The 144179-nt window shown below is 37.6% G+C and overlaps 1 protein-coding gene across 1 annotated transcript; it reads left to right on the top strand.

Annotated features, from left to right (window-relative positions):
• Positions 1-48141: 48141 nt before the first annotated feature.
• MMS22L (MMS22 like, DNA repair protein) lies at positions 48142-143834 on the top strand. The gene is made up of 25 exons (XM_075145519.1): positions 48142-48213; positions 49873-50060; positions 52460-52585; positions 55774-55826; positions 58779-58866; positions 58963-59140; positions 60348-60441; positions 62433-62563; positions 66827-66940; positions 68788-68967; positions 74905-74967; positions 81194-81313; positions 81780-82006; positions 84507-85016; positions 116791-116981; positions 119427-119577; positions 124171-124313; positions 125078-125220; positions 125377-125536; positions 127780-127949; positions 135554-135765; positions 138100-138266; positions 139688-139784; positions 140974-141141; positions 143139-143834. Exons 2-25 carry the CDS (start codon positions 49879-49881, stop codon positions 143218-143220), a joined length of 3750 nt encoding a protein of 1249 aa, XP_075001620.1. The 5' UTR covers positions 48142-48213; positions 49873-49878; the 3' UTR covers positions 143221-143834.
• The last annotated feature ends 345 nt before the right edge of the window (positions 143835-144179 follow it).

Below are 144179 nucleotides of genomic sequence, written 5' to 3'. Positions count from 1 at the left end.
TTTATAAGAAGTGTTACTATCTTCTATTAGACTAAATGAAATATTTGAGGGGGAAATGAGAAGCTTTCAGGCATGCAAGACTTTCCTCCAGTCTGAAGTAGAATTAGCAATCTTCCAAACTAAATAAAATTTGAGAACAATTGCTCTGATTTTAATTTAATCAAACTTGCCAATTCAATTAACTAAAAGATAACATAGTTCATAAATATTGGGCGGAGAAATATTAGAAAGGGAAAGACAATACATTTGTTTGTTCCTATGAGACAGCGAGAGAGAGTGAGAGAGCAAGAGAGAGACAAGTAATTTATTGTCTGTGCAGCATGGAAAGGTTATCCTGGGGTGGCAAAAAAATATAATGTGCCATAAAACCAATGTCTCTGTTGAGTCCATGGTTTTTAGTGCCCAGTAGAGTTATGAATTTTAGTTCCAGAATTATTTTTTGAAGGTATTTTGTATGTTTCCCTTGAGCAGCAGAGCTGAGAGGTCAGAGATGAAGTGTCTGTTCTGGATTAAAGCAAATGTGACATAGCTATGCAAGCTGGAATTCAAAATTCAATAAGGCTCGTATAGCTATCCTACTTCGAGGTTCTCTTTAATTGCCAACACTGTTCACTCCCAGAAACAAAACTAATGCAAAGCCCCCACTTAAGCCATTTTCAACTGTTAGAATAGTGTGAAATAACCTTTAACCAGTCTTAAATGATAGCTGAAAATTATTTATCTGTGCTGGAGATAGGACCATTATAGAAAATGGAAAACCTATACCTGGTATTAAGCACTTGCTTCTCTCTGCTCTGACAAAATGGAGAGAAAACCCAGAAAAAGTCTTGAGACAATCTTTTACCCAGTATAACTTCAATGCACTCCTGAGCTTGTTCTAAAGGACTTCCAGAATCCATATTAACCTCAGGATCAGGAAAGATGAGGAATGGCTCAAAACTCTTGTTTTAGAAGAACATTTTGCCAGTGTATGCACAGGCATAACCACTTCAAACATGTTGAAACAATAGTTTGAAGGCTCCAAGATTTTTTACTGAAGTACCACAAACACTGGTCGTGCTCAGGAAGCATTCCAAGCTGAAGTCCTCCAAGAGATCTTTTGGGTTTTTTTAGAGAGTAAATTCCAGCTGCCAAACCATATCTCAGACACGCTATACTGTAGAGGTTTAACTACTCACGGTGTGGTTATCCCGCACTTAAAATTGCCCAAATTATGCTATCACTCAATGGATGATATAATAGATAAATTAAGTGTTCTAAATTACATAGGCTGTCATGCTCACTTCTTTGTGCTTCATAGCTAGTCAGTAATAAGGCTGCAAAAATTCTTATGAAAAGGATACAGATATCTGAGGGTACCAAAGGGGAGAAAGAGCAACTTCTTCCCTTACTATCCTCCTTCAAAAAATGAGAACAAGAAACAAAATTGAAAAAGGGGGGTCCAGACAAATTAATGTTACACATTTAATATGTATAAAATATATCTGAAAGTTTATATATGTATGAAAAAAGAAATAGAATAAACAGGAGACATAGTGGAACTGTACAAACAAGGATTACATTAACAATGAGAAAACACTTAAATGACTGAGTCATACTTTAAGTGTTTTTAAGGGGCTAGAATGAAACTTCACAAGAGACTTAACCATCATATCCAAAAAGTATATTTTCATGAAGCCCAGCAGTCTGAATACCCCGTCTAAGATGAACAACTTAAGCACTTAGAACAAACCCTTTTGCTATTAGACCAACAAACTTCTATCCAGCCCTCCAAACAATGTGAGCTAATCCAAGCCTCTTTCAAGGTTCTGGCTTAAATGTCAACCATGTATTTCTAGAATATCTTTCCCTTACCTTAGAGTCAACAGTTTTTTGGTCTTCTTTATGGTAAGACTCAATCAACTCAAAGCCAGCTCAATTAGTTAGAGTTGCAAATGACTACTTCTTTTTTTTTTTTTAAAGTAACTCAGCAATACCTCTTTCATGTTAATGCTCATGGTAGTATGATACATAAGAGCAATAAACGATTTTTACATTTGAGTTTTGGACATTCATTGTCACTGCCAAGCCGCTTTTTGGCATTAAGTTTTATTAAAAGATAGTCAACAATTTTTCTACACATTTTCTTCCCTTCTGTGAAAAACAACAGACACTTCAATTAACACCAAAATAGAACTTTAAGACGACTAACACAACAATATATTCTCCCACAGTTACCAAAGAAAAAATCTGGAGCAGCTCTTAAAACATTTATTTCTCTTATTTTATTCCACCACCAAGGTGAAAAGAATCAATCATTCCATACAGTTCTCTGTATATGCCCTACCCCTAGAAATATTCAAGGTCAGGTTGGATGGGGCTCTGAGCAACCTGATCTAGTTGAAGAAGTCCCTGCTCATTGCAGGGGAATTGGACTAGATGACCTTTACAGGTCCCTTCCAACCCAAACTATTCTATGATTCTATAGCTTCCAGAAAGCAGAGGCTGTGTGATATTGTAAAAATCATGTTAAACTTCTTAATCTATTGAGAAGCCTCTGCAGCATGCAAAAAGAATCATCATTTTGACAACTTTTGAACCTATGTAAACCAGAAAGCATTAATTGTTAGTTAAAAAAAGGAAAGAAAAAAGAGCAAATTTATGTTAGCATCACCATCAGTATGAGGAATGTCATCTCATTGGGCATTCCATGGAAGACCCTTTTTTTACATCTAATGAGCAAGGCAATAAAGTCATATCATAAGGCTAATAAAAAACCTGTTCTAAGTAGTTGCTTAAAACCAAAGATATTTAAACATATTGCACTAGAAGCATAACTTGCATCTGGTCTGATCAATAAACAAGGATTCCATATACAGAATACCTGAAAATGTGATTGTAAAAAATCAGAAAGGTGAGGATCATCCTGAAGCTTCTGCTGGATATTAAGTGATTACTTAGTGCATGAACTGTATCATTTGTCTCTAATTTAGAAAATGAACTACATGATATAACAAAAAAGTCAGAATGTGAATAATAAAACATGGATGTAAACTCATTCTTCTTTCTATATAAAACACAAGGCAAAAATATGTTAAAAAATAAACTGCTTCTTTATTTAAAATATTTGTAAAACAGAATTAGTAGCTCAGAGTGTTAGGCTGTCTGATACCCAATAGCAAATGGTTTGCCAAGCCCTTCTTCCCCTAATAGGTTTACCATTATTATGAAGAACAAGGGCCTAAGATAACCAAAAATGAAAAATATCATAGAATCATAGAATCATAGAATCATAGAATCATACAGGTTGGAAAAGACCTCTAAGATCATCGTGTCCAACCGTCAACCCAACACACCATGCCCACTACACCAGGTCCCTAAGGGCCTCATCTACACGTCTTTTAAATACCTCCAGGGATGGTGACTCAACCACTTCCCTGGGCAGCCTGTTCCAAGGCCTGACCACTCTTTCAGTAAAGAAATTTCTCCTAATGTTCAATCTAAACCTCCCTTGGTGCAACTTGAGGCCATTTCCTCTCATCCTATCGCTAGTTACTTGGCAGAAGAGACCAACACCCACCTCGCTACAACCTCCTTTCAGGTAGTTGTAGAGCACGATGAGGTCTCCCCTCAGCCTCCTCTTCTCCAGGCTAAACAACCCCAGTTCCCTCAGCCGCTCCTCATAAGACTTGTGCTCCAGGCCCTTCACCAGCTTCGTTGCCCTCCTCTGGACATGCTCCAGCACCTCCATGTCCTTCTTGTAGTGAGGGGCCCAAAACTGAACACAGTATTCGAGGTGTGGCCTCACCAGTGCCGAGTACAGGGGCACAATCACCTCCCTACTCCTGCTGGCCACACTATTTCTGATACAGGCCAGGATGCCGTTGGCCTTCTTGGCCACCTGAGCACACTGCCGGCTCATGTTCAGCCAGCTGTCAATCAGCACCCCCAGGTCCTTTTCCTCTGGGCAGCTTTCCAGCCACTCTTCCCCAAGCCTGTAGCGTTGCCTGGGGTTGTTGTGGCCAAAGTGCAGGACCCGGCACTTGGCCTTGTTGAACCTCATACAGTTGGCCTTAGCCCATCGATCCAGCCTGTCCAGGTCCCTCTGCAGAGCCTTCCTACCCTCGAGCAGATCAACACTCCCGCCCAACTTGGTGTCATCTGCAAACTTACTGAGGGAGCACTCGATCCCCTCGTCCAGATCATTGATAAAGATATTGAACAAGACCGGCCCCAGTACTGAGCCCTGGGGAACACCGCTCGTGACTGGCCGCCAACTGGATTTAACTCCGTTGACCACAACTCTCTGGGCTTGGCCGTCCAGCCAGTTTTTTACCCAGCGAAGAGTGTACCTGTCTAGGCCGTGAGCCGCCAGCTTCTCTAGGAGAATGCTGTGGGAGACAGTGTCAAAGGCCTTACTGAAGTCCAAGTAGACCACATCCACCGCCTTTCCCTCATCCACTAGGTGGGTCACCTGGTCATAGAAGGAGATCAGGTTGGTCAAGCAGGACCTGCCTTCCATGAACCCGTGCTGGCTGGGTGGTGCTGCATATCTATCTGATATGCAACTTTTTAGCATCTATTCAATTTATTAGAGCAAAGTAATCTTTTCTATAAACTTTACTGTTATTAGTAAGAAAATTCCAACCAGAGAAGTATTGCTTTCTTGTAACAATAAAAAAAAGGAAAAACAACTTTCATTTTATTTGATAGATTCATTACTACAGATCATTCCCCTGAGAAATATTCTATACAATCACAAAGGATACCAAAATCTGAATCTTGCCTAAGAGTCAAGAGAGTTGGAAGTGCTTCAAAATCACCTTTAGCTCAACAGTGATTTCTACAGCCAATTAAACAGTGGAATTGATGGACTCTGAGAATGCCATACACTGCCCTCTGCTAAAAAGATGATCATTACGATTTGAGGTCTTAAGGCTGGAAGGTCTGACAGAAGGAAAAAATAAGTGGAGGATCCTCTAATTTCAGGGATATAGATAATTCCTTTAGGGAGAGAGGAAGATTAAATGCTCACCTGGGCAAAGAAAAATTTCACAGAACATATGGTGTATATGTATAAATTATCTTGACAAGAACATGAAGTCAGCAAATTGGTTATTAGAAATATAACTATTGAGAATTACATTGATTATATTCATAAATGTCTTTAAAATGGCTACCTGTCAAGTAGTTTAGATCTAACACATGACTTACTTTAAAGACATTATAATATAATGAGTTTTTTAACCCTGTGTTTATTGATTCGTGCATATAAATGTAGATGTATATATTTCAAAGTCACTGTGAGAAAGTTAGCAATAATGCTGCTGTTAAATAAATAATAAAATGTTTACACTCACTTTGGAATACTTTTCACTTTCTCAGACTCTTATATCTTAAAAATAACCCAAACAAACAAACAATCAAAAAAGGAGATATACTGGGCATTTTTCTAATGCTTACTGTATCATAGCCCAAACACCAGATGCATGAAAAGGGAACACGCATTAAAAAAACAGGCAGACTGTATGTTACGTCAAATAAAACTATCTTTATGTTTCATGGACCAACAGTCTGAGAATGGTATAATTGAACTTGTCAACTAATACTCTAAGTCTATGTTTTTAACTGAAAGAAAAGATATGAGAAAGATGCTTAAATATAATTACTTTAGTAATATTTTCTTCTAACAAGTAACACAGTCACCCTTCCTTCTAAGGTAACGCAGTCCTGCACTACAGTACCATATAGCAACAACAACAAAATTAAATGGTATCATCTCAGTGACAGTACAATCACATTTCTACTTTTATCTACAAAACAGTATGTACTACCTAGAATAATGTATAAAATGAAGACTGAAGTACTGTCATAGACCACGTTTCACAGGATTTTATAAAAACAGTTGTCCGTTTAGCCTAGATTTCCCCTGCTAGACCACTTTGTTATTACGACTGTATACATGAACATTTCTTCTGAATACTGTCATCTCACTGGCACCATACATACTCCATTATATGGCACTGGAGGTATAATATACACCAGAAATTCACATGCATGTTGTTGCCTGGGATGATTGCCATAGAAGAGTCAGTGCAGGGCATTTTGAAGTAAAGTAATAGAGTGTACAATGGTGAAATTTCCGTTTAAATGACACACTTGATGCCTATTCCCCATAGATGACAGGTATTAACTGGTGTTCACTATCAGCATCATAGTATGTGATTTATCTTCATCCTATCCCTTCCTTCATATATCTAACAATATAGAAAGTGTTAATGCTTTGTATTAAAATGTTGTCATTTTCTGTAATGTTTTGATAATCAGGAATATTGTTTAATTTTCATGCATAATACTTTAATTTAAGAGGATTCTACTACATGACAATCAAGGGAAAAAATGTGGATTACCAGCAGCCATGTTTGGAATACTGTCATGTTTGATCATCCTTAGTGATACAAATTTGGTCAGACAAAATGTTAATATATATAATTAGGAGCTTTTACTTACATTATCAAGGGATGATACTTTTATATTAACCCAGAAACCAAGCTATTGTTGTTAAACAAGTTAATTGTAAAGAACAGTGCATATAAATGTGAGCTTGATGGGGATGAAAGTCATCATAAATCATGCAACAGCAGGAACTACATAAAATATTCTGGATATTGCTGTGTTACCCATAACTATAAATATTTCAGTAGAGGGACGGAAATGAAAATAAGGGAAAGAAGATGGGTTTAAGCCATTTTTGTGCCCTACATCTGATGGCTCCTACAAAATTTCCAGTATTCATTAGAATAGCCTGCATGAGTGCCTTCACTTATATACTGCTTCTCAGAAGCTAGGTGAAGCAGAGAATAACTAGGGATCTGTTTCAGCTTTGCAGAGGTATAGGAAAACAAGGGACGGACATTCATTCATTCCAGAAAACTGCATACTAGGTGAGCTTTTTTTAATCAAAGAACTAGAATGGGATTGTCTATCCAAGATTTTATATAGTTAGAATTATCACAGTTTGGGCACTTATTTGGAACAGCATTTGCTCAAAATATAAATTTTGCCATAGTTCAAATAACAGCACCTATTGACAATCATCTCCATTTTTTGTATACGTATATTTTATTCAGATAACTTACCCCCCCATCTTGAAAATATGCTATTATATAACTAGTTAGCTATAGAAATAAAGGTTGTAAGATAAAAAGTGGGCTTCCCAAACTGATATCTGAAGGAAGATTATTATTTTTTTTTTTAGTGGAAGGAATGGCATATTACAGTCAGGTTAAAACCAGCTTACAGGTTGATAACAAGTCTGTGACATCCAAAGGTACCATTTAATTCTGTTGTTGTTGCTATACGGTACTGTAGTGCAGGAATACTGTGTTACCTTAGAAGGAAGGAAGGGTGACTTGACGGCCTGGCTTTCAGGTGCAGAAAGGCACTGACTGGTCAGGGCCAATGCCAGGAAGGAGCCAGTGCTGGCAGGCTAAGAGACCCTCAGTGACTCAAAGAAGAGCGGGAGAACAGTCCAAAGGAGAACAGAGAACAGTTTCCCCCTGCAGTTCTGGGGGAAACTAAATACCAGAAGCTCCATGGCAGCATTCTCTGAGATGTTCTCAGTACCAGCTATTGGCTCAGACAGAGTGGAGCCACACATGCCTGAATAAACAACATCAGGAAGAAGGATATATTAAGAACTGTGGCAGACAGAACCTGTACAAAAGAACTTTTTCTGAAGTCAAGACAGAATGAGACTGCTTGCACTTTAAAAACATACTAGCTCCAGGAAAGTCAACAAGGGTTGCATCCCTTGCAAGGGAAGCATCCAGGATAATAGATCTTTTAAGAGATGTTTCATAAAAAACTCTGCATAAACCCCTACTTCTTCACAAAACCTCACCATCTGAGATAGAAAAGTAAAATTCAAATTAAAAAGTGAAGAACAATCACGACAGAGTACAGAAAAACATAAAAGTGAGAAAACATCTATGTTTCCATACAAATGCTGGAAGAGTAAAAATAAGGGATTTAAAACACTTAGATTCAAATAAGAAATTGACTTTATAGCGATATCAGAAACTTGATGGGAGAAGATAAATCAGTGAACACTACCACCAATGTACATAGGTAAGACTGGTTGTGTTGGTGGAGTTTTACTGTTAAAAGTTACAGAAGTTTTAGCGTTAACTCAGATAAACAAGTTATATGAATCAGGAATGCACACATGAACTGAGAATGCAAAGGTAGAAAATAATAATGGGAACACCTCATCTAATCTCCAGTAGATAACTAGCTGTCACATTAGTGCATGATTACAACACTTAATTTTTAGTTCCTGGAAATGATTAGAGCATCTAGTGGCAAAACCTCCAAAAGAAGTAATTCTTGTCCTGACCATGACAGCGCAAAGGATGTAGTTCACAGCATTACTTTCCAGCAGTTATGCTATGACAGCAACCATCATGTATTTAGTTTCAACAGCTTTGCAGAAACAAACAAACAAACAAAAAGTTACTAATTTCAAAACAGGAAACTATATAAAAATTAGGTTCATGGAAAAGAAATGAAAGGAGACATCAAAAAGGGTGGAATACATGCAGTCATTAAGGAAACTAAAGGCCTTGTATTTAAGTGTCAGAGCAAATGAATACCACTATCAAAAGGGCCAAAAAGACCAAGAAAAAGTTATGACTACTACAGCATAGTCAGGGAGACCAACTGAATAATATAGGAAGTTATCTTTCAGAAAAAGAGGTTGTATTGAAATGAGTAAAATAGAAAAAATCATAAACTCTGATCGTTTGTGCAAAAATAGAGCGAGGAAGACCAAAAGTTTGAAGAATAACTTGCAAAAGACAGAAAACCTAAAAACAAATGCCTTTTCAACTAGATGAGGAGCAGGGAGAATGACACAGAACTTGTAGGAATTAAGGAACACTCAAAGAAAGACAGAAAAAAACCCTAAATTAATTTTTAGATCCATAATTACTGTTGAAGAACTTGAAGAATTTTGCTTACCAGAATTTTTCTTTACATGCAACATTTTAAAGGGTCTTTCTCAAACCCAAAATTTCTGAAACTTTTCAAAGTTCTGGAAGAAGTTCTAGAACAAAAAAACCCAAACAATCAAGATAAAAAGTAACAAACTTCTTATCTACTAATTGTAATTTGCCAAAAGTTTCTAAAAGATTTAAGAATAACACAACTAAGCATGTTATGAAACCTCCCTCTGAATTGCTTTGGCACAAAACGACTGAAAAATAGCTAACATGACATGGATTTTTGAAAGGGGATTCCACAGGAGCCCAGCAGAGAAGCAGACAAGTAAGAACAATGTCCATACCAAATAAAGTGCTAATATTCTGAAAATTAGAACCAGTGGACAAATGAATAACTATGACATAATAGAGAAGAACCTGTTTTTACAGAAACTTGTGCCTCACAAATCTATTAACTTTTTCTAAAGGAGTGAACATGTATATAGATCAGAGAGGTTTTTTTTTTTAAATTTCCATGCTGCATTCAACAATGGCACTTATCAGAACTGCTTTTAAAAAAAAATTAAATTGCCATGCAATTCCATTCAGAAAAATGTCTGTATGTATTAATAATGAGTAATAAGGAGAAAGCAAAGGTAGTGAGGTAGGCTAACCTTGGCTAACAGCCAAAACCCACCCAGACAGTCACTCAACTTTCCCTCCTTAGCAGGACTGGGGTGAAAACAGGAAGATAAGCCAGGAATGAGAAAGCATGTGGGTTGAGATAAAGACAGGGAGATTGCTTACTAATGAATGTTGCAGGCAAAACAGACTCAACTTGGGAGGAAATTAACTTACTTTATTGTCCATTAAAATAAAAATGTAATTACTAATTCAGGTAGTGAGAAACAAAAAGACAAACATTAAAAAAAACACCTTTCCTCCCCACATTCTCAGGCTCAACTTCACTCCTGTCCTCCAGACTTCTCTGCACCCCTGAGCAACGCAGAGGAGGATAGGGAGTTAGTCAGTACAGTTCCTCTCTACCGCTACTTCTTTCTCACACTTTTTCTCCGCTCTAGTGTGGGCTCTCCACGAGCTGCAGTTCCTGTCAGGAAAATCATCTCTGGTGTGGGTCCTCCACAGGCTGCAGGGAATATCTACTGCAGCACCTGGAGCATCTTCTCCTCCTCCTTGTCTGACCTTGATGTTGCCTCTGCTGTTTCTCTCACTCTTTTTGCTCCCTCCTCCTCTCTCCATCTGGTATTTTCTGCCCTTTCTTAAATATGTTATAACAGAGGCACCACCAGCTTGTCTGAGGGGCTCAGCTTTGGCCAGCTGTGGGTCCATTGCAGAGCCCGCTGAAACCAGCTGTGTAGGAATACAATATCAGTTTTCACTGTGAAAACTGTAGAGTTCCACTGGGATCTGTATTGCGACCTGTGCTGTTCAACAGATTGATAAATGATCTGAAAGAAGGCTGAAATATTGCAAAGTTTGCTTACTTTGATAGTAAAGGTAACGGTTGTTTCAAATATGATGATACTGTGTGACTAGGCAATTAAGAGGCAGACAAAAATTCAGCGTAGACAGATATAAATTGATAGACCAAAAGAAGAATAATTCTGGCTTTACATACAGTGATAGGCTCTAAAGTATTATAACTCAATAGTAAGACCTTGGAGTTATAACAGATCACTCCCTGGAAATAGCAGGAATATGCTTAATAATAGTTAAAAAAAGCAAAAAGAAAAATGCTAATTACTATGAAAGGAATACAAAAACCATAATGCCACAGAATAAATTAATAGCACAGCTCCAGTCTGAATACTGTGTACAATTCTGGTGGTCCTTCTTACCTCAGAAAGAATACAATATAACTGGAAAGGTGCAGAAAAGGACAAAGAATGGATTAAAGTTGACACAATTTCTGTACAAAGAATGACCAGGATTCTTTAGCCTAGAAAAGAGATGGGAACATACCAGAGTCCACATATGAGAAGTGGCATTAAGAAGGTGAACAGGAAAGTATTTTTTACTGTCTCTTCCAATAGAAGCAGTAGGAAACAATAAAGGAAAATAGCTAATAGAAGATTCGAAACAAACAAAAAGAAGATAATCCTTCAAACATGTCATTAAATTATACCTCTGGCCACAGAATCATGGATGCTAAATTTCACTCAAAAAATGATAAAAAAAATTCATGAGGAAACAAAAATCTACCAAGGGCTACTAAAAATAAAAATACCTAATAAAAAAATCTCCCTAATTCAGGAGATCTGTGAGCTCCCAAATAATTTAAGCCTTGAAGGGTATTCTGGGAAAGTATCACTCCCAGACCAAAATCTGTACACATTAGATCAAGAATCTACATCTTGAATACAAAACTATGACTTAGTAGCTCAAACATAGCCAGTGACATTTCAGACACCTAGCAACAATTAAGCAAAAGTTCCTTTTACAGTATCACAGGTAGTTACAAGTTGTTTTGGGGAATTATTTTACATGCTATATGTTGAAAGCGTGTCCAGAGAAGGGCAACAAAGCTGGTGAAGGGTCTGGAGAACAAGTCTTATGAGGAGCGGCTGAGGGAACTGGGACTGTTTAGCCTGGAGAAGAGGAGGCTGAAGGGAGACCTCATCGCGCTCTACAACTACTTGAAAGGAGGTTGTAGCGAGGTGGGGGTTGGTCTCTTCTGCCAAGTAACTAGCGATAGGACGAGAGGAAATGGCCTCAAGTTGCGCCAAGGGAGGTTTAGATTGGACATTAGGAGAAATTTCTTTACTGTAAGAGTGGTCAGGCCTTGGAACAGGCTGCCCAGGGAAGTGGTTGAGTCACCATCCCTGGAAATATTTAAAAGATGTGTAGATGAGGTGCTTAGGGACATGGTGTAGTGGGCATGGTGGTGTTGGGTTGATGGTTGGACTCGATGATCCTAGAGATCTTTTCCAACCTTAATGATTCTATGATTCTATAGAGGCCCAAATGCCAGTTATACCCATTTCCATTTATAAGAGTTTGGTTGCCAGTAAACACACTTACTTTGTATGTCAAAGCATGCTTGTTGGTGCCATAGTCAGTCAAAGAACCTCAGGTAATTAATTTTTATTGTCAAAGCCCTGCCTATCAGCCAACTACAGCAGCTGATTCTTTATAACCACCCAAATTACATCCATATTGAACCATCCAGCTCTGCTGTGTACCACTTACTATATATTTTTTTTTTAAGTCCTGTTAGCATTTAATACTTTTCCAAAGTTTATGTTTAGAACAGAGAAGTAGTTATTTGCCACGGATGAACATTTCAACTTCAGATATCACAGTAACCTTGATAAATTAATAGAATGCTAGCGGGATTTCATATCAAACATTCAAAATAGATTTATATCCACCAATCCAGAAGTAATTCTGCCCCCCTGTACTTCTGAATACTGTGGTACTTCATGAACATCCACTATTCTTTCCCAGGAAACTCTAGATTCATTTAATGCTCAGGATGAATCTATTCTGATAGGAAACCATGATCGTAAGTAGAAGTTTTATTTCATTTGCTGCAGCACCTGGAAATTGTGTAATAAACAACTGCACAATTGAAAAGAAGGCATCATGATCAAAAGAGGTGATAGCTTCCCTGAAAACTTGGATTGTGTCCTCCTGCTGCATTCCTTAATAACATTGGTAAAGCACTTAAACCAAGCTTTGCTGAGGCATCATTAATTGTGCCTCCACATATCCTGTCCCAACTTATTTCTTAAATATCTTTTGCAGAAATGCTGATAACATAGCTGCAAATGTAATCTCTAGGCATTCTGCTTTCAACATACAGAAGTTAATATACAGCAATGTTAAGTACTCTGAAAAAACTAGGTTCTACGGTTTTTTCAATTTGCGTATCCTGAATTATTTTATATGGATAACACCACTCTCTTTCCTCCCTCATTTTTCTATAAGATTGTAAAAATAAAATAGTTAAGATTATGAAGACTTGGATAGTGAGTGGCATGAAAATGCAGTAATTCAGTCTTCAGAGCAAAAATGAGCAACACAGGAAGCAGAAGGTTACATCTCAAACAACAGGCCAACAAAGTTGAAATACAGTTGTAACTGAGACCTGTATTTAATATGTACATATTTAATCTAAATTGCACAGATTGTGGTCTGGGAATAAGCACTGGAATTCGCTTAACTGTCAGAGAGTGAAGAGTTCAAGACTGTCTGGTCAAGGAAAAATGTAGTGGATTGACAGGAAAAGGAGTTTGGAAAGAGCATTCTGACAAAGAGGCAAAGGATGTGGAGAAACCTAAGACTAGCTGGGTAAACACTGGAAAAAAGAAACAAGAGGACTGAGATAAACACTCATCCTATTTTAGTACTCACACTAGATCAGAAAGCCTCTGCCACATGGAGAGTAGGGAGGGAAATTTGCTGAGAGGTCAGAAAAAGGTAAGACTGGACATGATTATGAATGAGACTGGGAACTGGGAGAGGTCTTTGGAGTAAGAACTGGAGTGGCTACCCAGGAAATCTGGAACTGTGTATGCAAAGCAGAAAGGAGATTTGACTAAGACAGGAAGCTTGCATGCATGAAGAGATCAGGTCCATTGGTTATGATGAGAAATAAGCCATAATGGGAAGTCACAGGAGTGAGTGAGGGATATAAAAAGTTTGGATGACACTGGGACAAGGAACCATGGCCAAGGTGGTATGGATGGAACAGGAGATGCCAGGAAAACTGAGATGGACTGGGCAGAAAAGTCCATGCCACACTGATACACTTTCCTCCAAAGCCTGAAATCAAAACCAAGGTTCTGGATGTTTTGTCCTCTGCTGTCCATAAGTATCTGTGAAATCCTGCTGGAAAGCATGTTCCTCTCTCACATTCATCTGTGCAGTGGATGCATAGGCAAATGAAACTCTTATCCCTCTCATCTCTCAGTTTCAACTTCTCAGCCCAAAACCAACTTCCAAAAAGTGTCTTTTTTGCAATTACTTTAAATTTAATCCTCCAATTTCCAATCAGTTTCTCTCTCTCACTTTTAAGTCTCAGTCTCAGCAGATGCTTTGTTTTCAACTTCAGGCCTACCCAAGCACCAGCAGCCAGGCTAGGGCTAGCAACAGCCCAACTGAAAGGAATTGCATTGCAACTCACAATTCCAATGCCCCATTGCTATTCTGACTCAGAACTGCACTAAGGAGGAAACTTATTCTGAGTCTGGAGCATGTTCAGTAGCTTGGTAGGAACAGCATAGGTGCTAGCAGTGATGAGACAACTGAATGTTTGGGGTTGATGCACAAGCTCTTGTTAGATGTAGGAAATGCAAAGGGAGGAAGTATATGCAGTTGCCATCTGTTACAATTACAAACTATGAGAGGATCAAGCATGCTTAGTGATGACAGGGTATTAGCAATTAAGTTCCAGGAAGTCACTGCTGACTATACATACACTGACCACACAAACCACAGTTTTTCAAAGGATAATAAATGTTGAAGGAGGGTAATGGGGAAGGAAGAACCAAGTGTGGAAGCTTTGGGTAGAGACCTTTTCACCTGGGCAACCAAGTCCTATTCCTGACGTAGAAGTTAGTCCCATGTCAAAGCACAAGGGCAATGAAATATTTAAATGGAAAACAACATCAACTTTTTTTTTCTTTTTTTTTTAATTTCTTCTTCTCCATTCTCTGAAATGGCTGGGCCTTTTTAGCTGTAATGACCATAACAAGCTACCTGAGGCGGACACCAGCATGTAAAATTTTGCTTCAAATTCTCAAACTTAAGCAAGTTGTAAATAACTGAAAATAGGCCCATAATACTACTGGTTCTATATCCATACCTGTCACATTCAGCCTTGGGAAATATTGTTCCTTTGCAAAGACTGAACTATTTGTAATTGGCATATGATTCTGTCTTTTAGAAAGGTAACACTTTGCCACGATATACATAATAACTTTGTATTGAACACCATTCATTTTCTAACTGCATTTCAATGCCTGTCTGTACTATTGGCATAAGCTACAAGGGAAGTTCTCAGACATGGCATATTTGTACTTCAAAATAAGTCTAAAAGTAATTAAAAAATCATATTCTAAAAATTATTTAAGGTCTACCTTTTTAATGTTTAAATATTCACTGTTCACCAAGAGAAAAAACACAAATGTGAGAATATTTTTTCAAGAAATAGGAAATTCTAATTTTTTTAAAAGTAAGTAGGAAAACTGAAAAAAATTTGCATCATAATTGTCTCGGTGGCCAAGATACTCCAAAGAGAGGTGAGACCTCCTAGGTCAAAATGATTCTTTGCCCTAGTTAAGATAAGAATAAAAGGAGATATTCTGAAGTACACTGCTGAACTCATGCATCTATTCAGCTTTACATGAAACACTTAAATATTCATGCTGGCAGGCAGCAAAATCACTTTCTATCCATGTGGTAAAACTATTCTCATGGAGAGTAGGAAATGTAAGTTTGTCTTTCCTGAGACAAAGGAAGAAAGTGAACTAAGATCTCCCACATCTTGCTGAATGCTCTAAACACTGAACTCTCACACAGAATGGATATGGCAACACAACTATCGTTTACATCATCAGACTAGTCCTTCCCCTTCTTCCTCATTTTTTCTATTTTTCCTGAAGGTTGCTGTTTAGATAAGCCAATCCCTAACCGTGATTTGCTTTAAGTAAACCAAAAGCAGAGACTCAAGACTGCATTTAAGTAAACAAAAAAATGCAGTCTTAGCTGCTTTTTGAAAAGAAAACTTCTCCCAGAATTAGCGGCCTAAAAAGGACTTAGCATCAAGGAACAATACAACAATGTCTGATTTAGTGTCACCAGAGGTGACAATAGAGCTGTAAACTACAAACACCTAAAAGCTTACAATACAAACTGTCAGGCAAAGAACTCCCTGCAGTTTTAGACCATCTGGATAGCTCCAAACTTTTCTTAATCGCAGTCAAAAAAGAATGTGAACATGGATGTATAAACAGTGGAATCTCAAGCAGGAACAGAGAAACTACTTAGCATTAGCTACTTCAGTATTCAAATAATGCATCCAATTTCTGCATCCACAAGTCAAAAATAACATTGGTAAGTAGCTAAGTATTCACCATGTAACCATCAAAGTACTCAAAAACATGACCTAAAGTGAGAGAATCAAGAAATTTCACCTCCTTAGTATAATGGATAACTAGATCACAGCCTATAAATATATACATAGGAAGATAAATTTCATTTCAATCTCACAGACAGAGGCATAACAAGACCCAGGAGCTAGAAACTGAAGACAGACAAACTTAGAATTAACAGCATAATTAACAATGAGGAGTACCTCATTGAAAATTTGGTAGATGCTCCCATCCTTGAAGTATGCTTTCTAATAAGCAAGGTAGAGGGTTTTTTTATCTTTAGAAAGACATGACCTAGTTCAAATGGGAAGAAACTAAGACAGCCATGAGGTCTCTGTTGTATAGTATGCCAGGCTAGATGATCACAGTACTCCCTTCTGGCTTTTTAATCCATGAAACTGTGTACATTTCCATTTCAATGAAACTGCATCATTCAATGAGCATTTTTTTAAGGAACAGCTTTCCAGTGAGCTCTAGTTATGCCTCGAAGGCATAGCACTGTTTTGGGGGAGGCTTGTGAAAAACTTCTGGATAGCACAATATGGTGTTACTCTGAATGGGGAAAGCATTCAGTCCTTTCTGAGCTGAAGCTGGGACCAAGTACAGTATACAGAAGAATCTGCTTTGTTTAACATATTAATTTGAAAATTAACTCTTTGCAGCATCACCCTGAATCAATTTATGCACTCAGTTCCATCATCATTTCATGAATTTGACACTGGCTTGGCGTAATTTAACTTGTTTTTGTTTATCAGATACTTTCTCTTAAATCACTACAGAAAAGGGAGTCTAATGTAAAAGTGTTCGCACTGGAACACGCTTGGATCAGGACTTCTGATTTCGTTTCCTCAAAAAGGAATTTTATTTTTGTGCATCAAACTACTTGGAGACCTGAACCAGCATAAGACAAATGGATACCATTGGTCAATTCACATAAAATATTTCTTATTGCACCAAGACAAATCACTAGGGTAGACACAGTCTTCAGAGACCCTCTGGCTATAGCAATAGTCCACTATTTCTGTATTAAACCATTGCTCCATAATATTAGAGAGATAATAAAATATTTTTTAAAAATCCATCTCACTATAGGATTTTGAAGTTTTGAAGTCACTGATTTTGACAGGTAGCAGTTTTCAGTATGGAGCACAGAATGTTACTTATTCATATTTATTTAATTTTCTTACACTAGTTTCCATTTCATTAATATCTTCCTGTGATTTTTATTATCTCATTTCAGATGTGTAAGGAGTCAGTCAAAAAAAAAAAAAAAAATTGAACATAATTCTGACTGCTGACACACAGAAGTAAAACTATAGATCCTTTACATGAAATTAATTTTTCTGCAGGTAATACAATAAAATGGACAGACTTTCAAGTTCAATGACATAATATCAGCTTAAATGCAGTTTCCCAATGAACATAGTGTATAAAGACTTAAAACACAGGCATATCTTAAAGGTAGAGAGGATAATCAGAGTAGTATACTACCTTTTGAAAAGATCTCATTATTTTGTGATTTAATCTCTGTCTGCAATTTGTATGTGTGTGTGTGCTATAATCACATTTAACCTTGAGAAAACCCTGCATCTGGTACATGCTTTCAGCAGGGAGTCCTTATACTAGCAAATTTGAAAACCAGATCTGACTTTATACTTGCTGTGATGACAACAACGGCTCATGCAATTATTTGTCTGCTTTTAGCTTAGTGTTTTTGAATAACTTCTTATACCAGCTATCAGTTGTTACCTTTTTGTTAATATTTTTCATCATCATGTCTGTAGAGGTCACTGTGATAGAAAGGGCAAATCATATAGAAAATATCTGTAGTCATGAATAAAGAATTTGAAAATAATGCTATTTCTTTTTCATTGTTTCATCCACAATGTTACCTTTCCCAGTCTGACCTCAAATGTGTAACAATACCTGATGAGAGCATAAGAATAGCAACAACCACATGTTTCTCCATAATTGCTGTTTGTCAGTCATTTCTTCAGCATTAACAACATTCCAGGCAACTCAAGGTCAACTATATCTTATGCTAAGGGACAAAGCCCTTCTTATCAAAAGAAATGGGCAAGCCAACAAAATCCATTGCCAACTTCCAGATGCATGCTTGATTCTGGCTCAGTTTTGTGCCCATGACTAAGGAAAGCAAAGCCACTGAGAATATTCTGGCAGTATAAACTGGCAATCAAAGCAACTGAAAATATCACTGGTAGTATTTGCCCCTTTTATACATGCACAATCAACTCTGTGTTTGCATAGTATTTTAATACAGAGTTAAACTAGTGACCTGAGCTGACCTTCCCTATAAACCTGACCTTAATAGTGTTCTAGAGGATGTTTATATGAATTCAATTCTCTATCAATTTCTATAGTGTATTAAAATGTATAAAATTACATGAAGTATATCACCAATTTTCCACCTTCAATCTTACTAAATTCACCATTGAAAGTGATAAGAAATATTAAGCTAAAATAGATTAAATAAGGCGGTGTTACAGGTTTGGTGTAAGACCCTTACTAAGCACACAAGGATTAAAGAATTTAGGTAGGTATTGTTTTAGTAGAGGTGCATGCGAAACAAACAGAATCAAGAGGATACCAAATTTAGAGAGAGTTTTGCAATGAAAATAGCCAGATATCACCAACCACAAAGACAGCAACAATATATCTTAGTGATGTAAATATGAATTATTGTTTGCCATTTTCACCAAGTGCTACATAAAACTGTAGGAAAGAAAGTATTCTATAGTTTGATTTCTCTTATACTAAAGGCTATGGGATTTTATCCATTCTTCATATTTAGGCATATTTTGACAGAAAATAACTAATTCTCTATTTTTTATAGGGAAAATTAAAACAAACCCATGAAATAGCTATCAGCTCAGGTTAGAAAGGCATAAAAGTAGAATATAGTTTTGTTCAAAGACAAAAATGCCATTTAAAAAAATCTTTAGATTTTTTTTCATAAGAAAAATAGTTTCAAATTTAATACTGAACTACTCATCCTTTCTGTTGAGTAGTAAAGGACAAGATTAATGTATTCCAATCTTTTGATGGAAGATTTTTAAAGAAAGATTTAGAAGGGTCTAATGCCATGAAGCAATTGGCAAGAACATCAGTTGACCTTATGCACCAATAGTTTCATCTCTTTTGGCACCAAAATTGTTTTTCTTTAGATCCACAATATGACCCCTGTCTCACTGCCAAAGCAGCCTTGACATTAAGAAAAGAAATTCTGGTGGAAGCAGATTTTAGGGCATCAAAAACGGCAGATTCAACATCATCAGGCTCATGAGAGCCTTGTAAAAATGCCTCTGTTTTTTCTTAGCTAAAGAAAGATCAGTTACAAAGATGCATTTCTCAACAGGAAGACATCAACTAATGAAACCTGACACCATGCTACACATACTATTATAAATATCCTATGAAGTTTAACAGAGATTGTTTAAGTGATAAGTGCCACAAGCTCTGCTCAGTCCAAGTTCCAGGTTTAGAATTATGATGTGCATTAACCAATATTGTTTGGACTCCATACAATAGGTTTTAAGTCTTGTCATGATAATAATTCAGTCTATAATTAATAGCCAGATTAACTCTCAGTTCCCAGTCTTTTCCATGTATACTAAAAAAAAAAAAGACATTCTGATGGGGGAACACTGGGGTGTAAAGGTATCATTATAATTTAATAATGTAGCACAATAAATGTGTAACATATAAAATACGTTTGTTATATCTACATACTGTTTAATTTATTGTGAAGTGACAGTCTGCCTAACAGAATCCCATTGTCCAGAGCTATTTGATCATATAATCACTAAAAGTCTTAGTGTTATGTGTAAGGGAATACAGATAAACACAAAATAGGAAGGATCAAAAAGATAACAAGACAAACAGGAGAGAAAAAAATTTTGAGAGAACAAAGACTGAAACAACATTATCTCTAAAATTTCTTGCTTATATTAAATTTAATGCTTTGAAGTTTTGTTTATCAACATAGTACTCGGGGAAATACATGTCTATAACTCTACATATTTTGACTGTATCTCATCTTTCTGGCACTTTTCTGTTTGGGTCCCCAGTTCCCTGCAAACACGTGCTTAATTTTAATGCATATGCAGTTCCAATGAAGTCACAATGAGGTGTTTGGTATATAAGTGGGTTTTATATGTAGTCTCTCTGAAGAAATCATCATTTCACATCTTCACAAAAATATCTCCTACAGTAAAGTAGTGATTTAGCGTGGGACATTCAGGCACTTATATGCATATATTCAATAGTTTAATAAATTAAATAACATGAGTAGTATGTTTATACTGCACTATTAATTAGGTATAAAAATAGAATATCTTCTCTAAAGGACAATTATTATGTGTTTAAACACTTTCTTTCTATAGTGGAAAAAAAGATTATCCAAGAGACTTAAGTTTGTTATATTTGTTGAAAATTCTATTACAAAATTCCTTCAGAAACAGTTAATGTAATACTGCTATCCTACAGTAAGAGGTGCCAATACTGCACAGGGGGTGCAGGGTGCCAATACTGCAAAGGGAATATAGATTTCTCTACATTGCCTTTTTCACCATTCTTTAGAAGTACATAATACAACCACCTGACGGCATACACAGTCCATTCAATATTTTGAATGGAATTAATAGAAAAGCTACGTGGCCCCAAAAATGTGATTGAGTCATGTGATGCAGGGGTGTGTATTACACTGGTAAGTGCTAATAAGAAGGTTTAACGTCCTCTCTAGTCTCTCTTGTAATTTGTTAAATGCAGTAAGGATATATCAGAATTCTTTCCTTGACTGCTCATTCACAATTACAGCATTAATCACAGCACACCTAAAACTATAAGATTACATCTTTCATCACCAAATGTTTTCATTTACATATTTATTCTACAGCTAGGCTAAGAGGCCACATAAGAGATGTGTAAATCATCACTAAAAACATCTTGGTGCTCTTACTGTCTTGTATGTCAGCTGGGCACCAACAAAGAAGCCAACAATGAATTAAGTACTCATGCTTTTATTCATGATAGAATATTTAATTATGGTGTGCTTAAAATATGTACAGCTGTATACCTCTCATTATTTAAGTAGGTATCAGTGGTTTTTTGAGACACCGAATGAAAAGAAAATAATGCAAAATTTTGGGTTCCCAGATAGGTATTCCTTTTACCACATTAAAATATTAGATAATTCTTAGTCTGTTTTTAAGATGTGGGAATGCTACAGAAGTAACAATGAATTTAACCCAATCATGTGGTGACATCACAAATAAAGCTACACTGACTTATAACAGTTATTAAATATTCTGGTTTTTATGGAAAATATGCATTGAAATTAAACTGCACACTTAATTTTTTCTAAAATAAACCTGACCAGAAGTATGAAGCAGATTTACTGCTTTTACAAGTGTCTTTTCAAACTGGATGTGAAGAACTTAATTCTTCTCTCAGCAATGCTCACCTAAGATGGTAGGTAGAGAACAAACATACCTTGGAATACATTGCATCAAACTTTTGGTATGCATGACATAGCTAGTTTTCCTCTGCTTATTTACTCCAAAGGAAATCATTAAAAGATATTTCTTCTATAACCTAAACGACATGACATTACTTCACTACAAAAAACAAGTTACATAGCCCTTTATTGCCAGTGCTTGTTATCCAAAATTATTTAGAAATATATGATCGGAAATAGTGAGTTAAATGGAACATGTATTAACTTTAGCTGAATTTACATGCTCACAGAATGTTTGAGGATAGAAGGGACTTCTGGAGGTCATCTGGTCCAACCTCCCTGCTCAAGCAGGGCCACCTAAAGCCAATTGCCCAGGACCACGTTCAAGACAGCTTTTGAATATTTCCAAGGATAGATACTCCACAACCCCCCTGGGCAACCTGTGCCAGTGCTCGGTCACCCTCACAGTGAAAAAAGTGTTTCGTGATGTTCAGAGGGACCCTCCTTGTGTTTCAGTTTGTGCCCACTGCCTCTGGTCCTGTCACTGGGTACCACTTTCTGAGTGGAGCCTGGCTCCCTCTTTTTCATTTCCTCACTTCAGATAATTGTAAATGTTGGTAAGATCCCCCTTAGCCTTCTCTGCTCCAGGCTAAGCAGTCCCAGCTCTCTCAGCCCTTCCTCATAGGAGAAATGCTCCAGTCCCTTCGTCATCTTAGTGGCCCTTCACTGGGCTTTCTCCAGTAGCTCTACATCTCTCTTGCACTGGGGAGCCCAGAACTGGACACAGTACTCCAGGCCTCACCAGTGCTGAGTAGAGGGGAAGTTATCACCTCACTTGACCTGCTGTCAATACTCTCCTAATGCAGCCCAGGATACCACTAGATCTCTTTGCAGCAAGGGCACATTGCTAGCTCATGTTCAACTTGCTTGCAACCACGACCCCCAGGTAACTTTCTGCAGAGCTGCTTTCCAGCCAGTTCGCCCCCAGTATGTACTGGTGCATGGGGTTATTCATCCCGAGATGCAGGACACATCACTTGTCCTTGTTGAACTGCATGAGGTTCCTGTCAGCCCATTTCTCCAGCCTGTTTAGGTCCCTCTGGATGGCAGCACAATCCTGTGGCATATCAACCACTCCTCTCAGTTTTGTATCATCAGCAAATTTGCTAAGGCTACACTCTGCCCAATCATCCAGATCATTCATGGAGATGTTAAACAGGACTGGAACCCAGTATTGACCCCTGGACTACACCACTAGTTACTGTCCTCCAACTAGACACGCTACCACTGATCAATGCCTTCTGGGCCCAGTCATTCAGCCAATTTTCAATCCACCTCACTGTCTACTCAGCCAGCCCATACTTCAGCAGCTTCTCTATGAGGATCTTATGGGAGACAGTGTCAAAAGCCTCACTGAAGTCTAGGTAGACAGTATCCACTGCTCTCCCCTCATCTACCAAGCCAGTCATTTCATCACAGAAGGTTATGAAGTTGGTCAGGTATGACTTCCCCTTGGTGAAGCCATGCTGTCTACTCTTGATCACTTTCTTGTCCTTCATGTGCCTGGAAATTATATCCAGGATTAGCTATTCCACCAGTGTCCCAAGGATCAAGGTGAGGCTGACTGGTCTGAGGTCCCCTAGGCCCTCCTTCTTGCCCTTCTTGAAGACAGAAGTGGTGTTTGCTTTCCTCCAGTCCTTGGGCACTTCTCCCAGATCGTTCAAAGATCATTGAGAGTGACCTCACAATGACATCTGCCAGCTCCCTCAGTACTCATGGATGCATCCCATCAGGGTCTAGACTTGTCCAGTTTGCTTAAGTATTTCCTGACCTGATCCTCTTCTACCAAGGTTATGTCTTCCTTGCTCCAGACTTTCTCCCTGGCCTCTGGGGTCTGTCATTTCCAAAGGCCAGTCTTGCTACTAAAAGACTGAGGTGAAGGCGGCATTCAGTACCTGAGCCTTCTTCACGTCCTTTATCACCATAGCCCCTGCCCCATTCAGCAGCGGGTCCACATTTTCCCTAGTCTTCCTTTTGCCACTTATGTACTCATAGAAGCCCTTCTTGCTGCCTTTGATATGCCTTGCCAGCTTCAGTTCCAGGTGGGCTTTGGCTTTCCTAACTGTGTCTCTGCATGATCAGTGTCTCTCTGTTCCTCCCAGGTTACCTGTCCCTGCTTCCACCTTCTGTACACTTCCTTTATGAGTCTGAGTTTTTCCAGGAGCAATTTGTTGATCCATGCAGGCCTCCTGACATTTTTGCCTGACTTCCTGCTCATTAGCATGGACTGCTCTTGAGCTTGGAGGATGTATTCCTTGAATATTAACAAGCTTTCTTGGGCCCTTCTTCCCTCCAGATCCTTATACCACAGGACTCTTCCAAGAAGATCCTTAAAGAGGCTGAAATCAGTTCCCCTGAAGTCCAAGGTTGTGACCTTGCTTTTTGCCCTGCTCCCTCCTCTCAGGATCCTGAAATCCATCATCTCATGGTCACTGCAGTCAAGGATGCCATCAGCCTTCACATCCCCAATAAGTCTTTCCTTTTCTGTGAGTGTGAGGGCCAGCAGAGCACCTCTCCTCATTAGGTCCTCTATCACTTGGGTGAGGAAGTTGTCACTGATGCTCACCAGGAACCTCCTGGATTGGCTTATGTCCCACTGTGTTGTTCCTCCAGCAGGTATCAGGGTAGTTGAAGTCCCCCATGAGGACAGGGCCTGGGAATGTGAGGCTATTTCTAGCTGTCTGTAGAAGGCCTCATCCACTTGTTCTTTCTGGACAGGCAGCCTATAGCAGACTCCCGCTACAGTGTCACCCATACTGGTCTGCTCTTTAATCCTTACTCATAAGCTCTCAGTTGGCTCATCATTCATCCCTAGAAGAGCTCCATGCATTCCAGCTGTTTTCTCACATAAAGTGCAACTCCACCTTCTCATCTTCCCAGCCTGTCTTTCCTAAAGAGCCTGTATCCTCCCATTGCAGTCACGCAAGCCATCCCACCACATCTCAGTGATCCCAACAAGATTATAGCCCTGCAACTGCACAGAGATCTCTTAACTTTTCGGGTTTATTCTCCACACTAGTATACAGGCACATCAGAGAGGGACCTCAGCATGCCGATTTCTCAGAAAGGGTCTGGGTTTTTTTTTCCATAATGCTGCCTTGTAGGCACCTCCTTGTTTACACACAAATGCTTGAGATGACCCCACTTAAGCCTTGGTTTTCTTGATTTTGTGCTCCCTTTCATTCACATCACTCCGGGCATTTTGCTCATCAACCCTGACTATCACTTCCTTACAGGACTGCTAGTAACTCTTGCCCTCCTCCAGTGTGGTTAATTGAAAGCCCTCCTTACCAGGTCAGACATCCTGCCTGCAAAGATACTGTCACCCTGATTAGGCGGGTGGATCCATCTTCAAAGCAGATGCTGATCCTCAAGCAATCCCTGTTGCCACCAACAGCTCCGCAACCAAGTGTTGACATGTAGTATCCTCACACCCCTTCCCTGCAAGATCGAGAAGAACACCTGGGCCCCCATATCCCTAACTATCACCTCCAGAGCTCTGTAGTCAGCTCTGATAATCTCCAGATTGTCCCTGGCAGTATTACTGGTGCCACATGGAGCGTCAGCAGGAGGTAACCGTCATAGGTCTGGACAAGCTTTGGCAGTCTCTCCACAACATCCCCGATCCAGATCCCAGGCAAGCAGAAAACTTCTCTAGATGACAGGTCAGCTTGGCAGATGGTTGCCTCCAACCCCTGCTGCACGGAGTGACCTACTACTATCACTGACCATTTCCTCCTGGAGGTCTTCCATAGCTCAAGGTCAGTTGGCCCAGGTGCTTTGCTTGAAAGCACATCTGGCTCCTCCTCAGCTTTGAGGAATTTCTTTTTTTCTCCTGCCAATGTCTGAGTGTTTTCTGTTGCTGGGTATTCAGTGTGCAACCACATCCTTAACTCCAGAATTAATACATCCAACTTTCCAGATGCTGATTAGTTAATCTCCTGTAGCAGGTACAAAACCCTGCATTTTTCTTCCAGAGAAACTACATCACAGATTATGCACATAGAATATATTTAATTTTTAAACATTATTGATTAGCAAGGAGTTATTAGGATAATTCCTGTATTATTCTGACACTTTGAGTTACATTTATTATGGTATATGATTTTTTATGAAAGGGCTCACATTACCAGACAAGCATTCATTATGAGGGTGTGAAAGTAACTAAAATAAACAAAATACTTTTTGTATAACCAATATCACAAACTTTGTTTTGCGTATTGAGTATTCTAAAGGATTAATGCTTGATATATGAGCCAATTAGACAAAAAAACCCATTCAACTCACTTTATAATAAATATATTTTACTCAAAGTGCCCTTGAAAGCAACTATACACATCCTGAGTGTTCCTGCCTATGTACTCTCTAATCCTTGCCAATGAAATTAGCCATTATTGATTTCCTAGCTCACTAACAAAAATGTCAAAATAGAAGAGATAAATGAAAATAGTACTGACCTCAGTTTTGTACTTTCTGTTCTTTTTTACGTATATGACAATTTTATTCATAAGGTAGGTTTTTGTGAGTTGTTTTTTTTTTCTTTTAGAAGTTCCAGTCTGTCTAACGCAGAATTTAAAGCACATCAGGATCTTACTATAGTTTCTAATATTACCTGCTAATGTTTGTCTTTTGTTAGTTTAATGCAAAGATAGATCACAGAAAACTTTATCATACTCCACAGACCAGTGTGGGACCATCCTCCAAATTTTAGACTTCTTCATCACATGTACATTCCACATCTCAGCAGACAATAGCAAGTGTAATCTGTATGGCAGCCAGCTCCCCCAAAGCCAGACAGAAAAATGAATAATGATTTCTAGAAGTAGTATGGCTATAGGAATACTGAACTGTTTCTGGCTTCCCTTCATATGGGATGTCAAAGAAAGTTTCAAGTATAGGAAGTCCTGGCATTGATTAAAATAATAAAGCTATAAGCAATAGAATCAGACTGAATTCATCACTCTTGCATGCAAAGAGCTCTGTATTTTGTGATCTCCCAAATCTGGGACTCAAATTCTTTTACTTGGTGCCAACTCAATTTTTTAATTGCACAGCTGAAGAAAAGAAAACAAACAAACAAACAAACCCCTCTTCATATTCTTATTTCCCTTCTTTTAAGTTCTTCTAGGAAAATCTGTCATTTGGTTCAGAGTTGCACGGTTTTGTTTATGTGCAATTTTGTGAATCTTAGAGATATAGATAAAACAGTGAAGGAAGTTTAGCAAATCTTTCAGTATAGCCTCTTTGGAATACTTCCTCTTTTTTTGTAACTTTTTAGCAAAAAGTAACAAGTTTTGTTCTACACTTGTAGATTGGCTTTCTGATTTTTATTTAACTAAAAGAATTCTCCATTGAGCAAAAAACACATGAGATTATTTTAGATTTTACTTGTAGGTCATACATGATATTAAATATATGAGAAGAGGAAGTATCTATAAAAAAGTTCTTGAATTACTTCATTTTTATTAGAATTATTAAGTCATGCTACAATTAGCCTAGAGTGCCTACCTTAAAACTTTCTAGCATTTGAGAATGGAGAAAGATGTGCAGATAACAATACAAAAAATACGTGCCATTATAATATAAATTATAATCCTGTCTTTGAAGATTCTTCTGATTTTTGGTCACCTGAACTCAAAAATGACAAAGTAAAGGTAATAGAAGAGCAATTAACAGATTGGACATATGTGAAAAAAGTCTTAGTTACTCATCACTATGCAACTGAAAAAACTAGCATTACTTAGAATGAAACACCAGACACAAAAATAGGTAAAATAGTTAAATACAATAATAGAATGAAAAACTAAATACTAAAAGGGGCCTTGGAAGGTCTTCTAGTTCCTCTCCTTACCTGTCAGAACCAGAGATCAATCAGAAGTTAAACAGAATAATCACAAAAATAAAAATTTAAAAAAGCATAGTTTTCCTGGCTTAAACCAAGGCAAATCTTTAAGAAGTGAATCCAGACTAAAACCCACCAAATTTAATTATTCAGTGTTAACAAGATCTATATTTTTATTATGATACCATTCCATTAAATATCTCCATATTATTTAAAGAATAATTATAAATAAACTTTTACAAATGCACTTGCAAACTGTATTTCAGATCACATTCTTTGAGACACCTGTTCCGTTATTCCCAAGGATGAAATCTACCATTGTACAGCGAGATAGTACTCTTCTGAAAATACATTTTCTGGTTACCAATTGACTGGTCGGTTGCAACAAGTGACATAGAAGGAGGGAGTTTCTAGCATAACAAACAAATTAAAAAAAACCCAAACACCAAAGAATTTAAGGATAAGTACTGGAGCTAAACCAGCTGTGTATACATATAAAAAATACTTGCAGTCTGAATTTAAAATTAAACACTTTGCCAAAGAAAGTTTTAAGTTTTCATCTTTCAATTCCAGAACATCTATGGCACAGAGTACTTAGGAAAGAAGAAAGATGATGCAACCTCACTGGCATCAAACCTGAAACTCAACTCAAACACTATCTTAACAGATCTGAAAGAATGTACAAAGGGACAGAGTATGAACATTTACGGAACAGCTTCTAGGGGGAAAAAACCCTGTTGTATATGTAAAGCCAGTCAGTGTGTTTAAAATGGAAAGACAAAAAAGATAAATATCTTTCAAATACTAAAACAAATGACAGTACCAAAACCTCCTAACGATATGCTAAAGAGAGACACCTAATGGATAAGGAAAAACCAGCCAAACTCCTAAGCTTGCTGGGAATTTTGACAAACCATTTAATATCAGAAAATGGCATAATAGATATGACAGATTTCTCAGCCCCTTAGAACTTCTGATGTGAAAAAGGAAAGCCCCAAAATAGCCACCAATGCAATTAATAAAAAATGCACAATACTCAGATTTCATATGGTAATTGTCTTGGGTACTACACATCTTCCCCTCATGGATATGCATACCATTTTAACTTTTACTATTTGTACAGAATACTGTATTTCTCATTCATTTTATTAACAACCTACTACATCTGTTACATACACAGCAAGCAATATACCTGAGAAATATTTAGTATGTAACTCATTTCTCCAAAAACTGAGGGCTTGAGAATGAACAGCAACATATGATCAACAAGTTTTTCCTGGTTCACAAGGTCATACCTGAGAATCTTATAAAACACTGAAAATAATATAATGAAAAGGAAAAAATATAAACTTATTACAGCAGAACTATTCTTACGACAAGGAAAGGGAATAAACACACAAGCATACACAAAAAAATTTAAAGTATATAAAAAATATAAACTATATAAAAAGCTTCTGCCTTTCCCTTTTGAATTAAAGGACTGGAGACAATCTTACTCATGGAATAATGTTATCATTCAACCAATGAATCAAGCAGAGGATAATACCGAATGGAGTCAGAGCTCTCTAGAAAACAACAATGTAACCAACTATACACAAACAGATACACACATACATAGATCTACAAATATGTATACTTAGCATATATTCCTGCATATACACACACTTGGAAAAAATGAGGTCTTGCTACTTTTTTCCCAAGAACATAGCAATAACTCTGGGTCAGTCCCCAAAACTGCTACAAGAAGTAACTTGCAAGTTGCCCTTTAAACAGTTTCTCCTTCATACTCCAGCACTGACTTTCCACCAACTCTGTATCAAATACAGAAACTTGGGTCTTAAGGTTCCCATGTAAACTTCCCAGAAAAATAGCGAAGCACCTTCAGGAAGCAGTTCCAGGAACTCCTACGTCAAGTCTCAAGTCTGCTCCAGCTTTTATGGTATTAACGCACCTGAGAATTTAATAAGCCATGCTTCAATCAGAACTATTTACTTTTCTGCAAAAGATTTCACTGTCTGGATTTACAGAACTATGTCACACATATGGGCTAATGATATGCAAGAATGAAAGCTCAAACTGGATAACTGGATTTAAATATTTCCCATTAGAAACAACTTTGCAAACTTTTTTCCCACTTTCCTTCTGATTCAAAAAATACAGACTTTGACAGAGTTAAGTGGTTATTTGTTTCTAAGTGTTGAAGCATCTGAAATGGGTAAAATCCCAATACAGATTAAAAGATTTATGGTTATCACCTTTCAATATATTTGATCTTCAAGCCCACAGCAAGAAGCCAGGCTGGAAGAGCTCGGAAAAAAAAAGATTCAAAGAGCAAAAAGAGTAATTATAGCAAGTATACAACCTTATTTCTTAAGTCATAACATCAAAATTATTTCTAATAAAAAACTGGAAAAGTTAAAAGGCATAAGATGGAAAATAACAGAAAGCTTAGATTTCATTAAGTAAAACAGACTCTCCATTAAAGTCTAAATTACACTTAGTTTTAAAAAAAGCAGTGAAAAAATGTAAATCTACTCAATGATTTCCAGAGAAGATTTATTAGTCAATCATTTTCACCGATAGAAGAGATAAGAAAAGTATCATTTTTCAAATGCATATTGGCCAAGAGCTTGAACTTGAATTATTTTGTTCTCTAACTAGAAAGGTGATAGTCTTTTCTTTATAGAATAAACAGAATTAGGGTAAAAGCTTCAGTCAAACACAACTGACAACAATCAGAAGAAAAGATATTGCAAGAATAATCACAGAAAATGCACAAGTATGCACAAGTACTATTTTTTTCTTGGAAAATTAATTTCATAGGATCATAGAATCATAGAATCAGAGAATCATTAAGGTTGGAAAAGACCTCTAAGATCATCAAGTCCAACCATCAACTCAACACCACCATGCCCACTACACCATGTCCCTAAGCGCCTCATCTACACGTCTTTTAAATATTTCCAGGGATGGTGACTCAACCACTTCCCTGGGCAGCCTGTTCCAAGGCTTGACCACTCTTTCAGTAAAGAAATTTCTCCTAATGTCCAATTTAAACCTCCCTTGGAGCAACTTGAGGCCATTTCCTCTTGTCCTATCGCTAGTTACTTGGCAGAAGAGACCAACCCCCACCTCGCTACAACCTCCCTTCAGGTAGTTGTAGAGCGCGATGAGGTCTCCCCTCAGCCTCCTCTTCTCCAGGCTAAACAGTCCCAGTTCCCTCAGCCGCTCCTCATAAGACTTGTTCTCCAGACTCTTCACCAGCTTTGTTGCCCTTCTCTGGACACGCTTTCAACATATAGCATGTAAAATAATTCCCCAAAACAACTTGTAACTACCTGTGATACTGTAAAAGGAACTTTTGCTTAATTGTTGCTTAGGTGAAGAATTCTAGAAAATTAAGAATCTGGAATATGAACAGTTCTTGTATGTAAAGTTTTATTACTCACTATAAAATCTACACATACTGTCTGTGCATGTATCAGTGAATCCAATTTTAAAAAAAGAAATTTTTCTGCCTATTTTTTGAGGGCTACATTGTAGGCAGTGCCTGCATATTTACCTGTATAATTACAGGTATTCTTTACCTCTGAACCATAAACTTCTATGAAAAGCATAACAATACAAAATCATCAATGCTCAACACTTAAAATCTGGTCCTGCATTTGGATCTACTGACATGTATTTCTGGATGTGTGGAGTCTCATTCTCTTCGATGGTTCAGGACTGGTATGTGAATTTCAATTCTAGGCGACTGGTAAATTCTCTACAAGGTTATCAGGTTGGGGTATTTAAACTCAGCCAAAGCAGCAGATGTTTTGTGTTAGTTCAGCGGCTATTCATGAGCACATGTAACAGGTACCAGAGGAGTTGTTATCAAAGATGATTCTAATAAAATACTACTACCAACTGTCAACTTTTTACTATTTATCACTTCATGTTCCTAGACATATTCCAATTTGTTTTCTTTTCCTAGATTAAGAAAATTGATGACACAGAGATTATGTGAAATGACATAATCTTAACTGAAAATTCTAAAGATTTCTAAAGCATTAAGAAAAAAACCTGATACTTTTAAAAAGCACACAAAATGTCTAGCTGGCAATAATTTCTGAATATTTTTGCCATTGATTATGAAGTATTGAGGGAAAGGAATGGATTATTTTGAGCTAGGAAAGTGAATAATCCATTGTAAAACAATCATTTGAGAAAAGGATAAAACAGTGAATACTATAAACCATAAAATAATAGAGATATGAAGAGCAGAGGACAGTAAGGAAATAAGAATGCAGGGTGTGTGTGGTGCAGTTTTCTAGGGTAAGAGTAGAGAGAGGCAGCAGTAATAGCTTTCTATCAGAAGCTGTTACTTCTAGAAGTCTGGCATCTGACCTGATTCTTCAGGGTATGGATCAGATTTCTATGAATAAGAAATAACGAGTATATTTAAATGAGTTTAAGTGAAAGAAACCCCACATCTTTACTAAGACACCAAGTTTAGCAGCATTTTTTGTAGACTCTGAGAGAACAAAAAGCTCCTTGGACCAAAGACTATTGTTCCTTTTTACATGGTTTCCTGAAAAATGAATACTGTTGCCTTGCTCAGCTCCTCTTGATCACGTCTAGTAAGCAATTCCATCTGAGTCCAATAGATGGGAAAATGTCTCAAAGTTATAACATTCCTACAAACTTTATGAAAGCAGGCAGCTGGATAGGGTGTCTGCTAGCTAAAAGAAAATTAAGTGAATGCAACTTTTACTTAGCAATGCAGAATCTACTTCTCAGTCAAGGCCTCTCTTTCAAATTGATTCTCTCTTGTCTAATAAAGGGTGAGTTTATACTGCAGCCTGAGTATTACTCAATTGAAATATCAATTCACAAATACAGACCCATGGGATAAAGGATGCATTTAGACTTACAGAACTATTTCTTAAACCCAAAACCTCTAATTCAAAGTATACAAACAGACCAGTATGCTGCTCCTTCCCCTCCCTCAGTCTCTCCGGCATGCAGCCAGCCACTCTCTCTTATTCTCCCTTGCCTTATGAATCTGGCATTCCTGCCTGCACAGTGGCTCAGTACCAAAAAGCCAAATACCCACCAGCTCCCCTTCCCCAATCATTCCCCTCAGACTGTTGAACAACCTGGTAGTTAAAATCGGCTACAGGAAAACAGAGATGTGACCACATTTAAGGATTTATGCACAATTTAATGCTGTCCAGCTGCACTGGGAGTGTACTGAGTACCTCTCCCAAAACATATCAGACACCTTCAAAGATGAAGGCAGCACCTTTTTTACCTCTAGATTTTAACATATATTAAGGAGAAGCAAGGATGTAGTGGTCACACCGGGTAACTACATGCAGGAACCTAAATTTAAGTGTCCATGGAAATTAAGATCATAGTAACATACACATGCTGAGTTTTAGGTACATGCAGATTTAGGCAGATGTGAGAGCATTGATTTCCTGGGTTATTTTCTAGGATTTAGGCACCAAACTTCCACAAGACTCATTTTAATCACAACAACAGGCAATCTAGTTCTCACTGCTCTTGATCATCAGGAATCATGCACATAAACAATGTTGAAAAGATAGCATGGAACTGAAATATTTTATCCACCTTCTACTCTTGCTAACATCCTGCCAAAAAGTGCTGCAAATAGCTAGAGAAATGTACAATGTGTAAGGAAATGTGCATTTTACTACTATGCCACGGTTTTCTTTGTATTAGGAAGTTAATTATCTATGGATCAGATGTTAGGTATAACAGACAATTGCTTTAAGGACATTTGAATGGCATCAAATCAGAAGTCCAACTGGTTCAATATCCTGCCTGTGACAGCATCTCTGATGGCAGTCCAAGGAAAGGAAAAGAAGAACATAACAAGCATACTATGATTCTTTCCCTGGCATATTCTCCCAGCAGTCAGTATTTGTGTTCGTGCAAGACTGAGACTGTGTTCACCTCCTGAACTTGAAGTTGTCTTCATAATATTTTTCATAAGAGGGTTATGCTGCTGGGTCATATAGGGTCCAGAAAGGTAGTAATCCTACACTTCCCTTTAAATAAGTGATGCCTCTGTACTATCTAAAGGAAAGAACAGATGAGCAGATGCACCAAAACATGTTAATGAACAAAGCTTTGTTAAGATATTAACAACCACAGCCTTGAAAGATGACACACAGAAGTCCAAGCTCAGCTATTAGAAAAGAGGTCAGACATTTTTCAATTTCTTTCCCACTAAGTTACTTTTGTGGGGGGAAAAAAAAAAAGAAAAAAAAAAAATGCCTAAGAATTAGACTTATCGGTATCTACATTTTACTGGATCTCTCTGGAAGACATTACACCATCCTGTATATACGTTGAAGGCAGCAATTGGAGAACACTGTTATTAACAAGACATGGATCATATCACTTCTGTTACTACTGCAACTTAACGATGCAGAATTTAAATGGAAAAAATCTCCTATCAGATTACTGTATAATACTAAGCCTTGCACCACAATTTACTTAACTTTATTAACAATCTTTACATTTGAGCTGGAATAAGAGCAAGTTTATAAACAGTGTTAACACTAGTGAAATAGGACACTACTTTGCCTTCCCAAATAATAATCGTTTGAGGAGCATTAACATTTTGAATCCTGAGTTTCCACAATCTACTATTCAAAACTAATATGGCAAGAGACTGCAGTTCATGTTTGCAGCAGAGTACTGGGAAGATATCCCACAAATTTGTTCAGATCAAGGTACCTCTGAAGGAGAAGTAGACAGCAGTATTGCGTCAGCATAAAACTGTGTCCAATTTAATTGGTGTGTTAAGATGTACAATATATCAGCTTGAACAAAACAATATGCTAATTCAGTGATATTATTTTTGAGACCCTAGCCAGTGTCTTTGCACTTCAAATATGACATAATCAGCTTGATTGACCCTCGTTTTAGGGTCAGGAAAAATCTTGTGGATTAATTATCATACTGTTTACTTATAATGGATAGGTGGCTTTTGTGTAGCTATGATTATCTGGTATATCTAACTGATTTCAGTGCTAGTAATAGCTTGCTCTAAGAAGTATTAAGATACGGTATTGATTTCAAAAAGGCTATATCACTGTGCTAATATACAAGAAATTCAATTAGTAAAGATGACTGGCAACATTTATCTAAAAAAATTACTTGCTTTCCTGTGAATAAAGCATGACTTAGCATCAGAACATTCAAAGCCATCAGAAACATGAATTCTAAAACTTTAGAAACAAGAAACAATTTCCAGAGAATAAGGGTTCAGAAAGCTTGGTCACTTTAAGTATCTCAAACTACATATTCATAATTTGAAGACCAAAAAAAACCAAAAATTGGCTGTCATTTTTTAAAACCTCTAAAATAAATCTATTTTAAAATAATTTGCCGGATTTTCATTATAAGTTCTCCTACCCATTCTGTTCCACTACCCTGGTAAATTTTTGTAGTCCATCTGCTTTACTAAGCAGTATAGACGTGCTCCCTATTGGTAAATACTTAGAAAGTTGAATGACAGTTGAGCAGTGACATTTATTCTCTTTTTCAAGTCTCTCAATAAGTTTCCTGCTGGCTTTTTTTTTAATGGTTTCTGCACACTTTACGATATCATACCTTCCATTAAAAAAATTAAAATTCAACTTAAATAGGCTAATGCCTCCACCAGGTGAAGTCTAAACAATTTTCATCATTTCAACCAACAATACTGTCTCTGGTGTGCATTATGCTCAAACCAAAAAAAGATCTCTTTTCCTTCTATTAGTGTATGAAGAATCTACTCTCAAATATCTGATTATTCAAATGCCTGGTCCAGTGAGCAGCTGTCCAGCACACTGGAATAAAACTATAAATTTTTGTAATGAATTTAAATTATCAGATCTTAGGGTTTGTTTACTTTTTTTGCTGAGAACCATATTTGTTCACTCACCAGGACAAAAAAGCTGAGAACAATATTTGTTCACTCACCAGGACAAAAGCTCTTTGCAAGAGCTTTTCCTATCAAAGTACAAGGGTGAGCCCTATACACTCAGAGTTGCAAGGGCTACTTATAGCTCGTCCCTTGGTGAAACACAAATACTATTCATTCAATGCACCTTTGAAAATGCATTTTTTCCAAAAGGGATAGTGGTAAGAGAGGACCATTGCCTCAGTCCTTTCTCTAAGATGGGCTGCCACAATCTCCTGGAACATTGAGCTTATATTTGCACTCAGTCTTGAACTGGGAGAGGTTATTTTTCTCATGTAGTCCACAAAGGATAGCCATATACTGAAAACCACATCAATCTGAGCAGAGGACAAATTAAAATATCTTTGGAGTGTTGTTTTACTGGATAAGATTGACTAAAAGTGGTTAGCTCTAAACATAATCATAGCACAATTTTACAGCTTTTATCAACCTACTTGAAATTATTAGATCTAGTCTGCTATATAATACCATTGTACAATTTTCATTTTTCAAAAATAGCAGTTTCCTTATTTTGGTAAGTACTGTTAAATCTATTAGAATATACAACATGCAATTAGATATGATTCACTACTTATGCCCACTAGTTAATTTGAGACACATTTTCCAATACAGTTTTCATGATAATGTATTTTCATTTCTATAGTTTAAGCTTGATGTGAGACAGCTGTCAATTTATTCTTACTGTTCCCTACTTCCATTGTTCCAAGCTTAAACTTCACATGTCAGGCTGACAACAAGGAAAGTTTAATGTACTTCTAAGTCATATAAGCACACCTCACAAATTACAGTACAAAATTCTCATCAGGAAACCCATCTCTAAAAAAACTGTAATTCCTTGCAGCTTCTGTGTGTGTGTGTGTGTGTGTGTGTTTTTACTAAAAATACTGTAGACAGAATGCAATATAAGGCACTTTACGAGGTGGAAAATTACGCCAGTGACAGACAGACAAACTTCCTCTCCTCTCTTCCCATGAAGAAATTTGCCTCTGGAGATTTCAGATCTAGTCATCAGACACCATCATCACCCTCCTATCTCGTAAAACTTTTCTCTGCAGAAAGGATAGTACAACTCATATTCAGATCACACTATGGACATCTAGAGATAGGATCATAACAGTAGCATTATTTTCAGTTATCATACAGACCTAGCCCTTTGAAGGCTAGGTACCAGATACTGGGAACAAAACTCCTCCTTTTTTCTCCATGATAGACACTTCAGAATAGTTCCTTTGTACAGTCATGTTAAAGTTTGCTGTTATGAACTCTTCAGCCAGAATATCTGTTTCAGCCATATTTATTTAAGTGGTTGCTGTCAAAACAAAGATTACATCACTTTACACCCATGTTTTACAAATTAGGTAGCCAGGGCATCTGCAAAATGAAGGTTAAGCTCATTTACTTTGGCAAAGGCTTTGAGATTAACTGATGAAAAGTGGTATCTGTATACAGTTGTCTTAATGTACTGGCTAACAGCTCAACTTCAGACAAACTGTACTAATTTCTATATACATTTTTAAAACCATTTGGTTTTACTGGTTTCTATTAGGTTTTGGAATCCCTTTAAAGAGAAAGGTTTTCCTTTCTTCACTATTCCCTTTTCCCTAGGAGAAAAAAACCAAAACAACACCAATAAACCTAACAGGAAATAGTTTTATAAATATGTTTTTAGTATAGTTAGCTAAAAAGTAGCTCTGTGACACACAGTTCGGACAACCTCATCCCTGTGGTGGTGCATTCCTCCCCCCTCTTTTCCTCTGGGCTATGATATGATTTCAGAACCTTCTGTTAAGCTTTAGCCATTGTGTGTGAGTTGGGCCGTTAAGCGTCCTTGGCCGTACCAAGCGCTCTTGCATGGCTAAGGTGGGAAATGACACTGATCGTACCAGGGACACTAGCTACTTGATCAAGGTAGGGAACAGAAACAAGAGAGAATTTGTCTTCTCTGACGGCTCTGAAGCTCTCCCTACCTGGATCATAGCTCAAGTGGAGCAATAAGATTGTTACCGTGAAACAATACCATAATTACTACCCTGGACCACCTCGGATAGTAGCCAAAATGGAAATTTACTGATGACTAAAGCCAATCATCTTGCAAATCTATAAACAGTGGTACCGAGTGAGACCCTTTGAGCTCTCCCGGACTGCAGTAGGCTGCAGCCAGAATCTCCCTCTGAGTGGGACGCCTCTCAGAGTCCGCAAACTCGAATTTGCGATACTCGGAGGAACACCAAGATTTGGGCTGAAACACTCCTCGGGGCTCAACCCTTCGCCCATTGAGAAATGCCAAAGTATTTCACGGGACTCGAGGGGAATTTTTAACAGGTATACCTTTATAAATTAGCTAACTCTAGGCCTTTCATTTCGCTTTGGTACCATATTCATTTGTATATATATACGTATTGATTGATCTAGATATTTTTGTGTGCTTATCTGTACAGTTACTAACAAGTATAATCTGTAGTTAAGTTGTTTTAGTATTTGTAGTAACTTGACTAATTCTTTGTATAGCTGCCAAATTGATTAATGCTTAAATATTGTTGGACTCTAAGTTGCTGCTAAACACCCTTAACCCTTTAGTCATAAACCGTTGCCCAGGTCTGAGACTAAGGGTAGATCCAGCCACGCCTAGGCTCCTCTCTGAGAAGGAGTTTAGAAAGCAAGGGGGTCTACTGTGAACCTCGTGACCTTCCTATCCCCTTTTGTATTAGACACAGACCGTTGTCCAAGTCTGAGACTAAGTCGGATCTTCTCTGAACCTCGTGACTCAACGGGAGGGTCCCCCTTACCCTTTTATCCTCAATCTCTGTACAAATCATTCCAACACAATTCTGATACGATTTTCCCCTGTGTATACTTAATCCATGTAATAAGTAATAGAGTGAACCTTGCCATCAAATTCTGTTAAGTCACGTTTCTATAAATTTCTATTAAAATCACCCTTTGCCAATACCTTTGCCAGTGATTCTTTACGCAGCCTTAAAACCACTCAGTCGTGACAATCCCACACACTGAAATAAGTATCATGGTTGATGAAATCTAAATGGATGAAGAAAAGCTTCAGGGCTATATGATTGTGTCATTACCAAGTTCTAAGAAACAGAACAATGGGAAATCATAATAAATGTGTGCATAAGATGAACAGGGCAGTGATGACCTAAAATAAATAATAAATAAAAGGAAACTAAAGAACTCAATTCAAATTTGAAGACCTCAATGCAGAACTCCTTTTAAGAATGAGTATTTTAAATACTTCCCTTGCAAATCTAGAAATACACTACAGTTATAAAAAGATGTTTTGTGTAAAAGATGTTTCTCAAGCAGTACACTAAGTGACCCCTTCCACACACTGTTCCTGTTTCATTTTAAATATCAGCTCTTTCCCCACCTCCTTTCAGGAATCTCACTAAAGAGATGCTCAACAGAACTTTTCATTGACCGTTGGAAACATTTCTTAATCTCCACACTTGTTCATACCAACTTGGTTTTATACATTTGCTCAAGTCCTAGAGTATCTAGGAGTCTCCTGGAGACTTTAAATGAGAGTAAGATTTCACTGGTGTGCTTTAAGGACATACTAAGAGAGAAAACTTGCATTAAAATTCACTCGGTCCAATGAGATTTGAACTTTACATTCTGCAAAAAGTAGGAAGATTTCCTTTTCTATTACAGTTAAGGAATAGAGATACAAGGATGAACTGAGTTCCTGAAATCATCCAGATAAGCTATGCAGAATGAGAAACTGAATTTGAGCCATTGCCTTTGTATCCTTTTTGCTAATGACATCTCTGTTTTCTAAGTTGCTAAATGAGGACCTGAGATACGCAGGGCACTTTTTTCTTCCATTATATAAATACTACTATAAAATTCAGAGGGGGAAAAAAAAAATCAACAGATTTCTTTAATTCAGAATCTTTGAAGTCATGCTAAGTATCCAATAGTCATCCAAAATTTTCTTTTTGGCAGGTTGCACTGAGGCAAGGAGCACAAAGCACTGAAAAAATGAAAAGGGAATATTACTGACATGAGACAAGAATGGATAAAATTATATACTTTTGGAAACTGCAGATGAAGTTATCAGAGATACAGTTTCTTGAATGATTATTGTAATTTTCAGATTACACTGGTTAAAGCTAGCTATTTTGCTTTTTAGACACCTGTTTGAAAATGTAGTTTACACTTAGAGTGCCTCTGTGTGATGCCCACATTCATATCCACACAAATCATTGATATGCTTTCTAAATTTACAGCCTCTGGACAACCCATGAGAAAAAGAGCTTTGCTAACAAGCAAAGCAGGAGCCCAGCCTTGTTTCCCAACATTAGATAGTGTGAGTTGGGGAATGATAGCTGTCCTCACAGTATTATACTCTTTTCTAATTAACCGCCTTCATTCAAATACTGCCAACTGCAAATCCATGCAGTGGTAGTAAAGTGGATATTCTGTTTTTAAAAATTCTGCACCAAAAAGTTTGTGATATGGTTTAGCCAGAGGTTCCTGCTAAGCTTCATATTGGATCGCAGAGTTGTGCCTTCCAGTTCCCCAAGTATATCTTCACATTTGATATTACCAACGCACAGTACACCAAAATGCTGATAGCCAGAAACCCATCCTCCAACATCCAGTATATCACAACATCTTAAAAGCACTGGTTCTTTCCAGGACTGTGCATCATCTTTTCCCCCTCACTCTTTGAACAAACTCCTCCTTGACATTGCCTAGTTTGTATAGTCTTCTCCCAGCCTGACCTTGATTCTAAACCCTATACACGTGTATCCTCAAGAGCTCATAGCTCTTAGAGTCCTACTTATATCGGTCACATTTCTATATCCCTCCTTGTCCAGCAATCCTTCATGGTTCTCCTTGCCAATCCCTGTGCCAGCAAGTTGCATTGCCTTTCAACATCCTGACCCCTGTTTACACCATGATGCTCCCACCACAGCTTTATAACGTCTCTTTTTCACAGAAATTTTTTGCTCCACCACAGTCACTCTCAGCCAAAGCTATTCCTTCTGGCAAAAATATTCTCAGTCTGCAGCTGGACTGATACAATCCTTCAGCCGTACCTACAGAGTCTGTATTACCAGACCACACACCAGAAACAATTTACGTACCGAAGAGCCAAAAAGCTTTCAGCACAGTTGTTATTGGACCTAGGGTTTTTTTGATGAAGTATTACATAGGAGAAGCAAAGATAATAAATAGAGAGCAATGAACAGAAATATTTTGAGGATAAGTTCTGCTTTGCTTCTATTCGGCCCCTTTCTTCCTCAGTTTCCTACTGCCCTAACGTGTCAATTTCCCAGGATCCAGATGGAATTCTATTGCAAAGAAGTTGTTAGGAGTTGAAAAGTCTGTCTGTGTTACTAGGAATTAAAAGGGTAGCAGTTAAAATTATTAACTGCACACATTATTTGTATTACTACTGTCATGATTATTCATCGTATTAAGACAGAGCCTAAAAGCCCTCTGTTTTGCGCTCTATACAAGCACAGAAAAAACCAACGGTGTTTTCACCAGAGACCTTGCAATCTAAATCCAAAGAGACAAGAAATAGGATCTTACGAGAAAAAAATGAAAAAAAATAGTGTGATAGGAAGAGATCTCAAGGACATCAGCAGTCTAACTGTTGTCAACTCATGTAGCAATGTTACAAAAGAGTTTTAAGGAGGGATGTTTTGGTAATAATACAAGCCTCCTGAGCTTCAAACCAAGCATGGGGAAAAGTTTAAAAAGAATGGCTGAAAAATTAGCAAGTGAGCAATGAAAGCTGGAGTTTAATGAGGATACGAAGTAGCTCCTAGCATGAGACTTGGTACAGAAAGTAAGTATGAACGATGAGACAGAAAAGAAGCCAGTTGGAAGCAGCAAGATACTTTTGTGCAGTATTAAGTATTCTCACTACTATTTTGTCTGGCCTACTATGGTTGCAGATAAGAACTGCAAAGCGTTATGGATTTACATTTTATAGAAAACTGAGTATGTGAACTCATACAGTACATTATGCTATTTCTAGTTAGACTTTGCAAAAAAGCCCAAACTGAGTTTATAATATGAATATTTATCACTATTCTACTTTATATAATATATACATAGGTTTATATATAAGTTGGAATTCTTAATATTGAGTCAATTATATGGAATTTTACTGACTAGAATATATATGATCTACTTATGAAGTATTTCCCGGAAAGCGCTAGTGAATGTAAATGTATTTGAGATTTCTATCAGATATTCTGATTACTGTTATTCCATTGGCATATATCTTTCAGTGGAGAAACAGATAAATTTGGATTTCAAAATATTATCAATAACTCTCTTTCCACTCTCAATATTTGTTTCTTTTGGTTAACCTTATTCTTTGTCAATCAAGTTAAAATAATGACTCAAAAGGGAGATACCCTGGCATATGTATCCATTATTCCTTCTACAATGTAGTACTCCCACTGGTTTTCATGGGAATTATGCATATGAAAGGACTGCATTATCAGGCTAGATTAAGAGAAGACATTTGGAAATACTTAACTCATCATACACTTCAGAACCTAATATTTATAATGGTACTTGAGCCTGGAGTAATATAAATAAAAGCACAAAATACTACTCCTGGAAATATATTATGGATGGATTTTTCTTAACTTTTTATTAGAGATATCACTAAAAATTGCACTGAGTTAAAACTATTTTCTTAGCTTTTTGATATAAGAACAAATACTGAAATATGAATTAGATCACTCCAAAAAACTTGAAATATTCTTGAACACGAGAAGTTACAAGCCAGTAAGAGGACAGTAAAAGGATTACGTTCCAAATACATTAAATACATGCCTGCGTAATCACATAAAGGTCCTTAAAATTTTCTTTGGTAGCCACTATGTCTTCATGACCAGATTATATTAACCCTGATCCCCTGGAAACATCGCAAGTCATCTTTAATTCTTCAGACACATGACACTTCCATTTTGGCTTCAGAAATGTTGTTCTCCTCCCATGCCGTGACAACTCAAGGATAGTATGAACTGTCTTCCTCTGACCTGGGAATGACAGAGGGCCCTTTCTTCCTCAGAGCTAAAAATGAATTGACATCCACTTTACTTTAACAGACTGGGTAGACAACAATTTGCTCTTTCCCAGATACATAGCTCAGATGTAGAACGAATCTTCTAGGCTAGTTAGAACAGGCTAAATTTCTAACCTTTTTTTTTTTTTTTTAACTAAAACATATTGTTCATCTTTGCTGCAGTTAACCCAGGACCTTATTTTCTTGTTGCCACTAACACCCTTGCCACTTTCACAAAAAAGTTTTCTCACCTGATCGTTGTAGTGCCTCAAACTCAGATTGTCCAATCTGGCTGGGTTTATGTGGAAAAGTTCTGGCCACACAAGCAGCTTCACAACAGGGGCACAGGCTAAAATTTTGACTCTCCGTTAGTGCTTCTTAGAATCATAGAATCATTAAGGTTGGAAAAGACCTCTAAGATCATCGAGTCCAGCCGCCAACCCAAAACCTCCATGCCCACTAAACCATGTCCCTAAGCGCCACATCTACACGTCTTTTAAATATTTCCAGGGATGGTGACTCAACCACTTCCCTGGGCAGCCTGTTCCAGTGCTTGACCACTCTTTCAGTAAAGAAATTTTTCCTAATGTCCAATCTAAACCTCCCTTGGCACAACTTGAGGCCATTTCCTCTCATCCTATCGCTAGTTACTTGGGAGAAGAGACCAACACCCACCTTGCTACAACCTCCTTTTAGGTAGTTGTAGAGCACGATTGAAACAATCCTCTGAGGACTGAACACTTCAGATATTCTTTTCAGTATGACAGCTCATATCTGGACATCACTAATCAGGTCAGTCACAGGCACTTACCATGAGAGTCAGATAATATGTCCATGAAGACTCCTGCTAGGAAATAAACCTTTGAATTAAAAACCTATCCAAACACATGTTGCATCTCTTCATATTGTACTAGATTAACAGACATCATTCCACCCACAATGTGCAAGTCACGTTGTTAAGATTTTCTCAAGAAAACAACAGAAGTGACAAACTACCTTTCATTACATGAAAATGTAGCACTTATATGGCAGTTGGAATATCATGCCTTAGTCTGGAGCAGTGCATTTCAAGAAAGAAGAAACAGAGAGAGGCCAGAAGAGAGCAACAAGAATTAATGATCTGAAGTACAAGAAAAAAAAAAAGCACTTTTTTCTGTAAAGAAGAAAACAATGAATTGGGATTGGATAAGAGAAGAACACGGTGAAAACAGTGAAAACACGGTGAGACTAAGAATCTCAAATATGTAAAAGTCTGCTGCAAGAGGAAAATAAATTCCCTGTAACCACTGTGCAAAAAGTAATAGGTTCAAGTAATTTACTTTCAGCAAGTTAAGTTTAAGATCAGAAATCAGGAAAAACATTCTAATGAGAAGACTAGTGAAATGCTGGAATAGCATACTTACTTGGGTAAGTAGCCATAACAAATCTTTACAAAGACAGGCAAGCGTTCATTTAAAAAGACAAATGTTATTGATCCTGGCTTTGATGGAAGAGTGATGGGGTGGGCACGACGCCTTCTTGGAGTCCTTTTCAACTGTATGATTTTATGCTGAGGTGACCAAATAAATGTAGCTATATAGTGATAGTGATACCATACTACAGTATCACTTGCTGTGGGATCTTGACTTGGAAAGAAAGTCATATTCTGCAAAAGACTCAATCAATTTCTTCATGCAGACAATCATTTGGATTCTGATACAATCTTCTAGCTATGGGTCACCTAGCTACATTGATCTAATGCGCAGCTTCTTTATTCAACAGTTTAATGGTAATTACTTTCAGGACTGGACTATACATAAACATAATGTCTAATCCAGTCACAGTATATAGCACTTTGTTTGCTAAGAGCAATGACTTAGTAACTTTTCCCACGGCCTTAAGGCCAGACAACACTAGCAACAGCTGCTAATAACACTGAATTCCAGATGTAGTCTTTGGTGAAAGTTTTTTAAAGGAATTAGCTTTAAAATATTTTGCTTCAAAAATCTAGATGTACCAAAATTCTTAATCCCATATCGGTACTTGACTATCAAGTTGGGATCTTTAGTGTTTTTTTTTTTAAATTTAAGCCTAAAACTTGTATTGGTAGCCCATCTTTAATAATTAGAATCACAATCCTGTAAATACTACACAAGAATATGTTTATTTCAGAGTAGTCTTTGGAGAGTTAACACAAAATAAGTAAATAACCTTCTCTAGTCAGATATTTTGTTTCCAGTAAAAATTTATGATTGTTCTAATGTGAGAACTCAGGACAAATGTACAGCTGCTAGTCTGACTAGTGACTAAGTATGGAAAAAGTAATATTTTCCAACTTCATTTCAATATTATTGGGCTTTATTCTACAATAAGCAGCATGTAGAAGTAGGAAAATTACATAACCATGCGTAGTCTCTACATTTAAATCCCCTGATGTAACACCAGGTAAATGATCCAAGGAAAAAAGAACAGACCTGCATTATGATTCACATTTTGGATGGTGAGAACTAAACTGTTAGAAAAATAATGTTTTTTAAAATGTGTGTACAATGAAGACCATGACAGCTGAAATAGGTACAACAGCAATATAGCAAGCATCAGGTGTTCTCAAAGTTTCGACACATTACAAAGTAGCTCCCATTCAAAACATCCTAATTTGACAAAGTTACAAAGGCCTGTGCTTCGGATAAAATCCTTTAAAATACATGTAATCTCTTCTACAGATGATTGCTCTCTGGTGGCATGTACATTATTGCCCTTTTCACAACCTTTAAAAAGAGGCACAAAACGCAGCTCCACCTCCATCCTCCGATCAGTAAAGTGGCAAAAACACGTCTCCAAAGCGAAATGAGACCCCCGTTTGCCCCCTTGGGCTGTCCGCAGCGTACTCACCATGGCGGGCTAGTTTTGAAGACTTTCTTCCCTTCCCCCTGCACCTACGCACAATGATGGAGAATGGAGAGCAGTTTCAGCATTAAATTTGAACTTCCCTGCTTTTGTTAGCATGAGTCACCACCTTAACATTATCTCAACTGTAGACTTTCATCTGTGAATATCTAAGCCCTGCCTTGTGGAAAACTAATTACTGAGCCACTGAGAGGCTTCATAATGTCCTGCATTTAAGTCCTGAACATCATACATAATGCATAGGAAGCAGTCTCTGCACTCTGATTACAGAACACTGTCATTAAGAGAGCAAATTAAAGATGTGAATAATTCACTGGCTGAGCTTATTGTCAGTGCTGCATTGTGAAATTAGAATTTCTAATAAGTACTGCAATTTTTTTAACCCAATTAACACAGAGAACATCTTGAGTCTGATTAGTACAATAAAAATTATTACCTTATTCTTTTGCTTCACAACAGCCAAATTAAATACTGTACTTAATTATGCAGCATTCATCGCTTCTGTGCTAGAAATAATAATAATAATAATAAAAAATATCACTATCGCTTTAATAAGACTTCCAATATTTAGAGTGCAACCGAAAAACAGAGCATATGACTCTCCAGCACAATTTCTTATCGCAAAGTTACTGGGGTTTTTTTTTTCTTTTTTTTTTTTAAGACTTTGAAAATTGGTTTTAATATTAGCTGTCGACCATGATGTCACTGCTGAAGTCTTTTCTGGAAACAAAAACGTATTCAAAAAAAAACCCACAAAATAACCCTTCCGAATAAGCTCTGAATATATATTCTGAATTAACTTTCTCTGGGTTGATGTGAAGACAGAAAAAAAACATTACTACTTACTGACTTGAAACTGAATACACAAATATACCAACATAGAAATATATAAATATACACACACACATATCTATAGGTTGTGTCAGAAAAGATGCTTAGAAAATATACTATGAAAAAGCAGGAGCTGGATCAGCTCTCTTACCTCAGTTCCCTCTTGGCACGGGATAGAAAACATCCTTTCATCCTAGAAAGGAGAAAAGTCCAATTCAACATCCAGCGTGTTGATTTTCCCCCACACGGCGCCTGCTGCCATGTTAAATAAAGAAAATGATCACTGAGGATGCAGCTTTTGTCTCCAAATATTTTAATACTGCCTTTTAGTGTCAAGGACCCCAGCAACCTTAGCACATCTGGCAGCAGACACCACTGGCTGCAGCTGCTGCAATGGGATTTTTCCTCAACCCTATTTCATTTCCAGCTCCTTTTTCTTCCCCATCCTGGGGAAGTTTAATCACCGAGCATGGGTGGGGAAAAAAAAATAAAAAAAAAAAAGGAAAGGTGGCATTGCAATCACAAGCTTTCTTGGTTTTGTCCTAGAGACGGGGACTGCAGCAACCACCTTGCATCTTTGTCTAGTTATTTTAGCATGTGTGTGCAAGGGGGAGGAAAAAAAAAGGCTGAAAATTATTCAGGCACAATGCAATAGACATAAAGAGAGACAAAAAGACAGAGAGGAAGAGAAAGAAAGGGGAAGAGAAAGAGGGAGAGAGAGGGAGGGAGAGAGGAAGCAGAAAGACTAAGAGAGGGAGAGGGGGCTGTCAGTGCAGATAAATCTGCATATGGAAATCAGGGTTATCCTGGGTACAGTTTTATTTAACCATGATGTACTGTTTTTTAATTAGACAGGAATTTAAAGGAGGAAATGAGGGATTCTTACAGACACAGGAGCAAACGAGGCATTTTTAATCACAGGAGAGTTTTCACAGCAAGCTGTAGCAGCAACAGTAAAACTTTTTATAGCAACTTTCTTGTTAGAAACAAAAGTTTCATGTACGGAGATGGGAGCAGTACCTGACAGACATGGGAAGGTTGGATCAGGGTCTGTAAGGCATCAGAAAAGACCAGGACCTCTTGCCCGAGGCTGTGAAGGGAGCATGGGGATGAGTGAACTGAGGAGGCCGAGGAGAAGAAGGAAACTGAGGTTCAGGTACAGGTTAGACGGGAAGGAAACCAAAGAAAGGTAGTGGACAGTTGGAGTACAAGAAGATTATGAAGCAGCAGTGTGATCTGAGGCACTTACTAGCAGTGGCAAGATGGTGGCGTTCAGGTAGAGGTGGCCAGAAACCACTTGTGGTGGCTGGCCAAGCAAGGGACATCTAGCGAAGCAGTGAAAACAGGGGGCTTGCCGGCACTTAGGGCAGCTGCGAGAGTGCTGTGGGCTGGGGGGGGCGGGCAGCGGCTGCCAGGAAACCCCACCTAAATTTCAAGAAGCGGGCGAGTAAGAAGCACATCGGTAACTAACAGGGGCTGGGAAATGTGGCCGCAGCACGGGTGAGAGTAGGAAGGAGGGGGTCAGTGAGCAGAAGCCGGGGGCGGGCAGGAGGGAGGGCGGCAGGAGTTCACGCCGAGGGAAGCACGGCGGGGCCCGCGCGTGCCTGGAGGGGCCTTACGGGCGGCGGGCAGAGGCCCAGCGGGGGCACGCACTGGCAGGACGGGGCCGGCAGCCGCCCCGCAGCGGCGACGCCGGCGGGGAGCCGCCTCGCGGGCGGCGGTTGGGGGCGCGCGCGGCGCTTCGCCCTGAGGCGGGGAGGCGAGGGGAGGGGCGGGCGGAGGCGCAGAAGGGAGAGCGGAAGGGAGCGGGCAGGCGGGCGGGCGAGTGGGCGCCCCCCCTCCCGGGGCGGAGGAGAGCCGGGCGGCGGGGGAAGGAGGGGCGGCCGGCGGCCAATCGGCGCCGCGGCGCTTGCGCAGTGCTGGGCCGACGGTGGCGCGCGGGACGTACGGAAAAGTGTCCGGGGCGCGGAAGGGGAGCGGCGCCCCCGCCAGCGCGCAGGTACAGCGCCGCCCTTCCTACCCCCACCCCCGCTCTCCCGTCCCGTCCCGTCCCGTCCCGTCCCGGTGCTGGCCCGCCGCGGTCTAGCGGGGCTGGCGCATCCCCCCGGCCCGGTCTGGGCCTGGCCGGGCCCGGCGCGGCGGGGAAGCGCCTCCGGGGAGAGGAGAGCGGCGCTGGGCCGCAGGCGTTACGGGTGGGGATCGTGTTCGTGACAGATCCCCGGCGGGTGTGCTGGCCGGTGGCCGCTCCCCGGCGCCCGGCAGGCGGCTGGGGTGCTGCTCCCGGCGGCTCTATCGCCGGTTTGCAGCTCCTGCCCGCGGACTGCAACCGCCTGGGAAGTTGTTCTCCAGCATGGCTGGCCAAGGCTGCGGTGCTTAACGTCAGTAATTGGTTCCGCTGGGTCAGGGATGTGATAGACAAGTACAGAACTGACGTGAGTTGCGACCGTGAAGAGCTGCCCTTTTAGTACTTTTTTTCCCCAGTGTTTTCTATCTTGATACCCTAAATTGAACAACTTTCCCTAGAAACTCTTCTTCTGATTTAGGGCATTCCCTTTAGCTGCTTATTTCTGCCTTGCCAGGTGGTAACACACCTATACATAGGGTCCTGCTGTAAACTGAAGCACTGAAGTCATCCTTTCACTTAAGAGTTGCCACTGCTTCTGCTGCACAACCGCAGGAATGTGAATGAATGGGTGAAAGTAGGACAGAAACTTCTTTTTTCTTCCTTGAGCTCATTTTTCTGTCAAGCCTCTGTATTACCAACCTCTAGCCAGGGTGTAAACTGGTTTCTGCAAGAACAGTATCAAAAACTGCCAGCAATGAAATTGAAAACTTAATTTGGAGTTAATAGTTTTAATTATATTGTTTGCATATTATTGTAGAACTCTGTGGCACCTGTTGCCTAGTTCTACTCTTTCAGTATGTTGTATAAAACATTAATTCACTAGTGTTAAGTATACAGTGAACTTCTGTTGGACATGGTCTTCCTTCTCCTTTTGCTTTTGTTTCTCTTTTTTTCAGACTCCTGGGAAGTCAGACTTTTTTAATAGAAACTTCCAACTTAAGCTATGTCAGAATCATCTTCTGAGCTTTAGAACGTTAGCATTTCAGGGTTCCATAATTATCACGTGGGGTGTATTTACTGCTTCTTAGAAGGAATTTGAGCTGTAATATTGCCTTAAAGTCATGAACAACCGGGAGCCTGTAATGCATGATGTATTTTCATAGCATAGCTATGCTGGTTGCAAAATGAAGTGTTGCTGAAAGTAGCTCGCCCGTGCCTTGTAATGCATTCCTGCCTCTTATTTTACCCTCGTGCTCGTCTAACCTCACGACTAGTCAATTTAGAGAGCTAAACCAGAAGAAAATGAACCTGTTTTGGTTTTTGTAGGGTTACCTTTTCACTGATGTGATTCCCTGAACAGGTTCTGGTGGAGGAAGATGAAGTTGCACAAAGCAGCAGAATTGCGTGCCAGGGCATGAAGACCATGATTGCCTTTCTTGGTGGTATCTCTCTGTTTGTTAGTTTGATGTTACAGTTAGTCAGATTTGTGTCCTCACTTGAGCTGAAGCATTATGGGGAGTTGTAACAATGAGAAAATTGTTTGAAGAAACATTAGGAGTGTTTTTTGATTTATCTATTTATTTTCTGGATCAGGTGGAAATGATGGACGATGACTTTGTGGCTTCCTCCACACCCCTGTTTCTCACTGAAAGCTTGGAGATGGCAATGGAAGTGGAGAATGAGAACTCAAAGCTACCTTGTTTTTCCTGTGCTTTTGACAATCAAAATGGAGGGAGAAGCTTCCCTGCAGAGTCTTATTTAGCAAGTGGATCTCTTAAGAGGTATGGGGTTTTTTTGAGTTACAAATATAATACCCTTCTAAGATGTTCTTTCCACTGGTGTTTGGTGCCTCTAAATGCTGACAGGGTTTCCAAATCAGTTTTGTTCTTCAGCTCTTACGATCCTGAGATCAACTTGGTGGTATACCAAAGCAGGAAGGGCAATTGTGTTGAAAACTGCTTTGAACAATCTTCTAGGTACAGTTCCTAGCTTTGTGAACTTATTTTAAGGTATTGTAAAGGACCTGTTACAGGCCTGTTAGGACACTTCAAAACTGGCCTGTTGGGCAATAGCATCCAAGACCCTTTAAATTTCTGAGGAGGTTGCAGCACTGCTTTCTCCAGTTGTATGCTCTATTCAGTGCTGGCCCTTTCTCTCTTTTCCACGTGATAGAAACAAACCTGCTCTGCCCAGCTTCCCGAGATCACTGGGACTGTCCTTTGTAGTTTTAAGACCATGTTTCTCAAAGCTCTACCTTTGCATGCATTCTGGATTTAAGGTTCAGAAGTCACATGCATAACAAGTAAGTATTTTCCATGAGATTCTAAAACGTTATTTTGGTTTAGTTAATATCTTCTTTACTGTCTGTGATCCAGCTTAGTTTTCTGTGCCATTTGCTGATCCTGCAGGGGTTGTCTTGTTTTTCCTACAGAAACATGATCTTTCTGTCTGTCTTTCCCAGTACTTTCTGTATACCTTTGAACTTGAATACTTACTGTGGGTTTCTCCTGCCAAGCCTCATATTTTGTGTTGTTACTTTGGTTTTTTCTTAACCTTCGTTTCCACAGTCTTTTCTGTAAAGCCTTAAAGGGGATTCTGCTGCACCTCTCCATTCCCTACCTTATTTATCTTTTTTTTTTTTTTCCTTGGATCAGAGCACATTCATTCAAATTGATGTCAAGTAGGGCATTGAGAGAGCCTGTGTCTGCATGAACATATCTGTACTGGATTCCACACTGACAAGGCCCCGTTTCATGACAGAAACCGTTTCATGACAGAAACCGTTTCATGACAGAAACCGTTTCATGACAGAAACCGTTTCATGACAGAAACCGTTTCATGACAGAAACCGTTTCATGACAGAAACCGTTTCATGACAGAAACCGTTTCATGACAGAAACCGTTTCATGACAGAACTCACTCAGGAGCTTGTATGTAGACAGGCTTCCCAGATCACTACAGTCATGATAATACTGTTCTCCTGTCGTTTATTCACCTTGTCTACTTGGATTGTAAATTCTTGGAAAAGCCTGCATGTAAGGGACTCCTCTGTCTTCATTATCTAGAACAGGAGTAAGTGAATTTAATCGCTAAAGGCTTCAGAACAGACCGATGTTTAGGCAGTTACCAAGTGAACTACAGGTGTTGTGGGAGATTGAGGCGGTTATTCAGCAGATGCTCTTTTTGCCTCTGAGAACTGAATTGGTAATATTGCATAGTTCAAGAAGAATATGAATTTAGTGTGTCATATAATGAAAACCAAGTGCTTGCCCAGTACGTTTTTTTGTTTTTAAAAATAGAAATATTTCTTGCATCTTAGTGAATTCAGCTTCATCTATGCTGAAGTATTTTATGAAAGTCAGTGGGAAAATCCTGAAATAATTTGTTTTGATGTCTTTGTTGTTGTTGTTATTATACAGCTTGCTGTGATTTTTTTTGAAAGCACATTAATGAAATATTTTTGTATTTGCACAATTAATAATGTTTTAACAATCTATACAGATGTCTGATTTTTCTCCACTTTCAGTAAAATGGTAATTCTGATTTTATTTTTTTTTTTTTAGCCAGAGCAAAGGGTAGTCATGGCCTAATGTTAATTTAAGTTCTAATAATGAAGTCACATTTTGTGACCCTCATCAGTTCACCTACCTAGCAGTGTGCTTCTATTAACGTGCTTTTATTAGTGCGTTCCATATAAATATTATTAAATGTATATAAAGGAACAAATGTATGTTCTAACATTAGTTATTAGGCATGTAGTGTACATTGAGACAGATTCCAAACATAGACTTACAGCGGAGCATGTTGTCTAATGTAGCAGCCTGTTCTGTTAAGAAGTAGTCTGTAACTTATGTCTCAGCCCCTTTGTAAGGATGAAGATGCTTCAAGGTGGAAGGTTGTTAATTTTTATTTGTTTCTAAAATATACTGTGCCCTGTGACTATATCATGTTTTTATGCTCTTGAAGCTAGGAGTTGTCATATTTTATGTATTATATATTATATTGCTGTAAAAGGTATAACAGTCTGTATTTTGAGAGTACTGCTACACCTTCCTATCTGTAGTATACATGTTGCTGATATATTGATAAAATATCAGTGATACATAAGCGAACTGTAGATATTGTATTCTATAGGTTTATTACTGGGGAATGTATGAATATTGTTGGCTCTATTTCACAGGGTTTTGCTGAGACTAGATCCTTCTCCAAATGACTATGAAGAAGATGTAGTGGAAATGTTTGGCTTTCAGTGGGTTACTGAAATGGCATTAGTTGAATCCTGTGGACTTCTCTTTGGATTACTTAGGTATGATAATGTTAGTGTATTTTATAATTAATCCAGTTCTGTAATTATACCCACCTTAAGGATGTAACAAACTTTTCAAGTTTTTGATAATAAAATCATAAAAGACTATGGGCTATGCAATGCATCTAAAAAGATTATGCTGTCTATCTAACACTCCAGTAAGTGATGGATAAGGCACAGATGGAATTACGGGAAGAAGTAAATTTTGTGTCACAGATTTTTAATATTATGGGACTTAATAATAAGTTTCTAAGCAGTGTGGTGCATATCTTAGCCATCCTCAGATAAAAATTGATAAGTGTAGTTAGTACAATAGTGTTGTGATTAATTTAGAAGGCTCTAGCTTTGGAATATACGAATAAACTATACAAGATGTCCTTGAATGAGATTGTGCTACCATATAATTAAACTTGTCTTTTGAAGATTTTAAGTCCTTTTTTTGTGCATAAAGAAAAGTGGAGGTTAAAAATCAAATACTGTAAATGCTGGATGCAGCACTTCCTTCAATTGTTTGGATTAGGATAGCTTCAGCAATCTCTTCAGATACAGTTACTGAGTGTTTGACTAATTCAATGTAGATGTTTAATCTGGTCAATGCAAATACACAGATCATCGATAATCCTCTTTGCTACTGATAATCCTCAGGATGTACAGCACATACAGAGAGTGGATGGGAGAGGAGCTTTTGTATGATTCCACAAATATATGTGATATATTCCATCATTCCTTTGATTGTAGTGGATTCTTCCATCCCTTTAGGGTATGACCAAGGGCATGATGTGAAACATCATTAATAGGGTCTGGCTTATTGAAACGCAATGGCATAGATGACAGGACGTATATGAAAACCAATATTATTTAGCTTTGCTTGTTTGATGCAAGCTTTGACTTCACTGTGATTTAAAAAAAAAATTTAAAAAATCTGATAATGAAGGAGATCGGAGGATAATTTAGTGAAAAGAAACACTGTATCTCTTTCAGCATTTAGTCTGATCTGTTTGTTGTTTATTAACATAAAATCACTGGGCAGTGAGACAGTGATGTAGTTGATCTCTTGAATTAAATAAATTTTTTTTCTGTAATATAAACTGCTCTGTAATTGTAATAGCAATGCACATGAGGCATAATATATTTTATTGTGGTTTTTAAGTTTTTCAAGCTATACGTGTTTTAAAACCTACCAAACTGGTGGAATAATGGATTTCAGCTAACTCTTGGCTATGAGAGTTTGGTTGCTAAGCTGTCTTTTGGTGTGACAAGTCCCTCTGCAAAGATATTCTCTCTTTCAGTTCATTTGTTCAGTCATAAAATGGAACACTTTCATTTATAGACCAGTTGACAACTGAAAGTAGGAGAACTCCTTTTTCCATTGTAGAAGTCATATGTGTTAAGTACAAGTTACAATGATTCTTGAGGACAAGGTGGCTGTAAATAGTTCAATTTATAAAGTACAGATAATATCTACGTTTAAATTACAGAAATCTAGTTTTTTTAATGTGTCTGTAAATATTGAAGATTGTTAATAGTTTTCAATATTGTAATAAATAATAACCTTATACAGCAGAACTGCAAGTTAAAAACATTAATTGCACAGTAAAAAGAATTCTTACCTGTGATTTTTTTAATGTGATTGAAGATGTGTGAGTCAAAGTGAGTAAGAGCTATGTAACCATTTAAGTGGGTATATTAAGATAATATAACTTTGATTAATAAACAGAAGTACCAGTTTAACTGTCAGAATATTTATTTGCAAATCAAATGATTTAATGATTAACAACCATGAGGACCAATCTTTGAGGTACAAATGCAAACTGAAATTAAAATGACTTATTTAACTGATGATATCTTTGTTATACTTCTCACGCCCAGTTTGTGTTTTTATTTTATCAGCCCACTGTATTCTGTCTTTTGTCAATTCAGTGGAGAGTCTTTTTTTTTTTTCCTATGTGGCTCCTTTCTGACACTCTCTCTCTTTCTAAACTTCAGCCTCAATAGCCCTCTTTCATAAAGTCCTCCTGCTTTACACTTCCTTCCTTTCTACATGGTTGAAATACTTGAAAAATTCATGCAGAAATTCAGCTTTGATTTCAAAACAAAACAAACAAAAAAACCCCACAACCCACCTAAATGGCTGAAGGTAATCTTGGGTAGCTGACATGATTTTATCCAAGGAAGGAAGAGCTAAGGGAGAGAATTTTAATGTGTGCCTGCCCTTTAATATACAGGTTACAACCTGGGTTTTTAGATCCTTATGAGTACTTCCTAGTTTTCAATTTTTTTTTTTCTTTTTTTTTTCATAAGAAGAGTTGATCTGGGTTGGATCTAAGTATCCTGTTTTTGAATCCTTCAGTAGTTGCTGCTTTGACTGTATAAGAAATGAGGTACAGTTTATGCAGCATTTTCTTTCAAAAGTCTGTCTTACACAGTTGTGCTTTTCATCTATTCAGTTTAGTACCACGTTATCTCCGTGGAGACTATACTTGAGACCACTTGAAAATAACAGTTGTTGCAGAATATGGCTGAGCACTTACCTATGTTACAGCTTTTTTAATTTTCATTTGCAGTGGCAGTTAGCAGCTTCTTTAAAAATGCTCTCTCCCCCCTCCAAAACTGAACTGTGTTTTAACTTTTCTAGAGACACTTTCTTCTTTTACTCTACTATATTTGTTGCTGTTTATCTTTTGTGCTTAAGTTAAGCAGCAGACTGCCCTAAGCAGGAAGCGGGAAAAGCTGCTGACAGGATTTACTGGTGTTCATTCACAAGTGAATTAATTTAGTGTATACTGAGCATATGCCGTGAGGACTAACTTTCAGGTTTATTCGGTGGTCAAAAATGAAGTTGAGTTATGCTTATGGAAAGATCGTTTACAGGGAATCGCTTTTGGGGTTTTTGTGCGTGTGGTTGTTTTTTTCCTCCCCTAATATTTAGCTTATTTTGTATTTGTTGTTACTGTGTTTAATGTTTTAAAAACAAGCAAAAAGTCTATCCATTGTTATCCTTCACACTTGGATGTATCTGTTGCCTCCCACTAATACTCCTTCCTAATTTACATTTCTGTAAGCTTTTTCAGAAATACAAAGCAAGGAACACCTCTCACCTGTCTCTGTTCTATTTAGACCTTACTAAAATGTAGTTTAAAAACTTTTACCTATATAAATACCATAAAAGTTTGTATTCCTTTGAATAGGCAACAGATATACAGACTGGAAAACCTAGTACAAATGAGTTCATCTGATTTTGGTAAGTTTAACATATTTTATTTGACACTGGGATAGGTATCTGACTACCTTTTCATTATGGAAGTATATTATCACAGATTACACTTGTGCTTTGACTCTTGACCAAGGACTTATGGAGTGTGCCACAGAACAGCATATAACCAGCATAAACCTGCAGTAAGAGTACAAATATAGGCAACCAAGTGATGTAAGGTACTGTGAAAATAGGTAGTGGAAATGTTGTGGGTCAGTTTGGAACCAGATCTGTCTGTGCAATAGGTGCACAGGGCAATTCTGACCCTCCTAACCTTAGTGCGGAATTTCACATTAATTTGACTTAAGCTAAGATGTCACCCCTAAGGTAGAATTTGGCAAAACTATTAATTTGTTTAATTAAAAATGGAAAGTTGCATCAAAACTCCCAATAACTATTTTAGTTACAAAGGTAGTGGGTTGGGGCTCTTTTCAGTGTTCTCTTGGCTTACATTTAAACAAGTTAGTTATACTTGCTTAGTTTAGAGTTATTTACAAACTTAATTTATCTTTGCAGCATGATCAATAAAATGGGATCACTACAAAATGCTTTGTTTCAATTAAATACTAAGACATGAGAAACAGTATGTTTCTGAAGGATTATTGCAGCCTTGGGCTTATTGTAAGTTTGAAGGCTGAATTACTTAGCAAGTTGAGAAGTTCAGTAATTACTCGGAAATAAACTATCTGTAGTATCTTCTCATTACAGATAAATTGTTAGTGTTCTAAGAGTACAAGTGAATATTTTTACACATTATTATTTTGGTTTGATATTTTCATGCTCTGCCATTTAAATCATTGGTATGAATTTATTGTCAAGCTTTTCATACAATCAAGCTTTTGTTGATTGTATCTTAAAAGTCTAATTTTGCTGACATTTAATACATAAGTGGAAATAACCTTATTTTAAATTACATTTGAACTTTTATATGGGAGCTGGACAGCAAAAACGGTTCTGTAGTTCTTTCTCCCTTAAATTTAAGCATCTGCTTGGTTCTCTTCTCTGTATCATGTTCTTCCTTTTGTCAAATAAGCTAGAAAAATAGAAAACTTGAATTTTATGCTTTGCACCAGGCTTTCTTTGTGACTTTGAGCAAGTCATTGATACATCTGTGACTCAGTTCCCCCTTGATACAAGCAACCTAGTAGTAGAGGAGTGTTGTGAGAATTAAAATATTTAAAATGATCAGGCAATGTGATGGTAAGTATTATTGATGTCTTAGATAAATGTGCTGTTGCCACTGTTTAAAACACCAGTTTAAAGTTTTAGCTCAGTAAATCTTTGTTGTGCATATATGTTTATACAGATATCAATATCGTATGTTTCATTTAATTTCCTATCAGTCTTAACGAGCTTTGGAGCCTTGATACTGAGAACTGTGCAATGTGGAAGCCATATAAAATCTTTTCTTATGCTCTGTGTTGTTTTGCCTTTTTTTTTGAAAATGCCTGATCTGTTTTTAACACTGTTCCTGTATTGTTCCACTTATTTCAGTGATCAATGATTTATGATATATGTGAAAGATTTTGTAGTGAAATACTGTAATACAAAATTTTGCTTAACAGAACTTCCAAGAACTTAGGATAAAATATTTGTAATTGCTACAAAGCAGCAGTAATATCTATAAATAATTCCTTTAGAACAGAGTGATCTGAGCCTCTAAACCTATGGTACATTACCATGGCAGATCCTATGGCTTCTTATGTGATGGGGGTAGGCTGTACACTGGAATATTATGGTACTTGTACCAGTTGATTTTGCTTCACTCAGTGGAAACAAAACTTTATTTGTGGGGTCCCTAACAAGGGGCATACGTGACCTTGAAGGTTACCTGGAGGGGACGAGGGAAACAAAGGGAAGAGAGACAGGAAGAAAAGGAAGGGGAAGATTCCCCAGTGGCCAGCTGGGGAGAGGAGAAAAGGCAACTGCTTTTCCCTGGACACGCAGTCCAGTGCAGCAGGTGACACAGAGTTTTTGCCATGCATCTCCTCTAGTGCAATACACTTTCACTGGGGCCTGCTCAAACTCCTCATTTGCTGTTCCCATTTATGATGCTCTTAGCAATGATTGGCATGTGCTTAATCAGGTACAAGTGTTGCAGGCTGACTGGTTGCTAAGCATTTGTGTATATATATTATTGGCCAGTAGTTATCAGGTATTTAAATGACTGTATCTGCTTTGTTACGCACTGAGTTTCATCTTTCGGTAATATAAACTGAAAGCTACAAGGCAAGGTGTGGGGAAAAAATAAGGAATGATTCTCAACACCAGTGGCAATTGCTTCCAATGAATCTCTGCTGTAACGATGGTGTTTGAGCTTGCAGGTGCAAGGAGGGTAACACCATGAGAACAACAGCTTCAGAGAGCAAAGGAAAGGAGACACATAGTTGCAATAACTAGCTGAAAGGATATGCAGCTGCAAGTGAAAGGCAGGCTACAGGATTGTGAATGGATGGCTCTTAGCATTATACATCTTAAGGCACTGTGCAACAAAGTGATGCTTCCTAGGAAGAGAAGTTACAAAGCATGTTTCCAAATAAGTCCACCTGCTTAAGTCCCCCAAGAGAAAAGGATGCTCAGAAATTGTTTCACACATGTCTTTTCTGAAGGTGTCTTGGAAGCAGAGAGGGAGCAGGGCAGTAGGGCTGAATGATTTCTTCTAGCACTGATTGCTTGCCTCTGCCACCTTTCCTGAGGGACTGGATGCCTTCTTTTCCCTCTGTATCTGGATGTGCTCCTGAGATGATAAGATAAAGAATGGATCCCTTTGGCAAGATGACAGTTAGAAGTGGGTGTTTACCACCAGGCACCTCCCGAGTTGTCCTCAGAAAAGGGGGTGGCTTTCCAGTGGTCTGGTTTAATTACTGTGGAGAATGCATATGTTAAATGAGTCACAGTGTGGGCACATCTGCTTTAAGCTGTTGATCTGTTTTACTTCAGGTCAAGCTGCAAATTTGCACTCTGAGGCAGAGAGCATCAGGCATCAATGTATTGAGTTTTTGCATTATGTGAAAGTTTTCATCTTCAGGTGAGATTTGCACACAATTTACTAAGTTATGTACTGAGCTCTGTGTAGCTGCTTCTTATCCATTTTCTGATTGTGTGTCTGTGTATGTGTGTTCAGGTATCTGGAACCTCCAAAAGTGGAAAATGATGGAATGCTCCATCCATACGAAGAACTAGAAGCGCAGTTACCATCAGTGTTGGTGGAAGAGCTTCATGCTTTGACCACACACATTGGTCACCTTTGTGAACTCCCTAGCAGTGTCCTGGCAGCATTTACTGTTCAGCATCAGGCAAAGGTTGATGTCTTTTATAATTTTAATTTTTTTTGTATAACAGTACATATTCAACTTGATAATGTCTGGCTGAATAAGCATTAATCTTTCTTCAGGCTGAAATTGAAGTTACACTTTATATTTTAGGTTTTTTTCCCTTTGTTAACTAAGTGCCATCCCATGCTTGGCAAACACAACTAATGAGCTCTGCATTTGCTATTGTTGGTTTTATTTATCTATTTATTTTTATGTTTTATAGCTTTTAGAATTCTTCCTGCACTATACAAATGATAATATCAATTACAGGTAGATAAGTAGGCTTGAATTAGCATAGCATGTTTAAAAAATTCCTCAGTGTTTGTCCTTACTAGTGGTTAAAATTTCTGAGCTTCCCAGTAGGAGGGGCACTTTTTTAAAAATACATTCTGAAATCTGACTCAAAATAGGAAAAGATCATGCATATAAAGAAGAAAAGTGCAGACATGGAAGTAGGCACCACAACATTAAACACTAGTGAAGTATACACCATTAAGATTTGTGCATACATATAGTAACTAATGCTTTCAAATCTTTTAGAAAGAAAAAAGGAATTTCAGTCTTAGGTTGTATAAACTAGTATCTGGAGAGGAATGATCCACTGAGAAGCAGCATTTTGAATCTTTCTGTTTGTTTAGCTTGTCAGTAGGGCCACTGTTGAGCTGATGAAAGAAACAGTAATTTCAAGTAAACTTTAAGGAAGAGAATATTGACATTTTGGAATTACTTTAAGAGCACACTTTACTTTAGCAGTTTGTGTGCTACCTAATACTTTTCTGGAAAGGAAAGGATAACTAAGGGTGTTGTAATGTGTCAAGCTTGAATCAAGACATTGTGTTTAAATTGTCTTCACAAATGTCCTCTACAGACAGAATTAATTTTCATGAAGGTTTTTTGTTCCCTCTCCCTCTCCCTCTCCCTCTCCCTCTCCCTCTCCCTCTCCCTCTCCCTCTCCCTCTCCCTCTCCCTCTCCCTCTCCCTCTCCCTCTCCCTCTCCCTCTCCCTCTTCTCTTCCTCTCCTCTCCTCTCCTCTTCCTGAATGGCATGTTTGTATGTTACAGTGTATTTGATCATAGATATCCATAATGTTCACTGCAGGCAAAATGTATGCCTATCTTCACATGTCTTAGTACAGTATCCAGAATTCGCTAAAGAAATGTTAAAAATAAATAAATGTATGTATTTCTAATCACAGGTCTTTCCGCCATCATGGCATTTACTACACCTCCACTTGGATATTAATTGGCTAGTATTGGAAGTTCTTCATGTACTAGGTGAAAAAATGATGAGTAAGTATGCACGTTTTTTTCTTGAACTTATTCTTGTACATATGACTTCCCTAGATTTCTCATCTTAATTTGTCCAGAATCATTTACTACTTTTGGTAGTTTTTAAGCATAGCTATATTTAATAGGGTAAACCCAAATATGGTGAAGGCAGGTTCTTTGTGAATCTTCATGTAGCTCAAATTAAGTGAAATAGCATTAGGAATTTGTTCTATCAAAACTTGACCAAGATTACGAAGTTTGTTCTCAACTGATGCTTACAACATACTAAATATTTAATAACAATACACTTTTTGACATTGCAAATAAAAATGCGCTTGCAGAGATCTAGAATGCATAACAGAGAACAGCAATTTGATGAAAACAATGTAGGAAAAGTGTCCAAGGATGGACCAGAACAAAGAATCTCAGAACAGAGAATTTGTATTGTTAACCGTATGTGACACTAAGAAAATACTGGACAAAAGAAGAAGCCTCAGTCAGAGGAGCTTGTAAAAGTACAGCAAGAAAAGGGCAAGGCAATACCTATTTTTTTCTTTTTTTTTTTTTTTTTTTAAAGGGCAAAAAGAAGATTGATAAGAGTAAGCTGTTCATAGAAGCTAGATAAAAAAAGGTCATAGAATGCAATTGAAGAACCCATCTTCAAAGTAGTTCAGTTTGCTGAAGAAGAATTATTAAAATACAGAGGAGAACTTTATTGCTTTGTGAGAATTATATTTATTGTTCATTCCGTGCTAGCAAAAAAAAAAATCACTAAAATCTATTTTCTTCTAGAATCATTGTGTCACTATAGCCAAACCTCCTCCCCACCACCCCGTTATTATAAATTATCAATATAAGTTCTATATAGGCATTGCAACAGTTGGAGTAACGTTGAGGTCCGGAAAGAATGCACTGTATGTTTAGCCCAGGTAACTGGTACTGAATCTGAACTCTTGGATTAGCTTTTGCCTGCTCTGAGTGCTGTCACAACACAGTCTCGCTCGGATTAATGCATCTTCACTGTTTCTGCATGTCTGTGTTACTGGGTAATGTGTGCGTTGACTGTTTGTTCTATAATTCTAGGTTTCTTTTATGATCCTTTGTGGGATAACCTGTTTTCCTTTTTTGTGGTCTTTTGGAGAAAGGATGGGAAAACTGTTGGAGGCAACTTATTGTCCAGAATTCTATATTTATTTCTAGATGAAGTTCTGAGTAATAATGCAGTAATCCATTTTCATAAGTGAAAGCTCGTGCTTTTTAACAACAAAATTTACTAGTCAAGACAGTACTATCGCTACATATATTGTCTTGTATTCTTATGTGCCTTGTAGAATTTTTTAGGTTCTCATTTTGTTCTGTAAAGTGTGCTGAGTAGAAACTTCATACTGCTGAGACCAATGGCAGGATAGTGGGTTCAGGGCTTCACCCTGCATTTCCAAGAATAAAGTACAGGCTCGTTCTACATATCTTCTGTTCCACTGATGTCAAGGGATTTGTACTGTTGAAAAGCTTGTGGGATAAGATCTTACAGTCTCTTAACTTTACCATTTTATCTGTGTTAATGTCTACAAATGCTCAAGTTGGAATATGATCATGCCAGCTTTTTACATCAACACATCTAAAGGAAAGTGTTAGACCTCTCCAGAATTGTTTGTCATCAACTTGCATATCTGCAAAACATGTCATGATTTCAGAACATGTGCACTGGCACGTGACAAAGAGGAACTTGCAGATAAATAAATCTTTATTCCACTGCAAAAACTGTGCCAATAAAAGGCTGTAAAGTGCCAAACTATTTTACTGTCAACCAGAATAATACCAGACTTCAGTGTAATAATGAAGGACTAGCTTGAACTTAGAATGGATGAACTTTCCCAAATGAGTTTGTAAATTAAAATTACATAGACTCAACAATTCTGAAATATATAGCATAGAAAAAAATTTCCTGTCTTTCTTGTATTCCTACAGCCAAACCCAAGACTAAATAAGTCTAACTTTCTTTTGTGTTTTAGGACAAGTTGTATATGCTAACCATTTCATAAATCTAACTGGAGAGAATTTAACCAGTATCGGTTTATTTGAAACACACTGTGGAAATCTTGTATCTGATTTAATAAGCTTGTCCATCAACAAGTATATAAAGGTAACTTTTTTTCTTTATATAGGGCTTGGGCAGTTAGATGCTTGTATTGGGAACCATATGAATTAGATATTGCACCAATGCATAGATGACTTCTTACTTCTAATTTTTAAATGTTATGTATGGCTTTATATCTCCATGTTTTAAAGAGTGTTATTTGTTAGGAGCTCAAATTGTGTTACATTTATTCATGACCATCTGGCAGTTGAATGAGGGAGTAATATTGAAATGCACTGTGTACAGAGCAGAAGTGAGTGCCACATTTCCTAAGTTCAGCGTTCCAGGTTTAATGCCAGACATGGCACAGTCTAAAAGGTTTAGAGCTATAGATGCAAAAACAAAAAAATCTTTTCAAACTCTCTCAACAGGAACAAAAAGAGAATAACTGTAATCCTGGCAGTAAGCTAACTGGACACTTACAGAATGTCATATTACAGTTTATTGTTGCACTGCTCCTATTTCTGCAACCTCATCTTTCTGTTACAGCGCTTTTACGTTTGTCAAAGGAAAACTTGTCCTTCTCTTCTCTTTTTTTCTCTTTTCTCTTTTTTCTCTTCTCTTTTTTTCTCTTTTATCTTTTCTCTTTTTTCTCTTTTTTTCTCTTTTCTCTTTTTTATCTTTTTTTTCTCTTTTCTAATTTCTCTTTTTTCTTTCTTTTTTCTCTTTTCTTTCTCTTTTTTCTCTTTTCTTTCTCTTTTCTCTTTTCTTTCTTTTTTCTCTTCTTTCTCTTTTTTCTCTTTTCTTTCTCTTTTTTCTCTTTTTCTCTTTTTTCTCTTTTCTTTCTCTTTTTTCTCTTTTCTTTCTCTTTTTTCTCTTTTCTTTCTCTTTTTTCTCTTTTCAGTGTTTTTCTCCTTTGTTTTGAGCACTCCAAAGCTAGAACGTCATAATAGCTCCATATAGCAGCTAGTAAAAGAACTGTGTAATCTTTGACTGGGTCGTTGTGAAACCTGCTTTAGATAGGCCATGTGTGATCCATGAGCTCTCAGGACTGAACTCTGAGAAAAGTAGCAGTGACCACTGTATAATTTATGCTTTCCTAGTACAAAGAAATGAAAAATGGAGTCCCCCTTCTTTCATATTATTGTTTGGGGGGGGGAATGGCTGTACTAGCATTTGATAACTGTTCTTTTAAACTATCTTTCTGTAGAGAACTCTGTTACCTTTTAAAATCAGTTTTGATCTATTAAATTATCAGATAATACCGCAACCTCCTCCCCCGTCAAAAGGCAAATAGATGAGAGTAATTTTGTTAAAGGAAGATTCAAATAGTATCTGTTGACCATTGTGCTTGATGGTAGGCTTTGAAATGTCAGATGTTAAAATGACAGATTCATCCTTCTTCTACAGAGCCACATTACAAAGAGAGAAGATTGTTTTGCCACCACTTTTTCTTCAGCTCTCCCTAGGCTTGGCCAGCACAGCTTGAACTAGTTCTATTTGAGATTCATTTCTGAAGTGGAGCTTGCACTTGAGCTGGATAACGTCTCTTCAGCTGGTGCCTCCTCTAGTATGCATTCATTGCTATAATCCAGTAATGGAAATAACGTCCCTCAAAATTATTGAAAACACAACTGATACCCATAATAGATGTCATTGTCAGCCCATCACTAAAACATGTCATTAAGCTTTTGGCTGAGAATATTCAGAAGTGCAGCTTTTAAAATTTGTGGGTATCCTTGGAAGGAGGGACATAAACTCTAATCCTCTAGACTCATATTTTCAGATCGGTTTCTTGGGCAGCTCTGGTATCAAGACGCTTGGCTTGGATCATGTACTGAGCCCATTGTGCTCTGAGATACATTTGGCAGAGAAATATATATCCTTGGATCTTCCTTCCGTTTTCAGCAGCACATCTCTGGCACCAGAGCTCTACTGTTCCGAGCTCTACTGTTCCAACAGTACCACAATTTGAGGTTATAACCATTCTTACCAGATTCTGAACTCAGGATGTTGCAAGAGGAAATCCAGACTATCTCTGAAGAAAACAATGTCTCGGTTATCCTTAGTCTAACCAATATCTGTATGGTGTCTTGCTTTGACACTACTAGCCAAACTCTGTCCTGGATGGATACTGCACATCTCCTGCAGAAGAGATCCTGCTATCTTGTAGAAGAGCACAGTAGTAGATGCAAATAGTAGATGAAGAAACCTAGTTGCTGCAACAACTGGTACTCCATGTTAAAGGCCTGAAACTCTCACTTGTAAGATAGTTTGTGTACCTAATACTTCCATAAAATCCTCCAGTGTTATAGTGCATCTGTAATAAGTAGACTGCTTCTTTCTGAGGGATCTATTTTGCTCTTTGGTGATGAGTCATAACCAGAGTATTTTTGAGGCGCTTCAGTTTTGGGAACTTAGTAGTTAAATGATGAATTTTTCAATAGACTTTTGTGGTCACACTGATGTTTATTCTCAAGATAATATTTACATAAGATTAATTCAGATTTTTGAGAGATTCCCGTAACAGATCTTTAACTAAAAGCGTGAAGAGGCATAGGCACATGAAAAACTCTAAAGAGCATATGTGGAATGTGGATGATGGACTTACTTTAAATATTTCAGTCTTAAGGTGATGTTCTTAAATCGATTGTCAGGGTCCACCCTGGCAATTTCATAGGGTAGGCAGGGTTCTTTATAGAGAGAGAAAAACAAATTATGTGTCACACTTATAAATACGTATAAATTCATACTTATAATTAAGTGTTCAGTATTTAAACCTGATTTGGAGCTGAATGAAAACAGTAGTTGTAAATGTATTATTCTAAAGGTGGATGATAAATAAAAAGTCTGTATCTTTATAGAATATTATACAGATTTGAAACTATTGGTAACATACTTGTTCTTCTAATTGTGAGAATGTGGTTTTTAGTCATTCATTCCCACTTCTGTAATGTCTTTTTCACACAGCTACTGCTGTCACTGGCATTGCATATTTTGATTTAATTTTTAATTTACACCATTAGGTTTCCAAATTCAGAAATTATTTTAAGTACCAGTGTAATTCGAGAATAGTTGTGCATGAATGGATCAGGAAGAGCATAAGGATATAAGAATTCAGCATTCATCTCATCAGATCTAAGTGTCTAGGAGTTAGTTGGCTAAGCTAGTCACCCTAGGTTCTTTCTATTGTCAGGGAAGGATAGCAACAGTTCTTTCTCCTGCAGTGAATTAGATAAATTAGTCTCTCTAGGTGCCCATTCCCCTCTATTTGCTTTAGAGGGATGTAGGTTGATTATTCAACTTGGACTACTCATTGTTTAAGGATAAATTGAGTATGAGCTGCTTTGTCTTGCCTCTTTTCTTTCTACATTTCTGCCATTGTGTCCTTGCTGAAAGTAAAATGTGCTGAATTATGTTATTTAAGCAAAGCTTTTCTCGCTATTTTTACCACCTCTGAATACAGTTCAGTGGATTCGTAGGTCCTAAAACAGAGTAAGTAAAGTTTTGTCTACACTATGATTATTTCAAATACAGTGCTGGTAGGTCTTAAAAACATTAAAGCGTACAGAGAATTTTTATGTATTTAGCACTTCCTTTTGCTGTTTTGCTTATTTTGTTTCACAATTCAAGGAATGTAAAACTGAAAAATGAATCACAAGAAGACTACTTTGCATTTGAAATGCATCAGTCTGAGTGAATTTTGTTAAATATGGAATAGTAATCAAATAACGTACATGACTTGAAATATGCTGTTTTCTGCATATTAAAAGAATGCCTTGCAGTAAATTTACCGAAAAGCAGATTTTGTGAAATGTTGTGGGAACATTAACACCCTCATGCCAACAAAAACATATTCTACCAGCATCATGCCTAGTCATTAAGGATTTTTCAGTTAAAAATAACAACAATAATAGCTATTAAATCATTTGAAATCTTTTTCTTATCTTCCCAAGAACATCAAGAAAATCTAATCAATCATTTTCTCTTTTCCTCACTGTCAGACAATGAATCAGTATTTATTGCAATTCTTTTTCATTTAGGCCTCAGAATCCCATTTTCATTTGATTAAATAATGTTTGAAAGTGGCTCAGAAGAAACTAAGAAATAGCATAACCTGTAACTTATGTAAAATTAGGAAACAGTCTTTGTTTTATGAGAGAGATATTTTGGATGTTAATGAAATAATGCACTTTCCAATATGTAATTGTAGCTATATTAAACTGCAAAAAAACCCAAACAACCAAAACCAGAGGAAATATTGGTACATAAAATGCAATTTCAAAAATAACACTTCTCTGAATAATAGGATTGCATATTCTCATTCAGGTGAGACCTTCTGAGGCTCTTACTAGTCACCATTATCCCTGTACCTGCATTAAAGAATTATGGATTCTGCTTATTCAGCTGCTGGACCACAGAAATAAAGGATCTCACACAGAGGTAATGGAAGAATACTGTTACATATGCATGCATGTTACATATGCAATACAGTCACCAAATGTTCCCAGATTGCCACGAATCCACTAGTTCACATATCTGATGATAGAACTGAACTTTATATTTGCCTTAGGAGGACTGCATGCTAACCGTGATGCTTTAGGCCGCTGTCTTGAATGTGCATCAAGTCCTGACTCTAGGTTTGCAGTGTACTGTTTGGTTATGACCTAGGTCACTGATAAGGAGTGCTCCTTGTGCTAAGGAAAGTAAAGCAAAGGAACAGACTGTGAAAGTTGTATGGTAGAACAAAAGAAAAGAAACCATCTTTACCTATTTTTTAAAAATTTTATTATTATTTGCAATTTATGTGTTATGTCATGCAATGATTCATCTCCAGGCATGAGAAACACGGGTACAGTCAGACCAATGATCCATCTAGCCCAGGTTTCTGTCTTTGATACCCATACCTTAACTACTTATACAAGAACAACCTGGTTTTTGTTTTTGAATCTTGTAGTTGCTGGCTTCTTTTGATGCCCCCTTATACTTTTATTGGAAGAGCCAATCACTACCTGTTCTCCTTTCTTATACCAATATGATTTTATATGCCTCTTCAGGTTTTTTTCTGATATCTCCTACCTCCTGCCTTTTCTAGGCTGAAAAGTCTTACTGTATTCAGTCATTTTTTTTACAGGCGCCATTCTCTACCTGTGGTCATCTTTGTCACCCTTCTCTGAACCTTTTTCCATACTACTATATCTTCTTTCGAATAGCAGAGTACCAGGATTGCATGCAGTATTCCAAGTATGGATTAGGTGGCCAAATGATTTTATACATTGCATATTGATGTTTTCTATTTTGTTCTTTTCCTTTGCTAATATTTTTCTAGTGTTTTGATTTTTCTTTCTTGACTGCTGTTTGAATTGAGCTGATGTTTCTCTGAATGAATACTAAGAAGTGTCAAAATCCTTTGAAAGTTTTCTGAAATAATCTTTATAAAAACCAAAGCTGCCATCTGCTCAGTAAGTACTGTTCACTTAGTATAGAATGAAGTACTTGACAGTAGTTTGTTTGTACTGGTAGCTATTTACTCATTAAGGACAACAGATGTAAAGGTGGACAACAGAAGTGAAACTTTGTTAGTGTTAAGTGTTTGCACTAGCATTAGCACTTTGAAGCATAAGTTAGGATCAGGACCCTGCTAAGGTGGGTGAAATACAGGTGCAAAGAAGTCCCAGAGAGTTTCTGTATAATTAGCGAAGATAGGCACAGGCTGTAAGAAGTGATATTGTGATATAAGACAGGGATCTGAACAAAAGAGAATTAATCAGTGTCAGTGCTGGAACAGACTTGGAACAAAACAAGGAATTTGAACCTCAGTTTGCTGTCTTTCAGACTGATTCTCTACCATCTACTACTACATTCCTCTTGGTTAAGTTAGTCTGGCACTAAAAGTTTTTCAAAAATCTGTTATAAAAAGTCTTCATTAAAGAACTCCAGTCTCTCTCATGTGAGTGTTGGTGCACCACCCTGTCTGCACATCGTCATTCCATCAGCTTGTAATTTTGTCTGCGAAGTATCACACCATGTTCTTCCATGTTCTTCCCCGTGACCAAGGCTTGTCCTTTCACATTGCTTTCTACTGGCATTTGAGAGAGGACATTCTAAAGTAGGTCCAGGTTTTCTCTAGTAATACTCAACACCGTGTTTTGTTATTTTCTTTAAATGACTCTCATCTTGCTTGTTCTCTGTAAAAGCAAATTAATCAACAGGACAGTATTGTCGAGAAAATTGTTAACGTAGGCTTTGTTATTCAACACAGTTCAAACTTACTTTTGCATTTTCTACAGTGTTTCTGGAGCTTGGTGAACAAAAATTTAAAGAATATCTTTGAAAGGCCAAGTAGTTCTGAAAGGATGTCTGGTTTTGAAACAATTCAGTGTAAAGACCCATTGAGTTTTAGCTGGTGGATTATTACTCATCTGGCATCACTCTACCAGTTTGACCGTAATGGAAATCTAGATGAAAAGGTGGGTATGCTTTTTTCTAAATACTGAAAGTTATTATAATTTATTTAGGTCTCTAACTTTGGTTATTTTTGTTAACAGAAAACAATCCATGTGGTAATACAGGAATTTTCACACTCCTTAAAAAAAGGTCCTTGAAGGTTGGTGGTGTTAAGGTGTGCTTTGTACAAGTCAGTAAACATTCCAGGAGCCCCTGACATATTCATGTTATACACCAGATATTCAGTAGATTACTGTATTAAGGAAACTTGAAATATCCCAAGTAGTTAGTAGCACATATACTTAATGATGTAGCATATGTTTTAAGACTGCCTGCCTGCAGCATAAATGCTTCACTGGGTTTGTTGTTTTAGGAACTGAACACATTAGATTGTAGCGTATGAAGTTTAAACCTCAAACATTGACTGTGTAATTGTTAATGCCACTTTTTTTTTTTTAAAGTGGTAGCTCTGCTCTGGATAAATTCCAATCTGTCTAATTGCATTCCCTTTGTATCACAGCAATGGCATGATGAGGTGCATATATATTTGTATAATTTTTTGTGTTGGTGTGGTACCAATAGACACTGTCTAATAACTGTTGAATTCAAGCTTCAGTTTAGGAAGTTCTGGCAGTAAGTTGCAAGGCATTTGCTTTAGAAGATGACTTTAGATTTTCCTACTGGCTAGAGTAGGCTGGTCCCCAATTAATCAGGTTCTTGTCTGTGAATCTCATTGTGAGGGACTTGACATTACCATGCATTCTGTAAGGGGCCTAGATGAGACCTGCACATGCCATTCCTACACCTGTAAGATGTACGTACGGCCATACTTGGTATTGATGCATCAAATTCCTTCATGGACCTCACTGCAGTTTCTGCAGTTCTGGGGTCATGTAAACCCTGACCCTTCTTTCAGTCTCTTACTCTGAGATTCATCCTGCCTAGTGTTAAGTTTCTAATAATTAATTGGGAAAGAAATAGGCACTTGCTGAAGCAATTCATCCATTTTGAGAGGTATGAAAGCTGTCAATTTTTCTTAATTGTCTATAGAGGGAGCTGACTAGAAGAGATAGCTGAAGACCCTGAAATCTAGTTTTTTGTGGTTGTGGTTTTTTTTTTGTCTGATAGTGTTTTTGGCACTAGGGAGAATCAAGTCTTCTGTCATCTGTCCTTCTGTTCTTTTATCTTTTGCCTTATTGTAGTTGTGTTTGGTTTTTGTTTTGGGTTTTTTTTTTACGTTTCAGCTGGATTGCTTATATTCCCTAGTTTGCCAAGCTCTATATGGTTTCTTCCACAAGAAGGGCTTAATTGCCCTTTCTTGTGAAGTGTCCTATTATTTGTAATTTAATAGTGTGTATTAAAACTGGAAAGGTCATACCCTTTTTCTGTTAAAATCTTTACCATGATTTCCCATCCTGACTTAGGACAAAAGGATGAAACCTTGAAACGTGTTTGTTAACGGCAGATCTGTAAAGAGGGAAGAGTCTGATCACATCAGTTGATCAATTTGTTTTGATAACTTAAAATCCCCCCCTTCATCTTTAAATCTTTAAAAGTGCTAGTATATAAACAAGGAATGAAAAATGTTGAACTTCTGTGAATGCTTTTAATCCTAAGTAAAATTAGACTTTCTAATAAAAGTAAGAATTACTTTCATTGATTTTTATCTTGCAAATTCCCTGATTTGTCAAGAAAAAAAAAAAGAAGATAAGGAAGCTGTGGTAATTCAGTGCTTGAATACTTAGTTGAAAAACTCATGACCGTTTCTGGTGACTAGAGGACTTGATGAATGTGGGATGCCTATGCTTCTGCTGCTTGCGGGTTGGCAGATCCTTTAGGATCTCGTGGCAGGCTGCTCATTATCATGTGGTTCCGTCTTTTCTAATAATACCATGACAAAATGAAGCAACTTCTTACACATTCATACAGTGTAAAATTGCAGAGCACATCTGATTGTTACACTGAAGGTTGTCTCAAGCTTCCCTTGCTTTTGCCCGTTACTTTTGCCCCCCCGGTAGTGGGGGAGGACCACAGTCCATAGTGTATTTCAGAGGGACATTGGGAAGATAGAATTACTACACTCCCTGTTTATTAGAGGAATTTAGGTGGAGAGAAAAGGTTTTTCCCAAGTTGAATACAGAAACCAGTGTGAAGCAGACATTTATCCTGGGTTTCTTATATTTTATGCCCTAATCAAAATGCAGTGATACTGTTTACTTTGATCGTTGGATTTTTTTCCTGTCTCTCATACTGATACATACTGTGTATTTAGCCTCGTGAGAGATTATTTTTTGCCCCAGGCACTGTATTATTTAAATAAGCCAAACAGAGGTAGAATGGGAAAAAGGATTCCTGTTCTTCTTATTTTAAAGCCGGAATCTAAGACGCAGTGACAGGAAGTGACTTGCCCAAGATTAAATAATATTTTTTCCTTAGAGCCCACCTGAGAGAAGAGAATTTTCAAGTCTCGATTTGTAAATCTTGAGACCATCCTCTGCATGCTCCTCTTGACGTTTCCAGTAGTCTTTATGTTCAAACTGTGAGCTGTGCTTCGCATTTCTCTGAGTGTGGCTGTGAGTTTGTCCAGGGATCCCTGTTCTCTTAAGTGCCATGGGTACTTACAAAAAATCTTATCAGTAACAACAGTGCCTTTTCACACACCACAAGAATGTAATCTGTCATAGATAGTTGATGGTAACCATTTCTTTAGGTCCCTTGTCCCCCCCTGCAGAATTACAACCTCAAACATTCTTTGACCATTATAAGATAAAATAGTCTGTGATATAAATTTGTGAGTGGAATTACATCAGGGCTCAATGTAGTCCTATTTTGTTGGTTAAACATCTGATGCGAGAGCTTCATGACACATGCTTTCTTTTAATTAACTGTGATCAGAGGTGGGAGGGTGATGTGTCATAATGATGGTTATTCATGTGCTCTGTAGCAAAAATTGCCTCTAAGCCTATGTCATCTGTGGAAGATTTTCAATTTTTTAATGTGGTCTGCATGGCCTTGAGGTTATTATGAGAGCTTTTAAAATTCTAAATAGGTTTCAGACTTGCTTCTTTTTATTTTTTCCCCTTTAGCTTATATAACGTAATTTCAAATATGCAATGATTCATATATATTGAATATATATTTCATACACATTAAACCATTTTTTTAAATGAGAAAATTTTGGCCAGGTTTCTTAGAGACTCTGTTCTGAGGGATGTACAGTACATGTCTCTTTCCATAACCCCCCATTCAGGTCCCACTTCACTCTTCTGAAAAGCAGGATTTGTACATTTAAAAACCAAATGGGACCTGATGAGAAAATTTGCTACTTCTGAATATTGCAGGGGTCAATTTCAATGTACTGTGGGCTAGGGAAATATAGGCAGAATTACTTGGGGCTAAGAATTCTTGCCTTTGAATAGAATAATCTGAAATGGCTACGTGGCAAGATATGCAAACATGGACTTCCAGCTGAGAAGCCTCAGCTTGGAAGTATGGCTTGCAAAAGTTTCTTCCTGTTAACCCAGAGGGTGTCAGCTCAAGTTTTTGGTTTTAGCAGCACTTTTATGCTGTGAGGTCTCCAGGTTCTGTTGATTTTGGAACTCTCTGGAGGTGGAGGGAAGATGTTGTAAGCCAGCAGGTTTGGAGTAAGAGATGTAGATTCTACATATTCTCTGACAAGAATGGATTGTAAACAGTTGCCATGCCATATTGCCAGTATAGCAGGGAATACTGTTAGGATGTAAATTTAGTGGGATTTGAATGAAACAAGTCTGTTAAAAGATAGAGACAATTGAGGCTAAAAAAAAAAGAGTGCAGCAGCTGGTTGGTGTCATTCTTTCCTGAGTTTGGGCTGAACCTGGGTGCACTCTTGTAATTGATTCTGGTTGGTGTCAGGAGCTTGCCCGAGATTACTCCAGGATCTTGTAAGGTGATCTGCATACGGCAGATGAGCTGGAACTTCGGCAATAAACACCTTTTGTATAAATCAGGTGTCCCTGGACTATGGGAGTCCTAAAAGCATGTTCTAAGCAGGCTGATCCAGACATTCAGAGGTCTCATAGACATTAATCTCTGATAAATCTGGCTTTTGAGCAGTTGATTACCTTTACTTGGAGTCTGCAGTAGGACCACCATGCCAGTGTGTAGGTATTCACATAACATCAAGCTCTAAAATACAGCAATCAAAATAAAAATCTGACGTGAATACTAGCCAGAACTGTCTGGGAATGCTGACTGTGCACTTCCTGGGTTTTACTTATTATTGAAGTGCTGCCTTTACTCCGTGGCTACTTGTTGATGCAATGGCCTCTCCTCCTGACATCTGGTTTCATGATACAAAGGCTTTGGCATCAATAACAGCATAAGAAGTCCTGTTTAGCACCCTAGGCATGATATGCCCTCTGCTGTTCTGGCACAATTATTTGTGTCCCTATTCTATGACCTAGGTCAGGCCCTCCTCCCTTTTTCATTCTTTCTTTCCTTCCTAAAGCTCTGGGTTGGTTCACTGATCTAGTTCACACTGAGTCCCACAAACAGAAGTACCAGAACAACTGAGCAGTGGCACGCTACAGCTGTGAGGGCAGGAACAGCAGCTGGCAGGATGAGGAGAAGCAGTGGGAACTCCTTAATTGATACTGCTCAAGTTCCTGAATCGTGAAATCACAGCTTTAGTGTAACTTTCTGCAGATCTGTCGTTTCATTCATATTTGTTCCATAAACAGTCTACAGACTGTGACTTGCTACCATCAGCAATCTTTCAGAATTCTCATTTTCTTGTCATGCAAAAATGTAAAGCCACCAAGTAGTCAAATTGTGTTACATAAGTATTAGTGCATCTTTTTAAAGAGTTCATCTTTAAAATTCTCTCAGTACTCTCTGGAGTTCTGTGTGGAATTGTCACCAAGTCACAGCATGAAGTAGTGTAGTCAGTAGCAGAGGAGGATGGGGCATGATGGTGTTGCAATTACCAAAGCATAAGATGGTCTTTATTGTAAGCTCTATACAGACATTTAAAGGACAGATATCTGCAGAATAATTTACAAGGCTTAACATTTGTGATAGTGGAGGGAATGAGTAAGGCAGGACAATGATGAAAGTACTATGTTCACACGTCTAGTTATCCACACAAGCTATATACATAGCTGAGTGTAAGACATGATTTTTGGACCTCCTAGAATTGTAAGTATGTTGGCTTGGTTGCCTTTTATTTTTTTTCCTGGGAAATAGCCTTAGTTGCAAAACTTTCTACCCTTTTCTTTCCCACTTTGCCTAAATATATTTTTTTTTCCTCTTCCTTTTTAACATACTCTGCCATGCAACTCTTTTACTTCACTAGCATGGTCTAGTTGATTCAAATGGATAGTCATCTGTCTTCCCAAGCTGAAGAATATGAATTACGGGCCATATTTGACCTACCCTGTATTTTTTTCTATCTATATAAGCCATTACTATCTGGCCAACTCCTTACTGAATTGGCCAAAACAATCCTTAATGTTTGGCCTGGGAAAAATGAGTTAGAAGTAGTAAGAAGTGTTTTTTTCATTAAAAAGGAAAAAAACAAGAAAAGGTGAGATTGTACCTTTTCTTCTTTCTTACCCCTTATATCTTCCTTTTTACAGAATGTTAAAGAAAGAAATTATGAGACATACTGCTTGTACTAATCAAAAATGCCTGAATGTTTTGCTTCTTTACTAAAAGTGAAGGTTGGGATTGCGAATGAGTCACTTAAATCAGTTTAAATTGCGTATTCTTTATTTTTGGCTCTTTACTTGTTTTTGAGGCCTAATTGATATCAATTACATTCAAAAAATAAAAAAGCTGTTTTCAGTGATGACTACAATATGCTGTCATGAAATGAAATATTTCTGGAAATCTCTTGCCTGCTTATTTTCATGTTATTACATAATGATTCCTGTAAGGAATATAAATGCTATTTCATGCTGATAATCGTTATTTTTCAGAAACAGAAGGAATCCAATTGGAAATTTGTGGAAGAACTCCTTAAAAAATCCACTGATGCTCAAGTAAGTGTGTAAAGGAAGAAATAATGAACAAGGAAAGTGTCAGGGATGCTTTCAGGAAAAGACAGTGCATGAAACAAAGTCCAACTAACAAGTGTATTTTTGGAATTCTAGTATTTTTATCACAGGTAAATGAACATCCTTGACGTAGCTGAACTATGGCAGTATACAGTTCCCTCCTTGTTAGCAGTTACACTTGCTTTAAAGTGGTTGTGCTTGATGCTAAATTGTCAGATAAAGGAAAAAGATAATTATCCTGGAAGGGTAGGTATATGGCTACTCGGACAAGATGTATTCAGAATAAGAACTGGATGCTTAGAAAATGTAAACCAGATACTGAATGTAAGGATATCAAGTTGAGGAGACATGATGAGGGAGATAGTCAGTTGCATTGAAAATTCAGCTATATCCTCATCACAGCGGGAAGGTGACTTGCCTTGCTGAGCAATTTGTCTTACAGGCTTGAATCAAACTCTTACTGATAAGGTTCTAGTTTCTGAGCACTTATTTCATACCTTATCATTTTTCTTTCTGCAGAACTGTTAATGCAATGCTTCATGGCCCAGAGGTCAAAATTGACCTCCTTTTAAAATGCTTTTAAAAATGCTGTTCATCACGCTTTTAAATATGTTACGTTGCAGCTCTGTAAATTTGCTCTGAAGCTGCATGGTACAAATTGCAAATGCTGTATCAGCAACACCTATAAAAATAATTTCTTTAATTTGTGTACGCTTAAAATGAGAATAAATATGTTTATTTTTGTATTTGGTCTCAGATGAAATAAAAAAATTCCTGCAGTTCTGTGGTGAAAGCAGAAGAGGAATCACTTCTTTTTTTTTTTTGTTATTACTGACTTGCTCATGCAGTAGCAACAGCTGTGGTTGAAGTTGGAGTACGGAACAATACTTGTTACAACTGCAGTTTTTACAAAAAAATATTTTGTAGTTGTTAGGATAGTTGAAACAATAGATAGGGTATTAAAAGTTGAAAAATCATGTTATACATAAACTCTAACATTTGTTTATGTAGACTTCCAGCTTAAAAGGTTAACTCTTTTTGAATGATTTGACAGTATATAACTGAATACACACACTGTGCATATACATTAAAACTACAGTGGTGATATCACTTATTGGATGCCTACCATTCTGTGAGAGAAACTGGAGAGATTTAGATGAGATAAGAGGCATAAAAACTGTGAGTAGCTTATTAGCCACCTTCCTGTGTTGCATCTTCTGTATGTCAGCAACCTGAGAAACAATAAGAGGACACTTGTAGTTACGTTTTTCTTCAAAATATTCCTCTTTTCTTGTGAATGTATATTATTTTGAATAAAGATTACTCTGAAGTTGAAGATACGTAAAATATACAGCTTTTTGATGCTTCTGTTAAACAAGTATTGAGTTGTAGACAGTTTAGAAAGGCAGCTACTTCAGAAGATTTGAATGAGTCAATCATGACACAGTAATATGAGGCAAATAGCTGTTTTAATTTCCAAAGGCAACCAGTGTTGGAATTAGAACAAATGCTCATTTGCCAAGGATATGGTTGCTCCTCCATCTAAGGAGCCATCTAGCCATCTAGTTTATTTCCTTTTTTTTTTTTCATTTGTTCATTATTTTTTCTTGCATTATGGAGTTAGCTGCTTGTAGGAAATGCTCCTTGGAGAGCATTAGTCCCTGTATGTGCATGCATGAGTACATGTAGGTACTTATATTAAAAAATGCATCACGCTTCCTGTCCCTGCACACGAGCCTTCTTGACAGTGCCTAGGAAGGAGATCTTCTTTCACCAGTAGACATGTCCATCTCCTCTGTTGATCTGTCAGCTTCATGTGGCCGCTCTTACCTTTTATCTTATCCTTATGTATCTCTGAAGTATCTGCTGAGTGAGTATTTTTGAGACCAGAAAATTTAGGAATGAGAAGCGCAATGAGATATCAAGAAGTCAATAATGAAATGGAAAATGGAGAAGCAGAAAAAAGCAAAAGGGAAAATAGTGCTCTTTGAATGAACAACAGGACAGTATTGATGATAGTGCCCACTAACACTTGTCTTGAGTTTGTTCGTAAATATTACCTGAGCCATCCTTTTCAGCATATACAGTCTGTTATCTGTACTAGAGATGCACAGTAATAGCTGTGCAAAGTAAGCTGAAAGAAATGATAGTGCTGAATCACTCATTTGCAAGAGAGGGCAGGAATTGGTGGTTAGAAACTTCATTTTTAAGTATACAGGAGCTTAAAAACTAATCATGTTTACTACATAGTACGTCCATCAACCTCATAATCCACTTGTGCTTATTGCTTTCTAACTTCAAAAGCTTGTAGACTACACATGTTCAGAAGGAGAATGGGAATATACAAAGGATGAGGGGGAAATGGAGATGAAATCGAAGTATGCATAGTTTTGCGTGTTCAAAACCATCTGAAAAAGGTGCCGATCATACATTTGTAATGTAAATTGATAATCTCTCTCTTACCAGTAGCTGTTAATTTCTCTTCATGTGAGCTTCAATTTCTGTGTTGTGAAAAGATGATTTAATAGGCCCTGTTGCAGACCTGGATTTTGAGGGTAAGGGAAGCATCATGAAAGTGGAGAAAAGAATGGTCACCTTTGATGATGAATCAGCAGAAGTTGGAGTTAGCTGTAACATCCTCAGGACAGCTAAGTATTGGGATGCAAAAATGACTAACCAGTGTTAAACCTGCAGCATTTTGCTAGTTTCAGTAAAACTGTCGAGTTTAGTGATCCCCAGCACAGAGAGGACAGCCCTCATGTGGGCAGCAGAGAGCCTGCGCCACCTTCATCCAGTATATGTCTGATTTTGGGGGTGATATGCTGAGGAAGGTGTCCCATGTCCGGGTGAAGGTAGCAGAGGGGTGCTGCAGTGCCCTGTCTTCAGGTAGGTACTCCTTCTTTGTAAGGTCAGCCTGCTTCTGAGTATGGAAAAGATGTGAAGGTGCTGTTCAGGTTAGGGGACCAATGGAGATGGGAAGCAAAAATACTCTATTTGTGAGCTGTAAATAAAGCTAGGAGCAATAATGGATACCTGGGCAAGTGTAGAGTGCTGCTTCCTTGGATATATCCTTTCAGCTTCAAACAGTTGACAGACTGGTGAGTTTCTCAGCCAGAAACTGCTCTCTTTTTTTATAATCCTTGATGGATAGAGTTGAAGACAATTGCTTGTGTGAAAGATCTCCCATCTGTATCACAAAAAGGACTTTTATGGGGAAACTAGTTACATGAGGTATTCCCTACTTCTGTTGTAATTTGGATTTCTGCTACTGGGCTAATGACAAAAGTAGAGCTGGTTTACAATTCTATTTGTACCACAAAATGAAAATTGTTGTACTAGAAATATTAACATAGCTGTATTTGTATACTAGGCAACATGAAACTGACTAAATTTATGGATTGTCAGTATAAGATGAATTTGTGTTTGCAAAGTTTTATTGTGAGAATCAAAAGCTTTTTTGTTCATAAGAACTAATAGTAGTCTGTATTATTAGCCTTCTCTCATTTTAGAAAATAAATGCTTCATGTTTTTTCATTTCTGCCTCAATTTTGTTATACCCTCACTATATTTTTTTGTTTAATTCTACTCTAAAAGAGATACAGAAGTATTTGTTGGAGTTCTTGGAAACCAATTTTGTTACTACAGTAGGAGGTCATGAGAGAAAAATGTTGTGTTTAGCTAGTACTATCATTTTGATAGTATCTGGTGTTCCTCCCTTCTGCGATAAATTAAAAGCTGACGACCTCAAGAGTTCTGATAGTATTTCCACACTGCAGCAAGAGACTATTTTAAGCAAAAGAGCAATGAGAGAATCCATTAATCCCTGGGATATTTGAAGTCTGGAGAACTCTTTCATATTAAATTTGAGATAAAGCCTTCAGTACTATTTTGGTTTTGGAAACTGTTCTAAAACTATTGTTGGACAGATAAATAATGGTTGAAATTGAAGCTGCTCAAAATACCATGTTTATTGTTGAATTAATTTAACTGAAGTAGTCATTGTTGAATTAGATCCTAAACATAATCCTATGCACAAATTACAGCTTTAAGACTAAGCATTCACTTTCTAAAGGGTATGTGGTTTGGTTTGGGTTTTTTACATCTTTTGTAACTGGGTAGATCTCGCTAGAGAAATAGATATGTTCAGCTGCAGTTTTTGTTTTATTTCAAAACTCTGCTTTTATTCATTAAAAAAAATAGCAGCTGTTGAAAATGGCTACAGTTCTGTACCTTGTTTTTTTCTATAAGATTGTTATTTTGGGAAGACTACTGATTTAATAGTTATATGTCGTATATAAAAACAATACCTGAGGATCACCTTTCATTTGTAGGCATTTTTATTATATTTGAACTATTATTCTGTACATCTTTTAATGAGTCTTTCTTGAAGAGTTTCTTTTCTATTTTGGTGTTTTTCGTACGTTGTTTTACATAATGTCTTAGAATATATAATATTCTATCACAACTGAAAATGCCGTTCCAGTTTTCAAGTTGTTTTAGCAATATACCACTTTAGAAGCCATATGCCCTACATTAATTGTTCATGAGAAGAGAAGGCAGGCATTAGAAGTTATTGTAGATGAATGGTGTAATTGTTTACAGTGTTCTGACAAAGTGCAGCAAATAATGTTTTCCATATGAATGTATAGCCAGGTAGAGATAAGTCAATGAGTTATCTCTCCTTTGTGTAGCATTGAAAACAGGGGAAAAAAGCAGCTCTAAGATGTAGTAAGCCATAAGAAGTAGCATTGTGGGTAAGAGCAGAAGTCCTGCTCTTCCAGTAACAGGTACTTAATTAAAAACGATTTTAAAACAACCGCCCAAACAAACAAAAAACCCCTCAACAAAACCTAATGCTATCGTTTCTATCACCTGGCATCAGTGATTTTTTTTTTTTTTTTTTTTTTTTATTTAAGCATTTTCTGAGCGGGGTGAGCTTGGGACATAATTCAGGACCTAGGACTGTAATTGGAACTGAAGGGGTAACTTCCCAATATTTATCTGAGGCATGGTTTCCTTCAATCTCCTTCCTGGGGCTATGATATTGAGTCATAAAACTCATCCTGTATCTTTTTTATTTTTCTTACCCCTTTTATTCCTTTTTAGCTTATTTTATGCTATTAGAAATTCCAGGCCTGTATAGTGTTTAGATGTATTTGAAAGCTAGAAGTAAGTCAGGGGTTTCTCTTGTCACAGGACAAGTTCGCTACTATCCCAGAGATGTGTTAGACGTACATGTGTAAAAGTCCTCCCTTAAGACAACTACACACAAGCTGGTCTACTAAACCACTTTTATAGTCAGTGGAGACAATAAAGCCCTTCCAGGGCTTATCATCTTATACTTAATCATCCTAAAGTAGATGTCTAAAATAGGCTGGATTAAACACATGATTTCAGTCTGAGCATGGAGCTCCTAATATCCTAGCTCCGATGACATCAAAAGCTGGATGAGAAGAATCCCACTCTCAGTATCCTGAATTACAACCTGAATGCTTCACTCTGTTCAAATTGTTTGGAATTTCCTATTTTCTTTCCTATGAGCCTTCTTCCTTTGTGTGCAAAATTTGGAACTGATGAATACAAAAAGTGTGGTATGGGAAGTTTTTTGTCTGTTTTTTTTCCAGTGTTCAGAGACTTATTTGCCCTTGATTTAGAATTTTCTGGGATGTTAGCAGTATAGCCATGTTGCAGAGGTTTGCGAAGGAACATGATTCAGAAAGAAAAGATCCTCCTGTTTGGAATATTATAACGAGAAACATGAGCTCTCAGATAGTTGCACCTTCCCTTTGTATCAGCGGTGAATGAGCTTTCCTTTGGATTTACATGACAGAAGGGCTTAAGCGTTCAGCTGACTCATGCATTCAGTATAGATAATGCCCCATTTATTGTTTCGTGAGGTTCTGTACCATGCAGTCATGTTTCAACTTAGGCTCACAATATTGACTTGGCTGTTTTCTTAATGTGTCTACAACTCTGTGGACACGTGAAATGGTGCATGATGAACTATTATATTGGCTGGATTGCAGGATGCAATTGTCAGCTTTTATCTTCTGGTTCATTACTCGTCTTAGTAGATGAATTTACTCAACATTATATAATTAAAAATAATTTTTATGTTAGGAAATTATTCTTAATGGTCCGGTAGCATTGGGTTTATGTCTAGACAGGTGATGCTCCCCTCCTACAATAAACTTTTTATTCCTTTTTCAAGACTGGTGTGTTAGAGGAACACTTACGAATGCATCTTCAGTGCTGTTTGACTTTGTGTAGTTTCTGGGACTTGAACCTATCTATTGTCACCATACTCTGGGATTATTACAGCAAGAACCTGGTAAGGAGATGAATATATAAAATTGTAGAATTGTATGTGGACGGCCCTCGATTTTTAGCAATTAATTCTGATTCTCCTCTAGCCAAGCTTGATTGCTACACTTTTGTAAAACTGACTAGTCAATGGCAGTATCCTTAACTTTGCTATATTTATTTAAGAAATAATGTTTAAATATATGTTATGGTCCATTATATAATACATTCTATTATTATGTAATACATTACATTACATAATTACATTCACAATAAAATGAATTATAATATATTTTTACTCTTATTTTTCATCAGGACTACTCATTTTAAGATCTCGTAAAAACACTTTGCACATAGTTACAATGCATTTTTATTTTTTGAGTTGTAGTAGGAACAACTCCTTTTGTTTGTGTGAAGGATTGCATCTTATTGCCTTATGAATGTTAACATTTATTGTTACTTATAATCTTTTCTCATTTCATTTATTCTTTTAGAACAGTTGCTTTATTGTTCCTTGGCTTGGTCTGAAGGGTCTGGCAAATCTTAGTAAAACTTCTTTGTCAATGCTTGAGTTGGTGAAAAGTTGCTGTTGTGAACAGCAGATACCTGCCCTGTACAAGTCCAGCAACAGTTACTTCATTTTTCTGAGCATTTTGGCATGGATGTTGAAAGAAGAGGCAGAGAACAGTGGCGTGCATCCTTGGAAACAAATTAAAGGACGGTATGGCTGCTATGTAGTTTGTCTCATGTTGTAAGAGGTCTAGTCAGTCAGACTGCATGGCCCTTCCAGCCAAATACCGAAGCAAAGGGGGGGTGCTGTGCTCATGAGAAAGTAAAGGGGATGGGGGGTCCAGGGTGATTTATAATTTGAAGAAGGCAGTTGTTCTGTGAAGTTTCTGTTGCCAGATGAGGCTGTGACAGGGTCCAAGAGCTGAGTCCAAGAATCACCTTGGCATCCATCGCCTGTGATGATTTACTTTGTCCCACAGGCCAGGAATTTGGTACACTGGCAATCTATGCAGTGGTACAACCCTATTGCCAGACAGGTGATGTAATTAAAGCACAGAAATTCTGTTTGAGCTGCATGTTATCCAAGAACATGCAGACTGCCTCTTGCTGGCCTGCAATTTCATTTATATTTCCATTTTCTTTTTCATGGTTTCCAAAATTTTTCACAATTTTTTTTTTGAGAGGGTTTTAATTTTTAATTTAATTTTGAAACATATTAATTAAGAGGTATGGTCAGTCATGATATAAAAAACCCATAAAATATATATGCTCTAAATAAAAATCCTTATGTTTTATATACTTACTGAATCCTTAAAACTTTTATTATAGTAATGAGATTGAACTGATCATTAAAGGTGCTAACTTCTTAAAATTTTTTTTCATTGGATATAGAAGACTTGGAATTAGTTTTGTTCTGGGGTTTTTGTTTTGATTTTTAAAAAATATTTTATTAAGTATTAATAAAATTAATTGAAATTTTATTAAGTATTAATAAAATCTTTTTGTATGCAAGTAATAAATATATAAAAAAAGCACATGTGTATGCACACCCTACAAAGCTATGTGGTATTTTTCTTCCAAGAAACTATCAGAAAGGGAAAATATATCTAATGTCTATGTACACTTCATGAGTTGTTACAGTCAGTAAAGTTCAGGTTTAAAAATTACTACAACTACATAGAAACAAATATGTTGTTGGATGCTGAATCAGTGTCTTGCTTTAATTAGTAATTTGAATTAGCCTGCTCTGTTTTTACTGAAAACAAATTATACTTACATTTTTGTGCTATTACAGCTTGTTACTTTTCTTAATTTCAGAGGGGGAATAATAATACACAACATACACACTGTGTCAGTCTGCTCAACCAGTATTCATAATTTTTACCTTGAATAAATCAATTACACAAGTAGCAAAATTTAACAGCCTACAGCTATGATTTTGGGATGAACTCTGTTTTCAGCAGCTAACCAAGCATTAATTGATGCATGAAGAACGTAAATGCCTGTCAGTAGTGATTTACTACTAAACAACATTAATTGGATTCGCTGTAATTTTTGGTAGCTAGATTTGATAACCTCAGCACCATTTCCAACTATTTTTCCAGGGGACAGAATAGGAAAACAGCATTTATGGATGTTTAAATACTGTATGTGGTACTTACTTTAAATTAAAGGTGAAGAATATACCCAAGGTTTTAAACACACAAATCAAAAAGTTAAGCAAGCCATTTTCATCTTATTCCTCTGTCGTAGGAATGGTGACATTTATTTAAAAATCCAGATCCGAGCGAAGGTCACAGAAAAGACACTTATGTAAAAGCTTTCTGCTTTTTGTCAACCACTTCAAAGTTGCAAAGTAGCAGTGCTTCTCACCATCAGCGACGTATGACTTGAGCACTGTCATATAAGCAATACAGCTTGAAGTTTCTTAACATCTTCCTGCTGGAAAGAGGTTTCTCTTCCAAACACCTCAGTTTCCCTGTTTTCTCCCAAACTTGTAGTCTGCAGTCCATATAGTAGGTGTGCAACAGAGGTCGGTACAGACTTTGGCAAAGGGCTGTGGAGAAGAGGAGCTTTCCATCAGAAATCTTCCTCTCCCTTTTACTGCAGTGATGGTTATGTAGGTGAGCCTTCGAGCGCAGCAGCTGTGCCAGTATTACATAAGAACAGAAATCAGTAGCTAAAGGAAGGAGGGTCCCTGGTCTTTTTGGAATTTTCTTTGTGCCACATGGAAATAAGGGAGTTTCTAGGGAAGAAGTTGGGGTACAGGAATTGTTTGCTGTTGCTAAGAGATGCCACTTGGCAGTTTCCTTTCCTAGCAGTCCTCATGGGCTAAATTTGATTGATATGAAGGCATGGTATGGAGGACACCTGTCACAGGCAAAGTAGAGAGAGTCTGTTCATAATATTGTGCCCAACCTTATACTAGAGGTTGGATAAGGGAGAAAGGTTAGGCTGTTCCTGGGGTTGAAAACTCTTAACGTGTACTTTGTACTGGGAGCAGAAAATGGAACAGCATATTTGTTCCACTAGCCAAAATAGTAGAAGAGGGGAGGGAAAAGAGGCTATTTAAAAATTAAGGGTTATTGGAAGAGGATAACTGTAAACTAAAAGCATGAAAATACAATTTTAGAGTATCAAGCAGCTAGAAAATTGCATACTTTAAGAAACTTTCTGTTTCCTCATTTGTTTGGTTTGGTTTTTTAATGTAGAATTTATTCCAAGTTCCATCGGAGAAGAATGCAGGAGCTGACAGAAGTGGGGCTGCAGAACTTTTTTAACCTGTTCCTCATGCTGGCAATTGTTGCAGAGACAGAAGATGTAGTGAGTCGAGGGTTGGATCTTCTGGATTTCCTGACTTCATCTTCGATCACCGTGTCTCAGAGAGCTCTCATCTGGAGAGGCCATTGTGCTTTCCTTTTGATTTATGTTGAGAAGAACATGGACATTAGTGTCCTGGCTGAGAAACTCTCAAATGCTTTCCGTGAGAAGGCAAAGGAATTTTTAGTTACAAAAAATGACTACACACAGAAACAAAATCTCTGGACTCTGCTTTCAACCTACATTGATGGTGTCCAAGAAGTGTTTGAGACCAGCTGCTACTTGAGCCTTTCTGAAGAAAAGTTGCTAAATGATGGCTTTACTATGCTGCTGCCTGCTTGTCGAGGAGCTGAACTGAGCATGGTCCTAAATTTTCTTCAGGTTGTTCTAGCCAGACTTCGGTAAGTTATTTAGTTAAATTATGGATATAGACTGGTGTGTTGTTTTTGTCTTTAGGGTTAAACGGTAGTTCATATTAATTTCTTTCTGAAATAGAGTAAAAGGAAAGAGAAATCTCTGGAAGACTATGGATGATACGTTAAATTTCAAAATCCACCAATACCTCATTGCATTTAGAATTTTGGAAATGTTTCCTTACTATTTCAGGATATTAGGTTTGACATCCCTGATACTTTGTTATGAATTAGTGGCTCTGTAGAAAGTCATCCATCTTTTGGCACAGGAAATTTCAAAATTATTATCTGTACTAAATTACTTAAGTTAGGGGTTTTCAGTGTTTTGGGGTTTTTTTTGGTTTTTTTTTTTTCTTTTTTTTCTTCAGTGAATCTATTCTGTTTTTCAGACTCTTCATTCTATTTTTCTCTCTTTCATCAAGGTTGCAATCAAATACAACAGTTACAGACATTTAAATACTTGTTTGGGGTTCAGTAGGAAAGAAGGAAATAATATTTTACCACTTTCAAGCAGTTTTGCTTTGATGTACTGGTTCAGTTTTCAACATCCACAGTGCCCTTCAATAAGCATATTTTTGTCTACTGATGCCTTTCAGAGGTAGTTCTCCAGTTTGAACTCCAAACTGGCTTTTTTAATAAGATATTAAGAGGCAGCTGTTGATCTGCCATTACTTCAAATGTGCAAGACTGAAATACGTGGAAAGAGCTGTAGAAGAGTGCATAATAGGAACAGTCAGGCCCATATGCAAGATCTCTCTTTAACTAGGTTCTTTGTTATTGTCTAGTAGTTTGACTGCAGCTGTCAATAGCTTATACATCCAGAGACAACTGTTTCTCAGGCAGTCTTTTGAAAAAAGATGAAGCACGAAACTAAGTTTAGTTTATTTATTATTTATTGTTTCAGTTCAACTGAATGTATTAACTGGAATAAATTGGAAACTTCAAAAATACTTTGATATTTTCTCCATTAGCTAATACACAGCATTTGTTGTGTGGTTTTTAAAGACGAAATAGGGAGAAATTTGAAACTGGTGTAAAATTTGCCTATTTCATAACATGGTGGTGTTCTGAAGCTTTCCAGACCTGGGGGTTATGTGGTCCTCTTGTAATACAGAGAGGAGGGCATAGATGTTCATTGCGGACTTCTCAGGGCAAGGTATAGGACAGTACTCAACCTTTTCTTACAAAAAGCAGGAATGCTAAACTATTTGAATTACCAACACGCTCACATACTAATTGGTATGAGGTAGATTATTAGAGCCTTGTTTTTAACTGTTCTTTATTTCAGCTTCTGTATTTATACCTTTGGTTACTGTTACCTGCCTACTTATCCCATCAACAGAAGGGCTTAATTCCTTAACGTTTATAAAACGCTTTGATCTTCAGGTTGTATGGAACAGGAAAATGTTACTGCTTCTCTCTGCCGCTTTGTCAGACTTGCTGAAAATAGTCCTCTGTTGCCATACAAGTAAAACAACACTAAAACCAGTTTGTTCGTTGAGAAGATTTGGACAACTTTGTGTCAACCAGATATTAAACTATTATTGGCTTAACCAGACTGATTAGGCCAGGTCTGTTGGCAAACTCGGAAAAGGATGAAATGGTTCAATGCCGTTCTCTCTCCTGTTTTTAAAATCCAGGCAGATATAAGATAGTAGGCCTTTGATAAATGTAATTTTTCTGTACACTGCAGTCTAATAATTGTATACCTGTATGACAGGGAATTTACAGGTAGGAAGGAAGTGAGATCACTGATTAAAGAGAGAAGCAGCTCCCCCTAGGCTGTTAGGAAATAATAACTTCATGTGCCACTTTCTGCTAACCCCAGATGATGGCTCACGGGAGCATTCTTTATTGCTGATTAAGTAGCATTATGAAAATACTGACTTGGTTATGTTAACTAAATGCCTCAGTATTTAAAGCTTAAAATGTCAAATAGTTTTAGCAGTCCCCTTTAACATATCTTGTTGGATTGCTAGAATCGCATTCCAGGTTTCCCAGTTGCTTTTATTTGAGGATACTGTAAAAATGGCAATCTTTCATTTGCAGAGTGAGGTGTAGCCAAAAGCTCTTCTTTTAATTATAGCTATTCATGCTGCTATGGTTAAGGGTCTGTCAGCATTTCCATTATAAACCTTTATTTTCAAGGGTTTGTAACATAGCAGTGAAAAGTTGCTCTGGGCTAAAACTTGGCATACAAGGTTTTGAAAGTGCGCTTGTTTTCTGCCTTTCTTTTTTTTAAAAGGCATCTGAAAAGAGACCCCCACCTTCACCATTTTTACACTACTGTGTTTTAAAATAACCCTTTCCAGGTTTTTCTTGTATTTTTCTTGTCTGCTAGAAAAGTACTGGTAGCTTTTGATTGTTGTATTTGCCTATGCTTAGACTGTTTTAAATAATCTTTTTTAAATCACCTTTTTCTTTTATTATTATCATTATGATTGTTTTGGTGTCCATAAATTTAAATAGAACTATGACTTGGCAGGATAATTCATTTTTATTAGTTTTTGATATGTGGTGAATGAATAATTGGAAACAAGATGCTACTTGCTGGCATTTCCAAGTATTTGATCTTCATAGTGAGATTCAGTATGAAGTGTAAGATTGTATTTTAATACAGTCTCTTTTTTAAAAACATATGTAAAATAAACAGTAAACAATCAAGAAACTCCCCAAAATAAAAACGCAAAGCACTTCTTTCCTGTGTTTACTTGGAGCATTCAGCTTCTAGCTCAGACATAAGTTTTTCCCTTATTTTTTGTTTCTGTTTTTAAGCAGTGTTTTAGAATCCTGATTTCTTTTTTCTTTTTTTGATGAAAGGTAAATGCAGGATGCTTGCCCATGTGTGCTTTCATTTGTTCCAAATATCTAGCAATACCCGTCATCTGAGTGCCTCATGACACAAAAAGAAACCCCTGGTTAATAAAAACACAGGCATTTAAATGATTTGACAGAACTTGCTGTAAAAATGGACACAGACTCAGAGAAATCTGCTGAGTGCCTGGAAACAGTAGGTTCTGGCATTGCAATATGTTATTCTTAAAAGAAGTGCTTGAAACACGTTAAAATGTCTTTTATTGTAATCAGGTATTGCTCTGACATGAGCTTTCTCTCATTATCATCATCCTGGCATTTGGTTTTTGTAGTGTATTAGCACTGAGTTACAGGATTATAAAATGCAAGTACATGCCCAGGTGTAAAATCACTGCTGTACTCCAAATATCTTTGCGTAGTTTCAGCGAGACTTGCTACTGATTCTTATAAGAGAAATGAGAAATACCACAAACCTAATAATGTAATAAATGGTAATTTTATTTTGAAAACAATTCTTGCGTATTTATGCCCATTTGTACTGTTCTGCCAGTGTTGAAGGACATGAAAAGTTATTGAAAATTTCAGTGTGTAAATTTCATAAGCTCTACAGGAATACTAATCAGGTAAACCTGTCTCTAATTAAGAGTTATATTAATAATTGGGCAATGGATAACAGCAGAACTGGATCTTTCTATCTGTTAGAGTGTGTCTAGCCTTGAGGTTGTGAGAAAAATCACGATAGGAATGGAGGATCCAGTATATCTTTGCTGTGGAAATGTACAGTCATCTGTAATTTTTTTGTGTTATACTAGCCGTCAAAACAGCCTGTGGGAAGCTTTCAGAGACCAACAGAAGCCTCTCCCCCTCTCTGTTACCGTGTAAGTCAGATAAGAGCTGATAAGCTCAGGAGGAGAATAGAAAGGTTGTCCCCCCTCCCTCCTTCTTTTCTTCCCCCTCAGGGAAGTGTTAGTCTTTGTAAAATGTATTTTCTGATGTTGAACTTCTGAAAACTGTATCCAGAAGAGTTTGGAAGAGCATGAGCCTTCTCTTACCCATCCCATCCCGTGAGTATATTCAGAGCTACTGGCTGTGATGTCCTGACAAGCACAGAGGGCAACTCTGACAAAACCATTGAACTGAGAGTCAGAAGATCTTAGTTTGGCACTAAGATCTCCCAGGCTTAATGAATGACCATTAGAAAGTCATTAAAAGTTGCTATGAACTTTGTTTACCTATGTGGAAAAAGGAAATAAGTCCTTCCTTTTTGACTTCACAACATAGATCTTATGCTTGGGGAGCAAGCGTGTCTTTTGAAGTTCAGTTATTCCATTAATAAAACTGAGGTTTGAATGAGCGTGAAGAAAATCTAGTCTCTAAATGCTTTAGAGCATGGAACGCAAGAACTGCTTTAGAATATAGCAGTATTTTGAGAGGTTTGCTGTATCTAAATCCTTAAAAGTAATCTGTTACCATCCTCTGTGGGAATACTGAATGTGTTCTTAGCTACAGTTGTTGCCTTAAGGTGTGGCTCTGGTAATTAAAACTGTATTTCTTTTCTCCTCCTCCTGCGTTATGCAGGATTTGAGATTCCCCCCCCCCCCCCCCCCCCCCCCCCGGAATGTTTTTTGGTCTAAAATAATGCTTTTTATACCTTTGTCCCTTGTAATCTGATCTTCAAAGATGAGTAGCTAAAACCGACATGTGTTTTGATTGTGTGTCCTCTGCTCTGAGAGTATTACTATACAAAGGAATGAAATGAAATACAATGTGCACTGGAGCTGTGTACCTAATACTTTGCTTATAGAAAGTTCCTGTGTATGTCTAGTGTTGGTTCAGGTTTGCAAGAATATTTACTTCCACTACTCACTGTCTGTTTTCTTGAATCAGTAGGCAGCCACGTGAGAGCTGAATAATTGATTAAAATCAATTTCATATTGGTGTTTAAGATGTAGTAGAGAGCGTCTGCCCTAGAAGGAGGGCAACAAAGCTGGTGAAAGGGCTGGAAGAAATGTCCTATTAGGAGCAGCTAAAGACTTCGGGTTTGTCAAGTTTGGAGAAAAGGAGGCTGAGGGATGACCTCACTGCTCTCTACAGCTTCCTGAGGAGGGGAAGTGGAGAGGGAGGTGCTGGTCTCTTCTTGGTATCCAGTGACAGGACGCGTGGGAATGGTTCAAAACTGCGCCAGGGGAGGTTTAAACTGGACATGAGGAATCATTTCTTCACCGAGAGGGTGGTCAAACACTGGAACAGGCTTCCTGGAGAGGTGGTCGATGCCCCAAGCCTGTCAGTGTTTAAGGGGCATTTGGACAATGCCCTTAACAACATGCTTTAACTTTTGGTCAGCCCTGAATTGGTCAGGCAGTTGGACTAGATGACCATTGCAGGTCCCTTCCAACTGAAAAATGCTATTCTATTCTAGAATCACTTTAAGAACAAACTGAAACCACAAAAGCTGTCAAAGGACCTTCTGACTGCTGATGCCCAAACAAAGCCAGTCTTGGGAGATACCCGAAGCTAAAGAAACTCGAGTCTAGTACTCAGACATCAATCATGAAGATACACAGCTCTGTCCCCTGTGCTACAGATTGAAACACCTTTCTGTCTTTCATCCATTGTATTCATTTTATCTAAGAAAAATTAATCCACATAAGCTTTTTGTGGCCTACCTGACAGCAATACAAGACTTACTGTTGTGAAAGAGTAAATCTACCAAAAAAAGAGAGTAAAATCATATCCAGGTGTACTGAGAACCTGCTGGTTGGGACCCTGCAGTTGTTTAGAGAAACATGTGCTCCCTGAAGGACATAAAGCACAGATTTGTTTTCTGGTGGAAGTGTCTCACTTTTGAAACTATTTTCCCCAAATTAACTTTCTTCTCAGTTTTCCTTCTTTTATCCTTCACACAAGGTGTGAGAATGGCTTTTCATATGGAATATTTTTTTGCTGTTCGATGTTAAACAAAGAAATATTTTTGCCAATAAAACCATTATATGCAAGTAGCCTTCTAATCTCTTAATTTTGATTGTTTCTTCATTACCTTACAAGATATACATTTCTTCTCTCTTTAGGATATCTCTTGTCAGATTTAAGGCTTATTTAAAATGAAAAGAAAGCTGAAGCAATTTTCTTTATTCCGTTTCAGTCTCCTAAGGCCTATTTCCCCCTGGTGAGCTCATAGCAACAGGGGGGTTTAAGGGAATTCAGCTTTCTGCAAATTAATGTCTCACATCATGAAAATTCAGGACTTTTTTTTTCTATATCTTGAAAAAGTAATACAGTGAGTGCGAGTATTATTTCTTGCCAGCGGGTGGAAGATGAATGATTTTGTCACAGTTTTACTGCTTGATGAGCAGTGTCCTGAGGGTCAGGCTTAAGTCTGTGTCACTATGCTGCTCATTACTCTTGAGCTAAATAAGGGCTGATTGGATCTAAATTGCCTAGCACATGGGCCGCAGATGAGCTCAGTGAGTAGGGGATGACCTGCTATTCAGGCTGGGAGTAACCCCGGTGTGCAAATGCTGCATTAGAACACCGTGGGAGAATGAGAGGCTACCGACCGCTGCCAGCAAAAGAAATCGAAATGTAAAAACTCTTTGATGCTGCAATGTTAGAATTTGAAATGTAGGAAGTGACAGGTTGATGGTACTTATCAGCTTTGGCTGGATTAGAGAACAGTGTCATCTTGCTTATATAATGACAGAAGAATGAAGCTAGCTCCCAACTACTTTGCGGTGCAGAGCTGCTGCTGTCAGAGTCGATGCTGCCTCCTACTGACAGTCTGCGCAGAAGGATGGAGAAAGCGGATGGATAGCCGGCTTGGGAAGACGTTCTCAGGCTCTCTAGCATACCGAAGTGCACTCTCTGGCTCTGCCCATCTATTCCCCTATGTTTCTCGTCTCGTCTCTTAGTAGAGAATCGCAAACCTGATTGATAAAATAGCGAGTATACATTTTGGGACAAGAGCAAGCCACTGCCATCTTCAAAAATGGTTAGACGAGTCATCTACATGCACTGAACTATACATGTGTGTCTCTGCTTCACACAAAATGCTTCCCTTTGTACTCTTCTCTCCATTGCTAGCCCCTGTGAAAGGAGGTGATCTCTGGAGAGGAGAATTAATTTGTGCCTGCGTGTTTTAAAGAAAGTTGACCTTTAAAGAGGAGAAAAAAAAAATCTGAATGAACTTGAAGGAGAATCCTTATGCTAACTGAACACATGAATATACTTACCTTAATGGAGGAAAACAAAAAGCAAGCAAATCACCTGCCAGATTCTGATCACAACACACATTGTAGTAGTTTGTGCAGTTCTTTAAAACTCAGTTCAGTGGTTCAGTAGAACAAGCTTTTGGGGTTTGTTCCCCCCATCGCTGGTGCTTTGAAAACTGAGAAATAGGTACAATGATGATAAATAGCCACTTGCTTCATTTTTTCGAAATTTGTTTCAGATTCTGTTACTGACAGCTGTAAACTAAAAGCATCAGCTTCTCTTACTACTACCTTATGGGTCTACCTCATCAGCAGATGCATTTTGGTGCTTTTATGAAACCAGTGACTAAATGAAGAGAAGGAATGAATCTAAATACATTCTGTGGTTTCTGTTTACTGTTTTCTATTTTTCTGTTTTCTGGGTATATACCATTTGACTTTTCTTCCATTGGGATGCTTTTACTCATGATGAAATTTCTTCTGGGACATAAAACAACTTCCAGTTTAATTGTTTCTGGGTATTGTAATAAAAAGGAAGAGAAAAAAAAACAGCAGCCTTACAACTACAAACAGTTTTATTGTAAAATGGTGTGAGTCTTTGAGAATGAGAGAGAAAATTTTCATAAGGAATGTAATTAGTGTGAGGCTTCGGTGTTACTTGTATTACCTTAGTATTATCAATGTCTAATGGCATCACTTCAGATCAGTGAAAATGAGGAACTGTTTACCACAACTAGTTGTAGTAGATGAAAATGAGTTACAGAGTTTGTCTGAGTTTGTATGTGGACAAAAATGATAGGGTATTTCTCTGTGTTCAAATGGAAAGCAGACCAGAATTTAAAATTACTTCAGTATTTCAAAAAAAAAAATCATCAGCAAGAGAAAATAGTGAAGGCTAAGTACTGAAATTAGGAAGGAGAGATGCTAATGCAACATATGGAATGCTTGGCGTGGCAGCCGTACTGTCAAAGTATGGGGAGGTAGTATGCACCATGAGGTGAGAGAAACAAAGGGGATCTCCACATCTGGGGTTGGTTAAAGGGAGGTAGCTACCATAGCTGTTACCCCACCTGTCTGTCCTGCCTTTGCTTGTAGACTTTGCCCGCTCAGCACAGGTGGCTGCAAGGTCCATTATTTTGTCCCTACACTAGCACAGTTTCAGCCTGACATGAGGAGGAAAACCAAAATTGTTTGTGAATAACAGTTCAAATGGATTCCCTAGTATCCTAAAAAGGGAATGGGGGATTTTCACTTCTATATACATGGATATTGATTTACATGCATTTGTAAGACCATAGTGGCCGTAAGAAAATTTGAAATTTGATTGAAATCTGTCTATTGGCTAACTTTTAACAATGACTTTCTCTCATGCACACAGCCTGTATGATATTAGAAGCAGGACTTGATGTGACTCTGCTTAAGAAAAAATAAATAAATTTATAAATTTAAATATTGTTGTGGGGTGTGTTAATAAAACTTCCACAGGTGAGATGAGCTGCTTACTCTGTCTTTAGTTGCAGGTCTGTATGCAGATCTGGACATGTCAGTTTACAAAACATTTATGAATAAATTGAAAATTGGAGAGAGTTACAGAAGTGAATGATGAGAGTACGAAGTTTGTAGAAATTTGACAGAACTGATTTTAGCTAAGAAAGGTTGAGGGGAGACATGCTAGAAGTTATCCAGTATGTAAAAGGACATTGCAAAGAAGACAAGTTGTCTGTTGTTCTCCATGCCAGTGAAGAATTGTCTTAATTGGGGCAGAAGTTTAGTGTGGTTATTTAAGGTAGGCTGCAAACGTCAACACTGGCAGACTGCAAGAGAGAGATGTGGAATCGAATTTCATTTTTTTGCTTTTTAGACAATACGTTAGACAAACATTTGCCGGAGGGTAGTCTTTTTAAGCTTATCAGACTGCTGAGATGAACTCCCTAAATGACTCTCGAGATGGTACCCAGCCCTTCACTGATGTTTCTGTGATTGATATTAAGGAGCGCTCGATGTGGTGATTAGTAAGGGTGCTTCCTAAACAGTATTCTGTGCTTCTCCTTACAGAACAAAAACTCAGTGAAATCAGAAGGTAAAGAAACTGTAATCTGCTGTAGAATTTAACTTTGGAAATCTGTCATTCATTTTGATTTGTAGTATCCACACTCTTTTTAATTTCCCCTTTCTATTAGGGAGGAAAAGGTTGAACCTGTTCAGTGGTTCTGTATCCTACTCGTTCTTGGAAGTTCTGGGGTGGGAGTGTGAGGGTGGCTGGTACTGTGTGTGCAGCACAGTGGCTCTGCTGAAGAGGGTTTTCGGTGGTTTTGTGTTCAAGTCTTGAAATCTGTATAGAAAACTACTTTGAAAATGCTTTTTTAGACATTTTCTAAAGAAAGCCAATTGATACAGGGCATGTACGTGTGCGTTGTCAAGTTTTATTTGGCTTGGAGCAAGACCAAGTGCCATTAATTACCAACGCCTAAATGCTCCAGCTTTCTTTCCAGTGGTACTAAACCAGGGACAGTGAAAATGTGCCTAATGTGAAATGAGCCTGAAATAGCATGCCACCCTATGCTCCCTAAAAACAAAATGGAAAGAGTAGAGCATACTCTGCAACGTGTACATCGTGCATCATCTCATGTTCTTGTGGGGGTACCTTCCTGACGTTGTTATTGGGAGGAGCAAGAAGAGAAAGGTGAAAACAGTTTGTGGTTTACCTAGTTCTCTGACAAGCTGAAGGTCTATTTTTTCCTCTTTTTCACAACCAGAAGGCCCTGTTTACCTCTAATCGGGGTTAATTAAAGCCTTAGGGCAATGCTGAGACCCTGCCAATGGCTGGAAGGTACAGACGTAATCAAGGCTGCAGCCCCTCACTGTAGGGAACGGAGAGGTAACTGCGGGCTTGTCGCAGGCTCTGATAATACAGCTGTGCTAATTCTTCCTGAAAAGACAGGAGTTAACTTTTTTTTGGTCAAATAGTTCTGTTCATTTATTAATTTCTAGCTGTTATCAAAGAGTGGTATGAAATTTCTGGTTTAATGTGTGTGCTTGCAAATGCATGTTAAGAAACAGAAACCTCCTGGTTCTCTATATGGTAATGCAGGGACTACACAGGCAGCCACGGCAGCCATTATGCACGCCGCAGGAGCGTTCGCTGCAGCCGGGGGTGTGTGTCATCTTTTATTGAGGGGCAGGAGAAGGGAGGAACAGGAAAGTATATGTGCGCTTGCCAGGACAATGAGGTTTTCTTTTACTGCTTTTTGCAGTCTTGTCTTCCTTAAAAAAAGTCAATCGTGAGAATAAAAGCAAGTATTTTCACTGGCATTCTTTGTTTTCCTGGACAGGAAAAAATTGATTAGTTATTGGCGATGTGCATTTGAAAATACCTCAGTAAGTGTTCCAGGTATCTGCCTAAATATTTTAAAGCTGCTAAAGATTTGCTCCCAGGGAATTCCTCTGATTCACACCACACCTATATATTCAAGGGTATTCTACAACGGCTTGATTTGGGGAGGAAATGCTGTGTGTGTACGTGTTCAGTGGAGTTTTGTATTAGGTGCAAAGATGACATCACAAAGTAAAGGACTGTGATCATCTGTTAAATAGTAATTAACTATAGCACAGCCATGATTATCCAAATGGCATAGGGAGAGTGAATATATTCAGGCAATCAAGGGATTTTACAATGTAATTATTAGACATTGGGGAGACATGACCCTGTTTAGGGTAGCAGGGAGCTATGGTTAGGATGTTAGGATAATCAAACTTTTACTGTTTTATTATTCTGGGACCCTAGGCTTTGCAAGAAAATGTGTGCATGTGCTTAGAAAAAAAAAAATCCCAAACATAAGAAAATATAAGCCTAAAAGTGAATCTTGAGGTTATGCTTGCATTACCTTGCTGTACTGAATTACTGATATGATTATAAGTGTTGAGAAATCACTTATATTGTCTGTAAATCATCCCCATTTTACATCATAGTGAAAATTCAATACATCTTGATTTTGAGTATTTTGTAAAGGCATCTATTTTCCTAAGACATCAAAAATGACTAGTTTTTTCCAAGTCAAACTCAAAAATTGAAGGTGTTTTTTCCTGCAGCCAAGAAATCTTTGTTGTTTTCTTTTGAGAAAGAAAACCTTTGATATGTATACAGTCTGAGCATTACGACAGAAAATACAGTTGATGCAGTCCCCCTTGAGCTTCATTGTCTTCTCCAAGTTTAGAACATGAGGACATAAAACAGAATTTCATTTCATTAGAGTTCATTGTGAAAGAGTTTCCACTGCACTGCTGTGATACTGAACCTCTGGAATTTCTAATAACTCAACCTGCCCTCTGGAAGATTTGAAGATTAAGTATAGCATTGCTGCTGTCTCTTACTGAAAGTTTTTCTCTCACTCTTTTTTCCTTCTCTCTCTTCCCCCCCCCCCCGCCTTGAAACAGTAATTTCTGAAAACTCTTCAGCAATCCTATCTCCATGTAAATTAATACTGTAAATTGTGCTGCAAGGGAGGGTGGAGGGGAGTAGTAAGAGTGGGTGGGGGGAGAGAAGAATTAAAATCATTCCGATAAATGGTTTAATTTATGCCTCAGCAGTTAAGCATGCTCCTGGTTAACAGAAATACCCTTCAGCTACACAGGATTTGGGAGGGTTGGAGGGCACTCATTTGCACATAAATAGCCATTAACTGATAAATTCCCAGAGGTCTCCTGTTGCATGCTAGTGGTTCTGACCTACTTAGCTAGCTTAAATTTGTTTTACAGAATTATTATAATTCCATCCTTGGTACTTAAACTTTGTGATTAATGCATGCCTCACAATACAATTAAAGTATAATTACACAGTTTTACAGTTTGCTATCATGGTGTTATTATTATTACAAAGAGCTGGATTTTGCAAATATTAGAAGAATTAGGGTTCTGATACCCATCACTTTGCTGTTATTAAGTGATTATGTTAAATGGGACCCCTTTATGTCTGAAGAATGAAGTGGAGAGAGGGGAATCATTAACTAACACATCAGATGGTTTCTAAGTGATTGAGGAAGAGATGTATGGTGGGGTTTTTACACATCTGTAGATGATAGGTGCAAATACCTTTTGTTCATCTTTGCCAGCTGCCTATGTCATGCTCTAGCACATCTGTGCTTTAGTGCTTAAAAAAAGTTTCATACTAAACATCTCATCTCTGTAATCTGTTAAAAATCATTTGCATGTGTTAAACATCTGATTTTATTATACTTCATTGAAGCTTTTTATTACAGGGACAGGTTTTTTTTGTACCCTTATTAAAAACATTAACGGCCAGATACAGAGGTCCAATAGATCTGTATAGTGTAGGATGTGTGTGCAAAGATGATACAGATCTTGTGCTCTCTAAACTCAGAGCAGTTCTCTATGAGCGATCCTCTGTCTTTTCGGTTCGTGTGCGTGAATGTATTGTATGTTTGTACTGGCTGCAAATAGCAGTAAGTCACAAACGCTGTTATTTTTACCTTCATTCTAAGGGTTACCTGGCCTCCCCTATTTTTCTCGCCAAACTTAGTTCTGTGGCTACTGTTCATTCTTCAAGGAGTGATCCAAGAATCACTGACACTACTTGTACGTGACCCAAAAATCACTGCTGTACTGCATAATTCTTCTTACAATGCAACTGCACCAGAAAACTTAGGTCCTTATATTAACAATTAATACAATTAGCAAATCAAAGGACTGAAAAATATTTTAATAGTATTTTCCTATTTCAATGTAAGTTACAAATCTAATTTTACTTTCTTTATCTGTGAATATGTGTTATATTGCAGACTTCACTGGTGGGAAATGGAGTGGTTGACACATTTTCTGAATTACTTTCTGTTCTTCTAAAGCTTTTAAGGTTACGCTATAAAATGTTTTAGCTATAATTGCACAGTGGAAACTCCAAACGGTGTACAGAAATTGAATGTTGCACCCTCAAGTCTTATTTGATCCAGCGTCTTGGATTTCATTTTTGCTTAGTTTAAAAAGACCTGTTGCTTTTGTGGTTTTCTGTTTTTGTTTTGGTATTGTTTTTTTTTTTTTTAAGTTGTGCTATTCATTTCTTTAACAATGAAAATATTTCTTCTTTTAATTCCAGAGAACACAAAGAGTAAAAGGCAAATAGAAATCTTTTTCTTAGAATGACTCCTTTCACATCTGTAATTTTAGTCTGTATTTATGCTACTACAATGATATAATCTCTGCTTTCGCTATTATCATTTGCTGTCATTGAGCTCAGAAAACATTGGTCATTATTACTGATGCATGGAACATGCGAGCAGGTAGCCAGTAATTATGCTTGGAAGAATTTACTATATTTCAGTGCTTCCTACTTGAATATTCGTGAATTGGTTTTATTTCCAGTCTTTAAAGAAAATACTGCATCGAAGTGATTTAAATCATTTTCATGTGGCACAGCAAAAATGCAAAGGAACATTACCAGAAAGAAATGGTCAGCAATAAGAGCTGTTTTGCAAAGTTGGCTTGCAACAACTACCACACTATGTGGAGAAAACAGTTATCCTGTAATAATAAGACTAATGAATTCAGAAATCCATTGATTGAACTGGCTCTGGGTAGATTATGTGCAGGCTTGCTTCAAGGAGAGGAATTTATGAAATGTTTGCTGCATCCAGCAAGCACTGCTGCTATAATACAGCTGCCTCCTCAGTGGTTTGCTTTGATCCTGTGGAATGAAAGGACAGGAGGATCAGCTCAGGTCTAAATGAGATTACAGCTGGTTCGGCAGCTTATCTGGTCTAATGCCAACTAGTGTGGCTTTGCACGTCCTAAGGGGTTTACAACAGAAACTGTTTATTGAGTATCATCGGTTTACTCAACACAAGCAGGCTAATCCTTCCCAGCCTCAGCATGTTGTAGGATTGTGCATGAGCCAAACCAAAAGCTGGTGTAGCCAGGGCCTCCAGAGCCCTTTGTCTCGCTTCATATTGATTTTTTACCTGTGTTAAAGACAGTAAAAAATAAAACCAATAACCAGCCCTATTGTGAGCAAAAGGTTAATCTGACCTAAAATCTTACAAAAGCATCTTTTAACCCTAGAAGGGATGGCAGCCTTTCTCTGACTTTTCACTCAAGGGATTTTCTAGTTTAAGGTTTTGAAGAGCAAAATAGGAAAAACAGCTTAATCGTTTAACTCTGTGTGTCTTGCAAGGTCTCTGAATTCTTTCAGCAGCTGCATAGAAAATTTTAAACAGTTATTTCTGACATTATTAACATTGTGTCATCTGTCTGTGGTGGGTGATGCTGTGTAGCAAGGACATGACATGCTGAACATAGGCAAAGTAGTAGGAGCTGGTAGGTGTCCCAAGGCTCATGCTGGTTTTTCACTGTAGTGTTTTTTATGCAAAAACATCAGAAAATGCCTTTATCAGCTGCTTTCAAAAAAAAAATTTATGAACTAGGTGAGTGGAGTGCATCTTAAGGAATTCAAAAAGTACGAAACAGGCCCATAGAAGCAGAATGTTGTAAAAAATTATGTGCTGCAAGTTTTTAAACAACATCTCTTTCTGTTTTGATATGAAATACAATGGAATATTAGATATAATAATATTTTATTGAGCATGTTTCCTGTCTGAGGTGAGTCTTTTTTGGAAGACATTGCAGCATGTGTCAGATTATTATAAATCAAATGTTTTTTATAGTATAGAGAAAGAATAGATTGAACTCTAGGAAGCCTTGCAGAGTAGTAGCAATACATCTGCACTGAAAAGAAACACAGTAAGTTATTGAATCTGCATTGTTGGAATTATGTAGAAATTGATTAGATACCTGTATTTGTATACTGTGCATATTATTGGGAGTAATTAAATCAGTTCTGCTGTGATGCAAGGAAGAGAATTTGACGACACACCTGTCATCGACTGCATGTGGCAGACTGAAACTAGGGACTGAGGACTGTTGAATACTATCTAAAAGAAAAGACGGCAGTAACTTGAGGAATTATGAATGGCTGTTTTCTGTTTACTTCACCTAATTGGAATGAATGTGTATTTTAAGCTGTATGTAAGTAAAGAGGTTACCATGGATACCATGGAGGCATTATGAGTGTTGTGTGGGTAAATTGCTAAAAATGATGTTTAAGACAAACGCAAACTTTACTAATACTTAAGCCTAATGGACAAGATGTGTACAAGTTTAAAATGTAGTATTTATCCAATCACTTGTATTTTATCAAATCTGGTCTTAAAGCAATAGGTTGCTCTCATGTAGTATTACACTTTTAGCACATTCGGAGATAAAAGCTGTTGTTGGTGATTGCTTAAAATCTCTTTTTTCAATCATCTGAACAGTGCAAATCAAAGCATTTTGTCAGACTGTGAGAAGTTTCGCCTGGATAATGCTTTGCACACACGCAGGTCACCAAATAAATTATGTGCACGGTTTTACAGCGTAGCTGGTGCTGGAAATTAAATGGATGCCCAGTGGTAGAACTCGTAAAACATTTTCCTGTTAACATGACCAGGCAAAATTGACATTGTTGATGGTAGCTTTGATCTAATAAACTATCAGTTCTAACGGTGATTTTTACTGTGTTTCAGAGGGGATGATGATAAAAGTTTAGCAAACCTACCATTCTTCCTGGATGACAGAAAATTAGCTCTACTGTCTCTATTACCAAATGTTGGGAACAATGTTAGTAGGGGATGTTTGGTAGCCAAAGTAATCTCCTTCAGTAAAAAGATGTATTACACGAACAGCATCCTTTAACACAACAGATACTCCATAAAGAACAAAATTGATTTTTTCAGGAAGGAAATGAAATACTTTGTTTTGGAATTTGGAAACAAGTTACTTCATTATCTTGAGTACAAATTTGCCTGCCTTCCAAAATCTGTTTACTCTCTTGGAGAGAAAGATTTTCCTAAACCACTTACAGTATATGACTCCCAGCAGGTTGCTAGAGAGTATCCATATGCATATAGTTTTTGATTTTCTGCAAAGGCAGCTAGAGGAGCTGGAGCAAGAGAGTTTCATTTTAAAAAAGAAAAACTATTTGAACTACAGTTCCTCTCTTTGTTACAGTCTTGTTTTAAAGTAAGAGAAACACAGAAAACTTGAAGTATTTTCTCAGGCTTCCTACCTGAAAAATAAGAATGGCATGATAATAACAAAGTGTTACAGATGTAATGGTAAGACAGGTGTGTTACTGGAAATTATATTCAGAATGTCTGAAGAGGTAACTGTGGGTAGTAGTACTTCTAGTTCGTTTGTTTTCAGTATTTGGGGTTTATATTTTGATACTGTTCCTTTACTTCTCCTCAGGACTTTGTGTAGTTATCCTCAGAGTCCATTTTACATCTCCTGATCAGATCAGGAAATTTCAACTGACACCAACTCAATATTTTAATTTCTGCAGCCAGAATGGCTATTTTACCAGTTTCTCTCTGTCTTCTTGGTACTCGAGTCTGAGTGAGAACATGCTCAGTGAGAGAAACTGCATTTCTAAAGCTGTGCTGGATAAAGGAAAACATTTGAGAGATGTGGTGAAGTTGACCTCAGTGAATTTGTTTCAAGCAATTTGCCAAACTTTGATTTTTTCATAGTGTGGTTAAGAAGAATTTTAATGATCTTTACATGGCCATAAATTTATCATCACATCTCTGAAATTGTAAGCTTTTCCAATGTGATCTGTATGCTTTTGATCTGTTTGAATGAAACTCTGTGAGCTTAAAGAGAGATCCACTTTAGTACAGTATGTGAGTGTTCCCCAGTGTGAGGAGTCCATCAGCACTGGGAGTCCATTAAACTACTGGGCTCTGAACTGTAAGAAATTGTCTGTTTAAGGTCAACCTGTTAAGCTTTAATTTTTTTTTTTTTTTAGAAATCTTTACTGTGTGAAAAATTACTTTTTAAAAAGTATAAGCAATAGCTTACAGAAGATATGAACCTGTCCCATCATTATAATTCTCTGTCAACTGGTGTTATCCTGATCTCAGAGTCCCACGGAAGAGCTAAAGGCAGGATTTTGGAAATGATTGTACTTAAAAATGGGTTTCACTACTGGCCTTTCAGAACCAGGTGATTGGCATTCGAGTCACACTGCGTAGTTATCATTTCTCGTGGAATTTTTTTGCGAACAAAAGACAGTAGGGAATTGGTAAAAAAGGCTTAGCTTGTAAAAATTCAGAAAATTTGTCTGGGTCATTGTGTAGCTATAGACAGCTACACTTCATTGCTCTCCTGGTGTTCTAGAAGAATGTGTTTCAAGTAAATTATTTTGTATAAGTAAGCAGCACAAGAAAAATATTGAAATACTGTTTTAAGTCCAGTAGAGGATGGACTTAATATCACCAATATGATTAGGGGTCTGGAGCACATGCCCTGTGAGGGGAAGCAGAGAAAACTGAGTTTGTTCATCCTTAGGAAAAGAAGGCTTGGATGAGAGGTGGCAGGGAGAAGGCATTTTACTGTTTTGTATGGCAATCGAATGGGGGGGGTTATAGATAAGATGGAGTCAGACCCTTCACAGAGGTATATAGTGGTAGGAAGCAATGGACTGAGATTATGATGAAGGAAGTTTTTATTAGATATAAGGATTACATTTTCACAGGATAGTCAAACTTTGGAACAAGTTTCTAAGTCAGTTTGTAAAATTTCCCTCCTTAGGGTTATTCAAGACTGGCGTTGCTTTGAGCAGGAGTTGGACCAGGTGACCTCTAGAGGTCCCTTCCAATTTAGATTTTTCTATGACTCTAGCTCTTAATTAAAAAAAAAACACAAAACAAACCAAACAAAAAACCCCACCCCCCCTTCTCCAAAAAAAACCAAAACCACAAACAAAAACCAAACAGAAATCCTATTTAACACACAATTTCTAGAAGATGACAAATTTTACAAGTTTTGCTCTAACAGAAGAGTTCTCTGGAAGATACCCATTTGCAATCTGCAGTTTGTCTCTGTATTAGTAACACAACTGAAATCAGAAGCACTCGTTTTTTCACTTCAGCATTTCTACTTTATTTCAATTTCTCAGATAAACTGGCATTCTGATTCTCACTATAAATTATATTTTCATGTATGATTCATTTTATAATGACACGGAAGGTTTCCATGTACCTTCATCAAGGTTTTGAGCCAGCAATGTGCCCTTATCGCAAAGAAGGCTGATGTTATCCTGGGCTATATTAGGCAGAGCATTGGCAGCAGGTGGAGGGAGGTGATCCTTTCCCTCTGCTCAGCACTGGTGAGGCTACACCTGGAGTACTGTGTCCAGTTCTAGGCTCCCCAGTGCAAGAGAGATGTGGAGCTACTGGAGAGAGTCCAGTGGAGGACCACAAAGATGATTATGGGACTGGAGCATCTCTCCCTTGAGGAAAGGCTGGGAGAGCTGGGACTGTTCAGCCTGGAGCAGAGAAGGCTCAGGGGGACCTTATCAATGTACAGAAATATCTGAAGGGAGGGTGCAAAAAGGCTCTTTTCAGTGGTGCCCAGTGACAGGGCCAGGGGCAATGGGCACAAGCAGAAACACGAGAGGCTCCCTCTGAACATCGGGAAGCACTTTTTCACTGTGAGGTTGACCAAGCACTGCACAGGTTGCCCAGAGAGGTTGTGGAGTCTTCATCCTTGGAAATACTCAAAAGCTGTCTGGACATGGTCCTGGGCAACTGGCTCTAGGTCACCCTGCTTGAGCAGTGGCATTCGACAAGATGACATCCAGAGGTCCCTTCCAACCTCAACCATTCTGCGATTCTCTGATTTCTTAGTAAGAATGGAGAATGTGGGTTTTGTACTGAACAGTATGTAGTCAAGGCAGGACTGTTGCATATAATACCAGGATGTTGTTTAATGTGTGGCATCTTTCTAGAACTTTGCAAGCAAAGAGCTCAGTCAGAAGGCCTTGACAGGGTTGAGTGGATCTTGCTTTTGAATATTTTGAAGAAAGGTGGTCTTTAACAGGGAGCAGATGGTGCTAAGTCAGCTTATTTGCTGGGACCCTTGAGTCTCTGTTTGTAATTCCATTCTGCTTTGATGGCAAGAAGGAAGAGCTGTCATGGGAAGGTTGTTAAAAATGATCTTGTATACCAGCAGTGATTTGCTGTTTCCAGCTAAAAAACATAACAGCTAATACTGTCTGTTCCCTACATGACAGATACTGGCATTTATGTTCCTAATAGGCTATGAACTTGAATAAAGATCATCTGAAGTGATCTAGACTTCCTGTTCTTTCAAATATAAAATACTTTGGAAACCAAAGTTAGTCTCATATTTAAAAATGAAATTGTGTCCCTATAATTTAAAGTTACAGAAATGTGATTAGATTTCTCAGTAGTTTTCTAACAAATCTTTTATACAAAAGATGACACCTGTTTAAAACAAACAAGTGAACAAAACCCTCAAAACCAAAGGGTGAAGTGTCTCTCAGTCAGGGCTGATCAAAAAGCTCCCAATGACTCCTGCAAGGAACCCTCCCCATCAATGGTGGGTAAGTGTGTCTTGCGTTTTCCTTTTAAACTCTCCTGTGAGGTGACGTGCCTGCAGACCGTGCCCTCATGACTGAATGGCTGCCTCTGGTAAAGAACATATTTCAATCATGTGATGAACATACTTTGAATCGTATGGTGGGGAAGACTTAGCTTTTATGAGTCAGGTTATGTGGCTCACAGCTCACTAGCAGTTCTGAGAGGACCCTTGCAAAACAGTGCATTAGAGGCTGAGACACGTTTACTGTTCTGAAGTTTTGCATGTCGTACAGGAATTTATTGGGGAATTTTGTTTTACTTGGATCAAAACTACTTGTAATGTCAGTCTGTTACAAAGATTGCTATTCAAAATAAGTCTTTTAAGAATTGAAATGGAGCTATTTTAAGTTCTGTGAAATGACAATGATTTAGAAATATTAAGTTTGGTTTAGGTGAGTTTTTTGTATGTATGTGAACTAAAAAGGGGAAAACAACAGCTTAGGATAGTATCAATTTCAAATGTACCCTGTCCGTTTTTTTCCTTTATTTTTCTCTATTTGTTCTTTCAGAGGATTAAAAAAATTCTGAATCTGACCTATGCTGAAAGTCTGCTTAGGCAAACTAAATGTCTTTTTAAGTGTTTGCTTTTTCTATGTTGTTTCTTGAAAGAACTGAGCACTGACTTACCTGTTCAAAGCAACAAGATGACTCCCAGTGTCTTGAACAGTGCAGAACCTAGCATAGAGTGCTTGGCTGAGATCTGTGAATGGCTCAGCCCTGCTGCTGAAGTGAGTACCTGGACTGACTCTCCTGGGACTTGAGATTTTGGGACAGCAGAGGATCACTGTGTGTATGTGTGCGCGCGCGCGTTCTGCTTTATGCGTTGCATTAAAGACACGAAGACAACTGCGACCTTAGCATATGCCTGTGTAGTAGAGGGGAGAAGCTAACTTGGCCAAATACCAGTGAAGGTAATGAAGGAAAATTGCAGTTGGGCTCCAATTAGCTATCACTGTTCCACAAGCTGAAATGTGGACTAGTTGCACTGAATTAACGCAGGTTATGTTGTCTTTGCTGCTCTTGCAACCTTATCTTAGTTAAATGCGGTTAGGAAAAGACAACAACTCTCTGGCAGAAATTTGCTAGGGTGGCTGAGGCAGATGTAATATTCCCTCCCAGCAGACCTAGCCAAAGCAGGCTAGAGCTTTGTTGCTTGCATTTAAATTACGGTCATAACAACTTGTCTTTTCGCTGATGTAGTTAAAGCCTTTGAGAAGGGTTAAGGAGAAGAAAGTGCTAACTAATATTCTGCAGCTCTGAATGCTTGGCTTTTCTGTACCTTTGTGTTTTAAGGTTGTGTGTCTGTTCTTGTTAATATCTTTACTTTGTCTTTGAGTATAGTAAAGATGTTGGGGATTTCTTGTTCTTCCTGTATATTTTAAAAGTATTACTGAGCATACACAACATGCTGTCACAGTGAACACAGGGTTCTCTATTACTGTGCTTAGCTATAGAGAGGATTATATTAAACTCGGTAACCTTGCTGAAGCCCCTTTGTACATTGCTGCTCTATTGATAATCTTCACATGATTCAACTGGAGTTGAAAACCTTTTATTCACAGCATTAACACTTTCCATCCCAGTGAAGATGAGAATCTTTGATATAAGGAGATGAGCTCTTTGATTGTGCAGATAACTTTTAAAATTTTTTTTAGTGTGGTCCTGCAGATGTTGCCTTGGACATTTCTTCACCTGGGCATATATAGGAGATACTCATCAAGCCTAACCATTCAAAAATGGGTAAAACAATTTATTGATGAGTAAATTAGTGGTTAACTAAGGGACTGTTACGCTGTTTGATTGCTTACAAAATAGTGAATGCTTTAGGAAAATATTTGTGTTCTAAAAGAAATCCACAATAACATTTCAGAGTAGCTAAGAAAAACATCTCCTAGTGTTCCGCATCGTATCAGTAGATTGAAGGAGCAATATAAGATGTGTTGACATTTTATATCTGTATTGAATGCAGACCTATTAATGAACAGCTTTCCTCTAAAATCTAAAGTTAAATGCATAGAAAATCATTGGAACTTACTTCCCCATCTTCAATATTGCACATTGTAGAATCACAATTTTGGTGACACTTGCTTTACCTCACTTTAAAGTAAAATGAATCCAGCCAGTAAAGAAGAATTTCAAGCTTGATTTCCTTTCTCTTGTCCATGATTTTTTTTTATGCTAGTTCATTTCCAAATACTTGCTGTTTCTTGTAATTTAATAAGAAGTGTTTCAGGTAGACTGCTGGCCCATTTCTCCATATGTTTAAGACCTTCATCAAGTAACCGGTGGAAAATTCTTCCAAGTGTTTATATGACAGCTTTCACTTGCATCTCCCAATTATGGCATCTCTTTGGCCTGGATCATTGCAAGTCTCACTGCATCCACAGTCGTCTGGAAGAGTCAGAAGGACAGGACAAGCTGATCATAACGCGTTCCAGGTCTCTCTTCTGCCATATAGTGCATGGGGGAAAGGTCGCTGTAGGAAGAATGTGATGAAAGAAGTGGTATAATAGAGGAGGGAGAGCTTGCTGTGCTTGGAGGTCACTTCATTTCTGGTTTTTTGTTTTTTTTTTTCTTTCTGAGTTAAACTTTTCAGCAGTTGCTGTCTGTCCATTTTCCTATTTGAAGGATTTCCACATTTCCTCATCCAACTCCATGAGTTTTAAAATAGACTTTTTTTTATCCCCTTGTCTCTGTCAAGGCTGTTGGTGGTATCTTGGGAACTTTTACTGCTCTCCAATAAAGGGCGGGAATGTTTAGGCTAGTAATGCTTTGGCCTTTGTGCAACTTTTGCCTTCCAGTAGAAAAAAGTGAAGGAGTATATGCAAATTACATCTAGATATTGAGTGGTTTTTGTCACTCCTGTATGCTACTTCCTTCTAAAAGTCCAGAAGATGAACTCCCAAAGAATGAATATATTTGAAGTTTCAAGGGATGGCCATGTTCAGAGATGCTGCAGCTTGACAAATTAACATCTCATACTTTGAATCCTTGGTTTGAAAACTTTGAAGTGGATTAGGTCTTTGTTGCTTTTGCCAATTTTGGTGATTCCTTGATTGGGAAAATGGATCAAGCAATGAGAGGTAACATAAGATATATGATTATATATCATAACATAACATATTTTTGTTTCCATATTGCTGTGGAAAAGACAACTGTCTTAAAACCTGAGACTTCCAGTTCACTTTTTTCTACATGGTGTTTGTAGCGTTACATTTAAATCTAAAGAATTTAGTGAAGAACATCGATCTACCAAATTCCTCTGCATTAGTTTCAGACAAAGCGCCACATTTCTTGAATCATATTTCTCTAATGAAGAAGCTGCCAAGCTATGTATTACAGCATCTGTTGTTTGGGAAAAAAAAATGTTAAGAACATTGACTTGAATAGTATGTTTTCCATTTTTGCTTATTATGGGATCAGATGCAATGGTTATGTTTTGGGGTTTTTTTTGTTGTGGTTTTTTTTTTTAATATAACCTTAAACCTGGAAAGCTTTATAAAGAGTGCTGGTTTTGATTTACTTTCTATTTTATGTCAAAAAGTAATGAAATCAAATGCTTTTAATTGTGCAGTTGATAGACTTACTTGTAGAGGATATGTAAACAAACAAACAAACAAAAAACCAAATAAAAATAGTCAAAAATATAATTACTTTGAAAATATTAAAAAATCGTAAAAGCCGGATTCCCTAACTGTTGAGAGTATAATTATTTAATTACTGAGAACTTGCATCGTCTGTACTAATGCACACTGTGGTAATGTGAGAAAATATTGCTGCTGCTGTACTTGCATTATAACATTTAAAAGGATCTGTCACATTTTCCCCTCTCTTTCCTATGTTTTAGTGAATATCCCAAGTAATGTCTGAGAAGCGAAACTTGGCTTTAGTCTTCAAATCACTAAAAGGAAAAAAGTAGTTGTTTAAAGTGGTTAACTGTTCTTAAAATATTTGTATCTTCAAAGAGCTTTATGTAATTTCCTGAATAGGTTTAGTAATGAGTAAGGATCATTTAGTTTAAGGTATTTTCTGTTGATATTATTTCACTTGGGAAGGTGACCCTGAGCTAAATTGCAACATGTGATTTGAATGCCCATGGGCTGCCCTTCGTTGGTTTGATTGGGGGAGATTATCTGGATTTCTAATATACTTTAATTACTCTGCTTGTATAAATTGCCAAATTAGAAGCTTCTTAACTGTTGAGTATGTTCTGTCAATGATCCACTAACAATAGGAATATACTAGGCTCTTCCATTGAGATTTGAAGATTTATACCATCAACGAAAGAATTGGAATGGCTCTGTTTAAACCTACTGTATCTTCAATAGGAAAGAGTACGTGATCAGCTTCTACTCAGGCAGCGATTGATGTGTGGTAAATTGAAAGGATCTATAGCCTTTTTATTTTGTTAATAGGCATTTTTTCAATTAAGGAAACATAATGCAAAATATGTTTTAGGATGTTTAGGAGCAATGTTTTCCTGGTGTGCATCTGGAAAAAAACAGAAAACAGTATGGTTAAGATTTTTGGGTGGAGGAAGGTGGAGCATCTTTTAGCAATGATTAGCTAAAGGGAAGTGCTCCTAATTGAAATGCTTCCCTAATGTCTGTGTGTGTCTCTTACAGCCTAAGCTAGATGCCCTGGTATTTTTATTTCTCTCTCTACATATATCTACACACACACATATATAAACAAGTCCTTTAAAATTATGGTCTGAAGCACCTCAGTCCTAGAGTGTTATAGTGATTTAGGCCTCTCTTGACCTTTTACTCCTGAGCACCAGGACTGCCTGCCTGCCAGCTCCATTCAGATGAACTAGGAGGATACCAGAACTTGGAAGACTCCAGCTCTCAGATGGTGTAGGTGTCTTCCAAGATACAATGGTCTGATGGCCTACAGTAACAGGTCCAGCTGAGCAGTCACTAGTTTGGCACATACAGCATGCATGTCTTATAAAACAAACCACTTTTGTCTCGTATGTCGGACTTGGTCTACTGCTAGCCTACAGAAAATATGAAGTGAAGGATTGAATCCACTGTGTGTCTGGTGGGTCCAGAGACATCTGATTCAATGTCACGAAGAACACAAATCTGTATGCTTGGAACCATTGTAGAGTCCTACTGCTGAAGATGCATACTTAAACATATTTGGTTTGGGTGTTTTTTGTTTTGTTTTGTGGTTTTGTTTTTTTTTTCCCTTAAATAACAGCCAACAGATTGTCTGAACAATTAAATATCTGTACCAAGTGGTTATGACGTAATACAGGGAGGGAAGAGTGCCATGGGCTCCAGTCCTTGTTCTGGGATTTTGCATTTTTATCCAGAGACTGACTTAATGTAAAACTCACAATCCAAGAGCAGAGCCTCATCCCAAAACCAGTCTATCAAAACTGGACCTAAGTCGCCTCCACCCTGAGGCTGTGACTCATTGGTTGTTATATATAAAAAAAGCGTATTCCAGGTTTTAAAATGAAGGTAGCTACTCCTGCACTTTGTGCAGCCTGCTTTTCTTGGTGTGAGTTAGTCGTGATCAGCTTTCTGGGCCCCAGTAGACTGAGATTGTGGGTTAGATGCTTAGCTGAAGGCATTTGCGTAGCTGAATTGCAGGCACTTAGGGGACTTCCCAGTCAAAAGAGGGTGATATGACTAAGTGAGCAGTTTGGGAATTAAGATTCAGAGGTCTGAGATCTGTTTGTGCCCTGTTTTTTAACCATTGTATCCTTTTATCCCTTTGGATTTCATCCAACATCTAAGACATGTCACTGTGTATGCTTCATGTTGTTGTGCCTGATGAAGGCATGATGTAACACTGACATGTATGATGTGCAAGTCTGTGCTATATAAAACTTAAGCACAAATGGATGAATTAAAGCATTTGATATAAATCCTGGATGTCAGAGTTCTGAAAAGCATCCCTCTTCCCTTGTTACCCTTCCCTACCTCAACACACCAATCAGTGATCATCATACACATACATAACCAGGCATATTATTCAGACATCCTTTTTGCAGTAAACATTTAAGCATGCAGTTTATTATGGATTATTGAAGCAAATTAAACTGAAGGAAGAACACTGAAACATGATTTAATAAATACTGATCCGATGGGGGCATGTTAATGTTTGATAATATTGTGTCATAATTTTTCCAGTTCTGTCTGTACAGTCAGCAGTACAGCTCTGTGGTGGTGGTGATGCTATCATTGTGGCTTACACAGTGCTGACACTTTCATTATAAACTGTGGGATTTTTTTCAAATGTTTCTTTTAATGGATGGGAAAAATTATTTTTGGCCTCAAGTTTCTCATGTTGCTTTTCTTTCTGAAATCTGTTTTTTAATTCCATAAAGGTGGGTTAAATTTCTGTGCTCTTCCAGGGTTTTTTTTTGAGTTACCTCAAAGAGTGAAAAGCTGTTGCTCAAATATGAAGAAACTTCATAGATACTTTGCACGTATATTGCAGATATGGAAACAACTTAAGTTGAGAGAATCTGATTTGAGGTGGGATTACTACTTCTGTCCAGTTACTAATGCAGTCATACCAGTCTCAATATACTGGGTGCTATTTAAAGGGATATAAAAAACAAATTGTGTCCCAAAGAGCTTAGAAACAGATTTAAAAGAGAACTTTGTTGTTTGAATCACACTTGGGTAGAATTTAGTCACCTTCCTTCATGCACGTTTCACAGAAACAACCTGAATATGGGAGTGTCTGAAAGTGTGTAGGTGACTCCATTTTAAGCACTGAAATTCCCTAAGTACCTAAACTTCTGTGCCCAGAGACTCTAAGGCTGTTTTCACAGGCCTTAGCAGTTTAGCATCCAGCTGAGGCACTTTGAGACCATAAACCATATGTTTTAGCACTTAAAATTCTTGTAAGCATGCTGTCAGTGCACCCACTAAACATGCTGATAACCAAGAGTTCAGTGCAGAGCTCTGCAATCCGGCCTACTTGCATTCAAAACTATGGCTAAGAGAAAGAAGGTTCACCTCTTTACACATTAGGTCAAGTGGTCACATCATTCACCAGTGATGAGGAAGCCGAAAGCCTTTACCATGAGATGCCTGAAACCCACATCTACGACCTTCCACCAATCTCTAAGCATGGTTAATTTGGGCACTTTCTTCTTGGACGAGCAGGGCCATTGTGGAACCACTGTGCAGCTAGTGTGCCACTTCTATGGATCCAGATCCATTTCATTTTCATGAATCTGCATGTATAAGAGAGGAAGGATCATACAGTTTGTTACTTGTACCTTGGCACAGCTCCATTATACTGCATGAAAGCAGACTTGAACCCAGGTGCAACTGTTTTGTCCTTGCCTTTGTGAATGCCGGTATTATAGTCCATACTTAAACTAGCTTTTCTTTTTTGAATGTTTTAAAAAATTCTGTATAAAGTAATTAACTCACTCTAAAAAAGTCTTCTCCTTCACACTTTGTATTGTATTTTATGGTAGTATAAGAGGTTATGACTTCAGAATTGTACATGTATTTAGTGTAAACTGCATATTTGAAGCACAGACATAAAAATAAGTAAATGCTTATGAAAAAATTACTAAGTAGAAGTTGAACAGTGAGTTTGTCAACATGGGAGTTGGTATCTGTATGGATCAATGAAATAAATGCTATAGTTGCGATTTTCTATAACTATCATGTAACTAAATAGCATGATAATCAAATACTTGAATACCCATACAGGATTATTTTCAAAGGCATATGGAGGGCACGCAAAGGTCTTTTTCAGCTTTATCTTGGGTAGGACTAGTTACTGGAAATGTGTGTAGCATCTGCTGAAACCTCGCTTCCAGTTCTGGTCACTGTAAGAAGCAACAATTCTGGTGGAATGAAAAGAAGAAATGAGTAGAGGTATGAAAGAAGTATTGATGTTTTATGGCATTTGAAGAGAGTGAAATTGGATGAGTAATTTTGAACTAAATTCTGAAATGCTGCTTGGTAAATATTGTTTGGTCACTGAAGCTGAGTGGACTGCTGTCTAGCAGAGATCTCAGAGCTTTGCACCTGTAGCAGTAACACAAATTTTGAGTGTATCACTGCAGTAAGATTTATACAACCACAGAAAATATGACTGGATAGATTTCTACAGGAAAGCCCAATGTTTTGCCATATAATAGTGCTTATAATTTCTTTGTATTGGCAAGTAAGAGAGGAACGGAAGCCGAAACACCTTTCCATATGAAGTAGAGTAGTGTCAACATTGGCACTGTTATTTTGGATTTTATTTTAATGCCATCTTTATTGTGTAACTTGTTGATAATCTTTTCAGCAGAAACAAATATGCTTCTCATTGTATTAATGTGGCTTTTGGTTTTTGCGAGACCTTAAGATGATAACTTTATTGTTGTGCACATTTCCAAGTAGCTGACATCACCTCTGTGATGGGGTCTGGGGTTTGTTGAGAGAACGTAAAGCTCTTCTGTCTTCTTCACTGATATCAAAACTCTCACTTTATTGTTCCCTGCATCAGCTAATCTCCATATCTCTTCAGTTCTTTATGCCGAAATCTTCATAGCTACCCCATAGCTAAAGAAGCCTCAGCTTCCCCCATCCACTTCTGTTGCTGTTACCACCTCTATGGCAGCATTAAAATAGGACCAAGGCACAGTGCATTTACTGCCAAAATATCAAAATGAGAAACTATGTTGATAATCTTACAGTGATGCAAAAAGAGGGAGAATGTTTGGAAGGGAAATCTCCAAGTTCAAGTATTATTAGAGTCCATTGATCTGCAGAGAGCACAAAGCCCCTATTACCTGTCTTTGAATCTGAGTGTGATGATGCTTTATTTCATTTTACTTGGCCTGACTTTTCCTTGAAAGAACTGATGTTAGTAGTTGAAATTCTAAGCATCAAAGCCATTTATCATTTTAGAAATACTCATACATCTCTACCCAATCTCCGTAGATTTATCCAAGGCTGTTTGGTCCTGCAGGTGTTGTTTTTTAATTATTTGTTTGTTTCAACATCAAAAGGTCATTCGGGTCCTTTAAAAAGACTTTGCTGAGCTTAATCTTGGCTGTACTGGGCAGCTGAGTTCTTGGGTACTATGCCTGGCCTGGCATGGTCTGGGAGCAGAGGAACTGGAAGTACCGTCTGTGAAGAAACCAGTGCCTGTATTTATAGTCTGGGGAGCCCTGAGGGTGGTAGTATGTGTCGCTGGCAATGAGGATAGGAGGAGAGAGGTCTTCTCTCATGTTGGGGAGTTCTGAACCCTTGTATGTCAAATTAAATGACATGGGTTTAAGTCTGGATGCCAATATGTAGCCAGTGCAGATTATGGACTAATAGTGACTTGAGTTTCCATTATATAGGCAGGTGTCTGCATTTTATGTGTTTTACTTTTCCAGCTTGACCTAAAGTTTCACTCCATTTTAGTAATCCAGGCTTGCAAAGGCATGGTTTATGTTTGCAAAAGCATGGTGCGTGATTACAATATCTGCATCCAGATGGCTGCAATTCCTTACCCAGGTGTAGGATGTAGAAAATAATCCCGCATACTACTGCTGTACCTGTACATCCAGCACAATCCGCATTCAGGTAGCACAAACATTCCCTTCTTTTATTAACTCAGGGTTTATTTGATCTGATGGCAAAATGAAAAAAACACACCTCTTTTCACAGAAATAGGAAATCCACAATTTAAAACAAGTAAAAACCACACCAAGTTACTAGCATTGTAATGACGCAACCAGTGGTTCCAGAGCTCTTAACACAATGGAAAACCACTTGTATATAGTTTCAGGAATGGAGTGATGTTTGATGGTATGCTTGTCTAGTGTTAGAAAAATGTAGAAGCTTGAACAAAAAGTAAAATTGTATTTATCCATATTTTTATGGAATTAAAAGAATTTGCTTGTTGGGAGAAGCTGACTACATCAGCTGCAGCACATATTGATGCCCCATCGATTCTAAGCATTTACCTTATTCCAAGCATTTGTGTAGGTTACTATGAATAAACATAAATACTGATTTGTACATGTTGCCCTTCCACTGACACAGAGATATATTACCTTACTTTGGAAGTCTGTACACCCTTCTACTTTGCATACATGGTTGAAGGAGATGCAAGGCACCCTTCTTTGGAGAGGCAATTTAGAGGAGAGAAAAAGGTCTTGTGCAATTTTACAGCGTAGTCTGGATGTAAGTAGGGCAGAATTTGGTCCGGGAAGTTTTATTTTCTGCACTATGAGGCATTGTGCTTTCCTTTCTTAACAAAATAAACCAAAAAAAGCCCTTTATGTTTTTACTGTTAAACTTTTTTTTTTTTGTAATGGGCAAAAATATGTTTTTAACCCTGCTTTTACTTTTTCATTGTTTGTTCTCTAGACCTCACTATTTCTGCACCCTTTTCTTTGTCCTTTTTTTAATAAGGGATACTCCCAAAGAAGTATTGCTTGACTTTTTATTCTAATCTCACTTCTATTTCAATTCATGTTGACTTGGAGAATATGCCTTGTAAATAGGAATACCAACTGACATACTGAATATAATCCTCAGTTTCTAAGCATTGATTGTTTTCACAGCATCCTTAAAGGGTAAGCTTACTATCCAAATATCATGGCTGGGAAACTGAGGCTAACAAAGGCTGTATGATTTAGGTGAAGCCACACAGGGAATAAATGTTGGGTTTAGAATTCCTGGCTTCTGTTCCTGTGTTTGGACTCGCACCGTCTCTCAAAGAAATACTTGATTCCTCCTAATATTATGTACCCTTCCATGTCTGTTAAATGTAGCCATTCGAAAAGTAGCTGGTACTCAATTCTCTTTCTGTCTGTCCTGTTGAAACTAATGGATGCCTGCAGGCAGGCATAAGGTATCGTTACCTTTGACAGCCAGTATGGTTTATGTTTTAAATTACGTGTTAGGCAGAATTTTTGGATACTAATTTGATATAATGAGATGCACTTCTAATATCAACCCTAGTATGGGAAGGCCTTGCAGCCAGGCTACTCTTTATTTAAAATTATTCCATTTCAGATGTCCTAATGAGTGCTGTGAGTTGTGTAATTCTTTCATAATTTTCCCACATTCCCAGAAGGGGAACTAGGGGCTGGAGTTTTTTCTATTTTTGTTTTGGTTTATTTCAAATGAGAATGAGCACAGAATAAAGATCTAGGGGAAGAGTTTTGTGAAACACTTGCTATTGTGAGAATGGCAATTAAGAAAAAAGATGTTATAGTCTACAAATGTTAGTGTTAAGGCAAGTCTCGATGCTTCCGCTGTTTGCCATTATCTTATAAATATCTTGACTCTGACTTTACAGTGCTGTTTATAGAATTTAATAAAGCAAATGTAATAATGCTGCCTGTGCTTTAATGCACAATCTCAATTGAGTTGACCAGAAGATAAATAGGAACAGGAATGATAGTGCGTTCCCACAGATTGTTTTTAATAAGCATGTTATTTAGTTGATCAGCCCCGTGCAGTAATGCCTCCTATCCTGCTCTACCAGACAAATTTATTAATGCTTCCTCTCCTCCCCATTTCTCTGAGAACATTGATTCCCTGCAGACATATCTCTATTAAACCTCTAGAAAGTCACAACTTCCAAATTAGATTAAGTAGCAGGAATGGTACTAGAAGAATCAAAGAAAATTGAGTGCGTTATTGAATTCATGCCACATTGTCTCAGGAAGAGATGGGAGTTATGTGTAGTGGTAACTTTTGTCCTTACTGTACTAACAAAGCTGTGGGCATTGCTGTCAAACCTAATTGTCTGCAGCGCATCAGAATAAAATGAATCTTTTCTCTTATCAAAACTCATACCTAGTGAGCTTTTACAAATGAGAAATAGGTTTCAGAAGGAAGTTTTACAATTGATCAAAATCATTTGCCATTATTTGCTGTACACAACTCTATGCTAAAAACCCTACTGACAAAAATTTTAAAAAAGCATCTGGCTTTGCATTGTAAGCAGACTTGCTTGTCATGCTAGCAGTTGCAAAATGCAGGTAGTCATTTTAAAGCTGCCTATTTCTCATTTTGATCTGACATATTAAAAAGCATATAATTAATGGTTGACATTAGTAATTAACATTAACTTTATGGTGCTTAATATGCCATCAATCATCCATCAAATAACTGGTATGCATAATGTCTTTGCATAAAGGTTTTAATTGCGCAGAATGATCCTTCAGTTCTCAGGCTCTACGGCTTAAAGTAGTTGTAAATGCGTTTTTAAAAGATGTGAATTTTTCATTTATTGAACATAAACATTGTTTTTGTTTCTCCCTAGGAGTGTGCACAAACGTGTAAGCCAGGGACTTCAACTAGGGAACACGGCCCCAGACGCACAGCTTACATTAGTGGCTAAAGAGCACCACCTTGCTGTCGCCAGTGCTCTCTGGAGAAATTTCTTTCCCTATTTGAAGAGCCAGAGAATGTCACAGATGCCACCTTCCCCACAACTTGCTGATACAGCTGCAGGTTAGCATTGACCCTCCCTGCGACTACTGGATTTGGTGCTATTTTCTGGGTCACAAACTTTCAAGGATTTTGTGTTTTGGGATATTTCTACTTTCATGTAGTAACTTAAATATGCATAAATGTAAAAAGTAGATTCTATGCTAAATATTTTGACAAGAAGAAATATTGTAGTGTTGAATTACTTTATAGAATACAAACAGATTGGGAACTCCAAAGGGGTTTGAAACTATACAAGCCTGACTTCTTTTTCCCTACTAGTCACAGATTACAATCAACATTGCAAATGTTATACAATATAAATGAGAATAACTTCTCTCACTGTATCTAGAATTTACATCTTTTTGTAGAAGTTTATTATAATTTTGTGTTGAACTATTCTTTTCATTACGGTTGCGATTCAAACTAAATTGTTTTTAAATAATATTTTACATTTGAAGACAATTCTTAAAAGGTTGATTACATGAATATTGTTTTTTGCTGAACATTTATGGTCATGGTCATAAAACTATTTCATAGTTCGTTTTAATTATTTGTCTTGCTTTACACTGAAGGGTTTTAATCTTGAAGTACAACATTCCATATGTATGTGAACTCTACGTGCAATGAATCAGCATGACGGTGTATAGAAAGAAACCCCAGTTTGATCTTTAACATCAGTAGCTAGCATTGTATTCTGTAGTTACAATGAAATCTTGTATCCATTTAACTAAAATTTAGAGAAGTGAAATACAGAATATTTTTTTCCCATCACAATATGAATTAGATAAAGTTACAAGCTCAGAAGTACTGGGTTAGTAACAGAAAAGTTAAAAGACCCTTCATTTGAAGCAGTTCTGCAACATTAATGAAGGAGGCAGCATGCAACCGTAGTGGTCTCACGCTACTGAAGCATGTATGGGAAACAGCAACACAAATCAAAGGAAGAGGTTGTTAATGTCAAAACTTTCATTCATTTCCTACAGTGTCATATCTTTTTATTTTATATTAACACAGTGAAATAGCAAGAAGAACAACCTATTATAAACTCTGCTTAGAGCAGGGGAGTGCAGTTGTGGCTTGCTTTATAGAGATGTGTTAGGCAGTAATACAGAGGAAGGCAAACCCTTCCCACGCTGTATGAGCTTCTTGCCTTAGAAGTTGCAGCCCAGAGGAGAGAGCAGCCGTCACAGGTCTCCTGCTCCCCCTGCCAGGCAAATAGCCTGGGACTCACATTATCATTTCTGTCTCCCATTTCTGCCATGTTATGGCTGATGCTGCAGAAACAATGTGGTAATCTGGAAGAAGCCTGGCACAAATTGCTTCCTCACCTAAGGCAGAGTGGGGACTCCGTATGACCACCTTTTTTATTCCGAGGCACATAAAGAAATGTGAAGTCCTTCATAGCTTTAATAGCTTTAATTAAAATAGCTTCATTGTTGTTTCTGAAATCTAGCCTTTCCTGTCTAATTCAAAGTCAGCTTCTCAATGTATGCCATTTTATAAATCATTATTTTAATAAATTAATATTACATTTTTATTTAACTTGAATTGGAGAATTTGGGAACTAGCAAGACCCTTTATTTCATTGCTCTCCAAAGTCGTTTTCCTGACTCATTTGATGCCTCTCATTTCCCCTAACCTAATAACTGTTCAGCATTTCAGATTACGTTTTCTTCCTGAGTTTAAATGCATTTGTCATTTGCAGCATAAAGAATGTGCTATATTTTTTATTCTGGTAGTGTTTGGTAGATTCCACAGTAGACCTAGCAGAAACAGCAAAAGGTTATGCTTCATTAACAAAAACTCTGTGCAAAGTACTGTCCCAGTTTCTAGATCTGCAACTGCTATATGAAGATCATTTTTTCAAGAATAAGCTTGTCCGTAGTGCTCTATTTACACAGTAGCTTCTGATACATGAAAGTATATTATAAAAATAGAAAGGTACCAGATTTTACTGCGTGAATTCTTTCCAGGTACAGTTCTTCACTGCAAGAAGTGTGTAAAAACAACAAAGCAAATAAATAAAACTCAACCCTGTAAAGCACAGTAATACTTATGTGTACAAGGGAAGAAGTGGTGGATGGAGGCAAGAAAGGGGGGCCAAGAAGACAAAAAAGCAAGTTTTTAAGACATGGTTTTTATTGCATAGGTGGTAAACCTACGCTTTCAGAATTTATAATCTGTGATTTCGGGAATATATTTAAAATTGCCTGTGTTTGGATCCATTTTCCCTCCGTTACATTCAGTGTGTCCTGTTGACTTACAAACTCCTTGAGACAGATACTACATTTTTAACCCGTGTACAAACACTATCTGTTAGAATAGTTGCCCAGTTTTAACTGAGATTTCTGGTACTCCCAGACTGCACATTATTAATTGTAATTAATTTTCAATGCTTTTTAGTGGAACAGGGATGTACTGAGAAAACATTAACATGGTGCCATGTTTTTCTCTCTTTAAAATCAGGTTTTACTCTCTTAGCTTTGGATATACCCAGCAAAGCCCTATCAGATCTCCAGCCACAGCCCGTTCTATCAATGATGCACCTGTTTGGATGGGATGACATGGTGTGGCCTCAGCTGGTGTCAAGATATCTAAGTCACCTAATTCAAAACAGGTGAAAAATTGCGACTACTTGTTCTTCCAGTACCTTGCCATTCCTTCATTAGACTTGTGGAAAATGTTGCTTCAAACAATAGTGTTTCATTAAGATGGTCCAGGTTCTTTGCATCTGCTAAAGTTCTAGGTTTCTTGAAATCATCTGAGACATTTCACAGGGGATAGTGTGTGTTATTTGGGTTGGGTTGTTTGCTTGTTTTTATGTGTAAATAGCTTAAGATGCTCAAAATTTGTCAGGAAGAGAGGTAAGTATTTTGAAAAAGCTATGTGTCTTTTATATCGCAAACCACTTACTTTTTTCCCAATGGAAACAGTGTTGTTACTAACAGATTTTGGAAAATGGGGACCTAGACAGTATCTTCAGAGAAGTACTTCCATGAAGAGCAACACTGCATCAAAGTGAAATGCCTGAACCCATAACCTGTTTTTAATTTGCATAGTTACAGTTATCCACCCCCTTCTATTGTTACCCTTGGGCAAAGTTGTTACAGTTTGGCAAGGCAGTAGCCTCCTGCCCTAGCTGCACTTGAAGCTGAATAATGTAACTTGGTAAATTTTAAAATTTCTGGTTAGAAGTACTGGACATATTTTTCCCCTACCAGTTACACTTAACACAAAAACTTAAATCTTGTTATAAGGAGTCAAGATAAACATTATCACAGAAATCTGAAGATGCTATATAGTAAGTATTCAATGTTCAAATATCTTCACCTTCAAAACAAAGAACTTCTGCAGGAAGCTGAGGAGGATGGGTTGGGCAGTATTGAAAGTATAAGGAAAATGATAGTAAGGAAATGCATGCATTAAAACTTTCTTTTTGACAAGCTTGGAACACTTTCTGAGTACATATTAATGTTCATGTAGCTCAGGTTTCTGAGACCTGCTAAATGGATGCTTTAAATTAAATATAGGTTTAGAACATTGATCACATTCCTATGTTTTCCATGCCAATGTTGAGTTTTCACAGAATCACAGAATTGTTTATGTTGAAAGGGACTCTTGAGATCATGTAGTCTAACTTGTCCAGTGCTGTTCAAGCAGGGTCAGCTAGAGCAGATTGCCCAGGACTCTGTCCAGTCAGAATTTTATATACCTGAGAAATTTTATTGGCTTTAGGTAGGCCTCTATGAACTTAAGATAGATGGGTGGTGGTGGTGGTGGTTGTGGTGTGGGTTTTTTTCCCCCTCGCCCCGCTTCTGAATCAGGCTTTGGAAGCAGGGGAGGTGAGAGGTGAGAGAGAAAGAGGGAGTGTTTCTATGTCGGACTGTAATTGAAAGTGAAAAATGTTGCACATTTTTAGGGTACATATTGTACTAAGGAGCATAGCTGTAAAGCAGGATATGGTAAAGACTATTTCAGTGTGATTAGCAAAGATGAGGCTGTGGCCTTCTTGCAGGGAGATGTTAAAAGAGGTTGAGTTTAGTTCCTCGTGTGTCAGTTTGGAACTCAGGAGAGGAGCGCTCAGTCCTCTGATTTGCTGTCTTTCTCTTGTATGATCTTTATAGGGTGAGTTTCATGCAAAGTTGCAGATACCTAGTACATGCTGAATGAAATACGAGTTAAGCGCATAAATGCCCATTTATAATTTGAATTTTTTTGCTCTTCAGGTGAGATCAAGAAAAACATTTTGACATCTAAACTGGAATTTTGGTATAATTTAGGTGCTTAAGGCCAATTACTGGTTCCCCCAGTAAACACTTAGGTGGTTGAAAGCAGTTACTTAAGTATTCATTAGGAATATGCATTAAGCACCTGACATATTGTTATATAGATACATTGCTATGCTGGCTGAGGTAACATTTACTGTATTTGGAACCACGGCTGAAGCATTCCTGTTCCCAAGTATTTGGAAACATTGGTTGCATTAGCAAGTGCAGAACACGCACACGTGGCTAATACTGAGTTTCCCATACAGCCCTGGTGCCATAATTTCGTCTAAAAATGCAGTTAGCGTTGATGATAGTTACTTGGTGTACGTTAGTTGAGAGGTTAGAGCACTTGTGCAAGAATTTGGAAAACCCAAGTTAAGTGAGTCTTGCACTCGGAGGGTATTCAAACCTTTATTTCCAAGTACTGTCTTAGAAAGGAACGAGAGGACCTTGCCCTCCTCTTGCAGGTTGTACCATGGGTTAACTGAAAATGTCAGGTTCATGGATCCTTATTGAAAAACTAGCAGGAAAAAGCATGACTGCGTAGTTGAGTGATGATGTGTATTTGTCTTTTGCTTATGTGTGTGTATGTTTTCACTCTTTCTCATGTGTTCTCACTCTCTGTCACTCTGCTTTTCTGAATCTCCCCCCTTGCTGGAAGCATGGGACAGAAAGCACTCACACAGAGGCAAATATTTTTGCCCCTAAGCTGTTGGGGTTGCGATGCCCAACCTCAAGGAGAATTGTCTGTTTCCCCTATCAGTTGCCTCAAGGCCAACAAGGTGAGACTAGACGAAGGTATGTCCCTACTTCATCAACAGAGCTGTAAGGTGCTCAGATTTCCTTGTGAAAGGACAATGAGTACCTATGATAAGACTTTTTTAGCAGAATTGTACAGAGGTATCGTACTCTAGACACTGTCATTTTATTATACACTAATAAGATGGCAATTTTTTATAGTATGATTCATGTACTTATTTACCTTAGGCAGCTGTAGAGCAAAAGTTATCAAAGTATCTAAGTGCTGGGATCTTAAGACTTCATGGTTACTGTGTTGTGATAATTTTCACATCAAACATTCTCAGTTAAAAAGTAAAAAGATTATTTTGTTGCTGATGCTGTTATATACTCTGCAAGCTCTGCCTGGTCTCTTTAAGATTGAAGCTTATTCTGCATATCAGCTATTTCAATATCGATAATAAAGGTTCTGATGGACAAGCTGTGCCCTTAGGAACATGCGCACAAGCTTTGGTGTTTCTTTTGCAGTAGTACCTAAAAGTTCCTCTCCAGATCGTGTTGTGTGGTGCATGATAATATTATAAGCTGTTTAAACTAACTTTGAGCATGTGTATAAGCTCACTGTTTAAAAGGACCACTTGCCATGCTTCTAGCAGGTAGTTACTGTTCTTTCCTTTCGTAAGGATTAGGAGCATATTCCTGTCCAGTTTTAGGAAGATGCTTAAGTGGCCTACCTACCAGCAAGCAAGAGAAACCAGTGAGACTATAGTAGAAAATGTTTTTGTGAACCTTTGGGGCCAAGTAGGCTAGCTGTGTACATCGAGTATATAAGGCTGGAATTGTTGTTTATACATTACTGCAAAGAGCATTAAGTCCATAGGCATCCTGTTTTTTTCTCTTTTTGTACTGGAATTTAATTATCATTTTTTATTTGCTTGCATTTAGTCTCCTTATTTATTTTATTGTCACTGGTTTTAACTAAATGAAATAGAAAAAAAACCCCAAATGTTGTTCAGTGAAAAACAGAATCCAGTTTGGTTTCCATCTGGACCTGTGTTGACTTTCTGTTGCAAGTATGAGTAAAAATTCAGTAGAAAATAAGTAGATTTATATGTACATATATCAAGAAAAGAGTACAAGCATTTTTTCATTAAAGTGAAAGCACCTAGAGAGGAAATATCTTCTATAAAAAGGTGTAACTATTTTCAAGAAATTTCACTGACCTGAAGCACACACGGAGCTCATCTGATAGAAATTGCAAACAGGGTGCAGAATAGACCTGCTGTCCATTAGCAAGGAGTTTCTGCAGAATTAATGATGCAGGGCCGATATACTTCGGAAAAAGCCACTACAGCAGCTACTCGCGGTGGTAAGACAAGTAAAACTTCGGGAATACTGAACAGTAGAGTACAGGGATTGTGCATCGAGTGTTGATGGTGCCATAGACTCTGGCCTGACACCTGGCCGGTAGAATAATAGTGAGTGTTTGGTTGAAGAAAGTATATACAGCAAGTTTGCTCTGTGTGTGAATGTATATACTTGTGTGTGTATACATACATAAATACATACATTTGTAAGTGTACATCAAGTATAGTGGTTTCCTTTGTCATCTCCAAGCTGCCTTTTTATGTTTCCCTTTTTGATCTGTTTCTAACATGACATGTCTTTATTTGCTAAAGCAGACCTTTTCTTCTCCATCTTTTAGGCAGCTAGGACTAAGCAGACTTCAGAGTAGTGTGGGGCACCTGAGCTGCCTTTATACGAAAGGCTGGGGTAGTTTAAGCAGTGTCAATATGAAGTTCCAGGTTGATTCAGATAAACTATTCCCAGCGTTGTACATTGGCAGTTTAGACAGTACTGTCAAATTATCCATTGTTAGAATAAGGCATTTCCCATTGTGTGAGTTTTTCTTCCTCCATTTTGTTTTATGTAGCGAAAACATATGCATATGTGTATATATGCTTTTATACTACCATGTGTGGCATTACCAAATTTATCATATTCTCTGTATTCAGGCATCAGGATATTGTGAGCAAAGTGTGTAGAGTACACAAAAGGAATGCCAGTTGGCCTTTCTGTTACTTTATTTCTGATCGTTTCTGTGCACGTTGCTATATGTCTACAGCCAAATGAGACGCTATGCCACCTTTTTGCATACTTTTATTAGATCTCTTTACCTTTTTCTTCCTGTTATACCTATGCAGTGCACTGTGTGAAGCTTTTTCTAGTATGGGATATACATCCTATGAAGCTTTGACAGTACGTTCTTGGTTTCGATGCATTTTGCAAATGTTCATAGATCAACCGACTGGTATGCTGGCCAAGACAGATGCTGAGCGAACAGTTGGTAAGTATTCACATTTCCCTAATGTTTGCAGTAATGATTCTATATTGCAAAACTGGCAAACATTTTCAGCTAATTACAAAATGTATTTTTGTTTGTATTCCTTTACTTTTACCTAATTACAAAATGTGTTTCTTTACGCTGCTTGTGCTATTTATTGATAGTTTGCCTGCTCTGCATATGACAAATTTATCACAAACAAAGATAAAAGAGCTTGTTTCCTTGGAAGCAAAGAACAAAAACTTGCTCCCAAGGAGACAAGCTATTTTTCCCCCATGGAGAAACTGCTCTGAAAAAAGTGAAAATCTGAAGTAAATAGTCAGAAATCATGCTGTGAATGCCCTAAAAGAAAAAAAAGGAAAAAAATCCAGTCGCAAGTAATTCTTTTCTTTTCTATGTTGGATATTTTGCTTTCTTAGCGCAATACTTCATCACTTCTTTTATAAAACACTGCAGTTCTAATTATTTGTAGAACACATCTTCTAGTGACTATTTTTCATACACATTTTATAGATTTTGAGGAAAACCATCAGTAAAATGAAAGACTTGGTTATCTGTACTTAATACTCTTCATTCTCTTATATCTATATTAGAAACATAACTAGTTTACACACACATTCTTTGTCTAGAGACATGCAGTCAGTTGCAGAATCCTTGTATTTTAGACATTTAAAAATCATGTTTCATTTTGTGATTTTGGGACTAAAGTAAATCAAAAAGCATAACTGTATGCTGTATTTACTGCTGTGCTCTCTTGTAACAAACAGGGAAAGCCTATATGGAGCAGCTGACTGAAATGACAAGACTGATTTTTAAACTCTCAGAAGTAGAAAGCATTCTTTCAAAGGCTCATGTTGAAGAGTCAGTTTTCAAGCAAGACCCCAAAAATGCTCTTGTCCAATTCATTAAGGTACTGTACACCTCTGTGTTAGCTTCATAGGACAATTTTAGGGAAAAGGAATTATGTATCAGATTTTGTTTGGTACGAAAAGAAATTACTCACACAAACCTCGTAAGAGACTTAGTAAGTTTATTTATATTTATTTCAATGTCTCTGTTTTCTTAGGCTGTTGGTAGAACTTACAGTGGCCTTCAGACACTCCCTGAGAAATCTGCAATGATAGCAAAAACTCTGGAGTATTTAGGTGATGTATTAAAGTATGTAAAACCTTATCTGAAGGTAAAAGGACCTCCAGAAGGTCTGCAGCTTACATATTGGATCATAGGTAATTATTTTGCAACCTCTTTTCTTTTAGGAAATATTTTTAAGGAATCAGTAAAATATGATTTTTAATACTTTTTTTCCTCTCTACTGTCCATCTTAATGGTTTAAAAAAGCAAAGTCACCAAGATGTTATAGTTAGATATTTAATTTTCTTCCACTGATTTTCTTTGGTTTTTATCCTGATGCTAACCTCTTTGTGGTTTTTTTTTAATTACCCCTGCAAATCAGTGTTTTCAAAAGTAAGATGTTTTCCTGTCTTTTACCACTGAAAACTACCTGTTTTACCTAAATAAAACCAGAAACAATGACAAGCCAATGAAGCAGTGTTATGACATGCTACATCGTATTTACTGGAGTTATGATAGTGGACAGGTCAGCTTAGGAATGTAACTCGCTTCCTTTTAGAACTGCTCCTCTTACATACACTTTGTGCTTTATTAAAGCTCAAATTCTAGTATTTGTTGATGAAAGTGTAGAACCACTGATAGGATGGAAAAGTGCTGTTTATTATGAATGAATGTGCCAGTCTGACCCACTTACCTTTAAAAATAGGGTAAACCTTATGTCTCTTAAAGACAGAGGTAATGATTTGCATGTACACGTAGTGTACATCATGATTATAAGGACTACAGTGAAAAGCGTGACCACGATGCAGAAGGTGCATCAAATGTAATGGAATATGAATTTTGTAAAATACTTTACTTTTCTATTGCAAGATCTGCATATTTTGTTATAGAAGACGTATGTCAAATTAAATGTTTTTAGATATCCAGATGTTGGGCTGGAGCCGTGTAAAGTAATTTTAGATTGGTATTTTCCTTTCTGTTCTTTGCAGTAGGGAATGATTAATTCTTCAGTCACGCTGTTGTGTGCAAGAAATTGTCCTTTCTTTTTAGTTAAGAAAACATAAAAAAGGTTTAAAATAAAAAATATTTAAGTGTATTTCAGTCACTTCTTCACATTCTGTGGGCTTGTTAAATTATAACAAATCTAAACACCTCCTGTCTGTGGTCAGATTGTGTCTCCTACTGTCCCATACATCACGGCAGTGATGATAGAAGGAGTGCTTTTAGCCGGAATGAGCATGTTTCTTTCAAAATAGGAAGCTTAGACAACATTATTAGAAGCGTTGTTAAGCGATCGTTCTCTTTCTCTATGATTGATCATTGTGTTTTCTTTCACTCCACAAGATTAATGTTGTTTTGCGTTGTTTTTAAAGATGATAATGGATGACTTTTATAGATTAATAATATCATGTAACAGCCTACTTTTAATCTTTCATTATTTCCGACGTCTTAAACATGTTTTCTTGGGATAGTCCTGTATTTCCAACCCAGCAAACTTTTTCTTGCTTCTAATTAAATATAAAGTTAAGGACGTCTGTGGGAACTACTACATAGGAATCTTGTTTTATTTAATCTGTATTTTGAGTATTAACACTGACAGCTATAGAGTTACTTTCTCAAGAAAAATTACACCTCACCTGCAATAAAGATGTTTCTCAAAGTTAGAGTGTTTACACATCAACAGCTTTTTACATTTTTTTCTGCAACTGAAAAGGAGGATCTTAAAACTCACTCAAAGCTGCGCAAGTGATACATTAATGTGTAGAAAACAAGAAAGATGTTCTCTGAGGCTCTCATTTTGTGAACTGAGAGCCCACAAAGATCTGGGGAGACCATGCTGGTGTAATGGAGTTGGCTGCCCCTCATTTTTTAATTGCTGAATTAGATGCATTAAATACAATTTGAAAGATACTTAATGTTTTCCTAACATTGAATTGCTGTGTGGGTAGTTGCTGATGTGGACACAGTGGTGTTAGATAAGCGTGAAGGGAAGGCAAAGGCAGTGTCTCTCTGTAAAATGTGATGAATGCACACAGTAAGGTAAATGTTTAAGTGCATGTGGGCTGATTCCAATAGAGTTATGTATTAAGTTTAGTTAATTTTTCTGCAGGGATGTGAGAGAGTGTCCTTTCTTTAGCATTACTGTACTTTTCCTAAAGCAGCTTCACTTGCCTAAAAACTTGTAATGTATTGAATCAATATAGTAATTTCATTTTGCTGAACTCTAAATGGACTTTGAGTCGTCTTGACTGGGCTTTTTCTAAGGGGATACCATAGAACGAGTACGTGGGAGTAAGACATTTCTGTTGCTGTTGCTACTCTTGGATTATCTAATTTAACATAATTGCCTCTTTAAGCTTTCTTAATTTTTTTTTTCTTGATTTTTTTTTTTCAACAGGATGTCTGGTAAAGTTCTGGGCACCAATACTGGCTACTTCCAAAGCACAGCAACTCTTGTTCCGCATTGTGGATTGCTTACTGCTGCCACACTCTGTGTTCCAGCAGGACAAAGAGCTGCCTGTGGCTTTGCTGTCTGCCATTCAGGAAAGCCTACCTCTTTATCTTCAGGTAAATATCTGAACTCTATTATCAGCAGACAAATGTATCTTCAGGAAAAGATTCATATTGCAGAGGATGTTTTATTTTTCCCTAATCAAAACAAGCGTTGACTGAATTTAAAGAAGCAGCAAGAGGAGTTTTTTCTCCTTGTAGAAGTGGAAGAAAAAAATGCCACCCCATTGACTTTCCTCTCATTGCATGCAGCTATGCTGTGGTACACTCCAGAGCTGCTAGTCTAATCGCTGTATATAGAGAAGCTTTTAGCCAACCTGCTGTTTACACTGGTCTCTGATGTGAGAGATTTCTGAAACTGTGGATCAAGTAATCATAATATGTAGCAAGACACTTATTGAGATGACAGAGCAACAAATGTTTTAAATCATCCTTGACTTGGCTAACTGTAGATAATTAAAGATGAGCTACTCTTTTTTCGTTGCTCTTTGAAACAAAAGACGGTCCTCCACGTATCATGGCACTCTTTTATCTTAATAGTTTGAGAATGTGTTTTGCTGAATCAAATTCCTGCTGCTTACGCTTACATGACTAAAGCCTTGTTGCCTGTTATTCCTCCTATTCTTCCCTCAGCTTACCTATCACTCTTGAAAATCCATAAGGCTTGTTGGTGCTGTAGAAAGAGACTAATTCCTGCAGGTGAGGAAGAGAAAAGAATGTATTTTCAAAATAAATAAGTTGACATGTTTTTCCTTGTAAATCCTTGGGTCGTCTTTGCTTGCTTTTTTCCCTTCCCTCTTAGTCTTCATTTTGATTGCAGTCTTAACTGATTACTTTACAGGATTGTATTGTGAAACAATGCAGTGGTGACATTGTAAACATCCCTCAGATTTATTCCTTTCAAAAGTTGCATAGTGATCGATGGCGTGTCATATGGAAGTGAATATGATTATATAATGATGTGCAGAATATGACTTGCTTTGCTGCTCTGTAGGTATTTTCAGAAGCTATATACATGTAGGACCATCTGGACACTGATATTACCAGAGTGTGACTGTCTGCTTTCTAATTTAGTATTTTAGTCGGAGAGCGCTGTTTCTCTGTAGTCTGCACATACGGATGTAGTTTTAAGATGAAGCCACTCAAGCTGGTTTTGAAGTCCAAGTGTTGTGGACCCTTGTTTCCTGTTTTCTTTGTCAGTCTCTGACTTCCTGACCTCGCTGTCGTACTCTTCAGCAGTCTGCTGCGCAGTCCATGTGCTTTCCGGCTAAGCTAGATAATCTTACTGACCGAGTAGTTTATTTCAGACAAATGCTGCTTCTAGAAAACCAGTAATTCTTCAATTTGACAAACACTTCTGGGGAGAAAAGACAAAGAGGAGACTTACTTTTCCTATTTCAATATGGAACTTCTACATTTTATTAATTGTTTGTATTTACAAAGTTCCAACGTTTTTAAGTGCTTCAAACTGCTTAGTTCATTCCAAAATAGTTCCTTCCCCTTTATTTGGGAAAGTGGAAAAATTCCGATTTGGGATCAACTTAAAAGGAACATATTTCAATATCAGTTTAAAAAAAGAATATTCTCTTAGGACTGCTTCTGAGCTCCGTTGAGATTGAATGGATTCCAGGCATGGATTCTCTCTGACTTCTCAGGTTATCGTTTCACAGTTGGCTTAAGGAGTTGGCTTAAGGCTAAATTCATTCCCTTTCACACCCGTGTGCATTTGCTTTAATGATTCTGTGAATGTGGGATGATTTGTGAGCTGATTCAACTAGTAACTAGCCCCACAAAACACAGACAAACAAAAAAACCCCAAAATCCAAGTGGGCATATCAGAAAAGTGATAAAACAGTATATGTAGGAAGGAAAGCATGTAAACATGGTGGGAGGAAAGACAGAGAAACAGCATCCTGTGGAAAGAACCCCACCTTGACTAACTTAAGCTGCTGGTGAAATGTGTGATCAGACTCTCCTTGGGTGCCCTATGTCTGGTGCCCATTCCTGGAGGTGGAGCAGTGGTATTTTAGTGCAGGAGCCTTAATTCACCCTAATGTTAGACGAACATTATTCCATAGATCTGTCCCTGTTAATACTCTAGCTTACAACTTAATCCTTTGGTAGTTAGATTAAAATAAAGAAACAGGAATTCGGAGACCATGCAAAATATCTTCTTATACATGCATATTCTTTTTTCATAGTCAAAGCATGAAAGCCCTTGAATAGCATTTCTACTCAGAGGTCTTTTTAATTCTTTTTTTTTTTTTCTTTTTTCCAATCTTCTGAAAAGTTCCAGGCTCCTTCTCAATCTTCTCTTCTATTTGTTCTGAATTCTCCTTCTTCAGTTCCTTCAGGGCTCCTCCTCCTTTGTCTAAAAAACCTTCTTATATCTCGGAAAACGTATTAGTTTGCAAGCAATGGTTTGCAAAACTTCCGTCTTTCCAGAGCTTTTAACAACCAATCTTAGTGTGGTTTATTTGATCCTTTTATGTGGGTTTTGAAAAGAATTTGAAATCAGTCTTAGTAGCAGGTAATTAATTTCACACATTCATTGATGCAGCAATCTTATGAAATCCTATAGAAATTCTGAATTGTATAGAAAAAGATTCCCCAAATGGCCACATACCCTGTGTTTATGGTAATGCAGCTGGCCACACAACTTGGACAGTAGGCTTAAAACCAAGAACAATGTTGTTGTCACTGTGCTGTACTAAGAGAGGGCATCGCCTTTGTTCGTCACCCTAAAATGGCGGAGGCCAATTTTTCATCTTTTAGGACAACATACGAAGCTCATCGTTCTCTCCCCAAAGCATAGTTCACAATTCATCAAAATTGATGACTGTATCCCACCCTCCCTCACCACCACCCCAAACCTACACATTTGTTTTTAATAGATCAAAATTACAGGCTTTGTTTAATTTTACACAAGCACAAATAATTGTCAAATGCGCTAATTAAGACTAGATCTTGCATTTCTCTCTCCTATATTAAGACTGGCTGTATTTACTTGTTGTGTTTGTGTTTACTGTATATATAAATTCGGGCTATACAGTTGTGCCTTTTGATTGTTATTGGACAACTGATCTGTTCTCTGCTATACATGGAACTTATCTAGAAGTTTCCTTCAGATTCAGTCACTGATTCTGCCTTGTCAAAATAGCTTAGCTCTAGCAACTTTTAATCTAGTATTTTTTTCTTGCCTAAAGGGTTACTGTCTGGTTGTTATTTCTTTCATTGTGCATCATCTGTTTTGATAATATTTGATGACCTAAGAAAGATTTTGTTGGGATGTAACATCAAAATTGTCCTCAGAGTTGTTTGAATGATGGACTTCAGAAAGTAAAGCATGAAGAACACGAATAGACAGCTGTTTTATAATTTTATGGGACTGTTCTTAATTATGAGATAGTGAGGCATGTAAAAATCTAACATTAGATATTTTGCCACCGTGAAAAGAAGTTGAGTTGATTTGTGTGATAGTGAATTGCTGAAGCTTACCACAGGAAATTTGAGAGCAGTTGAGATTGCTCTTGGATGGATTTTTTGGAGAATGATTTGGAGGAATTTTGGTACGCATTTACCAGTAATATGGGAAAGAACTGAAGCAGTGTACAGAACTTATTTTAGAGAAGAAATACTAGTTTAAATATACCTTGCAGAATGCAGTGTAGGTGCATGGAATAAGCATAGTATACATAAATGATGGGAAAGGTAAGATACCCTGGTTGGTTTATCAGCGTTAATCATCTCCAAACACAGAAGATGGTTGATTTCTATCTAAATACAGGAGAGCGGTGAAAGAGCTTAATTCTAAGTAGTGCTTGGCATATACATTTTCCAGTGATTTTAATGGGCCTGTGCAGGCTCAGCATTTGTCAGAGATCAGACCTTAAAAGCCCTCCTGTGAGCCGCATCTGTGGTCCGATATTTGAGCAAGCTTATTAATACGTTTTGTGAATTATAGTATGTGTTTAATAGGAATTGTACAACATTAATTGGTGAACAGCAGATTTATTCCAACAGCAGGACTGATATTATAAGTCATCATTAGGTAGCTTGGCATTTCTGCAGTGAATACTGCCAGTAATCCATACTAATCGGTTCTTCGCTCTCCACGGGTGATTTACAGATATACGGATAAATCAGAAGAAAGAGGCAGCTCTGGCCACAGAAGGTTCCTGCAGTGAACACGCACAGGAATCAGTTGCCTTTCTGCTAAAATGAGGAGCAGATGTTGTCATTCCCCTCTGCTCCCCTTAAAATGTCTTTGGTTTTTTTTGTTTTTAACCTCAGAGGATGGCTAAAGAACGTAGTTAAGAAAAAGAGGGTGACTCTATCAACCCTTTAAAGCCCATCTGCTTTATAGGGATTGTCCTAGGGGTCTGACGTGATTGATTTCAGATCTCTGGTCCAGAACTGCAGTCCAGTAGCCTGTGTTTCTTTTCTCTCATATGAACAGTAGCTTCCTTCATCTCTTAATTACTGGTAGGATTTAAAAGAAGAAAGTTCTATGTGATTTCCTTGTAATCACACCCTTGGCCGGTGCTGCCTGGGATATTTTGCCATTGCACTGAGAGATTTGCAGCTACTGTGCAGTGTTGCTAATTTATCCCGTGCCACTTGGGATATGGCATTGTCAGACCTTGTGCAGGTCTGTTGCTCTCTGCACTTATGCAAGAAAAAAAGAGTCCAAAATAAAGAACACAGTGTTGAGCTAAAGTCAATGGGCCTTCATGTCCAAAAGAGAAATGCAGGTTCTTCTGTGGAAATTTTTAGGGAACAGGAGAAGCATCAGGGTCAAAGGAGTGACGATTCTTCCTTGAAGAGCTTTGATGCTGTAAGTGTGCCCTTCATGTGTGAGGACTGATTCATGGATTTTTTCTACTATGTGTAAGAGAAGGGTTTTTTGTTTGGGGGTCCCCAACAAAATGGAAGGTGATTTTTCTCACTGTTGTCTCACTGAAAAAAAGAATTTGTATTTTGGAAGCCGTTGGTGCTAATCTTGTAACTTTCATTAGGAAAAATGATGAGAATCCTCCTTATTGAAGAGAGAATTCTGGTATTACTTCGTGGTTTTAAAAATTATACCTTTTTTGACAGGCAGCATCTCTGCCTGACCCACCAAAAAGGAACCTAGAATCCTTTCTAAAGAAAACATTAGGTTACAGAAAAAAGGCTTTTCCATGTTTTAAGTGCTTCTTAATTTAACAACTCTCCTTACAGGGTTTCAAGAGCTCTCTCTATCCTCATCAAATAACTAAAGAAAAAAATCACTAGTTAACTTATGTCCTTTTTTCCCTCTCTAGTCAAGAAGAGTATCTTTCAGCAATGCTCTTGACAGGGTGTTGGTTTTTTTTATTTAATCCTTTCCTTCTTTTTAAGATTACATCTCTCCCCATCCCACACCCAAAAAAATTAGAATCAGTTTACTTTAACTCAAAAAATGAAAATGCTTTTATGAGGATCAGGCTAGGCTTGTTGATCCATCTTCAAATGAAACTATTAGAAGATCTGCAAAAATTAGTCACTGTTCCTTCAGATATCTAAATTCTAATTTTTTTGCTTTTTATTGTACCTATTAAGTATCTTTAGGATAATTTCTTAAAAACAGTAACTTTTATTATTTAATAATAACTGATTTCTTCCTTCTTTTCTTGATCCTATATAGCATTTATTGATCCTCAATTTAAAGAACTGTCTCCTTTTAGTAATTATCATTGTTAGTTCTTCACAGATGTTATGTTCTTCACGTATTCCTACAGGTGTCCTCTGTAAGGTTGTGATGTTATTTGTGTCCCTTTTATAAGATAAATTAATACACTTTCTCACAGATTTTTTTTTTTTTTGTAATGTTAAAACAGTCTATAGAGTCTTAAGAGTGCCAGCGCCAATTTTGGGATTATGGAATATTTTCTGTCTTTTTGTAAGAGCTGTACTACAGAAAGCACAGGCAACTCTTCTTTATGCCTGCTGTAACATCTTATTGAAAACACCAAACACTCAAGCTTACATACTAAATAATCTGTCATCTGTAACAGTCTCTCTGAGTCTGCTACTTGCCAACAGTGTTTTCAAGAATTCTGATATAGCAGCAGCTGCTTTTTCCTACAAAATTTTGCCGTATGTACACAAAAGGAGGAGAGAATCTGAATCGTTTTATCAAAGCCCCAGTTCAGGAAGTGTGGTTTTTATCATTGGGACTGACCAAAATTACCAAGGAGCTCTAGAAGTATGTGAAGTTAAACCCTAACCAAACATGTCTGTGTTCAAGAGGGCCACCTACAGCAAGTCTTCAGGCAGGTTCTGAAGCACCTCATTTCCTGAAATCTCATGTTTCCTCTATTTGTTTACTGTGGAACCAAAAGTGGGAATTCCCCATCTCAAGAAAGTGCCAAGACAACCCTCAGCTATGTATCAGCCTGCTTTTTTTCTGCAAGAATTGTTCTGTCTTTTGGGGGAGGGACTCCTATGCAAAAAGCAACAGAAATACTCTTTGTCAGTAGCTGGGGAACAAAAGCAGCTTGTCTTGAACTATTAATTCATATATTATGGGCATTAGCTTACCTCAGCAACCATCAGTATTCAGGCAGATACTCCTCCTACCAAAACTGGCGTCTGGATTGCAATGCCTAGTGGAAGTTTGAAGTACTGTTGAAGTTGCTGTCTAGGCAACTCTGTGCTTGAACTTCTTTTACACCATTATTCTTGTTGGACAAAACTATTGTGAAAACTGTGAATTCTCAAGAGGCTTCTGTTTATGCCGCTGACTGTGACCCTTGTGATAGGAGATCACTGGACTACTTTTTTTTTTTTCCCCCTTAGTGATTTCTTTTTCTTCCTTTCAGTAATCAAAGGAAGGGGAAGGAAACTCTTAACTTTCTCTCACAGCAACTTGTACCCGTAAGAAAAATACTCTTTTTTTCAGAGATGTACCATGTATATGTTGTATAACTATGGGTAGTGTTCAGATAGGCACTTTCTGGGCAAGTACTTTCATTATAGATTTTTCTCTGGATCAATATAGCTTATATTGGATAAATCACAGCAGTTTTAGCCTTATCTTAAACAGATTTAAAAAAAACCCTCTAAATCCCTTATAAATGGTGCCTAATTTACCCTAATTTGTTCACACTATGAGCAAAATTTTTCTTGTCAGACCACGATTCTAAGTGCTCATTTTTCTGCTATATCATTCATACAGAAATTTTACACAGTGCTTTACAAACAGATGAGGTATTCTCTCTCTCCCGTCATAAATCTTACCTGACTAATATACTTTGTTAGACCACGTATAGAGTTGAAAAAGAAATGAGGAGCTCTTGGGCACAGAAACACTTTCTTAGGTCTGAAATGCCAAGATTTTATTTCAAATTTGAAGAGGAGCTTGCGTGTCCCCAAGTTTATCTTCCAATATATTAATTAGTCTAGTCTAGTAAAAGATTTTTCTTTCCTTTGCAAGCCTTGCCCTGGCTCTGTCTTCATTTGTAGACCATCATATCTGCAGCAAATTACTGATGCTCATTTGTCGTGCAGTAGTTACTCTGTGTGCAGCAGTTTACACAGCGTGTAGCGAGTATTTAGCCTACGGTTGTTAAAGATTTATTCAAAAGTATTGTTAAAAATTTATTCGATTTCTCACTTTCTAAAATTTTCTTCTACAGGGCCTGTCCTTTATATGTTGTCAGTCCCAAACACAGGGTGCCTATTTAAATCAACTCCTTGGGAGCATTATTCAACAGTATTTTGGACGATTTCTCCCTTCTTCTCCGACTGCGCTTGGAGCTGGACAGCATCCTATGCTGACTGCTTTATGCAGTTCCATTACAGCCCCCCAGATGCTCCGTCTGCGGAAGACCACTCTGCATGTCATAAAGTAAGGACCAGTGAAGTAAAAAACCATCATTTATTCAAATTTCACAAATATGCCACTGTTTTCTTTTCAGTTAACTGATAGTTTGGCTGTGGGAAGAGCCTGTAAGTTGCTGCGGCAGGGAGCAAAGGAAGGACATCGTGTACATCAGGAGAGTAAAATTGGGAAGATCTAGAGACTAGTGAGGGAGTCATTGAGGATAAAGGTCGTAGACTGTAAGAAAAAATATCGCATGGGGCCTCATGAAAAGCAAGTATTTTTCTGGAAGAATTACACTCCAATGTACATCATCATATGTTTGTGTCTCAGGCTGCATTTAGGGTCACAGAGTTGTAGTGCTTATAGTTGCCACAGTTACCTGTGCATGGGAGGCCTCGTTGCTCTGTAAGTGTCAGGTTATACATAGGTGTACCAGCTACCCAGGGGAAATGGAAATTTTGGGGTGTGGGAAGAGGGAGACATAGAGGCAGGGAGACAGTACTTGTTCACTGTGCTGTCACTACTCGCACGATGTCAACAGCAGCTATAAACGCTGGGTCCCTGCTGCTGAAAGGCCGAAGCTTTGTATTATATACTGCAGAATAGGGAACAATCTGTACTTTTTGTCTATGTTGGGAGAGGATTTAAACCCCCTCAAATATAAGGTGATTGTTTATATCCAAGGTAATTGTATTTTTCTTTGTTAAAGAGTGTGTATACGTGTTGATTAAAAGAATTCCAGTGTTGATCTTAGGTAAATATGATAGGCAATCCTGTAAGTAAAGCCTGTATTATTAAGGGAGTGAATTAAGATTTCACAATCTTGGTTCTGACATGTTTTTAACTTATGAATACTCAAACTTTGTCATCTTAATAAAGTTATTTTTTAATGTGTGCATGCATGTGTGAATTTTAAGATTGATAGTGGAAAGAAAGTTCTGAAAGTGTAATGGCACTTGGTGATTTGTAAGACATGAAACATTACTTAGTGATCTGGGAAGAACGTTTTAGAACTGAGCAGCAGTCTGATTTGCAAGCTGTTGGGTGGTCAGGAGGCAGTCACTAGGTCTATACATAAATACGTGCAGAGTTCACTAGTCATTTTGCCATATGAAATCTAGTGAATATCTTGCTGCTGCACAGAGGAAATGGAACCACATGATCAGGGATGTATTATCCAGGTCAGAGAACTGTTTTAGTGGAAGAGCGCTCCCCAAAAAATTAGTGTGAAATTTTCATAGTAAATTAATGGGCTAGAAGATTTCAGAGTTGCTAATATTAAAGTGAGTAAGACCACAAGATACAAGAAATATAGAAGTGTTACAACTTTCATTTGCCAAGTTATACCAGTGCTCTGAAGCTGTGCAATGACATACTCAGATCTCTGAAAGTCAGGTTTCATTTGAAAGTTGTAGAAGCACTCCTTATTAAGTTTTTAACAAGGATGATGGTTTTTACTTGATGCATTGCTCACTAAACGTGCATGCCTTCTTTGAGTAGCTAATAGTACCTAATATTAAATATCTAAAAAGTGTTTTCGAAGGTTCTGGGAGTGCTCTTGCTAACTGATGAATAAATGCTGTTCTTTTTACCTGCAGTCTTCTCTCCTGAATGCTTCAATTTAAACTTATTGTCTTCAGATTTCAGTAAAGTAATTTGTGATGTCAAACCAACAGTAGTTCATTCTTGTATCCTTTTGCGGAAAAATAACAAACCAAGCTGTTCACATTGGAACACTCAATGTGCGTGATGTCAAAATTTGCTCTTGTTGCAAATTGACAGGTCACCTTTTATCTTTGTGACAAATTTTATACTGGAGATGATTGTGTTAATTCTGACAGAGCTAAAGCAGACATCGGCTGTGCCGTTACAACATACTGTTGATGAAAATAAAATAACAGTACCAGTATAATAGCAGAGCTGTTACCACAAATTGAATTGTGAGTTGACAAAAGCACATAAAGCTAACTAAAGTAATTGAACAACAGTTGTATTTTGGATGTTGCTTTAGGGTCTTAGAATCTTGACTCCTCCCTTTATTCAATTATTTTACGAAGCTCCCTTTGTATTTTAACTTTTATAGTCACACTTGGCTTTTTAACTATAATTACGGTAGCTGTTATTTCTCACTTCCCTCTCAACAGAAGAGTCAGAAGGCATCACTGTCCTCTGATAAACTGGGAGTCATTGCTAAGACTAAGACAAATAGAAACCATTAGTTGAGCCTAGATAAAGATAGAAATCTATGTAATATGCCTCCTGCTGAAATATCACAAAGTTATTTTAAGGTATATGGTGCTTGCATTGCATGGAAGAAACAAATTACAGACTTTGTTCTGGTTTGCTCTGTCTTCCCAGTGAAAACTACATGCAGTTCAAAGGTAATGCTCCACCTCCTCGCTTGGCTTCAGTTCTTGCTTTCATTCTTGAAGTACTTCAGAGAACCCAGAGCACTGAACTATGTGACATTGACTTAGTTCTCCCAGGCGTGTTGAAATGCATGGTATTGGTTAATGAGCTACAAGGTGAGACACTTGTTTGCTTTCAATATATCTCTGCACACCTGTAAGATTTTTGTACTGCTGAGCATCTTTCATCCCAATATTTAAGACTCTTAGATGAGGTGAATGAGATACTTTGGCCAGATAAACTGGACAAGCTTTCTTTTTTCATTAACTGGTCTGGGACTTCTGTCTCCAAAAGGCAGAGAAGTCCTGCCTCATTTCGCTCTCTGATGAACTAATCATCAACTTCTCAGGAATCTGAAGAGCGTTTCCTTTCTCCCCATCCTTCCCATTCATTTCTCCCAGACTTGGTAACTGTGGAAGTTTTCTTGCACCTAAAGGTTTGAGACCAAATAAGACTAGCGTATGTTCTCCCCATAGAGGCATTATAAATGGATTAAAAATAGCATGTTGCTCTCTGACGGCATCTTTGAGTCTTCTTTCTTCTTTTAGCATGCTTTGTTTGGTAGTGAGAACTTCTTTATTTTTAGCTGCTTAATAAATGAAGCACTCTGTTCACCTCACAGTTGTACAATGAATGTGCATAGGCTCAAAATTTCCACTTCTTGCTGCCAGTAGAGGCATTAAGCAAAATGGGGATTCACCTCTGACTTCTCCTGGGAATTTTGTCTAATAAAGTACTTTTTGATTCTGGTTTATAAAAGTTTCAAGGACAAGATACGCTTAGGAAATTAGCTGAATCGTCACACGCCTTTCTTACCCCTTTTGCCATCATAGCCATATCTGCCTGAAGCTGAAAGTACCTGCTTTGCAGTGTGCTGTGGAGTAGAGCGAGCTGAATGTCTTGTGCTGCTGTGGCTACCAGCTCACTGCCTGCCTAGACAGGGCTCCACCACACCCTTGTAGAAAAGTCCTTGCAGCCCAGTTCCACCTTTATAAAGAAAGAGCTGTATTTTTCAACTTGAATATTTATTTGGAAACAATTAAGAGGATGAAAATAGTGGGGTTTTGTGGGTTTTTTTTTCCCTTAAAAAAAGAAGTAGGGTGGATTTCAGAACAATATCCACCACAGAAAGTAAGGAGTAGATCTCTATAGCTTTGGGCAGGATATAATGCCATGACTGCTTTTCTTTAATTCAAATAGGAACGATTAAAGAATACAAACAGAACTTAAATTTAAATAAATGTCTATTTCCACTAAGTGTGTGTCTCTTTGCTTTGACTTAAAGAGACCATAGTGTACTTAAAAATCTGTATGTTTAAAATATAATGGTGGTGAAAATAAGACTTTCGCATAAATCTGTGATTCATTCTGTTCTTTATAGCCAATCTAACTAACTGCTCTCACAGTCATTTCCCTTGCATCAAAGTAAGATAAAACCATTTTTTTTCTCATTTAAAAATTGTAGTCTTCATGAAAGACATTCTCCAGATGGTCAGTTCAAGAGCTCTGTGTGAATCTTGTGATTTTTATTTTACAGTTAAAAAAATATCTACAGACATTGTACAGTACATGGTAGAAGGCTGCCAAGCAGGGTCAGGAGGAGAACGTGCCACCCAGCTGACTTCTGTATTTAGGTAACCAGAAAATATGCCAATTGGCAGTGAAGCTACTGCAAGCCAATTGACAGCAAACATGTTTTTTTAAAATAACTAATTATCCTTAACATACTGCATTGTCACTTGTTTGTGGTATTTAAATAACGGTACTTTTGGCACTGGTTTTAAACATAGCTTGGCCAAAAAGCCAGAGCAAAAAAGTAGAAGAGAGAAACATAACTGCTTTCTCATAGGCTCGGTACTGTTTTGAAAGGTATATGATAGAGAGGTACGTTGCTGCTGCAATGGGAAAAACTCCACATGAATGGGGGTGGTCAGTGTTAGGTGCTATGAAAGGTGCGTGTGCCTAATTCGAAGTGCATATAATGGAGATCAATCCTCATATAACAAGCTTAGCTTTTTTTTTTTTGATTGATTTGATTTTGTGACAAATAAATAATAGATTATTAGAATGTAAATTATACTTATTCCGTACCTCTGCAAAATGAATCCTGTTTCTCACATGGGTGCAGTAGAAGACCTGCATGAGCTGAGACCCAAAGACATTTTGCAAACCTAAGCACCGGTGCTGTATTGGGTCATGTCTAGATGAAAGCTCCAGAGACACTCACTGAAATAAGCGTGAATATTTGTGGGCATGCCAGTCTCCCTGTATGTGATACATCACTTTCACGGGGTGTTTCATCCCTGGGGTGTTACTTCTGATTGGAGTGTAATCTGTGATCTCTAAAGACCTCAAACCCTCAGGAAGACAAATGGGTGAGCTTCCATCCAGTGGTCTGCCCTGCTTACGGTCCTGTGGAGCTTTGTAAGAAATGCTAACATTATTTCTGCAGACTGGAATCTAGGTCTCTTTTTTTCCTGGTCGTCTTTTTTCTATTATTATTTTTTATTAAATACATGTTTTAGTTTTGCATTCAGACAGACACATTACAAAGTAAAGTGCTCTGGAACAAATCAGCCCTGGTGAAACAGCCACAGAATCTGACAATTTGCTCGAAAATAAACGTGTGGGCTTTTTTAGCATTAGCCTTCAAAAGCATGACTTCGTTTAGAGAAAGTATTCCATGTAGAGTATTTCAGTGTAACAATACGAAAATTACCGTGCAGCCAGATTGCTTGTTCTGATTAGACTCTTTAGTTGTTTTTGGCAGGTTCTCTGCATCTAGTTTTGACCTTGCATTAAATGCCTCTGTGTCCCCCTCAGGCAGTTTATCCAGGAGTATACTGCCGTGTATGATCACCGGGTTTTCAGCATACTAGAAGCAGTGGCGGTCTTGGATCAGACGTTGGTTACCAGCCTGATTCCCACAATCACACAGTCTCTGAAGGATTCAGAGCACAAACAAGGTGTTGGAAGAAATGCTGCACAGAGGTTTGATTTTTATTTAATGTTATTTTTTGACAATGAGCAGTAGAGGTTTATTCTCTTGAAAGAAAGCAATGTTAGACAGCAGCACAGATACTCAAAAATGAGTGATTTTTAAGTGTGTTCAGCCAGAAATCGCCCTTTGCACAGGCCTTTCATGGTTTTAAGCCATCTATATTTGCTAAATATTTTCAGAGATGTTTTGACACTAGGACTACAGACCTCAGTAGAATTTATGTGAAGCCAGGTTGCCTCTGCTCACTATACTGTATGTTGCAAAACAGAACAAAGAAGAATTCCTGCCCCAAAAAATTTTCCTGTCAGCCCCTGTTTTAGAGGACTTTATGGGTTATATGTAAAATTACGGTATAATCAGGTATGATCTGAGGTGCCTAGAAAAGAAATACTCGTGGCTTAATTTCAAGAGTTGTCTCATAGAATAGAGTAGAATAGAATAATTTTCACTTGGAAGGGACCTACAATGATCGTCTAGTCCAACTAGACCAAAAGTTCAGGATTTCAGGGCTGACCAAAAGTTAAAGCATGTTGTTAAGGGCATTGTCCAAATGCGTCTTAAACACTGACAGGCTTGGGGCATCGATCACCTCTCTAGGAAGCCTGTTCCAGTGTTTGACCGCCCTTGTGGTAAAGAAGTGATTCCTTATGTCCCATCTAAACATGTGAGAGTTGTGGGTGTCCAGAAGAGGGTGGCCTTCTCTCTCCGATAGGCACAGCCGGCTCACACTTCCTCCGTTTGCCCCCCAAGAACTTAGAGCAGAAATATTTGACTTGTGAATGCATGTGGCATTAGAAGGAAATGGCACATGAGGTGAGCAGCTCCGTACAGATGGAGGCGTCTCTGGGTGCAGATGCAGCAGTGAACTTTCAGCACCTATATAATAAATGCTGTTACAAAGCTCTAGGAAGCTCTGCCCAGTGTGGCGCCCGAGCCAAAAGGACTCCTCCGGTTAGTTCTGCTCACTGGAAGGCTGGCCCTTGACCCTCGTGTGGGTCTGGGCCAGGAACCGGCCTCACCGTTTGCATTAATGCACATACTGGGACTACTCAAAGGGTAGGATCCTAGTCACGCCTCAGACTGGAGAAGTTTTGAGCTGCACATCAGCGGGGCCTGGGCTATAAAAAACCCAAAACAGAGAGTTGTGCAAGAATGTAACTCATGAGGCAGCAAAGGGTAGTCACAGGGTATTAATCCTCCATTTAATGAAAAATATATTTAACTCGTTTGTAATTATATTATTCACTTTTTGTTATCCTCTACCAAGAAATACATTTGCTTTTATTTAAGGGAATTCATCCAAGCTCAGACTGAAGTACCATTATATGCAGGATTTTCATACTGCCTGCTTTTGATCTTTTGATAATGTATTTCATAGCAAATTTTCCTATTTTTTATACTGTTAATAAGGTAAAATTTATCCCTTTACCTACAAAATATGGGGGGGGGGAAGCAGCAGGTTGTTTGAGCTTACTGAAATATATGCTTGGAGATTACTGGAGAGCTACATTTCTTTTAGCCTCATCACTTAACGTATATATTATTGAAGCTGTTGTTGATATTTTGTATTAATGATTTGTATTTAGAATGTGCTCCATTACCACAGAGAGATTTCTTATGCAGAAATCAGATAGCAAACATGATGAAGTCTGAATGCCAATCTTACGTAAGCCTTGGAAACTCTATGTTTTAAAATGAAAAAAAATTCTATTTCACAGCAGTTTACTAAGCAAGCAGACTTCTAGGCATCTTCACTACACTTGTAGCCATAAACGATACAATCTTTATTCTTCTTCCAACCTGGCCATGCTAAAAATTCACAGCAAACAAAGCAAAGTTTAATAGATTGGGGGGGTGGGTGGAAGGAAGGTTTTTAATATCCCAATTTGTAAACAATGTGTTTGGGCATTATGTGCTTTTACTCTTAGGATGTGTGAGATTGTTTAAGTAAAGTAACGTGTTACATTCTTTTGTTTTTTTTCAACAGAGAAGCCTATAAAAGACTCTTATCTTACCTCACAGAGGCTGGACAAAATGAGATACAAAAACTGGAAAATGAGACAGGTTAGCAGTGTGCTGGCGATTAATCCTTTCCCCTTGAATGTTCTGACACTGTCGATACCTAAAACTGCACTGTACGACACCCCAGCCAAGTTCTTTATCTTTACAATGGCAATACATTTATCAATTTTGTGTTTTTTCCCCCAAGTTATGTATTAATTTTCATTTTGTATTAATTAATTTGAATATTGTCATGCATCTGAAGAGTACTCTCAATATACTGTTGAATGGCAATTGAAATGTATGGCAAATTTGCTATATGTTAAAATGTCTATATGAGCAGAGCTTGTATTACAACATACGAGGTAGGATTTCAAAGTAATTTCACAAAACTCAATTCACATTGAGTGAGACCTGACCCTCTTAACATTGTACTTTTGAAAAATCTCATTATGTTCTTAAGCAAATCATAACTTTGTAATTTCTAATTTATTATTTTAGTAGAATGAGAAAAATTGTGATCTCTATACTGAACTTGCTGAATGCAGTACATTCACCAGGAGTTGCGCCAGTATGATAAAGCTATTGTTTGTTAAGAGGGCTTGTGTGTGTTTTGCACAAAATGTATACAGCTATCTTAACCTTCCACCTGTATTAAAACATTAAAGTCTTTCAGATTCCAGTGTAAAATCTCTTCCGTTTTCTTTGTGGGCACTATAAGAAAAGGTAGGTACAGATTTCCTGTCCTTTTCCTTTTCAATACTATGTTCTTAAATTTAACCCATAATTTACAGTGATCCCACGATCTTTTTATGAGTCATGACACTGTTAATTATCCATTCAACTTAGACTAGGCGTTAACGGTGTGAGAAAAAAGAAGAGAGGACAGATTCCTAAAGAAAATACTCACTTGGGGAATTTATTCCATTTAATCATAGGCTAGTACTTATTCCTGTTTGCCTGGAATGTTGGATCTTTCAAATATTTTGCTGTGTTACGGATTTTCTTTTGGGTCTTTCCAGGACAG

Source organism: Calonectris borealis, chromosome 3, assembly GCF_964195595.1.
Source record: "Calonectris borealis chromosome 3, bCalBor7.hap1.2, whole genome shotgun sequence".
Classification (NCBI taxonomy): Eukaryota; Metazoa; Chordata; class Aves; order Procellariiformes; family Procellariidae; genus Calonectris; species Calonectris borealis.
This window is presented reverse-complemented; position numbering and strand designations above follow the sequence as displayed.

Excerpts from the sequence above, each read along its gene's own strand:
- MMS22L (XM_075145519.1), top strand. The coding sequence starts at position 49,879 with ATGATGGACGATGACTTTGTGGCTTCCTCCACACCCCTGTTTCTCACT. Across the intron at positions 60,442-62,432 it reads ACTAGGTGAAAAAATGATGA|GACAAGTTGTATATGCTAAC; the intron begins GTAAGTATGCAC and ends TTTGTGTTTTAG. Across the intron at positions 85,017-116,790 it reads GTTGTTCTAGCCAGACTTCG|GAGTGTGCACAAACGTGTAA; the intron begins GTAAGTTATTTA and ends GTTTCTCCCTAG.